This window comes from Panulirus ornatus, chromosome 31 (assembly GCF_036320965.1).
Source record: "Panulirus ornatus isolate Po-2019 chromosome 31, ASM3632096v1, whole genome shotgun sequence".
Classification (NCBI taxonomy): Eukaryota; Metazoa; Arthropoda; class Malacostraca; order Decapoda; family Palinuridae; genus Panulirus; species Panulirus ornatus.
Window position 1 is genome coordinate 3,377,991 of NC_092254.1, and position 144,179 is coordinate 3,522,169.

At 42.1% G+C, this 144,179-nt stretch overlaps 7 protein-coding genes across 12 annotated transcripts in view; 4 read left to right on the forward strand and 3 right to left on the reverse strand.

Annotated features, from left to right (window-relative positions):
* Positions 1–2,769: 2,769 nt before the first annotated feature.
* LOC139758707 (histone H3.3A) lies at positions 2,770–8,557 on the forward strand. The gene is made up of 3 exons (XM_071680366.1): positions 2,770–2,901; positions 6,983–7,271; positions 7,780–8,557. Exons 2-3 carry the CDS (start codon positions 6,990–6,992, stop codon positions 7,906–7,908), a joined length of 411 nt encoding a protein of 136 aa, XP_071536467.1. The 5' UTR covers positions 2,770–2,901; positions 6,983–6,989; the 3' UTR covers positions 7,909–8,557.
* A 2,910-nt stretch (positions 8,558–11,467) lies between these two features.
* On the reverse strand, positions 11,468–18,795 carry LOC139758709 (uncharacterized). 3 transcript variants are annotated; one of them, XM_071680369.1, is made up of 3 exons: positions 18,472–18,795; positions 12,955–13,306; positions 11,468–12,439 (listed from the first exon to the last, which is right to left on the reverse strand). In XM_071680369.1, the coding sequence occupies exons 1-3, from the start codon at positions 18,528–18,530 to the stop codon at positions 12,269–12,271; spliced, it is 582 nt and encodes a 193-aa protein (XP_071536470.1). In that variant the 5' UTR covers positions 18,531–18,795; the 3' UTR covers positions 11,468–12,268. The 3 variants fall into 3 exon arrangements, with proteins under 3 accessions (XP_071536470.1, XP_071536471.1, XP_071536472.1); XM_071680370.1 differs by lacking the exon at positions 18,472–18,795 and adding an exon at positions 15,017–15,124 and having other exon boundaries at positions 12,105–12,439; XM_071680371.1 differs by lacking the exons at positions 11,468–12,439; positions 12,955–13,306 and adding an exon at positions 15,999–16,556 and having other exon boundaries at positions 18,472–18,648.
* A 1,080-nt stretch (positions 18,796–19,875) lies between these two features.
* Positions 19,876–65,564, forward strand: Top3alpha (topoisomerase 3-alpha). 2 transcript variants are annotated; one of them, XM_071680368.1, is made up of 20 exons: positions 19,876–20,248; positions 21,094–21,517; positions 24,016–24,225; positions 25,383–25,516; positions 27,406–27,524; positions 27,673–27,843; positions 30,350–30,525; positions 32,702–32,882; positions 36,039–36,256; positions 39,051–39,255; positions 41,184–41,364; positions 43,687–43,774; positions 46,714–46,812; positions 49,723–49,884; positions 52,626–52,794; positions 56,690–57,160; positions 58,275–58,478; positions 59,219–59,282; positions 61,393–61,541; positions 64,755–65,564. In XM_071680368.1, exons 2-20 carry the CDS (start codon positions 21,215–21,217, stop codon positions 64,892–64,894), a joined length of 3,444 nt encoding a protein of 1,147 aa, XP_071536469.1. In that variant the 5' UTR covers positions 19,876–20,248; positions 21,094–21,214; the 3' UTR covers positions 64,895–65,564. The 2 variants fall into 2 exon arrangements, with proteins under 2 accessions (XP_071536469.1, XP_071536468.1); XM_071680367.1 differs by having other exon boundaries at positions 56,675–57,160; positions 64,755–65,026.
* Positions 65,565–71,400: 5,836 nt separating this feature from the next.
* On the reverse strand, positions 71,401–89,068 carry tank (EI24 domain-containing protein tank). Of its 2 annotated transcripts, none has more exons than XM_071680396.1 (8): positions 88,907–89,068; positions 87,636–87,817; positions 85,894–86,140; positions 83,853–83,972; positions 82,843–82,979; positions 82,073–82,159; positions 77,106–77,180; positions 71,401–72,226 (listed from the first exon to the last, which is right to left on the reverse strand). In XM_071680396.1, exons 1-8 carry the CDS (start codon positions 88,919–88,921, stop codon positions 72,031–72,033), a joined length of 1,059 nt encoding a protein of 352 aa, XP_071536497.1. In that variant the 5' UTR covers positions 88,922–89,068; the 3' UTR covers positions 71,401–72,030. The 2 variants fall into 2 exon arrangements, with proteins under 2 accessions (XP_071536497.1, XP_071536496.1); XM_071680395.1 differs by having other exon boundaries at positions 87,627–87,817.
* Positions 74,298–130,980, forward strand: LOC139758718 (U-scoloptoxin(01)-Cw1a-like). The gene is made up of 5 exons (XM_071680405.1): positions 74,298–74,308; positions 126,063–126,103; positions 126,689–126,939; positions 128,714–128,860; positions 129,168–130,980. The coding sequence occupies exons 2-5, from the start codon at positions 126,073–126,075 to the stop codon at positions 129,300–129,302; spliced, it is 564 nt and encodes a 187-aa protein (XP_071536506.1). The 5' UTR covers positions 74,298–74,308; positions 126,063–126,072; the 3' UTR covers positions 129,303–130,980.
* Positions 91,249–144,179, reverse strand: part of Orc6 (Origin recognition complex subunit 6) — a 64,998-nt gene continuing 12,067 nt past the window's right edge. Inside the window, exons 3-9 of one of the 2 annotated variants that reach the window (XM_071680398.1) lie at positions 100,819–101,018; positions 99,664–99,790; positions 99,198–99,361; positions 98,293–98,379; positions 96,146–96,266; positions 93,685–93,885; positions 91,249–91,937 (exon numbers count right to left, since the gene is read on the reverse strand). In XM_071680398.1, the coding sequence (XP_071536499.1) occupies positions 93,685–93,885; positions 96,146–96,266; positions 98,293–98,379; positions 99,198–99,361; positions 99,664–99,790; positions 100,819–100,883 (765 nt within the window). In that variant the 5' untranslated portion in view covers positions 100,884–101,018 and the 3' untranslated portion in view covers positions 91,249–91,937. The other variant, XM_071680399.1, reaches the window with a different exon arrangement.
* LOC139758715 (uncharacterized) overlaps positions 134,305–144,179 on the forward strand; it is a 20,695-nt gene continuing 10,820 nt past the window's right edge. Inside the window, exons 1-3 of the mRNA XM_071680397.1 lie at positions 134,305–136,125; positions 139,591–139,623; positions 143,319–143,539. Coding sequence (XP_071536498.1) covers positions 139,599–139,623; positions 143,319–143,539 — 246 coding nt within the window. The 5' untranslated portion in view covers positions 134,305–136,125; positions 139,591–139,598. The remainder of the gene's footprint in view (positions 136,126–139,590; positions 139,624–143,318; positions 143,540–144,179) is intronic.

The window sequence follows — 144,179 nt, forward strand, 5'->3', positions numbered from 1 at the left end:
AGGCCAACATGACGCAAGGCAGAGTATGTGGGTGGCACGTGCGTCCGTGAATGTCTTCCGCTAACATACTAGTTGAAACATGCACATCCTCTATTTTGTAATTATATATATATATATATATATATATATATATATATATATATATATATATATATATATATATATATACGCCCATACCCGTACATGTACATATCAACATATACACAGACATAATACATATATACACTTGTACATGAGTAGGTTGCATCATATTTATATACATTGTTTTCTTACGTTGGAGGCTCCAGTCACTGACAAAAGTCCACATCGAGGCCGGGTCTTAATTGAAGTATAGGGAAGATTATGAAAAGGGAAAATGAGTGGAATAACCTGTCATTTAAAATGTGTCAGGTCAGAGTTACTATGAAAGACGTGAGAGGGTAGAGAGTTCCGAAGATCTGGAATGTGTGGGGAAGAAATAGTTATCAAAATGGCCCACCATTGAGTTGCCGACGGCCACACAATAGTCAAGGGACGCAGCAGCTTGCCGAGTATCCCGTGGTCTTACCAGTGGTGGAACCACATTAAACAGCCAGCTCTCAGGAGCAAAAAGAGCCTGGGAGACTCTGTAAGCGGGACCGCTCCCGACTCAAATATGGAGCATCTCCAGACTAGGACACTCCTCAAGACCCCCCCCCCACAAGTCTCGACGTACCCTTAAAACCCCGGAGAGTGACCTTTCAAATCTGCTGGGACACTGAGCTGGGGCTGTCCCTACTGGTGTGACAATCCAGTGACGTCACAAATATATTAATACCTCATTGTAACAAAGGGAAGAAGTATGATTACACACACACACACACACACACACACACACACACACATATATATATATATATATATATATATATATATATATATATATATATATATATATATATATATATATGAGTCAAGCAACAGGTTTATGAATAAAGTGTTACTGGGAACTTCTCCCCTCCGCACCTGACCTGACCGTTGGTGGCCGTCTTCAGGACCCCGTCTCTTCCTTGTAAAAGATCTCCCATGAATAAATTCCGTGTACTCGAGGCCCTCCACTTTCATCAAGCTGCAGTTTATGCTCACAAGAAAGATTTATAATCCAACACGTGAAGCTGAGGTAAATAATGATTATATATGGAACGGTAATGACAATGCTAACGGGGTCGGTGGGGCTCATCAGACAGTGGCCGGCGCGCCAAGGTTCCCGCGCTTTTTTTTATGTGCAGAAACGTTAGATTGAAATATTTACACACACACACACACACACACACACACACACACATAAATATATATATATATATATATATATATATATATATATATATATATATATATATATATATATATAACTTGTTTTCAGTTCACGGTGTAGATGTTAAATGCATCCAAATTACATAGAACAATTGACTCATAATCTCTTTATTTGAATTCCCTTCACACAAAGAATCAGTACAGGTTATAAACAATGATGAAGGGGAACAAGTGAATGACGGATGACATGACAACATTGTCGTTTCAATAAAATTATATTCATGTGAATTCAAACATATATCAGTATCTATGGTTCTCCACCGAGTCATCCAATCAAGGGACATTTGATTATACATAAATAAATCGAGCGATAATCATGTCTAGTCTCAGAACATCATTAAAGTTATTCGCTTCTAAACGTGTTTCAAGTAAATATTTTTGTCGGAGACGATTGTACGACTTTAGCACGATGATATAACTGAGATATGATAGCGTTATCTCTGACGTTAGAGGTCAGGTCAAAGGTTACAGCATCATATCGTAAGATCGTAACATTATGCTAAATGGGTATGACATCCAGGGCCATGTCATTAGTCACATTATGTGATTCAAGGGTCGTATGGTCGTGCTGAATGGTTACAGTATAAGTGATATACAGTGGACGACCAATGTTAATATCATACGTAAGAGTAACCTACAGCACGAAAATGTTATCCACCATAATAGCAATCACTTCAAAAAGTACAAACGGGGTTGATAATGCGTGGTGTTCTGGATGTTTCGGGACAGACTTTAGACATGATTTATGCATCTCGGTGAGAGAGAGAGAGAGAGAGAGAGAGAGAGAGAGAGAGAGAGAGAGAGAGAGAGAGAGAGAGAGAGAGAGTGTTACTGGAAATCCTCTAGGCAGCCGTCCCATCTGACGTCATCCAGAGTCAAGCGGGGGATTTATGTTAATAAACTTCTCATACATTTACTTCTATTCTGGCTATAACTTCATGCCGGAGCTGTATTCAAGGCCAGGGTGGTGGCTTGGTGACTTGCATTAGCAAGAGGGCAACCATGGTCGTAGCGGGTCCTGTCCCATGAGACGTGACCAAAGAACACACAACTATGGCGGACTACACTGCCATTTTGAGAAGATTGAGTTATTCTCCGACACATACTTTTCTCCCCTATTTCTAAAATAAGTGATGAGATACTGGTGGCATATTTCACTGCTAGGAGGCTTGCGGCGCAGCAAATCTCCTCAGTTTCATAACTAAATTTTTCTCTTTAAAATCAAACAGGGATAATGTTTAATGTTTAAGGAGAATTTACCATGTTCTGGTAGCGCTGCAACCAAGAGCTGTTCCCTCGACAAACGCGGATCAAGAACTGATGGCATTTACCAATCAGCGCACGAGTTATTTCACCAATCAGCTCTAAGAAACGTTCCCATTTCCACCAATCACAGAGGTCGTTATTATAACCAATGAACTACCGGCAAGCTTGTGACGCTAGCCAATGATCAACCTGCGCGGGATGATGACGTCAAGAACACTATAAATACTGGGACTTGTGCCGTTTTAACTTTTAGTCACCATTATCAGTGCTCGTGTGGTAGAAGCCGAACGTCCTGAGTTCAAGGTACGCTCTCCGGAAGGAATTGCACTAATTATTGTACTATTTAGATCAACAGTTTCATATATAAGTTGATTGATTGTGAGTGGGTGGTTGGTTCGCATTATGACTATCTGACGTGGGGATAGTAATGTGAAAGTTACGATAGACGACTGTGGCCGCCATCTTTTGTTTACTGATAATCCAAGATGGCGGAGGCGCGTCCTCAGGACCAACCGTCAACATTTTTCGAATGTCTGGCGGGTTCTCGTGTTAGTGGCTGGCGTTGATGTTAAGGACAGCTAGCGCACCCCTTATCGATTAGCATTTTTGTCAGCACTGGTAAATTCATTTCTGATGCCCAGCAATGGTTCGATTTTAAAGGTTGTGATGCAGTAAGTGACCGTAGTCCCGCGCGGCCACACTTTTACTTTCCAAGAGTTTACTATTGTTCACTTCAGATCCTTCAGAGCTGGGCATTATAGTCCTTGGCTGTACTATACATAAGACCCTCTAGAGCTGTAATCATGTACGTGTACTTGCACCACATTACGAGTTTTGCTAAAGTTGTCAACGGCCTGTGAATTTAGTCTTGATATAGTGAATGTGGTTAATTATTACGTAGGTAAGTGTTCAGATTATGGACGTGTAATGGCTGTGGAAGTGAAGCATGGTGTTGCTCCAGAGCTGAATCATGAAGCTGTATAATCTACATTTTGTAGATGTATGCTATTGATTGAAAACGTAGATCAATATTTAGTATACGTGTACCAATCTGGCATAGCCTGAACCTATCACCAAATAATTATGGCCTGTAAAATCGGCAAAGAAAGAAAGGTTCTAGAGGTCTGAAATATAGTTTGCAGGTAATTGTTAGTATTGATTTTGGTCATATAATAGTTTGGTTGTTTCGCCAACTACGTTGCATTAGCGTTCAAACGGTATGTTCTTTCCATAAATGGGTGTCTTATTTTGCCGACAAACGCTTGAACTATTATATTATTGTATTCTTTTCTTAGGTTATCGGCACAACCTAGTGCGACATTAAATAATCGAACATGCTTGGGGCGTCGGATTAGCTTCAGGCGATTAGGTAGTTTGATGCCGTGTTGGAATGCTGAAGCTGAATGAATGCTGCCCGTACCTTAATTTATTTGGTTAGAGCGAAGGTTGTAAGTTATTTTAAAATATATATGTAATATTGTATTGTTGCAGGTATTATTAGAAATGTTTAAAGGATCAGAATGTAGTGGTTAGTAGTGCCCTCTTCTAGCCTCGCCACAAGCAGCTATTGCATACCACACAACTTTTCAACCTAGTGATGCTAGGGTGTGTATCTACAAGCTGTTGCTGCATGGGGATGTTGATTTCTTTAGTTCTGCCAATGGTGTTGCTTTATGGAAATCCCACTTAGAGCTACTTACCCTCCTCACTCCCCCCAACCTTAGTCCCAAATCACGTGTCTTGATATTATTTGACTATGTACGCTGGTACTTTATACTTTTAATATTTTTACTCAAATGTTACCGTAACCTTAGGCTGGATCAGGAAGCAATTAGTAGTGTGATTTCAACAGCACTTCCTTGAGCATTTTCTTTAGAAGTTTTATTGCAATTAAAAAGGATTTACTGGCGAGTATTACAACAATGACATTTTATTAGATCTATTTGTTTTTCCAACCACAAAAATTTAATTTTGGATTAGGTTTGGTGAGGCAATTGTGGTATTGTAAGAGACCCAGTTGGGTTCTGGTGATCTCTGCCAAAAACCCCTTTATTTATATATATATATATATATATATATATATATATATATATATATGTAATAGGAAAGTTATTTGGATGGGTGCCATGCCTTATTAGGAATTGTTTAGTAAAGATAGTATGATTGATGGCATCTTGATTTGATCTAATGGTACATTTCCAATTGGTAAAATTTTAGATTACAGTCGCTCCATATATGCTTGATATCTTAGTTTTTTAGTATGGCATGTTAGCTATTGTAAGGAATGAATAGGAGTGGAATTTTCCTCTATAACCTTGTAAAAGTTAGATCACTCGGTAGTGGATAGGTCATGGGGTTTATGGAAAATCCAGAGTTAAATATTACTTTATTGTAAAATATGGAAAGCAAATGCACTTCAGACATTGAAAGAATCCATTAATAAAACTACTCTTATTTCCGCCATTTCCTTTGGCAATGTAAAACTAGTTCAGATGTTAAAAGAATTGATCCTGTGTATGAGAGATCTGGAGCATTGAGCCCAGAATTGAAGTTGTCCGTCTTAACTAGTTTGTTTGCAAAGTTTGTATTGGATTCAAATGTTTCATGGAGTATTGACATTCATTGGAATGTCTCAATAATAAGGGATGAGGCATTTCTACACTGTAGGTAAGAACTCATTGCAGCATCACACTCTTTGTTGAGACAAACTGAAAATCTGAACAAGCATCATGGCATATGTTTTTGGCCATGTGTGTTCAGGACTGTGCGTTCCTGTTCATTTATTGTTGGCATGGTTTTTATCTAGTGTTATGAATACATCTCATAAAGTCTCCAGTTTTGAGTGTTTTTACCTTTCAGTTTACTTCAATGCCATTGGAAGGCATAATCATTAATTCTTTTGTTTACAGCATCAGTATCTCTCTTAACCACTGAAGCACGACCCCATGTCCACAAGGTGACAACTTTTGTTAATCTGATGAACTTTTTTTTTATCAAAATAGATGACATCAACTGCTCTACATTCATCATGCATGTTTTTTGAAATATAGATAGGGAAAGGTTGACAGGATATATTTGTCATTAGTGGAGTGAACAAGATGAACCGGGTGACTAGAGATGGATTGGAATGCAAAAGATTTTGAGCAACTGGGGCCAGCACATGGAGGAGGCTGAAAGGTATGCACTAAGTTGATTGGAATGATATGGTATACTGGGTTCAATGTGCTGGCAGTGGACTGAACCAGGGTATGTGAAATGTCTAGGTTAAACCATGGAAAGGTCTAGGGTGCTATGGTTTTGGTGCATTACACATGACAGCTTGTGTATGGATGTGAGCTGATGTGACATGTCTGTTTCCTATGGGGCATGGTGTTACTAGGAATGGATAAAGGCAAACAAATGTGTACATGGGTGTGATTTTATCTATGTGTGTGTGCATATATGTAATATATGTAGATGTGTTGTTTCCAGGTGCGACCTCATTAATGCGGGAAGTGGCAGTAAATTATAATAGCATTTTAAAATGTTGAATATGGATTTCATTGAAAACAATGATACTCGTTAGTTTAGAGATCCTCCAATTTGTTTATGTTTACAGTTTTGTCCTAAATGATGGTTTTCATGAGTATGCTAACTCCCAGTATTTCTTCAATTTTCACTTACACTAGGGACCCCATACACCAAAATATCCTCATTTCTACATCATTCCTTAATTCTTTTAGACACTAATAACTGTAGACTTTAATCATACATATAATGATAGTGATAAGTGTTTACCCAGATATCTTGGCCCATCCATATATTATCGAGTTATTGACGTGTGGAATATGAACTAAATTAAAGATCGTATGTAGCACTATGTGCACTTACGGCTGAAAAAATATATATATGTATATATATATATATATATATATATATATATATATATATATATATATATAATATACACACACACACGTGGATGTGTCTTATCAGATTTTCATTTCACTTTTACATGGTTGAGGGAGAACAGTTATACTATTGGCATGCATGTTTAGTCACACCACAGCCAAGTTTTAGGTCCTGAAATCTATTGGGCTAACATGTGCGGTAATTAAACTCCATAAGTGATGTATTGAGCACAGAAGCATCCTATTGCAATAGGTTTCCACTAACATTTCATGCCATGCGAACAACTTAAGTATATGGTATTTCGCTTGTTCTTGGCAGTTGTGTAGTTTTAACTTTAGTTGTATGGATTTGTATTTGTTTTGCTGTTGGGTGTTGGTGCACTGGATTTACAATTTGTTGGAGATTCCCAATAACTTATTTTATGAAAGAATTTACATTCTTATTTTTATGAAGTATAGTATTTCAAACATTATAGTTCCGTTTTTTCCATCAGGTGAATCATGGCCCGTACTAAGCAAACAGCTCGTAAATCCACCGGAGGTAAGGCTCCACGTAAGCAGCTGGCTACAAAGGCTGCTCGTAAATCAGCACCGTCAACAGGTGGTGTGAAGAAACCCCATCGCTACCGCCCAGGTACTGTTGCCCTCCGAGAAATTCGTCGTTACCAGAAGTCAACAGAATTGCTGATCCGCAAGTTACCTTTCCAGCGTCTTGTTCGTGAGATTGCGCAGGACTTCAAGACAGATCTGCGTTTCCAGAGTGCTGCTATTGGTGCCCTGCAGGTTGGTAATACATTTTTCAGTAGATTTTTACATCAACCCTCGGACATCTCTCTCTCTTCCCGCAAACATTTAAGTTTTCTGTACCCCCAAAGAAATGTTTTTCTTCCTAGTGTGTTTATCATAGTGTGTGTGTGAGAGAGATTAAAATTGAACTTAACCCAGCAGTTCCCACAGAAGGGTTGTTACTCCACTGAAATTAGAGAGCAGTGTTGTGCTCGTATTATGATTTTAAAAATGAATTAGTGTCTGTATAATTCCTTACTAAGTATTACATTGAAAATATAATGTAATAGTTTGTGTAGCATCTGTATTTATCAACAGAACCAATGATATCCTGAACATATGTACTTCCCTTCCCTATTGTCACTGATTGATCGCCCCACAGAACCATTTAGCAAACCCACCCCCATATTACCCCTGAATATAATGTTGCTTTGAAATTATGGCTGTAATCCTTTTTACTTATTGTTGTGGACTTCATTATGATGGTTTTAAATTTTACTTTCAGGAAGCTTCGGAGGCCTATCTTGTTGGCTTGTTTGAAGACACCAACTTGTGTGCTATCCATGCCAAGCGTGTCACCATCATGCCCAAGGACATCCAGCTTGCCCGACGAATCCGTGGCGAGCGTGCTTAAGCACAGTTTAACTTAATGTGCTCACTTGAGATATAACCTCCTAAGCTACATACTGCCATGGACAAACTGAATGTTTTAGTTTATGTTCAGCGTGTCATTTCTCCTGAATTGACTATGATGTGCTGGTGTGTGCAGTGGACGACTGGCACAAGTTTTTTACTGTAAGATAATTGAGCAGCTTTTATTGCTCATTAGTGGAAAAAATTGTGACGCAAGAGTTTCTAATTTATTTTGTGTGTACAGCATGTTCAGAACTGTGTATTCAACTACATGTAACATTGTCGGTCTTGGCATTGGTATTAGATTTCAAGTGATTGAAAATTAGGTAAAGAATACACAGCTCTGGTGTAGGTTACGTGATCACAAATAATATTCCAAAGTACAAGAAATCATCAGTTTTCTGGTCCGGGAGCAATCTGTCATACTATTTGTAATGTCGATGTCGAGATCATCTCATGTTCATGATCTTATTTTAGTTAGTAGTGGGAAAGCCTTTTTATTACCTTTAGTTTTAAGTCTTAAAATCTGTTTCTTTCCATTTGGTGGTGCATGTTTCTGATGTAAGAAATTGCCCTGCACCACTCTGTTAATTCTTTGATATTGGGTCTGTGCACTGTAGAAACCAAAAAATAAATTTCTAATATTTCAACTTTTGTTTAAATACCCATGTGTTATTTTTGAGTGTATTGAAGTTATACCCCTGTAATTGAGCATGGTCTTTAAATCTTATTGCATTATTGTTTAACTATTTGTCATTGTCCAGATTTCAAGATGTTAGTACATGAATTAACTTTTTTCCCCACTTTTTTTATGAGAGAGGGAAAGACTATGTTAAGGTAATAAGATTGTTTATTGAGGAAAAGGTACAGATTTAATTAAGGTTGCTTCTCAAACAATTGAATTACATAACTATTTTTTTTTTTTTTTTTTTTTTTTTTATACTTTGTCGCTGTCTCCCGCGTTTGCGAGGTAGCGCAAGGAAACAGACGAAAGAAATGGCCCAACCCCCCCCCCCCCCCCATACACATGTACATACACACGTCCACACACGCAAATATACATACCTACACAGCTTTCCATGGTTTACCCCAGACGCTTCACATGCCTCGCTTCAATCCACTGACAGCACGTCAACCCCTGTATACCACATGACTCCAATTCACTCTATTTCTTGCCCTCCTTTCACCCTCCTGCATGTTCAGGCCCCGATCACACAAAATCTTTTTCACTCCATCTTTCCACCTCCAATTTGGTCTCCCTCTTCTCCTCGTTCCCTCCACCTCCGACACATATATCCTCTTGGTCAATCTCTCCTCACTCATTCTCTCCATGTGCCCAAACCATTTCAAAACACCCTCTTCTGCTCTCTCAACCACGCTCTTTTTATTTCCACACATCTCTCTTACCCTTACGTTACTTACTCGATCAAACCACCTCACATCACACATTGTCCTCAAACATCTCATTTCCAGCACATCCATCCTCCTGCGCACATCTCTATCCATAGCCCACGCCTCGCAACCATACAACATTGTTGGAACCACTATTCCCTCAAACATACCCATTTTTGCTTTCCGAGATAGTGTTCTCGACTTCCACACATTTTTCAAGGCTCCCAAAATTTTCGCCCCCTCCCCCACCCTATGATCCACTTCCGCTTCCATGGTTCCATCCGCTGACAGATCCACTCCCAGATATCTAAAACACTTCACTTCCTCCAGTTTTTCTCCATTCAAACTCACCTCCCAATTGACTTGACCCTCACCCCTACTGTACCTAATAACCTTGCTCTTATTCACATTTACTCTCAACTTTCTTCTTCCACACACTTTACCAAACTCAGTCACCAGCTTCTGCAGTTTCTCACATGAATCAGCCACCAGCGCTGTATCATCAGCGAACAACAACTGACTCACTTCCCAAGCTCTCTCATCCCCAACAGACTTCATACTTGCCCCTCTTTCCAGGACTCTTGCATTTACCTCCCTTACAACCCCATCCATAAACAAATTAAACAACCATGGAGACATCACACACCCCTGCCGCAAACCTACATTCACTGAGAACCAATCACTTTCCTCTCTTCCTACACGTACACATGCCTTACATCCTCGATAAAAACTTTTCACTGCTTCTAACAACTTGCCTCCCACACCATATATTCTTAATACCTTCCACAGAGCATCTCTATCAACTCTATCATATGCCTTCTCCAGATCCATAATGGGGAGGTGATAACAAGTAGCGGTGATGTGAGAAGGAGATGGAATGAGTATTTTGAAGGTTTGTTGAATGTGTCTGATGACAGAGTGGCAGATATAGGGTGTTTTGGTCGAGGTGGTGTGCAAAGTGAGAGGGTTAGGGAAAATGATTTGGTAAACAGAGAAGAGGTAGTAAAAGCTTTGCGGAAGATGAAAGCCGGCAAGGCAGCAGGTTTGGATGGTATTGCAGTGGAATTTATTAAGAAAGGGGGTGACTGTATTGTTGACTGGTTGGTAAGGTTATTTAATGTATGTATGACTCATGGTGAGGTGCCTGAGGATTGGCGGAATGCGTGCATAGTGCCATTGTACAAAGGCAAAGGGGATAAGAGTGAGTGCTCAAATTACAGAGGTATAAGTTTGTTGAGTATTCCTGGTAAATTATATGGGAGGGTATTGATTGAGAGGGTGAAGGCATGTACAGAGCATCAGATTGGGGAAGAGCAGTGTGGTTTCAGAAGTGGTAGAGGATGTGTGGATCAGGTGTTTGCTTTGAAGAATGTATGTGAGAAATACTTAGAAAAGCAAATGGATTTGTATGTAGCATTTACATAACTATATATATTGTTTTTAGGGTGGGTTAATCTTGACATTGCTATAGGTGATTACAATAATCAGTGCCAATACCATCTTTATTAAATTGTTCATTTGAATTCCAAATTATGGTTGATTCTACCACTTTTAGTTTGGCATTTTTCTACATTGTTGGAAAAATATCGTGATACACTTACCTGGTTATACAATTGTAAGGTGCATGTTATTTGCAAGCTTCCACTTTTCACACACCACCCCTCTGCTTCAGCCAGGGAAATGGACAAAAAGGCCACGTTTGTTAACATTAGTCTCTAGCTGTTGTGTAATGCTCTGAAACTACAGCTCCTTATCCACATCCACTTCACATGCCCTGGATTAGTCCATTGACAGCACATTAACCCAGGTATACCACATCGTTCCAATTCACTCTTATCACTTGAACATTTAAATACATACTGAAATGTATAAAATTTTTACCGGTTATTTTATTGAAAATATTGGACGAGCAATACTTTTAAAGTTTTTTTTCATTGTTTAAAGAATATTTTAGAAAGGCCAACCATGTTTTTTCAACTTAAAAAAAAATTGTGAATTTCAAAAGTTGGGAAAGATAACTTTTAAGATATTAAGGGGTTAACTGACAAAATAATTTTCTAGCACTTTTTTCTTGAATATAAGGAACTTTTCTTAATGTTAAACTCCTCATCTGTGTATCTACAGATAGAATAGTAAAACATTTAGATCATGAGTGCAAAACATACACATGAACTTTAGCATTATTATGCCATCTGTTTATTAACTATTTTCCTATTTGTATTACAAAGGATGTGTTTAGTGAATACCTAACAAAATTTTGGAGGGACCATTGGACAAAAGTCTTCAACTGTCTTGCATCCACATCTGTGGGATAAGTACAGATTTGCCCTTCGGCCTGATTAGCTGATTGATAACTTGGGTTTTATGCCACTTGATTCACAGGGTCATTCATCCACAATTTAGAAAGTTATATCCACGAGACAACTAAGTATGAAAACATGAATCACCTTCAGGTGATCAGGATGGTTCTCAAACAGTATGCCCTATCACTATATTCATACAGTACAATGTATGTTATGTTACCAGACTCTGCATACTTAAGCTTACACTACAAATGAAAAGTCACCTTTTATGTGATTATTTCACCATGTGGATATAGCTACCTTTCTAGGTGTTGCAAGAGTTCCTTATGAGGAGGATCCCATGGCAGGAGTACTTTATACGGAATGAGGTACTTAGCCCAATCCTGCAAGCTGAAAGGAATGGGAATGTCTATTTTCCTTATGGTAAATTTGCTATCCTTAACACTGTACAGTATAAATGTTATTTTGAATTATACTGGTGAAACAGGTGAAATACACTACAGCAGAGGCATATGTATTGAAATGAACTCTGTTTAACAAGCCAAATATCAATTACACCAGTGTATGTTTCAAAAAAGATATTTTCAGTGGAAAAACCTTGGCATATACATTTAATCTTTTTACAGAAATTCATCCATCTACTTGTTCATAAAGAAGTAAATTTTGTTACTCCTTGACATCTGGCTTTTGAGCATATTTTTGCAGCATATTATGATGAGAATAAGCACCCTGACGCAACTTTCGGTTCCTCTTCTCCTCTTGCTTCTCTTGTTCATAGTCTGCAAATTTTTGTGCATAATATTCTCTCTTGTACTTTTCCAGCTCCTCATAATCTACCTGTTGAGAATGAACAAAGTGGAAACAGCCGTGTGATAAAATACTGATCAATAAATGACTAATTTACCTCCATTATCTATTAACACTTTCACTTCAAAATGAATCTCCTCACCAAGCAGTGATTAGTTTCATCACCAAAAGTATGTCATGAATTTGTAAGTCAGCATAACTACATGGTTTTCTTATTTCCTTTATCAGAACCCAAACAACAAGTTTCTAAGCATTACTGGGGCAAATATTGTGCACAGATTGTAGAATGTGCCCTTCAAATACAAGGACACATTCTCATTAAGGTTCAGGCAACCATAACCATCTATAAAGTGCTTAAATCTACAGTATGAAAAAACCACCTATGCTGACAAATTAATTCTGTGCCTACACATGCAAGTGCATACAGTAACATTCAACATGATCCTCCCTGACTTTCCTAATAAAAATCATGAAATAAACACGTGATATGTCTGGGGATGTCATATGGAGCACTGGGCAAGCCCAAACCCATTCTGCTAACCCACCTGGAGGCCTAGGTATTTGTCAACTTCCATCATCTGCTCAGCTCGCTCAGGGTCAATCCCTGGAACACGCTTCCAGATTGGCTGACTCATATATTCATCAAAGTCATTTGGTTCTCTCAAATACATAAAGTACAAAAGGAATGTACCAAGAGACAGGCAGAAAACTATTGCTTCTTGCTTTGTGAATACTGGGTTCCCACGTTTATCATCCCATCCAGCAATAAATCGTTTGAGTAACTTGGTTCCCACAAATCCATTTGTTCTCAATATTGGTAGTGAGTTACATGCTGATTTGCTGGAAACCTGAGGCCGAGCCAAGTTGAGGGTGCAGTAAGATGATTGTGTTGTATCCCTGTAACACAAATTAACATCCATCAACACAGTAGAAATTCAAAATAAAGCAAATACTTGGATATTTATATGTGGACTGCTATAATCCTGGAGAAGGCATATGGTAGGGTTGGTAGAGATGCTATGCAGAAGGTCTTAAAAGTATATGGTATGGGAGGTAAGCTGCTAGAAGCAGTGAAAAGTTTTTACCAAGGATGTAAGGCATGTGTGTGAGTAGAAAGAGAAGAGAGAGATTGGTCCTCAGTGAAGGTCGGTCTGTAGCAGGGCTGTGTGATGTCCCCATGGTTGTTTAATTTGTTCATGGATGGGGTGGTTAGGGCAGTAAATGCAAGAGTTTTGGAGAGAGGGGTGAGTGACCAATCACTCTATCTTCCTACTCATACACATGCCTTACATCCTTGGTAAAAACATTTCACTGCTTATAGCAGCTTTCCTCCCACACCATATACTCTTAAGACCTTCAACAAAGCATCTTTATCGACCCTATCATATGCCTTCTCCAAATCCATAAATGCTACATACAAATCCATGTTTTTCTAAGTATTTCTCACACATTCTTCAAAGGAAACACCTGATCCACACATCCTTTACCAGTTCTGAAACAACACTGCTCTTCCCCAATCTGATGCTCTGTACATGCCTTCACCCTCTCAATCAATACCCTACCATACAATCTCCCGAGAATACTCAGCAAATGTATGCCTCTGTAGTTTGAACACTCACCTTTATCCCCTTTGCCTTTCTACTATGGTATTATGCATGCATTCTGCCAATCCTCAGGCACTTCACCATGATCCATACATACACTTAATATCCTTACAAACCAATCAACAACACAGACACCCCATTTCTAATAAATTCAACTACAATACCATCCAAACCCATCACCTTGCCGGATTTCATCATCTGCAAAGCTTTCACTACTTCTCTCTAAACTAAACCATTCTCCCTGACCCTCTCACTTCGCACACTACCCCGACCAAAACACCCTACACCTGCCACTCTATCATCAAACCTTCAAAATACTCACTCCATCCCTTCTCACTTGCATCACTACCTGTTATCACATCCCCTTCAGCAATGTTCCCATTTGTTCTCTTGTATGCACATTATTTACCTCCTTCCAAAACATCTTTTTAATCTTCCTAAAGTTTGATGATACTCTCTTACCCCAACTCTCATTTGCCCTCTTTTTCAACCCCTGTACCTTCCTCTTGACCTCCTGCTGCTTTCTTTTATACATCTTCCAATCATTTGCACTCCTTCCTTTTAACTATTGTCCATACACTTCTCTTTTTTCTTTCACTAACAACTTTACTTCTTCATTCCACCACTCACTACCCTTTCTAATCTGCCCACCTCCCACCTTTCTCATCCCCCACGAATCTTTTGCACATGCCATCACTGCTTCCCCAAATACATTCCATTCCTCACCCACTCCTCTCACGTCATTTGCTCTCACCTTTTGCCATTCTAGTACTCACTCATACAAGTCTCTTTTCCAAGCTCACTTACCCTCACCACTCTCTTCTCCCCAACATTATCTCTTTCTTGAAAACTTCTACAGATCTTCACCTTCGCCTCCACAAGGAAGTGATCAGAAATCCCTCCAGCTGCCCCTCTCAGCACATTACCATCCAAAAGTCTCTCTTTTACATGCCTGTCAATTAACACTAATCCAATAACACCCTTGACCATCTCTCCTACTCACATACGTATACTTATGTATATCTCTCTTTTTAAGCCAAGTGTTATCCAGGACCTTTTTAAAGGCTCCTTCAGCCCAAGGCAGTATTACTTCCAGCTGCAGGGAAATGAAGACTACTTTGGAATGAGAAGTTCTTTAATGAGGCTTCACTCCCAGTGATACAGCTTCTCCAGCAAACTACCTTGAAAAATGAAACATCACAAGTGAGAAGTCACCACTGATAAAGTTGTATCATTGTCTTTGCAAGGAAAATAGCATGATATTGTCTTGGGTCTTTTCACTCCAAAGGAGCATGAAGAGGAGCCTTCACACTCCAGTAGTCCTAAAAAGGAATCTCAGGGTTACATGATAATAATAAAAACAATAATAATACTTTTTTATTATACATATTCGCTGTTTCCCGCATCAGCGAGGTAGCGCCAGGAAACAGATGAAGAATGGCCCATCCACTCATATACAAACATATATATATATATATACATATATATATATATATATATATATATATATATATATATACAGCTTTAACTAATCTGCTTTTGAGTATGTCTTTACTCAATAGGAAAGTTATGTCATGTGAAGCACAAACTTGGCATTACTTCCAGTGACTAATCAAAAGGTATTTTGATGCTTGTCATATATCTATTCTAGACTTTTTCCAGCTTCAAGAGCACAAATGTACTTTGAGTAATAAATGAGCAAAGAGAATGTGATAACAGTCATAAGTGAAGTGGTGGACTCTGTACATCAGTTTAGTATATCATTTCATCCAAGATTTCTTATGGAAATAAATATGCTTTACTTACCTAACAATGTGCAAAGACCTTCAAACTACAGTTTAAGGCTAAGTATAAGTATACCATATAACATAGGTGAGATGTGTTCATTCCAAGGGGTCATGAAAAACTTACTGCCACCTAAAGAGGGAAAAAGATAAATGCTAGGATGGAAGCAATAACAATGTGTCCATGTGAGGTAAAGAATTCTCACATCTGCCATTACAGTATCAAACAAAAACACTCTACTTCTGCTTGCCAGATTACACTATGGTTGCTAACATCACACACAATTATAATTTCTTGTAATGTCTTTCTTTGATATACATGAAAGATCTTCATAATACTAAAGTTAAGAATCACCATTTTCCTTTGCAAGTTTGATTTCTTCAAGTCTTTTCAGGATAGCAGCTGTATCAAGTCCAGCTTCGATATTGTACCTCAGGGATAGCTCTAACTGACTTTCCTCCAACCCTTCAATATGGTCATACAATCTCCTCTCAAACTTGTGGTCTAGATTGCTTTCTTCACGGAAGATGCAGAAGTACAAGAGGAAGATTGTTAAACTTAAAGAAACCACAAAGGGTTGATACCATGGTTTTTTTTCCGTGTCCAACTGCTTACCACCATATGTATCACGTGCTTTCCATGTAGCAGCACGACTTGTAGAGAACTTTATAGGTTCATCTAAATCAAGTTCTTCACTTGGTGATTTGGTTGTTTTAAATCTGTACTTTACAGCAGTCAGTCTAGGATGATACCAGGGACTGAGGGAGGATAAAGAAGTTTATATTAGTCAGAGCACAACTGCAATAGTACAGTGTTTCCTTACTTAAACCCTAAGAGTATGATATACAAGTTTTCAAAAAATATTCACCACATAGTTTCCTACTTAATGTACTACAAATAGTGTTCCATAAATTTTTCATAGAAAGGTAATGTTGCTCTGTGCACAGTACCCAAGAGAAGGTAAGCATTAAATGAAAAGAAACACAAAATGGGAAAATATAAGTCCACAATTTCATTATGCTGTGAAGCCCTGCTAACTCTGAATTTTCACTTTCTCCATATTAAAAAAATCTGTCACCAATACCCACTCCCCTAAACTTAAACGTTGGGGTTATAGTCCAAGCAATCACTTTTAAAAGTTTTTAATGAGGGGCTAATCTCAAGCTTCTAAGAAAAATCTTGCCCCCCCAATTTTCCCCCCTTTAAATGTGGAATAACAATATCTTTCGGTTATACATGTGGAGTTCATATCCTTTTATTTGTTGGAACGATGTGGTATACCGGGGTCGATGTGCTGTCAATGAACTTAACCAGGGCATGTGAAGCGTCTGGGGTAAACCATGGAAAGTTCTGTGGGGCCTGGATGTGGAAAGGGAGCTGTGGTATCAGAACATTGGAACATTGCCCCCTTGAGAGGACCTCAAAAGAAGCAATTGATCCACCACCATCATGAGGTTGAGGTGGTTTAGGAATGTTAAAAGTTGATGCTCTTTATCATTTCCCATACTTGAAGGAATAGCATGTGGTAATCTTCCACTAGCACCTTAGCTGTTGATGCTTTTTATCATTTTTCCATACCTGAAGGAGTAGGTTTTGGCAATCTTACATTAGCTCTTTAAAGCATCTGCAAAATATCTTTTGAGGAAGGTTCTGACTACATCTTTTGCCACTTCTGCAAATCATATTTTTTGAGTGTACGCAAGAGTTAAGATTTTTTTTTCAACCTGACACAATTTTTGTCATCAGATCAGTGTTTGCCTTCCTAATTACATATCATTACTAATGTACATGCTTAAGATGTCTAAAAGGATTTCCCACAAACCATGCACCTACTATAATTCTTGCAGTTGTCCTTTGAATGCCCGTATAAATTACATTTACAAAAATGAAGTTCTGAAGGTTATTTCTTCGATATCCCAATATTACTCTTAATAAAGTTTCAAAAATCAGTACTATGGTGACCTGTACATCCACCAAAAGTTATCACGAAGCCATTATTGTTGACAATTGCTGGTTACCTTAGGCTGAGGCCTCACCAGGACACGGTCTCCTCACACTGCCATAACTGGCACTGTCCAGCAGGACACAATGGGCACTCAGGTACCTAGTGTGGTGAGCTTGATGCTTCCTGGTAAGATGAACAGAACAGTGCTGGTGGTATCTGATGAGGTGAGCACGGTAGTACCAAATGAGGTGAATATGATGGTAAATGGTGAGGTGAGCATGGCAGTACCTGGTGAGGTGAACATGTTGGTACCTAGTAAGGGGAGCATGGCAGTACCTGATGAGGTGAGCATGACAGTGCCTGAAGATCTTAGCATGACTGTAACTGGTGAAATTAGCATGACAGCACCTGGTGAGGTCAGCATGCAAGAAACTGATTTGATGAGCATAAATGCAACTGGTAAGGTACACATGACAGTACCTAATGAAGTGAACTTGAAGATAACTGGTAAAGTGAGCATGACAGTACCTGGTATGAGCATGACAGTACCTGGTAAGAGAAAGACAGTACCTGGTAAGAGGAAGACTGTACCTAGTAAAGTGTACATGGCATTACCTGGTGAGGTAAGAATGAAGATACCTGATGAGATTGGCAGTTGCAGGGGAGGAAAGCAAAACCAAACCTAATGAAATGATCATGAATATACCTAGTGGTAAGTATGAGAGTACCTGGTGGGGAAAACATGGCGGTGGGGTAGAGCACGCCGAATTCTAGCCAGCATGATCATTCTGTGCTGCAGCCAAAGTTCTTCTCCATAACTAGAGGATACTTCACTCCGTTAAATTCCTCTGATAAAACATGTCATGAATTTTCTTTCCTTTCCACTCTGATAACTTTATTTTGTAGACTGCATTATCAACATATTTTTCGCAAGTTCAATTTTCCTTACACACAAGATTAAAGAATACAATTTCTACTCTGCAGACGTGTTGAAAATGTAATTCACAAAACTATTTTAGGCAATACTTTACGTAAAGTGGTTACGTTCGTCTAATGCACAACGGATTCACAAATATTAAAATCCGGGTATGAAAACCAACCGAGATATTTTAGATGCTTTACTGAAAAGAAAAGAGAGGCCATTCACAAATGGTGAGGTGCCACCAATATAATCTTATCAGTTTTGAATGACTACACATGCAGGCATTAACATACTTCCATATACCTTGTTTCCAGCGTTTGTTCAATGGGTTGATTGAATTGACAGCATCATTGATCATCTCCCGCCATACACCTCAACAAATTGGTACATATTTTACCTTTCACTTCAAGGATATTCTTTTCCTCAGTAAAACATATTTCTTAAACAGAAACTTACTCCATATTCCCATCTCTGATGTATCCTGTATCGAACTTGGATCATTCGACTACATTATACCCCGGATTCCCCGTATGGACTCATTCGTATATAGACATATAATAAAGAACAAATCCCTGGTGACCTTAGGTGTATTTTACTGGTGATCTTGGCTGAATCATACCAGTGACTTGTGGGTCATATTGGTGACCTTAGCATGAATAAACTAGTGAATGGATGGATTATACAGCCGGTTTTATCTAAGGTGTACCGGTCTGGTTTGATAATATACTGGTAACTTAAGCTGCATTATACCCGTGACCTTAACTAATTTACAGTTATCAGTTTGAGAGGGTATACTGGTGACCTTAACTGGGCTATAGTAGTAACATTAGTTATATAAATGGTGTGTGTAATGCTGTTGAGACTGTCTCCCAGCATATACTGGCGCGGGGTTGTGTTCATGAAAATATCTGTCATTATGATGCCTTCCTCCGTATTTGTGTATATTTGTTTTTCACTTGTAGGTATTAATGGCGCCATGTGTTTAATTGTTGTGGTATACTCAAGCTCCCTCAACTTGGCTGTGGGCCCCCTAAAATGACCATAAGCACAAGTTGGTAACTGAACACGTATATTATGGCTGTAAATAAATATTAAAAGAGGAAAGAAAATCTCATTTACACCAGGTGATACATTACGAATTATTTTACTGTCATTATAAGAGTTTTTCTAAATTCTTCAATTACGTGACCAGTTGATCCTGTTGTATGTTATTACTGGGAGGAAAACAATGTGGTTGTGAGCGCGAAGACGCCTCACTGAAGGACGTAGCCTCAATTTTCCTCGTCAAATTAGATATAAACATAAACATTATTGTAGATTTGGTTAGTGTTTTGAATGGTCGACTGCTGGTCTCCCTCGCCAGTGGAGTTAGAGTGTACTACAGTGTCAAGATAGTTCAGATTACTGCCTGGGACTCTGTCATCAAGACGAGATTTTCTGAAAAATATTAACTAGTGGATGTGAGATGTTTGGGTATGGCCCAGTACTACGGCTGCCCCTGTGATTAATAGATAATAAAGTAAAATTGCCATATCAGACGTCCACCTTCTCACAAGTTGAAATGACCAAAGTGCGAGGCAGAGGTAAGCTGTTGTCTTCTCTTGGCTTAGTGATTAGTTATCGAGTGGTTAGGGTGGGAGGAGTCTACTGTCATGTTGAGGTAGGACTGTACTGGGAGGATCTTTGTTTCATTGTGCAGGTGTTTTGAGTGTTTGTGGTTTTTAGGCAGCCTGTCATTGTTTAGAGTCCATTGAGTGCACTGCAGATCTTTTATATTTGATTTTGAGAGGGTGTAAGGCCAGACAGGTTAGGTATAGGTTGGAGTAGAGGGGATGAATTGTTTGTTTAGGATGTTGGGGTATCTTTTTGTGTTCATCCAAATTTGGTACCACGTACCATCATGAAGGCATAAGGTTTTTGTGACGCTTGTGGGTTGTTATTAGTTTGGGTGGAAGTTAATGTTGTTTATGTTGTATTTGATGCCTAGAATGATTAGTGTTTTGCTCAGTGGGAGAAACTCTCCATTCGAGTTGACTACATGGCGTGAGCTAGATTCATGTTTGTCTGAGGTTAAAAAAGTGATTGAAGACTTCTGTGGAGATGCAGGCATTGATTCAAGCATTCAGTTGCCTTTGCTGTCTCCGGTAACATGATAAAAATAATACTTTTGATGTCTGAATATTTTCATCTGTGATTTTATCAATGATTGATCATTTTCTTTTCAGGGATATGATACTCTACACTTATTATAGAAATCATTTTGAAGAAATTGCTGGTACATGTTTTGGAAAATATCCAAATAAGGTTTAAGCCCTTAGGTTTTATTTATTTAGATTTTCAAATCTTTTATGTAGTTTAAAGATTAAAATGTTAAATGTTATGTTCCCATGAATATCTCTGTGAGTTTTAATCTTTATTTCCTTTTCAGGGAAGAGTTCATCCTGAGGAACATACATTGCTTCTCAAGTTAGAGTACTAGCACATTTTTTTTCTACTGCAAAGCGAGAGTTTTGTCACCATGAACTTTAGGACTTCCAACACAGATCCTTATGAATCCATATGCCAAGTCTTTTCATTTGTTAAAAGTTAGTCTCAGTAGAGAGATTGCAACCTGTGTTTCCAAGTGTCCTGGTTTCCGAAACAAAGTTGGGTTCCCATTTACTGGGTTCAGGAAGTTGCTGTACTGCTGCTTGGACTGTAATTGGAATCAGCTGCTTCATGTCGCCACACGCTATTGCCATAGTGAGAAGACTGTGGTCAACACCAAGATGGTTCGCATACTCAATGTGGCTGAAAAAAATGATGCAGCTAAAAATTTGGCTGAAATTATGTCAAGAGGAAGGTATAACAGGGTAAGATATACTGGCGCATGACTTATATGTTGTAGAATCAAGTTTTAAGTTTTCTTTTTCTGCAGTGTTGTACTTCATGTTGTAGTTCATGTTCTGCATTTGTTTTTACAATAGTTTGATAGTCCTTTTGCCATTTTTATGGAAGATTATTGTGATACTGTACTATGATTTTGTGAAAAGTTTGATAGTCCTTTTGCCATTTTTATGGAAGATTATTGTGATACTGTACTATAATTTTGTGAAAAAACATTCATACATGTTCATCATTTCCCACATTAGTGAGTTAGTGCAAGGGACAGAAGAAAAGGTCTTAATTACTAACATCCAGGAAACAGACGAAGAACGACTCATCCACTTATGTACACACACTTATTGACGTGCTGTCAGTGGATTGAACCAGGGCATGTGAAGCGTCTGGGGTAAACCATGGAAAGTTTTGTGGGGCCTGGATGTGGAAAGGGAGCTGTGGTTTCGGTGCATTATACATGGCAGCTAGAGAGTGAATATGAACGAATGTGGCCTTTATTGTCTTTTTCTAGTGCTACCTCGCGGACATGTGGGGGGAGGGGGTTGTCATTTCATGTGTCGTGGGGTGGTGACGGGAATGAATAAGGTTAAACAGTATGAATTATGTACATGTGTATATATGTATATGTCTGTGTGTGTATATATATGTATACGTTGAGATGTATAGGTATGTAGATATATATGTGCGTGTGTGGACGTGTATGTATATACATGGGTATGTGGGTGGGTTGGGCCATTCTTTCGTCTGTTTCCTTGCACTACCTTGCTAGTGTGGGAGACAGCAACAGAGTATAAAAAAAAGGAAAAAGATTTTGAGTGATCGGGGCCTGAACTTGCAGGAGGGTGAAAGGCGGGCAAGGAATAGAGTGAATTGGATCAATGCGGTATACCGAGGTCGACGTGCTGTCAATGGATTGAATCAGGGCATGTGAAGCGTCTGGGGTAAACCATGAAAAGTTCTGTGGGGCCTGGATGTGGAAAGGGAGCTGTGGTTTCGGGCATTATTGCATGACAGCTAGAGACTGAGTGTGAACGAATGGGGCCTTTGTTGTCTTTTACTTGCGCTACCTCGCACACATGAGGGGGGAGGGGGATGTTATTCCATGTGTGGTGAGGTGGCGATGGGAATGAATAAAGGCAGACAGTGTGAATTGTATGCATGTGTATATATGTATGTGTCTGTGTGTGTATATATATGTGTACATTGAGATGTATGGGTATGTATATTTGCGTGTGTGGACGTGTATGTATGTACATGTGTATGGGGGTGGGTTGGGCCATTTCTTTCGTCTGTTTCCTTGCGCTACCTCGCAAACGCGGGAGACAGCGACAAAGCAAAATAAATATATATATATTCCCTGGGGATAGGGGAGAAAGAATACTTCCCATGTATTCCCTGCGTGTCGTAGAAGGCGACTAAAAGGGAAGGGAGCGGATGGCTGGAAATCCTCCCCTCTTTTTTTTTTTTTATCCCAAAGAAGGAACAGAGAAGGGGGCCAGATGAGGATATTCCCTCAAAGGCCCAGTCCTGTATTCTTAACGCTACCTCACTAAAGCGGGAAATGGCGAATAGTATAAAAGAAAAAAGATATATATATATATATATATATAATATATATATATATATATATATATATATATATATATATATATATATATATATATATATATATATATATTCCTATGAGTCCATGGGGAAAATGAAACATGAAAAGTTCCCAAGTGCACTTTCGTGTAATAATCACATCATCAGGGGGGACACAAGAGAGAAATATAACAAAACATATGTTTTGGACAATCACATGTTTACCAAATGGCGTCCTAGCTTCGTCTCTTCGATGTATATCAACTGACTGTTATATTTCTCTCTTGTGTCTCCCCTGATGATGTGATTATTACACGAAAGTGCATACACATACACAGACATATACGAATATACATATGTATATATTCATTCTTGCTTGTGTTCATCCATTCCCAGCACCACCCTGCCCCATAGGAAACAGCATTGCCAACCCGTGTCAGCGAGATTGTGCAAGACAAATGACAAAAGAAAGGCCACTTGTTCACACTCAGTCTTTAAGCTAACTGCTAGACCATGGAGGTCCATGAACTTACTACCACACTTTTCTCTTACTCTATCATTTCTTATTTGCTCAACCATCCTCCCATCACATGTCCTCAAACTTTTCATTTCAAGCATATCCTCCCTCTTCTGTGCATTTTTAGCTAAGGTTCATGAGTCACATGCAATACCAGTGGGACTGCAGTGCCATCAAAAATACCCATCTATACCTTAGAACACAGACCTATTTCCCAGTTTGCCTTGACACTTAGAATGTTTTAGGCTGATTTGTTATAATCATGTCTAGTTGCTAAGTAAGTCATATAAGTAGTTAGTTGTTAACTTTATTCATGATTTGTTTACATCCTTAAGAAACAGAATATTGCATTTAATTATCTTTTGACAGAGAGATGGCTTTAGCATATACAACAAGATATATGAATTTGACATGGTATTAAATGGAGAGCCGTCTTGCATGGTCATGACATCTGTGTCTGGTCACCTTCTAAACCATGAGTTCACAGGCATATACCGCAAATGGCTCGGATGCAGTCCTCTCCAGCTGTTTGATGCCCCAGTTGTAAAGGGCTGCTCCCAGGATATGGAGCCCATTAAGGTAATTAGTAGCAAGACCTGCTAGGAAATGGGATTTCTTGCTCACTGTTACTGAAACACAAGCATTTAAAAGGGAACATCCACCACTTTCTCCCCTTCCAAATAACTTGGAACTGTTTAGACCAAATCTTAAGTTGATAGGAATCGTAATTATGTAAGTATTTTATCTATAAAAGAATGCAGTTCCCCATTATGAATCCTGAAGGTCCAGCATTTCTCCTCATATAGTAGGGTTGTCTGCACATAATTATTTGTTTTCATGTCTCCAGTTAATACAACATAATACACAAACACATGCTTCTCTGTTGGGAAGTGGTTAGTGTTACTGACTATGAGTCACCATAGGCCAGCCTGGGGTTGGACATGCATGGGCTTGAATCCTGGGTATGGCTGTCAGCCTATGCCCAACCTAGGTGTTGATCCTACCCTTATGGGCGGTCAATAAATGGTTACCTGGCTTAGGCTGTGGTGTTTATATATGTATGTGTCTGTGTATGAGTACATATATGTGTATATAATGATATGCATTTGCATATGTTTATATATATGTATGTGTTTGTATGTGTGTATATGAATGGATGGGTCTTCATCTATTTCCTGGCACTACTCACTTTCCTATAGGCTAAAGAAAAGCCAATAACCTTCTTACATTTAATACCTAAATTGAGTGACATGGGTACACATAACCTGCAAATGTGCATAAGCACACCATAACTGGGATCTTGATATCTAACTGGTTGCAACACAACTAACATAATCATTATGCATGTGTTTGCAGACATTTACTTGATATTAAAAATCTAATGATAAGGCTTAGAAAAGCTTTTTGAATGTTTGTCTGGCAAAAAAAATGTATGTAGGAGATGGAAGTTACTGATTGTTTGGTACCAAAGATTACATGTCAGGGAAGAGCATGATTAGAGTATGTGTGCATAAGAAGAGCATAGATTACAATGATAGATTGACTATGACCACTGCATTTGGAGATATTCTGCTTGGACTGCTCATTATCGTAGTGAAACAGCTAGATACCTGGTATTTAAAGATTATTTTTGGTGTAAGAAACATTAAGGATGGGAAATTGTGTTATACATAGATTTGTTTATAAATACGTTAATGTTAAGGAAAAATTTAAAACTTGGATGATGTGACTTTCAGCGAACACTTGAGAGGGAAGCTCGAGCTGCATCTCGTCTCATCATTTGGACTGACTGTGATCGTGAAGGAGAGAACATTGGTTTTGAAATAATTGATGTGTGCAAGGCTGTCAAACCCTCACTGAAGGTGTTAAGGTAGGTAAAGTTTCTTTACACCTTTTATTGGTGTTAAACTGCAGATATGAGAATTCTGTGCATTAATGCATCTGTTACTTGTGTCAGAATGCAGTTTTTAGGTGCAGACTTGAGAGTTTTTTATGTATTTATGTTACTGTTGTTGGATTGTAGAGATAAGAGTTCCCAATGCATTATTACTGATTTGATGTGGGAGTTTCTAATGTGTTCCAACATCTGTTGCTGATATTAATATGGAAGAAATGAGAATGTCTAATGTGTGTAGTACCCTGTAACAGGATGCTAATACCTTCTCAGAGAATTTATTATTTTTGTCCTTTGACTAGGATGCAGGGTTGGGTTCAGGGACCCCAAAACTGCTGAAATAATTCCCTGTGGATTTAGGAACTGAGTTAGTGATGACAGACAGAAAAGATGATAAATAGAATGATAAGAGATGACTTTGGGAAGTTCAAGTAAATTTGTTGTTGAAAAACAGTTGGGATAGGGGAGAAAGAATACTTCCCACGCATTCCTCACGTGTCGTAGAAGGTGACTAAAGGGGATGGGAGTGGGGGCTGGAAACCCTCCTCTCCTTGTATTTTAACTTTCTAAAAGGGGGGATATATATACATACACAGACATATACATATATACACATGTTCATGATTCATACTTGCTGCCTTTATTCATTTCTGTCGCCTTCCTGCCACACTTGAAATGACATCCCCCTCCCCCCACACGAGCACAAGGTAGCTGTAGGAAAAGACAGCAAAGGCCACATTCGTTTGCACTCAGTTTCTAGCTGTCATGTATAATGCACCAAAACCACAGCTCCCTTTCCACATCCAGGCCTCGCAAAACTTTCCATGATTTACCCCAGGGAGGTAATTGTGAGTTTTGGAGAGAGGGGCAGGTATGCAGTCTGTTGGGGATGAGAGGGCCAGGGAAGTGAGTCATTTGGTGTTTGCTGATGATACAACTCTGGTGGCTGATTTGAGTGTGAAACTGCAGAATTTGGTAACTGAGTTTGGAAAAGTATGTGAAAGGAGAAAGTTGAGTGTAAATGTGAATAAGTGCAAGGTTATTAGGTTCAGTAGGGTTGAGGGACAAGTTAATTGGGATGTTAGTTTGAATGGAGAAAAATGGAGGAAGTGAAGTGTTTCCGATATCTGGGAGTGGACTTAGCAGCAGATGGAACCATGGGAGCGGAAGTGATTCATGGGATGGTGGAGGGGGCAAAGGTTTTGGGAGCGATGAAGAATGTGTGGAAGGAGAGAACTTTATCTTGGAGAGCAAAAATGGGTATGTTTGAAGGAGTAGTAGTTCCAACAATGTTATATGGTTGTGAGGCAAGGGGTATAGATAGGTTTGTGCGGAGGAGGGTGGATGTGTTGGAAATGAAATGTTTGTGTGAGATGGTTGATTGAGTAAGTAATGAAAGGGTGAGAGATATGTGTGGAAATAAAAAGAGTGTGGTTGAGAGAGCAGAAGAGGGTGTGTTGAAATTGTTTGGACATATGAAATGAATGAGTGAGTGAGAAAGGTTGACAAAGAGAATATATGTGACAGAGGTGAAGGGAAATGAATCAGTGAGTGAGGAAAGGTTGACAAAGAGAATATATGTGACAGAGGTGAAGGGAACAAGGAGAGGTGGGAAATCAAATTGGAGATGGAAGGATGGAGTGAAAAAGATTTTGAATGATTGGGGCTTGAACATGCAGGAGGGTGAAAGGCATGCAAGGAATAGAGTGAATTGGAATGATGTGGTATACCAGGGTCGATGTGCTGTCAATGGATAGGGAGTTTTGGCTTCGGTGCATTATACATGACAGCTAGAGACTGAGTGTGAATGAATGTGGCCTTTTTTGTCCGTTTTCCTGGCATTACAGTTTCTTTCATTATTTCAGAGCCAAGTTTTCAGAGATTACTTTCCCATCTGTGCAACGGGCATTGCAGTCTCTTGGAGCTCCAGACAAGAGACAGAGTGATGCTGTTGATGTTCGAAGTGAATTAGACTTACGCATAGGTAAGTTATGAATTTTGATTATTTTTTTTTATCTTGGAAGAAGTGCCTGACATTCTGTCAAGATATTTTGCTGGACTGTGAGTTACTGACTAGTCATATATTTTAAGAAATATGGCTCCTGGTAATCTGTGTTTTCTAATTACTTCAGGTGCTGCATTCACCAGGTTCCAGACACTGCGACTACAGAAGGTGTTTCCTCAGGCACTGGCTGAGACACTCATTAGTTATGGTTCATGTCAGTTCCCTACTCTCGGCTTTGTAGTTGAGCGCTACAAGGCCATTCAACAATTCATTCCTGAGCCATTTTGGAAAATTAAAGGTATGTTGTTGTTTTGTCTATTGCTAAACATTTCCTATTCCATAATATTGTGGTCTTTTCTTTTTTGAAGGTGCAAGAATAAGTGTACATATATGGTTCATTTTGACTAAATGTGCAGACTGAGTAATTTTTTAGTGTTGTATTAGTATAGGGGAGACTGTTTGTTTCATGAGAAATGATATATCTATCTATCTATATCTCTAAAGCCTGTTCCCAGCTGGAATTTCCTCAAGGGGGTGGCTCCAGCAGCATATTCTGCATAACTAGTTAACTTCAGTTCTGCTTTTTAACCTTTAGTGCCTCACCCTTAACAGGCCATTGGTAGAGGGCAAGGCTAACACAGTTTTTGAAGAGGTACCTACATGATTTTTGTACTGACTCCTTTTACCTAATGCCCCTGCCTAATGTTCCTACCTACTACTTCTACCTAATGCTCCTACCTAAATGTTTCTATGTACTACTACTGTCTATTTTTCCCGCCATTTTGGTAAAGGCAGGGCTATCACATAGCACTCATCACAGGGAAATTTAGGGTTACAAATAATGAGCTGTGTGAGTTAAGTGTTGTAAAATGTTACATGTGACATGGAGAAATTATATTTGTGGTCAGAATGCCCATAGTCCATGTTTGGGTGAGGCAGAAAGAAAAGACAGCTACCTGGGTCAGAGGAGTGCAGCTTGACAACCACTGAAGTTCTGGATCACTATGCAACTGTCACTAACCTTCCTAATACCCAGGCAGGTTGTATTGGTAATATACCTCTGTGGTTGTTGGCTGCCTACCAACTGCTATTAATCATGAGAAATAAGTTGATATTTATTCATTTGTCATACTGGACATAAATTGCAAATACTTGTACTGTAAAAGACCTGTAAGGCTGTATGATTTTGATCCATCCCTTGTAGAGTTCAAGAGGAAACCTGGTAATTTTTGTATGCACAGTGCAGGGAGAGAGTTGTTCACTCATGGGGCTCCATTTCTGGAATGTTCTTTACTATCAAGTAGCCTTTTAGACATTTGTATTCTGCTGTGTGGCAACTTTGCTGCAAATCTAGTTCATCGTCTGTATTTAGCTCATCGGCTGTATGCTTCCTTGAACATCTTTCCTGCTTGGAAAGTTCACCTAAGATACATTTTTTGCCAGTCAAGCATTATGAAATGTGCATTATACTGTTCTTGAATATTTTCTTTCGGGTTACACTGCAAGGATCATGGATTTTTTTTCACCAATAAGCCAGTGCATCTTGCATATAGGAGAACCTACAGAAAAAAGAAAATGTGATAAAAATGATAAAAGCCAATTAAGGCTAATGGTAGAAATAGATTGCTGTTAATAAAGCTAAATATCTGGATTTGGACAATTACCCATATAGAACCAGACCAGAGAAGACTGGAAAATTTACCCTGAAGAATTTACAGAGGGTAGATGTAAATGTAGGAGTAAAGTATATTACACAGATTGTTCCAGAGATAGATAAATTAGATTAGCACTGAAAGGTTGTAAAAGAGAGTAAAATGAGGGAAATGAAAGAGATGTTGATGGTGGAGTTTTACTAAAGCCATTTGAGCTGCTGAATGTAGTTGTAGGGGAAACTATGTTATGCCTTTGAATTAAAGAAGAGTTAGATTTGGTTTGCAAAGCAAATTAGTAAGGAAGTGTTAGATGTGAAGATTTAACTTGTCTTAACAGTTAAACTTTTCACTACAAGAAATTTTAAAAGTATTAGGATATGTGTACAATAAGAGCAACTTAGCATTAAATACGGACAGACATAAGTTGGTGATATTTGAGCGAAAGGAGTGGAATCTTAAATGATTAGAGCATGGGAGGGATAAGAATTTGATCTGGCAGGTGCAATGGGATATTCTGGGAGATATATTTCATTTTCCTGGTGTGGAGGGGCAAAAGAGGAATCAATGATAAGAAAATAGGGGAAATTTCAAGGTAGTGGAGATAGATTTAAGGTTAGGGTGTGAAACAAAAGTATTAGAATGAGATGTGAGGATGTTAAGGTTACGGTGTGAAACAAAAATATTAGAATGAGATGTGAGGATGTTAGAGTGGGAAATGAAACAGAAAAAGAAATAGGTGAAAATTCCATAGGACTTTTGAGGTTGTGTATACATAAGTAAAGGATAAACTCAGAAAAGATTACATAGATACATATGTGATTGAGATGAATGGGTAAAGAGGAGAATGGAGACAAAGAATCAGTAGGAAGATGTATGTGTAAGAATTTTGTTGGTAGGGATAAAGATACTTGCAATGACAGCATGGGGAGACTGTTCTAGTTAATGGTGGACAGCAAATGTGATGTAAGGAGATTGTCTTTGTAACTTTCCACTTCCTTTTTACTTTGGTTTTTTGTTCTTTCTCTCATATATTGCATGAAAGTCTTTGTGTACCACTTGAGAACTCCTTCCCACAACCATATCTTATTATTTGACTTAGTACAGGTGTTTTTCTGGTATTTCACTCTGTTGAAATCATATTTTGTTTTACAGTTACTCATGCTGGGGAAGAGGGTGTGATTGATTTTTCTTGGCGTCGAGTAAGATTGTTTGATCGCTTAGCATGCCAGGTGTTGTTTGAGATGTGCCAGGATGATCCCCAGGCAAAGGTTACTAAGATCACCACCAAAAATAAGAGCAAGTGGCGGCCATTACCTCTTGACACAGTGGTAAGCATGGTGTTACCCTTGAGTGAATTAATTTTTTATGGACTTTCATTTCATGATTAAAGCAGGATAGGACATGTATTTCTTGGATACATTGAGGAATTTGTAAAAAAGAGAGGTAAATGTCTTTAAGGGCAAAGAAATGTATTTCCATCGATGCTGTATGGACGCAAGGCATGGGCGTTAGACAAAAATTTAAAGGATAGGGTGAATATTTTGAATGAAATGTTTATGGTTAGTATGTAGTGTAAGGAGGATTGATTGTAGGGTAAGAGAGATTTGGTATTAAGAGGAATGTATATGAAAGTTGTTTGCTTTAAAGAATGTGTATGAGAAATACTTAGATTAACAGAAGGATTTGCAAATGGCCTTTATGGATCACGAGAAAGTATATGATTTGGTTGGTAGAGATGTCTTTTGGAAGGTCCTACAAATGTACAGTGTGGAAGGAAAGCTGCTAGAAATAGTGATAAGTTTTTGTCAGGGGTTTAAGGCATGTGTAAGAGTAGGATGAGAGGAAAATGAGTAGTTCCAGTATATCAGTATGGTGGTTTGATTTGTTTATGGATGGGTTAGAGTAAATGCATGAGTCTTGGAGAAAGGGGAAAGTTTGTAGTCAGTTGGGGATGAAGGGAGGCTTGGGAAGTGAGTCAGTTGTTGTGATGACACAGCGCTGGTAGCACATTGGATTGAGAAACTGCAGAAGTTGGTAACTGAGTTTGGAAAAATATATGAAAGGAGGAAGTTGAAAGTAAATATGAATAAAAGGAAGGTTATTAGATTCAGCTGGGCAAAGGGACAAGTTATTTGGAGTGTGAGTTTGAATAGATAGAATTTAGAGGAAGTGAAGTGTCATAGATACCTGGGAGTGGACATGGTAGGAAATTGAACAATGAAAGTAGAATTGAGTCATTGGGTGGGTGAGGATGCAAAGGATTGGGAGCATTGAGGAATGTGTGGAAAGATAGGTCATTATATTGAAGGATGAAAATGGGCATGTTTGAATGTAAAGTAGTCCCAGTAATGCATGGTTTCATTTGCTGCCATGTCCACTCCCAGGTATTTAAAACCCATGTTTTCTCCATTCAAAGTCACACTCCAAACCAACCTCCCTTTACACTGCTAAACCTTATAACCTTGCTTTTATTCACAGTTATTCTTAAATTTTTTACTTCACACACTCTCCTAACCTAAGACACCGGCTTCTGCAGTTTTTCACTTGAATCTGCCTCCAGAGCCTTGTCATCAGCAAATGATATCTGACTTCCCAAAACCCCTCACTCCCAACAGACTGTATACTTAACTCTTCCTCCAAGATCCTTGCATTTCCCTCAGTCACCACCCCATCCATAAACATTAAAACAGCCTCGGTGACATCACACACTTCTGTCACAGACCCACTTCCACCTAGAACCACTTATCCTCCTCTTTACATACTCACACACTTGCCATACTTTATTGATGGAAACTCCTTTGTTTCTGGTAACTCTCCTCTCATACCACATATTTGTAACACCTTCCATAAACAAATTAAAACAGCCTCAGTGACATCACACACTCCTGTCACAGACCCACTTACACCTGGAACCACTTATCCTTCTGTTTACATACTCACGTACTTGCCATAGTTTATTGATGGAAACTCCTTACTGTTTCTGGTAACTCTCCTCTCATGTCACATATTCGTAACACCTTCCACAAAGTTTCTCTGCCAACCCTGTGTTGTGCTTTCCCCAGATCCATGGAAAGGCCTGTGGGGCCTGGATGTGGATAAGGGGCTGTGGTTTTGGTTCATTACACATGACAATTTCTTATTTTTCCAGATTTTTGATATTTATAATTACCCCAATACCAATTTCTTTGAAATAATCATGGCATTACGTAGGACCTTTCTGGAGGCTCTTGTTGTCCATGGCTGCACTACTTCCAATAGCAAGAAAATGTAGACTTTGTTGGAGTGAAAGTTTCTTTGATGATATTGTATTCCCATGATACAGCCTTATAAAGTGCCTTTTCTCATCCAAAATATTGCCTTATCTTTATTGCTTGGCCACATGACCAGTGTGTTCACCTGCAGAGCTTTTTCCAGATTATGGTTCAGTTTTGCTTTCAAAAGTAGGCATATCTATAAAGACAGATATGAGAGCATTCAAAACTGAATGATTTATCAAATTTACAGGAGTTAGAGAAGCTAGCTTCACGCAAGCTCCGTATCAATGCAAAGGAAACTATGAAAATTGCAGAAAAGATGTACACACAGGGTTACATCAGCTACCCACGAACTGAGACCAACATTTTCCCCAAGGAACTGGACCTTCGTCCCCTTGTGGAGATGCAAACCCAAGATCCAAACTGGGGAGGTAATGTTTGTAAAATGTAAAGCTACTTGTGGTAGACTTGAGAATTTCTGATTTGGACATGATCTTTTTTAAATATGCAGTGTGTGTAACCTTTATTGTAAACTAAAATCTGAGGTATGCATAGCCTATTAGAAGAGATAAGCTTGCCTTTGTTATTCTGGAGTCATCTTAGGTTTTCACTTGTAATGCCTCAAATCTCACATATTCTTGTAATGATAATTTAAAGGTACATATTATGAAACTGGTTTGGTGGATGCCAGGCATAACAATCAACTCACCGGCTTGTACAGTCCTTGCACAAACACTGGTGATTAGATGTTTACTTTAGGATCCCCATTTTATATATATCTTATTTTATCTCACCTATGTTTGATGAAGTCATGTATATGTTTATCTGTGGACATGGGTGTACTCACACCCAAATGCACACATACAGAGCAGGAGTATTAGAAGATAAGGAGATTAAAAGTAATGTAATAAAATGATGATGGGTTGATAGTTAATTGTAAAATGCTGGAATCCAAGGATTGTATAATGGAAAGTACACCTGATATTGTTGGAGCCATGGAAATGAAGTTTACTAAAGAGGTAAGATCTGTTTTGCCTAGAGGGGTACATGATTGAAAGAAAAGAGAAAGGAAAGGGTGGGGAGGATTGGCCTTCCTAATGAATGATAGCCTGAAATTTCAAGATATAGTGGAAGATGGCCCATTCAGAAAATACATAATGGGAAGAGTACCTGTAGGGAAAAGGTGCATTGTGGTGATGATATTATATAATCCTCAAAAAAATTGCAGTGATCCAGAGCAAATATACAATGATAAAAGAGAAGAAACAATCAAGATGGTACATGAAGCGGTAAAACACTTCTCGGTAAATTACCAGTGATTGCAGATGTTATTTGTAAAGAGAGAGACTGGGGGAATTTAGATTCAGATGGTGAAAAGTTGTGGAGACACGAAAAGTTTTAGAGTGTATACAGGAAAATTTTGAAATATTGGGCATAACCATATAATGAACATCACTCTGTCTGCTTCCCAAATTTGGAGTTTTGCTATAGGTGCTGTAACTTTTTTTCTTGGGAGCAGCTGTTCTACATGCACAGGGGTTTTATTCACCTGAGAATGGAATACTGCTCACACTTTTTTGTTGGTTTACCCTCCCCCTTCTCTTAACTAGAGTGAAGTCAAAAGCCTTTCATCTCATTAATTCTCCTGGCATATCCTCTCTTCAACCTTGTCTTTCTGTACGCTGCAGTGTTGCTGCTCTCTCTGTTCTTTTCTTATTTCTTTCATATTTGATCCCCTTTTTCCTTTCAAGCGAGTTAGCACCAGAACAGACAAAGAAAGACTATATCTGCTCACATCCATTCTACCATTCTATAGCTTTCATGTGTAATGCACCAAAACCACAGCTCCCTGTCCACATCCAGGCCCCAAAGAACCTTTCCATGGTTTACTCTGGCTGCTTCACATTCCTTGTTCATTAACAGCATGTATACTACAGTGTTCCGATTTTATTCTCTCCTGTGCATGCCTTTCACCCTTCTGCATGTTCAAACCCTGATAGCTCAAAGTCATTTTCACTCTGTCATTTCATCTCCACTTTGGTCATCCTGTTCTCCCTCGACTTCTGACACATATATCTTCTTTACCAAGCTTTCCTCACTCATTCCCTCCATATGTCCAAACCATTTCAGCACACCCCCTTCTCTTCTCTCAACCACACATTTCTCAACCCTTTCATTTCCTACCCAATCAAACCACCTCACACCACATATTGTTCCCAAACATTTCATTTCCAACAGGGCCACTCTCCTTCTCAGAGACCCAACTATTGCCCATGCCTCGTATCCGTATAATATTTAATATTATTGGGACAAGTATTCGTTCAAACATTTCCATTTTTGCCCTCCCAGATAACGCTCTCTTTTTCCACACATTCTTCAGTGCTCCCTGAACCTTTGTGCCCTCCCCCACTTTGTGACTCACTTCTGTTTCCATGGTTTCATTTGCTGCCATGTCCACTCTTAGGTATCTAAAACACCACTTCCTCCAAATTTTCTCCATTCATATTCATACCATGACTAACCTGTACCTCAACCCTACTGAACCTAATGACCTTGCTTTAATTCCCTTTCACTCTCAAATTTCTCCTTTCACATATTCTTCTGATCTCAGTTACCAACTTCTGCAGTTTCTCACTTTAATATGCCATTAGTGCTCTATCATCAGCAAACAACACCTGACTTACTTCTCAGTCTCTTCCATCCCCCACAGCCTGCATACTCACCCTGCTTTCCAAGACTCTTATATTTACTTCTCTCACAACCCCATCCATAAACAGATTGAACAACTTTCATATCACACATCCTTGCTGCAAACCAATGTTCACTTAGAACCATTCGCTCTCCTTTCTTCCTTCTTGTATGCAAGCCTTACACCCTTAATAAAACTTTTTGCTGCCTCTTGCAGCTTTCCTCCCACTTCATATATTCTTAAGATCTTTAATGAAACACCTTCTATTAACCCTATCATATGCCTTCTGATCCAAAAATGCCCTATACTATATTCTATAGGTACAATTTCTGTGAGGAGACCAGCCATTTGGATTGGCTGTCATGATACCCCCTTCTTCCTTCAGACAGTTAAGAAGTAGAATAGTCTTCCTTCTTTAGTCTTTCCCTCTCCACATAACCTTTCTTCCTATAAGAGGCTTCCTTTTTCTTTAACTTTTTTCTTGCACTAGAGATGGCTTTGATTGGGTAATATTATTTGTCTGTGCTATGTCAGTCACAGTAAAAAAAAAGGTGTGAACTCAAAGGACAAAGTGAAGTATCTAGCCAAGATTGATGTCACCTTTGTGCATTATTTGGATATTTGCAAGGATTGGGGTACATGGATATTACAGAGATCGCTTTGCTTTATAGTTGTAGAAAGTGCACTGGATATAAGTAGATAAGTGAAAGTCTTTTATGTTAATATGGTAATCTTGATAATATGTGATTGATACTAGTAGACAGACCCATAGTTCCAAGGGAAAGTTAACTTCTTTTCTAGGTAAGGGTTGGAGAGTGAAACCTCTGTGTTGTATGTGATGTGTAGGTTTTAAAGCATAGTATTTGTACAAACTACTGACAGTGACTCGTATGTGCAGGGTTTGCTGCTGGTGTACTGGAAGAGGGGCCCCATCCACGCCAGGGAAAGAAATCTGATCAGGCACATCCTCCCATTCATCCTACAAAATATACCAACAGCCTACATGGCAATGAACAAAAGATCTATGAGTTTATTGTCCGACATTTCTTAGCATGCATTAGCAAAGATGCCCAAGGCTTGGAAACTACTGTTGAGATAGAAATAGCTGGAGAAGGGGTTAGTATAATAAGCAGTAGTAACTTTACACCAAGTGTTATCTTGTAGATTTTGAGTTATGATTAGTTGAAACTTTGCATGCACACACCAGGTCTAAATTTCAAAAAATACTGTGTTATGTATTAAGTGCTTATGTAAAGACATAACTACAAAACTCATGGGTTTCTTTTGCTGTTTCAGCAATGTATGCTTCATACCAATGTTTATTGTGTAATTTACTCTTGTTGGTTATTTGTCTCTTTGATTTTCATATATGCTGCTCTTGTAGACAGAAAGCAGTTCTGAATGACACTGTTCCACGACCTCTGCCTCATTTTCATTAGCACATACATGTTCCCTCTACTTTTTTAAAATATCACCAAATCTTTTTTAAGCTACGTTCATGTCATTTCCTTTACAGTATCATCCAAGGTTTACCAGTGAAGAGCAGTGCATAGACCACTGAAATGTAGACATCTAAAATTTGGTATTTTGGGGGGGACTCTTGTGTTAACCAGCATTATAGGCAGTATTGAAATTTACCTCAAAAGTGACTTGCCGGTGATGACTAGTACCAAACTTTCTCTCACTTCAGCATATAAATGTTTAGCTAGAAATAAATCTGATATGTTCTTATTGCAAGTATATACTTAATGTTGGTTCAAACTCAGAGATTAGTTGATATACATGTCTGTTTAGTAAGCAAATAGACATCATTTTCTAAAGGTTTGGTGTATTGTTTATGTGCTTTCCTCCATCTGAATCTCATTAAGGATATGTCTCAAAGGTGAATTTGGAACAGCTATGGTTGCACTAGTGACATTAAGTTTATTGATAAGTTTAAAAGAGATAGCCCCATTATTGGAAACCTGTTGATCAAGGGCAAGAAAATAAGTGGACTAAGTCCAGTACCTTATGGTACTTCTAAGGTGATGTGAACCTAGTTTGAAAATTTATTGTGATGCCTAACCTTTGAAAGCAGTCTGAGAGAAGGTTCTAAGTAGAGAGGAGGAATGATGATCTGCTTAAGGGATATATTGAAGAATATAATTATGGCAGTGTACTTTTAAACAGCCTCTTTGATAAGTGTACCTTATGTAAACATGTTGAGATTTAATCTGCCATTCATTTATCCATAAACCTACTGTCCCTTTCAATTTTTTTTTTTTTTGTCGCTGTCTCCCGCGTTTGCGAGGTAGCGCAAGGAAACAGACGAAAGAAATGGCCCAACCCACCCCCATACACATGTATATACATACGTCCACACACACAAATATACATACCTACACAGCTTTCCATGGTTTACCCCAGACGCTTCACATGCCCTGATTCAATCCACTGACAGCACGTCAACCCCGGTATACCACATCGATCCAATTCACTCTATTCCTTGCCCTCCTTTCACCCTCCTGCATGTTCAGGCCCCGATCACACAAAATCTTTTTCACTCCATCTTTCCACCTCCAATTTGGTCTCCCACTTCTCCTCGTTCCCTCCACCTCCGACACATATATCCTCTTGGTTAATCTTTCCTCACTCATTCTCTCCATGTGCCCAAACCATTTCAAAACACCCTCTTCTGCTCTCTCAACCACGCTCTTTTTATTTCCACACATCTCTCTTACCCTTACGTTACTTACTCGATCAAACCACCTCACACCACACATTGTCCTCAAACATCTCATTTCCAGCACATCCACCCTCCTGCGCACAACTCTATCCATAGCCCACGCCTCGCAACCATACAACATTGTTGGAACCACTATTCCTTCAAACATACCCATTTTTGCTTTCCGAGATAATGTTCTCGACTTCCACACATTCTTCAAGGCTCCCAGGATTTTCGCCCCCTCCCCCACCCTATGATCCACTTCCGCTTCCATGGTTCCATCCGCTGCCAGATCCACTCCCAGATATCTAAAACACTTTACTTCCTCCAGTTTTTCTCCATTCAAACTTACCTCCTAATTGACTTGACCCTCAACCCTACTGTACCTAATTACCTTGCTCTTATTCACATTTACTCTTAACTTTCTTCTTTCACACACTTTACCAAACTCAGTCACCAGCTTCTGCAGTTTCTCACATGAATCAGCCACCAGCGCTGTATCATCAGCGAACAACAACTGACTCACTTCCCAAGCTCTCTCATCCACAACAGACTTCATACTTGCCCCTCTTTCCAAAACTCTTGCATTCACCTCCCTAACAACCCCATCCATAAACAAATTAAACAACCATGGAGACATCACACACCCCTGCCGCAAACCTACATTCACTGAGAACCAATCACTTTCCTCTCTTCCTACATGTACACATGCCTTACATCCTCGATAAAAACTTTTCACTGCTTCTAACAACTTGCCTCCCACACCATTTATTCTTAATACCTTCCACAGAGCATCTCTATCAACTCTATCATATGCCTTCTCCAGATCTCCCTTTCAATATATACCATATTTAGAGTTTAAAGACTTTTTTTAATAGTAGCTAAGTTGGTAAAGGCAAATTCATTAGAATATTGTCGTAATAGTTTGCATATCCCTGTTTATCTGTTTCTTGCACTACCTTGCTGACATAGGAAATGACAAGTATGAATGAAATAAGGAAACAATGTTGCTTCATTTACTGTTATTTTGACTCTTTTTTTTGTCATAGCTTTATCTTGTTTGCCACAATGCCTCTTTATATGTGCACAGATATAACTTGTATGACACAGTAATGAAATCTACATTAGATTTGCCTATTGTTCTGTTACTGTTACTGACAGATTGACTAATCTGAATCATTAACACCTCTATTCCTTCCTATCCAGTTCACTGCAAGTGGTCTCATCATCCTTGAACGGAACTATCTAGATGTTTATCCTTATGATCGATGGAGTGACAAGGTTATGCCAAAGTATGAGCAAGGCCAGGTTTTTACCCCAACCACACTGGATATGGTTGATGGAGAAACGTCTCCTCCTGCACTGCTGACAGAAGCAGATCTCATTGCTCTCATGGAGAAACATGGCATTGGTTGGTGGGAGATTACTGTATGTTTACAATGTACTCAAAGAATTTTTGCTTTCTTGGTTGTGTAAAGGATACTGGACTTATTAGGTTTGTTTATATAATTGGATGTATTTGATGATAGAGTGACAGATGGGGGATGTTTGAGTCAGGGTGGAATGAAAAGTAAGAGAATCAATTAGTGTGTTTTGGTGAAGAGCGAAGAAGTGGGGAAGGCCTTGCATAAGATGAAACTTAGAAAGATAGCTGAGTGGATGGTATTGCTGTTGAATTTCTGAAGAAGGAGGGTGCCTGTATTGTTAATTGGTTGGTAAGGATATTCAGTATATGTATGGATCATAGTGAGGTGCTTGAGGATTGGGAGAATGCATGTGTGGTGCCATTGTATAATGGCAAAGGGCACAAAGACGAGTGTTCAAACTACAGTGTACCTGTTAAGTTGAATGAGAGAGTAGTGACTGAACGCATGTACAGAGTATCAGTTGGGGAGTAACAGTGTGTTTTCAGAAGTGGTAGAGGATTTGTAAATCAGGAGTTTGCTTTAAAGAATGTGTGAAAAATACTTACATAAACAGAAGGATCTGTATTTGGCATTTATGGATCTGGAAAAAGCATATGTTAGGGTTAATAGAGATGCCTTGTGGAAGGTGTTAAAAATGTACAGTGTGGGAGGAAAGCTGCTTGAAGCAGAGCAGTTTCTATTAAGGCTGTAAGGCATATGTACGAGTAGATAGAGAGGAGAGTGAATGGTTTCAGGTGAAGGTTGGTTTGCAGCAGTGGTGTGGGGTGCAGCAGTCTTGGAATGGGGTGAGTATGCAGTCTGGGAAGTGATTCAATTGTTGTTTACTAATGATATAGCACTGGTGGCAGATTCTGATGAGAAATTTCTGAATTTGGTGACTGACTTTGGAAGCCTGTGTGAAAGGAGAAAGTTGAGAGTAAGTCTGAGTAAAAGCAAGGTTATTAGATTTAGCAGAATTGAAGGATAGATTAGTTGGAGCGTGAGTTTGATTGGAGAAATTTTGGAGGAAGTGATGTGTCTTAGATATCTTGGAAAGGACAAGGCTGTAAATGGAACCATGGAAATGAGAGGGAGTCTTAGGATGGGTGAGGGGATGAAGGTTCTGGGAGTATTGAAGAAAGTGTGGAATGAAGAGTTGTTATCTGGGAGAACAAAAATGGGTAAGTTTGAAGGTTTAGTAGTTCCAGTAATGATATGTAAATGCCAGGCATGAGCTATAAATGAGGATGTGCATAGGAGATTGGATGTGTTGGAAATGAAATATTTGAGGGGATTCTGTGGTGTGAGGTGGTTTGATCTAGTAAGTTATAAAGGGGTAACAGAGAGATGTAGTGATAAAAAGAGTGCGGTCGAGAGAGCTGAAGAGGCTGTTCTGAAATGGTTTGGACATATGGAGAGAATGAGCAAGATGAGTCTGACACAGAGGATATATTTGTCAGAAGTGGGGGGAACGAGGAGAAATGGGAGACCAAATTGGAGTGGGATGATGGAGTGAAAAAGATTTTGAAAGATCAGGGCTGGAACGTGCAGGAGGGTGAAAGGCATGCATAGGTTAGAGTGAATTAGATTGGTATGGTATACAGGGCTCGATGTGCTGTCATTGGACTGAGGAACAGCCTGTGAAAGGGCTGGGGGAAACTATGGAAAGGTCTGTGGGGGTTTGGTTGGGGTTAGGGTGCTGTGGTTTAGATGCATTACACACAATAGCTAGAGAGTGGATGTGATCAACTACTAAACCATCAAATCTGCCCTTGCTTACTCTCCCATGGTTCCATTTGCTTTGATTTCCACTCATAGGCATCTCAAGCATTCCACTTCCTCAAGCTTCTCTCCATTGGAACTGATATATTTATATATTCATTGATTGATTCATTCATTTGAATGGTACCTTGAAAGGTAAAACCTTTGACAGGAACTGATGCAACCCATGCTGATCACATAGAGACAATCAAATCCCGCATGTATGTGGGACTGCAGGACATGCGGTTTGTGCCAGGCCAACTTGGTATGGGATTAGTTGAAGGCTATGATTCGATGGGCTTTCAGATGTCAAAACCCAATCTTCGGGCAGAACTCGAGGCTGACTTGAAAAGGTAGGAAGTACATTATCAGGTATGTAAATATTTTGTTCTGTGGTTTTGTTTATCTATCTCTCCATCTGTATCTCTTATGCCTGTTCCCAGCTTGAACTCCCTCAAGGGAATGGCCATGGCAGTAGGGTCTCCATAACTAGTGAACTCCAGTGCTGCTCCTTATCCTTCAGTGTCTCACCCTTAACAGGCCACTGGCAAAAGACAGCTTTAGCTCAGTGCTTTCAGAGGTTTCTACCTAATATTCCTTTTGACTACTTCTACTTACTCATACCTAATGTTCAAACCTACTGCTTCTACCTAATGTTCCATTATATATAATAAATGGTTGGCAAGAACTCAAATCAACCTTTTTAACAATGAGCATCCTACTCTGTACAAAGTTCTTCATTTCATCATAACTAGGATGCTAGTGCACTGGTGTTAACTTCCAATGACATGTGCACATTGCCTTGACAACTGGAAGAGGATGTGGCCTATCGAGCTATAGTGCTAAACATTGATATTCAGAATTGGGTACAAAACTGCAAATTCTCTTAATTAACCTATCCAAACAGTGAATATGGTTACTTTGCATTTAGCAGAGCTTTAATTGGAATTAACTGTAAAAGTATTCCATGCAAAATCTCAAAAATCATGTAAAATCAATTGTCAAAACAACTGATGATAAGCCTTTTCTTTCTTGCTAAATCAGTATCTTGGTTTATGTTCATTTTCAAAATAAGCCAGGCTCATATGCATTAAATACTTGCTGGAGTATACCCTCCTACATAAAGAATTTTCTTTTGATATGCAGTTTATAGCCTTGAGTTTCTCGTCGTCATCAAACCTCTTAAGCCCCGCATCTTTCATCTCGAGTAATAGCCTTACATCCTGTAGTTCCCAAGGCATCTTGAAAATGTGATTACACTTCCTATGGAGGCAATTAGAATGGTGTAGCTGGTACAACAGTGAATATGATCTGTGGCATATGTCAGGCGATATCTTGTTTACAAGCAGACTACCAGCTTGTAGGATATGAATGTATTTAGTCATATGAGTGATGGGATAAGGAGGGTGAAAAAGATATGAAATGAGTATTTGAAAAGATTGTTGAATAGTTCTCCTTTTTAAAGATCTCATTGAATTTTTTCATTATAATTTTTGGTAGTCTGTATATCATTGTTTATTTTGTTAATGGTTGGTATGTTTACTGCTCATGTGATTTGATTATTTGATTTGTTTCTAGTTTGCCTTTTACATATATTGCGATACCCCATGTTTAATTTCCTTTGTCGGTTCAGAAGGTCCCTTAGCATTTAGGATCTTCATTTTTTATACTTTCAAATATCCTTTACACTTTTGCACTCACTGAGATACAGGTTGTACCTCTAATCTGGTGCTCTGTGGTCCAGCACATATTGAATCTGCTGCCATTAGTTTGTGGATCTGCCACCAGGTCAGCACTTTTAGCAACACTGCAGCCAAGCTAATTAACAGTCCTATTAATTTCTTAGCCCCAGAACAAGTGCATTATGCTGACGAGTCTGCCTTGTATCGGCGTCGTATGCAACAAAAAACTCTTGCCTAAGATATTGAGGAGTCTCCTCTATCTGGGGGTAAGGATTCCAAAGATAGGGTAATAGTTCTTGGCTGCAGCAGTTTTGCAGGAACACATAAAACCAAGTTGATGGTATTTGGTTAGAGCGTTCAACTGAGGGTCTTTAAAGGGATCAATTTCTGTGGTCCAGCAATGGCCAGATCCCAAGGTTGCCAGATTAAAGAGGTGTAACCTATAGTTGGTGTGTATTCTTGAGTGCTTCATAATTCAGCTTTGCACATTCATGTATGATATTTTTTCTTGGTTCATTTATTATGATAAATCTTTCATTTATCTTTGTCCTTCAGTCATTCCATGTTCTTTTCCATTTTGTTTTATATGATCATTTTTACGAGATTTGTTGTCATTTCCACAAGTAATTCTGCTAAAGAATGGTAGAGGGAATATGTTGTTATTGAACTGAAGCAGCAAGGGGAACCCATTGACTGGTTCATGGGGCTTATCTGTGGATAGTGTACTTTTGTTTCTGGTGCTCTATACATGATAGCTAGAAGGTGGATATGAGCAAATGAGTTATCCTGTTACTGGTCTTAGTGTGCTGATTCAGGAATGGCAAACAAATATGAAACAGATAAATGTATGAGGAATGTAGAGTTAGAATCAAAGGTTGAATGAGTACATGTTAAGGATGTGTGCTTATGTGACACTGAATAAACTTCATAAAGATAAGGTGCATATAATTTTGTAATTAAACAATTGAAAATATACTTCCTTAACTTTTGCAGAATATGTATAGGAGCTAAGGATCCAAAGGTGGTCCTGCTTGAACAAGTCACTAAGTATCGGGACGTGTTTGAGGAAGCTTTACGGCAGGTATGAAATTGGTTTTTAGAATTACCTTATAGTGTGAATGAAAGTTAACTAGATTTGCTTTACTTCTAATTTTCTTCCACAGTTGTTGATACAGGTGGAATTCTGTTAAATAATTTTGTTTTTCTCTCCACTGCAGTTTGTCCTGTAAGCTTAAGATACATTTCTTGTTAATGTACTGGCTAGGACCCTGTCCAGCCTCGTATTTGTTGATGAGGCAGCAGCCTACACTTACCCTTTATGAACACCTAAGTGATATCTGCAGCTTGCCCTTGGTCAATTATCAACCTCAGCCATGCTGATATCACTGACCTGTCTCTTATCACTTTCTCAAAGCTGGCTCATTTCTTTGTTTTTAGGACTGACAGATTTGCCAGCTCCTGCTGTGCAGTCAGCTTTTATGAATCAGTATCCCTTTCCTTCACTGTATTTGTTTTTTACTTATTTTTAATTTACACATTTGTATATTTCATATAGAGTGAAAGTAGATTCTAGGTTATTCATGATGCTGTTCCAGTATTAGCACCATTTAGACTTTGGTTTGGGGCTATATATGCAGAAATGTTTTGGATGTGTTCACCCATTGGCTGTGCCTTAGAGGTAAGCAACTTTGGTGACCTTGGCATTGAAAGTACTTATCAGTGTCCACATCACGTCTTTAGTCAGTCTGTTTGCTTATTACTAAGAGTTAGTGGAATTTGATTTTCTTTTACCCAGCTTTTTTGTTAGCAAAAGGTTCTTCTCGAATAAGTGGCTTTTCCTGGACTTAGTCATCCAGTAGTCCATAGTGAGACAACACTTTCATGCGAGAGGTGCCTTCAGCTTGTCACATGCCTAAGTTTTTACCATGAAGTGTTATCTGGACTACCTCAGACTGAAGGACCTCAGCCTCAGTCCTGGATTTTTATTTTACATGAATAGTGTTTTTCTCAAATCCTTCAAGGCAAAGGTATAGAGCAAATTGACATTTAACCTTTTCCAATACATTTGTCCTTTTGCTTAGTTCACCTTAGGTTGGCCTGAAATACCTTTTTCTTTCTTGAAGAATCAGAATTTTTGGAATTAACTTGCACTCTCTTAAAAAAGTTCACTAACCCTTGTCACCTAAGAACAAAGTCAATAGTGCTGTTGCCTCTTAGGAAAGTCCTTCAAGGACATGTATCCCTAGGTTTTGTTTTTCAAAACAGTCCTAATTTGAGATTTACAACTGCTCTCTCCTCTGTTGCTCTTTTGTCCAGCAAATCAAATGGGAACTTTCAGTCTGAAACCTCATGTAATCCATTTTATTTATTTTTTTTTGCTGTTACCTCCCCACATACACACATGAAGTCACATACACATAATTTCCTGCTGGGAAATTAACACAGAAGCTCCAAGCTTTCAACTCTGTTTCAAACCATTTTTAAAGGATACAGATTTTCTTGCGAACAAGAGAATGTATATATAAAACCAGCGTACACCACAGCGCCAGAATGATAAAGTGACCCTTTTACTGCTTTCATAATTCCTTCATTCATGTTCATGGTGCTGTGGAGTATGATAAAAGAGAATTCAGCAATAAGCCTTTTTGTAAGTTACACTCAAGGATAGAATAAATTTGACTCTCCATATTTTATTGGATGTGAACAATCTCCTATATGTTTGAATATTGCACTTGACTCCAAGGCTGCCCTTACAGAATATTTATGCTGTTGAATCCTTTCCTTTAAAGATTTACCCATTTGGATAACATACATCTTATTACATACTTTATATGGAACAGAGTACATATCTGATTTTTCATGAGATGATAGCCTGTTTTTTATTAAGGAAATCTGTATGGTGCTTTCATATTTGAAAAACAACATTAATGTTGAGTTTTTTCAAAATACTAGTAAGAAGTGAAAATTCCTTAAGATAGGTTAGATCCAATATATTTTTGTAGTGAATATGTCTTCCTTTTTATTACAATAGTGGGTATTCCTTGCATTTTGTGTGCATTTGTCACTTTACCATTCTGGTCATCTTTTCCATGTTTTTCAGATCAACTGTTCCCTATTTCCTCTGCTGGTTTATATATATTCTCTTGCTCATATTAAGTCTGTATCTTTGAAAAGGGCTAGAAATACAGTTGAAAGCTTGGAGCTTCTGTGCTTATTTTTCCAGCGAGTTGCATGAATCTTGTTGTTTAGCTCTGGGCTCTAGAAGGGGAGTTATTGAATATCATGCCTTGTTTAGAAACTAAACCTGTCTTTATAGTCTTCAGTGGGTTTAGATTGAGTAATACCCGTTTTACCCGAGAGTGAAATTATGCTATTAGTAGTCTTCCCTCTCTGTAACGATACAGAGTTTAGCAGGGCCTCTGTACGAGGATGACATGCATATCATTCAAAAAGTTTCTGATGTTATGGATATACCCTTGCGGTTCTGGGGATTCCTCCACCAGGAGAATGCGTGGAATGGTGTATACAAGGGAGGCATGTAAGGACAGGGATAAGTGAATAATCTTTTGTTTTGTCCACCCCTTGATGGGAGTCCTCAGAGGGAATGGGCATCAGAGAGATAGATAGATAGATAGGAGATAAGTTTCCTTTTTCTTTCCTATTTACCATTAAAGGTCACCACTGGGTGAATCTTTCAACTCTTCCAATAGATTAATGAGTGCTTCCAGCAATTTTGGAGGAAGTAACCATTTAATGGATGGTGCGACATTTTGTTTATTGGGGTTTGAGCTGCACAAGCTTTTAAAATCACTGGCCTGCCACCAGACACTGTCCTCTAGAATATCCTTTGTTTAAACTCATTTGCTGAATACAGTGAACTTTTCTCTCATTAACTCTTTGTATCATAAAAATCTGTTCAATCCTGTCTTTTGTAATGACATTGAATCTGTTGACTTTTTATATAGAATAGGTTATCTTATGTGGTTTGTAATAAGACTGTGCCTTTTGTACCCACAACAGGCTGGAAAAATTGATGAAGCTCTGGCGCAGTTCTTAAATGAGGAGCCACAGCGCCGCCCAGAGAATGAGCCCATCCCAGAAATCCCACAATTTACTCCTGTAGGTACTTATGGCATGGAGTTGGATCTAGTGTGGCTGATGTACTTACAGTGAATTGGTTGTGGAAATGCACTGTTTTAAGTTTTCACTCATTCTCTCCATTGGCATGTTCTTGGTTAGTTCTCTGAGTCAACCTGTGCTCACTACCACACTTCTCTTTGATGCTTTCATTTCTTACATGATCATGGTACTTTACTCCACAAATTGTGTCAAGGCATTTCATTTCCAGCACATCCACTCTCTTCATTTGTTTTGTCTTGTAACCCAAGTCCCCATCGATACAATATTGTTAGGACTTCTGTTCCTTCAAAAATATCCATCTTTGCCCTGCAGACACTGATCCTTCTTTCCATGTTTTTAACACACCCATGACCTTAATCACTTCTTCCACTTTGTAACTTACTTCAGTCCTTGTGATTCTATTAGCTACCATATTCTCTTCCAGGTTTTAGTAAAGCAAGGTTTTAGTAAAGCACTCTACTTCTTCCTGGTCCTCCCCATTTAAGTTCACTCTCAAAGCATCCTGTCTCACCCCATTCTGCACATCATTATCGTACATTTGTTCACATTTTCAGCTTTGTCCATTTACAAGTACTCCAGCTCCTGGAGTTTTTGTCATCTGCTGCCAGAAATATCTTCTACAAACTGTAATTGATTCACCTTCACTGACCCCAACCCCTAACATACTATACACCCGCCCTTTGCCAAAGGAGTCTCATATTTACCTTCATTAGCACCCAGTTCATGAACAGATTAAGTATGCATGTTAACATTGCACATGTTGAAGTAGATTCACTTTCTTTGGGAACCACTCACTCTCACCCTTCCATTGTAAGAGTACACAAAGCATACGAGCGTAGAATTCTGCTGGTGTTGTGGACATGTTAAAATCAGCAGCAGTGAAATAACCAATACTGTGGTTAAAGCAGCTGTATTTAATGATATATATACAAGAATATTACTTCACACTTGTTTTGTGTCGGAATGATCAGTTATGTAAGATGTAAATGGTAAGCTAGATGGAAACTTGGAGTTCGAATGATTGACAAACTGTGGATCATAAGAAAGTTGTTGAAGTGTGACCTTCCTATTTCAACAGTTGTTGTCAATTTATGACTTCTTTGTCAGCTGAGGATTAGGAACTTAATGGAGAGGAGACCTGACCCACCATGTGACACATACAATTACAGTATTACCATGGAGACTGTACAAATGGAATGCCTAAAATATAGAAATCTTAAGAGTCAAATATGAATTATATGATAATTGAAGAAATAAAGGTGTTGAAGAAATTTTAGACAATATAAGTGTAAATAAATTGATACATTTTTTAAATGAAGCCAAAATATATGATTTTATGTATATAGCTTTAAGTTTTTAGATATCTTTTTCATGCAAAAAAGTACTGAATAACCATTATATTCTAGTGCTTTACAAATTCCATAAATTCAAGTCATCCTACTTGCGCACATCGTACTCCCAATTAAAATTGCTAGTTGCATATATTAACATTTCATTTTCCCAATCTGTGTAACATCTTCCATAAGGTAGTGAGAGAGTCATGGCAAATCTTATAGTGCAACAAGAGGTTGTGAGAGCCTTTTTTGAGATGACTTGTGGCAAACTCACAGAAGTGCTGACTCAGCTATGGAAAGAGAGGCAGAGTACACTGTGGAAAGTGACATGGAAAGTGAAGGCTCAAAAAGCCACAAGCTTAGTCACAGAGGTGTAGAGAGACAGAAACTCAGAATTAAGAGAGCTGAGTTACAGGGAAAGGCTAGAGGCTTTCATTTTGTCCACTTAGGAAGAGAGAAAAGTGATTGCAACCTTTAATTTTTTTAACATATTGATGACATGTAGGGACAGAGCAACCAGAGGACATGAAATAAAGCAAGACTTTTAAGAAAGATTATACTAGAATATGTATGAAAATCTTGTTAGTAGAAGTTACCTGTCGTCTCTTCCAAAAAAGATGGATCTTGTAGACTTTCAATACAAAAGGAAAATCTAATGATGCTCCTTATGACACTGTCATGAATAGAAAGAATACTGCTGTTAGTTAATATCACCTTACAAGATGGGCTAAATTTCAGAATTAGAAAGTGTTTAGATATATTTCATGGCCTGTTTTGACTCAGTAAAGAAACTGAACTTTTTGAAATAATTGAAATCACTGAGGCTGTACTCTCTGGATTGCAGACAGGAGAGCTGTATCATCTTATACTAGGAGGCTTCTCTCTCTCTCTCCCTCAACCAGAAGGGAATCAAAAGTGTTTGCCCTATTAATTCTCCTGTTATCACCTCTCTTCAGCTATCCCTTTACTATCTGTCTGTCTATATCTCTGATGGCAGTTCCAATTAGAACTCCCTCAGAGGGGTGGCCATGGCAACAGTCTCTCCATAGCTAAAGAACTCCTGTGCCACTTCTTAACCTTTAGTGCCTCACCCTTAATAGGCCACTGGCAGAGGGCAAGTCTAGTGCAGTGTTTGCAGAGGCTCCTATCTAATGTTCTTAATGACCACTTCTATCTAATGCTCATACGTACTACTTCTTCCTAATGTTTCTACTTAATAATCCTGCCTAAATGTCTCCCTCTGCCAGTGGCCTGTTCAGGATGAGGCATTAAAAGCTAAGAAGTGGCACTGGAGTTCATGAGTTATGGAGACTCTATTGCTGTGGCATCTCCCTTGAGGGAGTTCCAGAAAGGAACAGGCATCAGAGATATAGATAAATAGATATATGATGGTTGCAAGTTTTCACATTATGAAACAGTATGGTAGATGAGAGTATACTTTGTAATATAAAAGTGATGTACATAACATAATCCATGTAAGATGAAATTTGTTTTATGGGACATTTAACTCGGACAGTAACTCTCACCATTTTGTATAATATCATGTTTCTGGCAGATATGCAAGTGTTCGTCCTGTGGTTGTGACGTAGTGGTCAAGGAAAAGCGTGATGGTGGTAGATACTTTGTGACGTGCTTGGGTTTCCCACAGTGTCGTACCACACTGTGGTTACCTGAAACTGTGCAGAACATCACTGTGTGTGAGCAGTCATGCTCCCAGGTGTGTAACTAGCTTAACTCTTCACCAACATCTGGATAGTGTATGTATATGTGCATATGTGGGCGTTTATATATATATATATATATATATATATATATATATATATATATATATATATATATATATATCCTCCCCTCTTGTTTTTTTTTGTTTTTTCCAAAGAAGGAACAGAGAAGGGGGCCAGATGAGGATATTCCCTCAAAGGCCCAGTCCTCTGTTCTTAACGCTACCTCGCTAATGCAGGAAATGGCGAATAGTATGAAAGAAAGAAAGATATATATATATATATATATATATATATATATATATATATATATATATATATATATATATATATATATATATACTTAGAAAAGCAAATGGATTTGTATGTAGCATTTATGGATCTGGAGAAGGCATATGATAGAGTTGATAGAGATGCTCTGTGGAAGGTATTAAGAATATATGGTGTGGGAGGCAAGTTGTTAGAAGCAGTGAAAAGTTTTTATCGAGGATGTAAGGCATGTGTACGTGTAGGAAGAGAGGAAAGTGATTGGTTCTCAGTGAATGTAGGTTTGCGGCAGGGGTGTGTGATGTCTCCATGGTTGTTTAATTTGTTTATGGAGGGGGTTGTTAGGGAGGTAAATGCAAGAGTCTTGGAAAGAGGGGCAAGTATGAAGTCTGTTGGGGATGAGAGAGCTTGGGAAGTGAGTCAGTTGTTGTTCGCTGATGATACAGCGCTGGTGGCGGATTCATGTGAGAAACTGCAGAAGCTGGTGACGGAGTTTGGTAAAGTGTGTGGAAGAAGAAAGTTAAGAGTAAATGTGAATAAGAGCAAGGTTATTAGGTACAGTAGGGTTGAGGGTCAAGTCAATTGGGAGGTGAGTTTGAATGGTGAAAAACTGGAGGAAGTGAAGTGTTTTAGATATCTGGGAGTGGATCTGTCAGCGGATGGAACCATGGAAGCGGAAGTGGATCATAGGGTGGGGGAGGGGGCGAAAATTTTGGGAGCCTTGAAAAATGTGTGGAAGTCGAGAACATTATCCCGGAAAGCAAAAATGGGTATGTTTGAAGGAATAGTAGTTCCAACAATGTTGTATGGTTGCGAGGCGTGGGCTATGGATAGAGTTGTGCGCAGGAGGATGGATGTGCTGGAAATGAGATGTTTGAGGACAATGTGTGGTGTGAGGTGGTTTGATCGAGTAAGTAACGTAAGGGTAAGAGAGATGTGTGGAAATAAAAAGAGCGTGGTTGAGAGAGCAGAAGAGGGTGTTTTGAAATGGTTTGGGCACATGGAGAGAATGAGTGAGGAAAGATTGACCAAGAGGATATATGTGTCGGAGGTGGAGGGAACGAGGAGAAGAGGGAGACCAAATTGGAGGTGGAAAGATGGAGTGAAAAAGATTTTGTGTGATCGGGGCCTGAACATGCAGGAGGGTGAAAGGAGGGCAAGGAATAGAGTGAATTGGAGCGATGTGGTATACAGGGGTTGACGTGCTGTCAGTGGATTGAATCAAGGCATGTGAAGCGTCCGGGGTAAACCATGGAAAGCTGTGTAGGTATGTATATTTGTGTGTGTGGATGTGTGTATGTACATGTGTATGGGGGGGGTTGGGCCATTTCTTTCGTCTGTTTCCTTGCGCTACCTCGCAAACGCGGGAGACAGCGACAAAGTATAAAAAAAAAAAAAAAAAAAAAATATATATATATATATATATATATATATATATATATATATAAATGCCCACATATGCACATATACATACACTATATATATTATCCCTGGGGATAGGGGAGAAAGAATACTTCCCACTTATTCCCTGTGTGTCGTAGAAGGCGACTAAAAGGGGAGGGAGCGGGTGGCTGGAAATCCTCCCCTCTTGTTTTTTTTTTAATTTTCCAAAAGAGGGAACAGAGAAGGGGGCCAGGTGAGGATATCCCTCTAAGGCCCAGTCCTCTGTTCTTAACGCTACCTCGCTAATGCGGGAAATGGCGAATAGTATGAAAGAAAGAAAGATATATATATATATTTATTTATTTTATTTATTTTGCTTTGTCGCTGTCTCCCGCGTTAGTGAGGTAGCGCAAGGAAGCAGACGAAAGAATGGCCCAACCCGCCCACATACACATGTATATACATACATGTCCACACACGCACAATATACATACCTATACATCTCAATGTACACATATATATACACACACAGACATATACATATATACACATGTACATAATTCATACTGTCTGCCTTTATTTGTTCCCATCGCCACCTCGCCACACAAGGAATAACAACCCCCTCCCCCCTCATGTGTGCGAGGTAGCGCTAGGAAAACCACCAAAGGCCCCATTCGTTCACACTCAGTCTCTAGCTGTCATGTAATAATGCACCGAAACCACAGCTCCCTTTCCACATCCAGGCCCCACACACTTTGCATGGTTTACCCCAGACGCTTCACATGCCCTGGTTCAATCCATATGTATATATATATACATATTTGTGTGTGTGTGTATATGAGTGGATAGGCCATTCTTCATCTGTTTCCTGGCACTACCTCGCTGACATGGGAAGCGGCAATCAAGTAAAATAAACGAATATAATTTTTTTTGCTACAATTCTTCAGACTTTTTAAGAATTATTTATGCCATATCTTAGCATTTTCTTTCATGATTGACATTACTGTATACACTTTATTACTCATGTCTTACTAGGTCAAGATATGTACATGAAGTTAATGTTTGTATCCCTGCTGTATCCTTGCAGTGTAATGGATCTCCTAAAAAACTTCTGTTTAAGTTTAGGCCTCGTTCATATGTCCCTTACCTTCCTGATGAGTATGAGGCATGTCTGGGTGGGTGTGACCAGCACTTTCTTGACACACTGGACATCAGATCCTTGAGTATCTACACTACGGCAGTCACTGGGGGACAAGGTATGTTTTAGAGTCTCTTATTATTTGTAAATGGTTAAGAATATAGCTAAGGCTCTTAAGGGATGATGGTAATATGGAAGTCTCAGAAATAGCAGCTTGAGTAATCATAGTTTCTTAAAGAATAAGGTTATTATTTCATGAGCCTTTGATTCCTATTATCTGTCCATGTTTATACATTATTCTGCAACTTTGTATTATCCATTAAAACTATCTACCACCAGCACTGTCACTAACAAACAACAACTCGTATCCCAGCCCCAGCAGACTGCATACCTGCTCCTTTCCCCAAGACCCCTAGCATTCACTCCCTTCACTCTATTCTGAAGCATAGTAAACAGCTAAAATGACATCACACATCCCAACTGCAGACCCACGTTCACCTTATGCTACTTGCCCTCCTGTTTCCCTGCTCACACACATGCCTTACTCTCTCAATAAAAGCTCCTCTGCTTCTTATAGCCTTCCTCCCACACCATATATTTGTAACACCTTCCACAGAGCATATCTATCAACCGATCATATGTGCTCTTCAGAAATGCTACATACATATCCTGCTTCTCTTAAGTGTTCCTCACATGAGTGAGTTCTTTAGAGGACATGCCTCTACAGCTCTCAAAATCACATTATGTTTCTCCAGTCTAGTACTTTATATATGCAACCACCCCTTCAGCCACTGAGTGCCAGGTACATTCGCCAACTTATAACTCTGTAATGTCCTCCTTTCCTGTTTACAGTGGCACTATACATGTGTTCCATCAATCCTCAGGCACCTCACCATGATTCATACAAACATTGAAAATCCTAACTAAATAGTAAAACAGTCACCCACCCCACTCCAGCCACCTTGCTACATTTCAATACAAGGCCTTCAGCACCTATTCTTGCTTTCACCAAGCCACTTTCCATGACTCTCACATTGCATACCTCTCGAACCCAAACATCCTACATTGGTCATCCTTTTATCAAACACTTTAAAAAATCATTCAAATACTGAATCACCTATTCATTTTATTTCTGCCTTTACCATTCCCCATTTGCCCCTTTCACTGATGTTCCTATTTGTTATCTTGTTTTTCTCACTATTATCTTCCAAAATATGTGCTTATTCTCCCTAAAGTTGGCTGACACCCCAACTCTCATTTGCCCTCTTTTTCAGCACATGCACCTTCTGCTCATGTACATCTCTAAGTAACTTGCATTCGTTCCATGCATATGATGCCCATTCATCCCTTCTGTTTCACTAACAACTTAAATTTGGTATCCCTCCACTCACTATCCTTTCTCACGTGTTTACCTCCTACTCTGCATGTCGCACATTTCTCTTGCACACTTGAGTACTGTTTCCCTGGATTCCCTCTGTTCCTTACTCTTTCCCCTGTCTTCAGGTACTCTCACCTTTTGCCATTATATGCTCACTCTCTCTTGATATCTATTCACACAATCTCTCTGTCTTTCACCAGCCTCTTCTCATCCATATCTTCCTCTCTTAAAGCCGGTACAAAGCTTCACCCTTGCCTCCACTAAGCACATTGACTTCTAAGAGTCTCTCTTTTGCAAGCCTATCAGTTAGCACATAATCCAGTAATATTTGTTTACCATATACCTTACTCACCTTTGTATAGATATGTATGTCCCTCTCTTTACCTCATGTATTCCCAGTCACTGGCCTTTTTCAGCACACAACTCCACAAGCTATTCACCATTTTCACTTACATTACTAAATACTCCATGGCCCCCAATTATGCCCTCTTCCACATTATCCACTCTTACATTTAGGGAGGTAAATGCAAGAGTCCTGGAAAGAGGGGCAAGTATGAAGTCTGTTGGGGATGAGAGAGCTTGGGAAGTGAGTCAGTTGTTGTTCGCTGATGATACAGCGCTGGTGGCTGATTCATGTGAGAAACTGCAGAAGCTGGTGACTGAGTTTGGTAAAGTGTGTGGAAGAAGAAAGTTAAGAGTAAATGTGAATAAGAGCAAGGTTATTAGGTACAGTAGGGTTGAGGGTCAAGTCAATTGGGAGGTGAGTTTGAATGGAGAAAAACTGGAGGAAGTGAAGTGTTTTAGATATCTGGGAGTGGATCTGTCAGCGGATGGAACCATGGAAGCGGAAGTGGATCATAGGGTGGGGGAGGGGGCGAAAATTTTGGGAGCCTTGAAAAATGTGTGGAAGTCGAGAACATTATCTCGGAAAGCAAAAATGGGTATGTTTGAAGGAATAGTGGTTCCAACAATGTTGTATGGTTGCGAGGCGTGGGCTATGGATAGAGTTGTGCGCAGGAGGATGGATGTGCTGGAAATGAGATGTTTGAGGACAATGTGTGGTGTGAGGTGGTTTGATCGAGTAAGTAACGTAAGGGTAAGAGAGATGTGTGGAAATAAAAAGAGCGTGGTTGAGAGAGCAGAAGAGGGTGTTTTGAAATGGTTTGGGCACATGGAGAGAATGAGTGAGGAAAGATTGACCAAGAGGATATATGTGTCGGAGGTGGAGGGAACGAGGAGAAGAGGGAGACCAAATTGGAGGTGGAAAGATGGAGTGAAAAAGATTTTGTGTGATCGGGGCCTGAACATGCAGGAGGGTGAAAGGAGGGCAAGGAATAGAGTGAATTGGAGCGATGTGGTATACAGGGGTTGACGTGCTGTCAGTGGATTGAATCAAGGCATGTGAAGCGTCTGGGGTAAACCATGGAAAGCTGTGTAGGTATGTATATTTGCGTGTGTATGTACGTGTGTATGGGGGTTGGGCCATTTCTTTCGTCTGTTTCCTCGCGCTACCTCGCAAACGCGGGAGACAGCGACAAAGTATAAAAAAAAAAAAAAAAAAAAAAAAAAAAAAAAATCACTAAGAACTGATTTCTCACATTAAAACTGCTGATACATTCACTCTTCTCCACTGAAACTGCTCCCCTCTCTTCCTAATTCTTTTCATGCCCAAATGCATGAGCATTATAATCACCCAGCTTTCATAATCCCTTTTCCAGTTTTACCCACATCACTTCCTTACACTCATTCACCAATTCCCACATTTCCTTCAGCTTGATAAGTTCCAGCCCCAGAAGTTCCTTCTCTCTTTATGTGGCTTCTACAGCAATAAGGAATCCAGCTATGTCCAAGTTATAATGTGTTATGATGTGTGTCTGTGTAGGAAGAATACAGTGCATTTGAGCTGTAAGTGTTAATTGTGATCACTGTGGTAGATGCATTATGGGCATGTAGGGTCTTATGATGTGTTGAATTGGTGTTTGTGGTGATGTATGGTTGTTTAATGTATACGGTATGGATGTTTGTCTGGTGAGTGTTGTTTGAGATTGGCATAGGTCTGATGGGGTGGTATTTAAGACTTTGGTAATCAAATACTGAATAGTTAATGTACTAACCTGTGGCAGTTTGGCTTGGAGCCTAAGGAAAGTACTTCAGGAAAAAAAGTGTTACAATACGTGTGGTTCAAGTTGCTGGAAGCTCTACATTTTAAAATGTATTGAATTAATCCTTGTTTTTGTAGTTTTAGGATAATTAATACAATATAGATGGTTAAGACTTATTTATTATGAGTTGGATGTTGTTTAGAGTGTGGAAATTGTGATAAATAGGGAAACTTTTGGGATTTTTAGATATAGAAAAGGGAATAGTTATGTATTGTAGAAAGATTAAAATCTGGAGTAAGGACCACTGGAGTGTATTTGAATTAAATGGGAGAACAGGTGGAAGACAAATAGGAGTTGAGTAAATAGGATTGTATTGAAGGGGATGCTGTGGATGGCATATCTGATGCTCAAGGATTGCTGTCAGGATGCCTCACCATAATATAAGAAAAGGTGTAAGGGTACACAGATAATGCTAGATGATTTATATGGAATATAATTTGTGACTAAAAATTATCTAGGCTCCTTTATACCAGGAACTGGGCATTCATCTCAGGACAGAAACTTGGATACCTCATCAGATAGTGGATACTCTTCCATGCAAATGCCCATCATCCCAAACACCAACCAGCGAAGAATTATCTTCGGTCAGCAGAACATAAGTAACTCAAACACTGGTATAGCAGGCAACATGGACAGAAACAACCGAAGCAGTACAATTTGGAATGCTAGCAACAGTGATAGCAGACATCAGAGTTCCAGCAGATCTTGTGTAGCACCAAATAGAGGCCATGACAGCTATGGAAATGCATTCTTGAATTCTTCAGTTGCCAGTAATAGCTTAGTAAATAACTTAGACTCTGGATTCTCAGCCTTTGGATCATCACACTCCCAGTTTCGTCCATCTTGGAATGGTACCACAAATGATGATCGAGAGAATGCTATTGTTTGTAACTGTAATGAGGATGCAATTATGCTTACTGTTCGGAAGGAAGGCCCTAATACTGGTAAGTACCAGAAATATCCACATCTCACCTCTCTCTCTCTCTCTGTCATTCCTTTTCTACCTCCATTTTAGATTATGTGGTATTCATGTTCAGAAAAGATACTTTCAGTTTGAGGGACTTTGATCTGTATAAACGTTCAAGAAAATTTTTAGTGATATTTGGAGAATCAGTAAAATTGTTTTTATTTTTTGGCATACTGACAATCACTTATTCAGAGATGTATTATCAGTACTTAATTTGCATGACTGTAAATACAGTTTTTTGACGTGTTTCATTTGATGTTGTTTTCATGTACGCCAGAATTCTGTATAAAAATTTTTGTCTCAATACTTTTTAGTTATTCTCTCAATTATTTTTACTTGCTTTTCTTTTATGCGGTGGAATGTTTGGATCCCTCATTATTTCATGAAGCATATGACCATGCATCCATACACATGTTCCAGAACCATTTTACAGTAGTTTTACTTCCACTCTTGACCATCATGGTCTATTGCACTTGATATACCCACAACTATTTCATTCTTTAAGAGCTTTATTGCTCCTCATACTATCTTCTTCGTAATGCTGACCTCCCAGTTATTGCTATGGTGATTTTGTTTTGTTAACTTGGATAGTCGGTGTTTTTTCATCACTAGAAAGAAGATAAATATTTTTATCTGTGGATGCCAATGCTTTTCACTTGGGAATTAAATTTGATTAGACTAGTGATTGTTGCTGCATATTGGGTTCAAAGGACCTAAAATCAGGCATAGGCACAAATGGGCAAGATGTGGCTTCAGATTATAATAATTTTGTAAATAGATTTTATGTAAAAGCTGTTTGATTCCAATTTATGATAATGCAGCTGACATTGGAATTTTCAAACATGTATCTTGGTGTTGCAGTTGGATATAGATACTAGAGTGGTGTGAGATATACAAGAATCATCTTTTACAGTTTGTTGATTCTGAAACCCTTTTTCGTGAGTGTTTGTAACAGTTTGTTCTGTTTAGATTTATATATTTATTGCAGTTTAAGTTTGATAAAACTTTCACTGATTGCTTTGAATGAAGCTATGCCATTGTATGAAGTGAAAAATGCACTAGTTTTCTAAGTGAACGTTGTATGTTTGCAGGTCGTCAGTTTTACAAGTGCCCCAAGCCTCAGGGTGGGGGATGTGCCTTTTTTCTATGGGCAGATGATGGAGAAAACACCAAGAGTAGAGAAGGTAGTCATAGAGGTGGAGGGGGAGGAGGAGGCAAAGGTGGAGGTTGGGGAGCAAGAGATGGGGGTGGTCACTCTATTTCTTCAAGTGGTTGGAACAGAGGGTTAACTTCAGGTAAGAATACAAAGGTGTTATATTGGATTTTCAACTTTTATACGTTATTGACAGACTCTCAGCTGTTGGTCAGTTGATTAAGAGAAATACTTATATCAGCAAAGCTTTATTAATAACTACTTTTGGTTTGGAATGTGAGAGACTCAAAGATTGCTAAATTAGGTATCACTGATTTCTTGAAGCAAGCTTGAGCTCAATAAGTGACACAAAAGTCTTTTTCAGAATCTTGGCCAATTACATTGATTTTTGGTGTGAAGACATTAACATGATTCACTTTGATTGTATGAGGACTTGGTTATTATGTAGATTTATGCTACTGGTGATGTAGGGCGAAATATGGCCATGCAATAGTTGTGTAGGGAATGCCAGAGAAGCAGTATGGTTGGCCAGTAATAGCAATTTCAGCATTTTTCTTATAAAAGAATGAAGTTTGTTCACATGAAGTCTATAAGGTATTCTATGATGTGTATGAAAAGCTAACTTTACTTATGGTTTAAAGTTTAACCTTATTCTAAATGAACATAGCTTATTGCTGGTAAGATGATCTGTTGACATTCATATGAAGTCCATCAGGTGTACAGTTGCAAAACTGATTTGCATGAAGTATCATATGGAAACAAGCTGAAATTTTTGCATATTAAGTAGTTAAATCTATTTATGACTCCTTGGTAGAAACATATTTTCTGGTGAACCACATAGGTGAATTGCAATTTGGAACGTTGCCTTTCTTTTCTTTACAGGTTTTGATGGCAGTGAAAGGGAGGCTGTCAGTGTTGTCTGCAACTGTGCAATTCCTGCACGGAGGTTAGCCAGCATTACTGATATGTCATAGCTTTATTGTTTGTTATCTTTAATAAGCAGAGGAAATTGATGGAGAAGGTTATGGTACTTTTACTGTTGTATGATAATTATGATAACAGAATTGTTGTATGATTGTTATGGTACCTGAATAGTTGTATTATTCTCTTAAAAAGGTGACCAGATAGTAACAGAATGAAAGGGTATTCCATGGAATTCTCGTGTCACTTGTAATGCAGCACAGTCACTGGAAGTGAAATAAGAATGGGTGGAAATATTATTTGGGGAAATATTATTTGGCTGATTCATGTGAGAAACTGCAGAAGCTGGTGACTGAGTTTGGAAAAGTGTGTGGAAGAAGAAAGTTAAGAGTAAATGTGAATAAGAGCAAGGTTATTAGGTACAGTAGGGTTGAGGGTCAAGTCAATTGGGAGGTGAGTTTGAATGGAGAAAAACTGGAGGAAGTGAAGTGTTTTAGATATCTGGGAGTGGATCTGGCAGCGGATGGAACCATGGAAGCGGAAGTGGATCATAGGGTGGGGGAGGGGGCGAAAATCCTGGGGGCCTTGAAGAATGTGTGGAAGTCGAGAACATTATCTCGGAAAGCAAAAATGGGTATGTTTGAAGGAATAGTGGTTCCAACAATGTTGTATGGTTGCGAGGCGTGGGCTATGGATAGAGTTGTGCGCAGGAGGATGGATGTGCTGGAAATGAGATGTTTGAGGACAATGTGTGGTGTGAGGTGGTTTGATCGAGTGAGTAACGTAAGGGTAAGAGAGATGTGTGGAAATAAAAAGAGCGTGGTTGAGAGAGCAGAAGAGGGTGTTTTGAAGTGGTTTGGGCACATGGAGAGGATGAGTGAGGAAAGATTGACCAAGAGGATATATGTGTCGGAGGTGGAGGGAACAAGGAGAAGAGGGAGACCAAATTGGAGGTGGAAAGATGGAGTGAAAAAGATTTTGTGTGATCGGGGCCTGAACATGCAGGAGGGTGAAAGGAGGGCAAGGAATAGAGTGAATTGGAGCGATGTGGTATACCGGGGTTGACGTGCTGTCAGTGGATTGAATCAGGGCATGTGAGGCGTCGGGTAAACCATGGAAAGCTGTGTAGGTATGTATATTTGCGTGTGTGGACGTATGTATATACATGTGTATGGGGGGGGGTTGGGCCATTTCTTTCGTCTGTTTCCTTGCGCTACCTCGCAAACGCAGGAGACAGCGACAAAGTATAATAAAAAAAAATATAAATAATATTATTTGGGGAATATTAAAAACATCTGACTTGAGTTTTCTTCATCATACTATAGAGGTAAAGAACTAAGATTTAAAATTTTTTTCCCACAGAACTTCCTACATCATATTTTCTCTACAGATTTATATTCTTATTGTAATAGTGTCCTAATAATGTGTCACCTCAAATACTATTGTTTAGACTTTGCCTTACCTTCCTGGTAGCTAGTACTCTCTCCATGGAGTTTGAGGAGTGCAGTAATGATGCATGTTTGTCTTTTGAGGGATGAATGTAGGACAACTGGAGGAGTAGGTGTTAAGTTACTTCGTAAAAGCTGCATCTTAAGCACAAGGGGTCTTATGATATGTTGATATATATAATGTTGGAGAGATAGATGGAGCTAGAACATACTTGTATTTTAGACTATTTAACAAATACAGTATTGAAGCAAAGCTCATTTTCCTGACAGATGCCACAGTTTGATTCATAGACACAATGTTCTATATGTGTTCTAAATTTTCATAAACGTAATGATGTAATGAGAAGTGCACGTTACAAATGACTATTACTGTTCGTAGATTGTTAGCTTGTCTGTTTGATTAGCTTTTCCTCAACTCTTTCTTGGAAATAAAAGTATAAGTGACTGTTAGATTCTATTGAGGCAGTAATGTATAACCATGGAGGAGTTTATTCACTTAGAAATTGATTGCTGAGGGTAAGTCAAGATCACTTGTCCTATATTATGTTGTTACCAAAGATTGAGGTGATTGTGGCAGTGAAGTTGATGTTTTTTGAAACATTTGTCTTTTGTTTGTTTCATCATGATCTTCATAGAAACATAAATACTGATAAACCCATGCAAATTTATAGCAACTGCTGCTTTCAGATATACAGTGCATAAGGAAGGTCCCAACAAAGGTCGAGATTTCTACACTTGCAGCAAGGATCGCAGTGAACAGTGCCGCTTCTTCAAGTGGGCAGATGAAGTTGGGGATGATGCAGATGGAGGTGGTACAGGGAACACGTGGAATAATGGTAATTTTTTTGGTGTTGTTTTCGGTATATCCCTTCCACAAAGTCAGCAAAGAATTATATCTGGCTGTGGAACATTTCCTGCATTGGAAAGGATTATGTACCTCTAGGGTTGGTAGGGTGGATGTTTTGAAATGGATTTTGTTGGGAGTATGTTTTAGAGGGGACTTTTCCTGCCTTGGCAGAGAATGTGTACAAGAGGGGACATTTAGTTTACCCACTCAATATGTTTCTTAATGTGGTCTTCTTGTGACAGGCCAGGCACTATATCTCTCACATACTCCTGTAATTTGCTCCCTGGGAAATTATAGTCAGACTCTGACATCGTTTCTCAAATCCCATCTTTGTCACTTTGGATAAGATTGAGTTGAAGTTTGTTAATCATGTACCTAACCAATACAAGAGCATATCTAGGTTTTAGATTGCTAAAATTTAATCTTTTTCACTCCATCTTTCCACCTCCAATTTGGTCTCCCTCTTCTCCTCGTTCCCTCCACCTCCGACACATATATCCTCTTGGTCAATCTTTCCTCACTCATTCTCTCCATGTGCCCAAACCATTTCAAAACACCCTCTTCTGCTCTCTCAACCACGCTCTTTTTATTTCCACACATCTCTCTTACCCTTACGTTACTTACTCGATCAAACCACCTCACACCACACATTGTCCTCAAACATCTCATTTCCAGCACATCCATCCTCCTGCGCACAACTCTATCCATAGCCCACGCCTCGCAACCATACAACATTGTTGGAACCACTATTCCTTCAAACATACCCATTTTTGCTTTCCGAGATAATGTTCTCGACTTCCACACATTTTTCAAGGCTCCCAAAATTTTCGCCCCCTCCCCCACCCTATGATCCACTTCCGCTTCCATGGTTCCATCCGCTGCCAGATCCACTCCCAGATATCTAAAACACTTCACTTCCTCCAGTTTTTAATACTTTGTATTCCTCTCATAGGTTTTTGATTATTTACAAATGTATTCAGGAATGATTGTATGCCTTTTGAGTCATTAATTTATGTAAGAAATAATGGCAGCCTGGATAAGTCAGCTCTGTGGTTACTTCAATCCAATTTTAAAATGTACCTCTTATGACCTCTTATTTATGTCTTGTTTCCCTTCATGAAGATAATTTTCAAGTAACAGAATACTGTTTTGCTTGTCAGAAAATCCAGCTTTATTTCACCAGCCTACTTTAGGGTAAAGACAGATGTCTTCGGTAATTTAAAGTTTACCCACCCATCTGGTTTTTTTTGGTGAGCATTCAAGTCAATGGTAGAAGTCATGAAGATTTTTTATGCATGACTTTCTGCCCCACTCTCACTCTCTCTCTTTGTGATGTATGCATGGGTATGTGTATATGCACCTGTAAATATGGAGACTTTTATATGCACCTGTAAATATGGAGACTTTTTGCAGTAAGAAAGAAATGAAACATTTCTGGAGAATTTTGGATGGTTGTATTAATGGGTTTAAGAAGGAGGAAAGTGGTTATAATGGATGATATGAATCCAGTGGTGGGGTGTGATGAAATTGGTGAGATGGTTGGTAAATGGGCATTGCCTGGAGTAAATGAGAATGGAAATTATCTTTTGGATGTCTGTGCTGAGAGAGCTTTATTCCTTGCAAACTCCTTGTTTTAGCAAAAGGTGATCCACAGATATGCATGGATGAAAAATGATAGAAGAAGAGAACAAAAGGATTTAATTGGCTATGGGTGAAAGGTTGTGCTGGATGCTAGAGCTGTGAGAGGATTCTTTGGAGATTCTGATAATTTTGCTCTTCTTTTGGAGGTGAGGATGATGGAGAAGTGCAGGTATGGCATGAGGAATGGAGAGGTAAAAGTGTTGGCAAAGGAGATGAATAAAAAATCAAACAAAGGAACAATGATAGCCATCCCCCAATCCTAAGGCACCACCTTTTGCGTCCATGCTAAATTAATATGAAATGTATCCACTGTCATACTTTCTCCTCCATACTTCAACATTTCAGTTGTACTCCTATCCACATCCAGTTGCCTTTTCCACCTCCAACCTCTTTTTCCCTCCCTTCTTGCTATGGGCCCCTGCACTTTCATACCTTTCTATATCTATGGGTGTAGCAGCTGCTGCCTTACCTTCTCTAATATTCATTAGTTCTCCAAAATACTATTTCCATCTTTCTTTCACTTCCTCCTTTTAATTCAGTAACTCCCCTTCCTTATTTCTCACATTTATATTTTTACTCTTACATCCATATCTTTCCTTTTTCACCTCCTTCCAGTACACTTTCTTGCTTAACCTAAACTTTTCACACAACTTTCTTCCAGAATCTTCATCTTCTCTGTTTGCTTTCTTCAGTCAGCTTCTTAACATTTTGCTTACCCGTTATATTCTATCTTCCTCCTTTGTTGAACTTCCAATGGTACATTCCTTTCAAGCAGTCTACCATATACCTTTACCTTCTCTTCTACAGCATTTCTAATTTTATCCATCCACTCTGTATTGCCCCTCCAATTCTTAAATCATACAAACTTGTATCAGACTACTAATGCTAGAACCTTTAACAGACTTTCTCTAAACATTTTAAACAACTCATTCATTCATGACTGCATCTTTAGCTAAGTACCCTTCAATTAGATTTGTGTCATTTGATCAGTTTTACATCCAAACACTACACATGTTCAAGCAGGATATTATTTTTACAGTCCTGTGTCTGTCTGTAGACACATACTTGTATAACAATTAATCAAGAGGAATACTTAATTGAAATTTTTATTCTTACACCATTGATTCTCCCAATCAAGGTAATGAAATTATTAGATTTTAGGGCCAGTAGATGCATAAATATACATGTAGATTAGGACAAAGTAAATTTGTGACAAATGCTGTAACTCAGGAATGTTGAAATGATGCAAGTTCAGATTTATAGCAGATGAGGTTTTCTGCCTGTTCCTGGCATTACCTTGATGTGGGATATATATCACGAAAAATGTTTAAGCAGAGACATATATCACTATCACGGTATAATTTTTTTTGTCTCTACCAAAGGGCATTATCTTTTTTTTTTTTTTTTCATTTTAGCCATTTGATTTGCATATTTCCATGCATTTTTCACGTAATGAAAACTTTTGTGAATCTCTTAATTCAAAAAGACTTACCTGATATTAGAAGAAAAATAAAGAAATGAGAATTATTATTTGAAATTTACATAGTTTGTTATGTGGCAGATTCAGGGTTTGGGCGTGGTCAAGGAAGAAGCAGTGGCGGAATGAAACGTAAAGCTCCAGAAGGGAACAAGCCAAAGAAGAGAAAGTGTGGAATATGTGGGGAAGAAGGACACAATAGAAAGAATTGTCCATTGAATTGATTTTGATTCGGTAAAGTACAGATTCATTGATTTTAGAAACAGACGTTCAGGAGGAAATTAAAAATATATGCTTTACATATTGTTTTAGAGAAGGAAAAACTCCTGTGTTTACTTTATTGTCGAAAAGAAGAATGCTGTACTGTAGTAATTATTGTCACAAGTACTTTTTTAATTTTTTATCTTCATGTGTGAAAAAGTTTACTTGACTAGCAACTCGATGTTTAACCCCCAAATGGTAAGTTATGTGAAAATTTAAGTGTAGGTTATTTATTAGTAAATCTCCAGTATTTTTAATATTTTTGACATTTCATTTTTCATACAATATCAATTTTCTCATATGGTTGTTTGTGTTTATTTCAAGGAAATCAATCAAGATAATCCCAATCCTTTGTGACTTATCTCAATATATTGTTCTGAATGTTGTAATAGCTCTTCTCTTGTAATTATGACTACTTTCTGCACCTCCAGCTAACCTTTGATATCTACCCATGCCAAATCCCATTATATCCAATATGTTTGTCCTGTGAATCTATGCTAATCTTCCGTATTTCACCTTATCTGTTATAGTTCAAAATCTTACATGGCATATTGTTGCAGAGACAATTAATATAGCATATTTTTCAGTTTTGACTGGAGTTTATACTGTTTAATAATAAAATATCTAGTCAAACATGGTGATGATACAAGCCTCAGGTGAGTACTGAGTTCTAAGTTCACTCACTTAAAATTCATCCCTGGCACCACAGGTTCTACATCACCACTTACCCCCAGCCCCTTTACCACAGGTTCTGCATCAACAGTCACCCCCAGCCCCTACATTGCAGGTTCTGCATCACCATTTACCCCCGTCCCCTGTACCACAGGTTCTACATTACCAGTTACCCCCATCCCCTATACCACAGGTTCTACATTACCAGTTACCCACTTACCCTGTACCACAGGTTCTACATTACTGTTACCCCCACCTCCTGAACCACAGCCTCTACATTTCCAGTTACCCCAGCCCCTGTGTCAAGGTGATATAGGCTGTAAATCACAAATTCACTTGTAGTTAGCATTGCATTTTGTTTTCAATTTCAGAAGATATATTCCAGGTGAAGGTTGGTCAGATGCAGAGGTGTGAGATGCCACCATGGTTGCTCAATTTGTTTATGAGTTGGGATGGTGAGGGAGGCGAATGCAAGAGTTTTGGGGTGAGGGGCAAGTATGCAGTCTGTAAGGGATAAGAGAGCCTGGGAAGTGAGTCATTTGTTTGCTGATGATACAACACAAGTGGCAGATTCAAGTGAGACACTGCAGAAGTTGGTAACTGAATTTGGAAGTACGTGAATGGAGTAAGTTGAGTGAATATGAATAAAAGCAAAGTTATTAGGTTTAGCAGGATTGTTGGACGGGTAGGTTGGGGTGTGAGTTTGAATGATGAAAAATTGGAAGAAGTGTTTTAGATACGTAGGAGTGGACATGGCAGCAAATGAAACCATGAAGTGGAAATGAGTCATAGGGTGGGGAAAGGGGCAAAGGTTCTGGGAGTGTTGAAGAACATGTGGAAATAGTGTTATCTGAGAGAGCAAAAATGGGTATGTTTGAAGGAATAGTATTCTCAACAATATATATGGGTATGAGGCATGGTCTGTAAAAATGGATGAGCTGAGGAGGGTAGATATGTTGGAAATATGTTTGAGGACAATATGTTATGTACAGTAGTTTGATCGAGTAAGAGACATGTGTGGCAATAAAAAGTGTGTGATTGAGGGAGTTGAAATAGCTTGGACATATGGGGAGAATAAGTAAGTTAAGGATGACAATATCAGAAGTGGAGGGAATGAGGAAATCAAGGATACCAAATTGGAGATGGGAGTATGGAGGAAAAAGGTTTTGTGTGATTGGGGCCTTAACATATAGGATGTTGAAAGATGTGCATGGGATAGAGTGAATTGGAACAATGTGGTATACTGGGGTGTAAAGTGGTTTGACATCCAATCAGTGGACTTAACCAGGTCAGGTGAAGCATCTGGGATAAACCATGGAAAGGTCTGTAGAACAGACATACGATGTAAGCTTGGGTATGGGTAGCAGGAGTAGATCATTAGCTGAGGTTGTAGCCCGGTTCAGGTATCATCTAAAATCCATCTTGGATATTTTGATGTCTTTTTTTATTATTATTATCTATTCTTTTAAATACATAATTGCCATTTCCCACATCAGCAAGGTAGTGCCAAGAAACAGTGTAAGCTGTTTGTGAAAAAAAAGTTGGTTGTTTGGTATGTAAGCCAAAGATACTAACTTGATTCAAATGAGAAAAGGGTCACAACTCCATTCTCAAGTCTATGGATGGATCAGGTACATGCACAACCTTGAGCATATTAATAATTAGTTGGACAGATTACATTTCAGCTTGAATAATGAGGGAATTTTAATGAATGTTAAGAATTTCTTTCTGCAGCCTGCAAGATTTTTATTGCTTGCAGCCTTTTTTCTCTCGGGCAATATATTTTTATTCAAACCAGAGCTGTTTGATCATTTAGCTAGTTGTAAACAAATATCTGTATATTTTGTGGAGAGATGTGAACATGATTTTGAATACATTTTAGTGTCCATCATCCCATATATACAGCTGCCTTCCTTTAATTAGTGTGTCCTTAATACTCTCTCAAGCGCAGAAAATTGGTTTTGTGAGGAGACAGTATTTTCTAATTTCCAACATCAGTCTTGTATGCTAGTACTCTCCTGCAAGTGTCGACTATAAATTTGGTGATCAGGTAAGAGGAGCCAGTGATGACAACTTTTTCATTTGTTTATGAGGGTAAAGATTACTTGCTAATGGAAAGTTTGCTGGGAATGATGGATAATATGTTTAGGTAGATGGGCTTTCCATGTTGGGTTAGCTGTCTTGATGTGTGATAGTCTAGCTTTAATTTTACAATCCTTCTTAGTTCAGGTGCAGTAATTAGCCCCTCTGTATACAATATAAACTTTTTATAGATTGGTACTGATGAATATACTAATCATGTTAAAACTGGTTCTAACAAGAAACATACAGACACATCATTTCGGGTCTTCAATTTGCAGGGAACAGGCTTCATAGATATAGATAGATACTTTAAAAATTTTAAATAACTACATTTTACTTTTGATTTATTTTGCTAGTTATAGAATGTAAAAGACAAAGCATTTTTTCCTTTTAAATCAAGAAGACTTATCATGGCTATCTCATGTATGTTTTAAATTTGTCACACATGCTTGCCATTTTCCATATAATGAGTTAGCATCAAAAACAAATGACAGAGCCTTAGGGGAAGAATTCCTCACTTGACTCCTTGCTGTTTTTTTTCTCTCTTTTTCTTTTTTTTATACTTATTTTTTTTTATTATACTTTGTCGCTGTCTCCCGCGTTTGCAAGGTAGCGCAAGGAAACAGACGAAAGAAATGGCCCAACCCCCCCCCCCCCCCATACACATGTATATACATACGTCCACACACGCAAATATACATACCTACACAGCTTTCCATGGTTTACCCCAGACGCTTCACATGCCTTGATTCAATCCACTGACAGCACGTCAACCCCGGTATACCACATCGCTCCAATTCACTCTATTCCTTGCCCTCCTTTCACCCTCCTGCATATTCAGGCCCCGATCATACAAAATCTTTTTCACTCCAATTTGGTCTCCCTCTTCTCCTCGTTCCCTCCACCTCCAACACATATATCCTCTTGGTCAATCTTTCCTCACTCATTCTCTCCATGTGCCCAAACCACTTCAAAACACCCTCTTCTGCTCTTTCCACCTCCAATTTGGTCTCCCTCTTCTCCTCGTTCCCTCCACCTCCGACACATATATCCTCTTGGTCAATCTTTCCTCACTCATTCTCTCCATGTGCCCAAACCACTTCAAAACACCCTCTTCTGCTCTCTCAACCACGCTCTTTTTATTTCCACACATCTCTCTTACCCTTACGTTACTCACTCGATCAAACCACCTCACACCACATATTGTCCTCAAACATCTCATTTCCAGCACATCCATCCTCCTGCGCACAACTCTATCCATAGCCCACGCCTCGCAACCATACAACATTGTTGGAACCACTATTCCTTCAAACATACCCATTTTTGCTTTCCGAGATAATGTTCTCGACTTCCACACATTCTTCAAGGCCCCCAGAATTTTTGCCCCCTCCCCACCCTATGATCCACTTCCGCTTCCATGGTTCCATCCGCTGCCAGATCCACTCCCAGATATCTAAAACACTTCACTTCCTCCAGTTTTTCTCCATTCAAACTCACCTCCCAATTGACTTGACCCTCAACCCTACTGTACCTAATAACCTTGCTCTTATTCACATTTACTCTTAACTTTCTTCTTCCACACACTTTACCAAACTCAGTCACCAGCTTCTGCAGTTTCTCACATGAATCAGCCACCAGCGCTGTATCATCAGCGAACAACAACTGACTCACTTCCCAAGCTCTCTCATCCCCAACAGACTTCATACTTGCCCCTCTTTCCAAAACTCTTGCATTTACCTCCCTAACAACCCCATCCATAAACAAATTAAACAACCATGGAGACATCACACACCCCTGCCGCAAACCTACATTCACTGAGAACCAATCACTTTCCTCTCTTCCTACACGTACACATGCCTTACATCCTCGATAAAAACTTTTCACTGCTTCTAACAACTTTCCTCCCACACCATATATTCTTAATACCTTCCACAGAGCATCTCTATCAACTCTATCATATGCCTTCTCCAGATCCATAAATGCTACATACAAATCCATTTGCTTTTCTAAGTATTTCTCATACATGCTCCCACCTCTTAGTTGCCTTCTATGACACGCAGGGAATACGTAGGCAGTATTTTTCTCTCTCATCCTCAGGGAGAATGGTTTGGTTATGGGAGAAGAGGTGGTGAAAGCCTTGCTGAGGATGAAATCTGGCAAGGTGGAGGGTGTGGATGGTATTGTAGTTGAAATTATTAAGAAAAGGGTTGACTGTGTTGTTGATTGGTTGGTAAAGATACTCAATGTATATATAGATCATGGTGAAGTGCCTGAGGATTGGCAGAATCCATGTAAAGTGCCACTGTGTAAAGGCACATGGGATAAAGGAGAATGTTCAAACTACAAAGGCATAAGTTTGAGTATTCCTGGAAAACTGTATGGGAAGGTTATTGATTGAGAGGGTGAAAGCATGTACAGAGCATCAGATTGGGGAGGAACAGTGTGGTTTCATAAGTGGAAGAGGGTGTGTGGATCAGGTGTTTCCTTTGAAGAATGTGTGGAAAATACTTAGAAAAACAGATGGATTTGTATGTAACATTTATGGATCTGGAGAAGGCATATGATAGGGTTGACAGTGATGATTTGTGGAAGGACTTAAGAGTATATGGTGTGGGAGGTAAGCTGTAAGAAACAGTGAAAAGTTTTTATCAAGGACGTAAGGCATGTTTAAATGCAGGAAGAGAGGAGAGTAATTGGTTGCAAGTGAAGATTGATCTGCAGCAGGGTTGTGTGATGTCCCCATGGTTGTTTAATTTGTTTATGGATGGGGTGGTTAGGGAGGTAAATTTCTGTTGGGGATGAGAGGGCCTGGGAAGTGAGTCAGTTGTTGTTCGCTGATGATACAACACTGGTGGCAGATTTGAGTGAGAAACTGCATTAGTTGGTGACTGATTTTGGAAAAGTGTGTGAAAGGAGAAAGTTGAGAGTAAATGTGAATAAGAGCAAGGTTATTAGGTTTAGCAGGGTAGAGGGACAAGTCAGTTGGGATGTAAGTTTGAATGGAGAAAAATTCAAGGAAATGAAGTATACCAGGGTCGACATGCTGTCAATGGACTGTACCAGGGCATGTGAAGTGTCTGGGGTAAACCATGGAAAGGTCTGTGGGGCCAGGATGTGGACGGGGAGCTGTGCTTTCGATGCATTACACATGACAGGTAGAGACTGAGTGTGAACGAATGTGGCCTTTTTAGTCTGTTTCTCTCTCTCTATACACTGACTATTGCTCAAAACTTTAGATGAGAGGAACTGGGCCATGACAGTCATGGTTGGTCTGTGGATGGATGAGCCTCTCATCCAGTGGTTGGCTACAAATATGGACAGGTGGTTTAACAAGTAAGGAAGGACTAGAAAGCATGTAATTATTATGTTGAGTAAGTCTTACCTTTACCCCTGGGGTAGGGTAGAATGAATTTTACCTCCATATTCCATGTGTGTTGTAGAATGCAACTAAGAGAGGCAGGAGCAGGGGGCTGGAACTTCCCCTTGTTGTATGGCAGTTTATAAAATATGGAACAGAAGGAAGAGCCACATTGGAAATTCCTCTCAGACTTGTCATCTATTCTGGATGCTACCTTGCCTGTGTGGAAAATAGCAAACGTATGAAAGAAAGAAAAGGTCTTACCTTGGTAGTTTTCTTTTGGTGGATTCAAGAAACCTTTGGAAGTTACCATTAATCATACTGGAAAAAAATGGTTTGGTAAGGAGTATTGTGAAAAACTTTTGTTTAATTTATATAAAAATTACAGTAGACTTGAGCTACAGTATTAAAAGTTTGTGACACAACACTGCTGCCACAGAGTTTTATACAACTGCAATCTTAGTAAGTTTGTACAATAGCTTCTTCCGTGCTACATAAAAGATTGCATTTATTATACCTGATAATTTCTAGTTCATAAAGTGGGAAGGGGAAAAAAATAAAAAAAAAATAAAAAAAACACTGGGCTCATCCTAATTAACAGCATGTATGTCTTTAAGTCACTCAACAGTTTTAATATAATCATATAAATTCAATTTTCTGTTTCCCTAAAAGTTAAAATTATTATTTTTCTGAATTTGTCTCTCAAACACAATATGACAAGAAACATTTCATTTGTCACAAAAGTACATATCTACTATGATTTTAAATCTCTGATGATCTCTTGTAAAATTCATGTTGCAATACTTTCTTTTTCCAAAAACTTTTAAAATCTGTAGTATAAAGTCAGACAATCTTTGTCACTTGAATCATTTCACCTAAACTGCAAATGACTTCACATCTGTCTGCACAGGCCAAATCTGTAACATGTAATTACTAGGTATTCACACACTTCTGAAACTTATTTTGATGTGGTTAGAAATGCCATCCCTAACGTCTAGTGGGATGACTACCAGCTGAATGGTAGGGGGAGTGTTGAGTCTTGCTAGTGGCAGCACTACTGGCTGAGTGGTATGGTGAGTGTTGAGTCTTGCTGGGAGTTGGTGGAGGGTGCCTTTTGACTAGAATCTGGATGATGCGGTTTGACACTCCAACCACCAAAGAGAACAGCTGTAACTGGTAACCACTGCAAAGCAGTGAATTTAAAGATTATAATACACAAAAACTATGCATAAAACCAATGGATATGTACCTTACCTTAGATATGAATTAATCTTTTTATTCTCAGTAAGAAGACATAGGTTTTTGCTTTTGACACAAGTTATAGCAAATACTTTCCTCTCCCTATAATTCTGGGGTCCATTCAAAACCCACATTTTGGAGTTGACAGTAGCAACTAAGAGACTGCAATTCCCATATAGCTATGGCCTACAATGTGATGAGAAAATATGAATGAGATGTGAAAATAGTGAAAAATTCATACCAATAAAGTATGGAGCAGTTTATACTTACCTTTCGGAATAACACAATTAGTTCATCTTCCACTTGCAGGTTCCACAATCACTAGTTTTTCTTCCATTTGCACTTTCCAAAATTGCTAGTTTTCTTTTTATTTATTTATTTATTATACTTTGTCGCTGCCTCCCGCGTTTGCGAGGTAGCGCAAGGAAACAGACGAAAGAAATGGCCCAACCCCCCCCCATACACATGTATATACATACGTCCACACACGCAAATATACATACCTACACAGCTTTCCATGGTTTACCCCAGACGCTTCACATGCCCTGATTCAATCCACTGACAGCACGTCAACCCCGGTATACCACATCGCTCCAATTCACTCTATTCCTTGCCCTCCTTTCACCCTCCTGCATGTTCAGGCCCCGATCACACAAAATCTTTTTCACTCCATCTTTCCACCTCCAATTTGGTCTCCCTCTTCTCCTCGTTCCCTCCACCTCCGACACATATCCTCTTGGTCAATCTTTCCTCACTCATTCTCTCCATGTGCCCAAACCACTTCAAAACACCCTCTTCTGCTCTCTCAACCACGCTCTTTTTATTTCCACACATCTCTCTTACCCTTACGTTACTCACTCGATCAAACCACCTCACACCACACATTGTCCTCAAACATCTCATTTCCAGCACAGCCATCCTCCTGCGCACAACTCTATCCATAGCCCACGCCTCGCAACCATACAACATTGTTGGAACCACTATTCCTTCAAACATACCCATTTTTGCTTTCCGAGATAATGTTCTCGACTTCCACACATTCTTCAAGGCCCCCAGAATTTTCGCCCCCTCCCCCACCCTATGCTCCACTTCCGCTTCCATGGTTCCATCCGCTACCAGATCCACTCCCAGATATCTAAAACACTTCACTTCCTCCAGTTTTTCTCCATTCAAACTCACCTCCCAATTGACTTGACCCTCAACCCTACTGTACCTAATAACCTTGCTCTTATTCACATTTACTCTTAACTTTCTTCCACACACTTTACCAAACTCAGTCACCAGCTTCTGCAGTTTCTCACATGAATCAGCTACCAGCGCTGTATCATCAGCGAACAACAACTGACTCACTTCCCAAGCTCTCTCATCCCCAACAGACTTCATACTTGCCCCTCTTTCCAAAACTCTTGCATTTACCTCCCTAACAACCCCATCCATAAACAAATTAAACAACCATGGAGACATCACACACCCATGCCGCAAACCTACATTCACTGAGAACCAATCACTTTCCTCTCTTCCTACACGTACACATGCCTTACATCCTCGATAAAAACTTTTCACTGCTTCTAACAACTTTCCTCCCACACCATATATTCTTAATACCTTCCACAGAGCATCTCTATCAACTCTATCATATGCCTTCTCCAGATCCATAAATGCTACATACAAATCCATTTGCTTTTCTAAGTATTTCTCACATACATTCTTCAAAGCAAACACCTGATCCACACATCCTCTACCACTTCTGAAACCACACTGCTCTTCCCCAATCTGATGCTCTGTACATGCCTTCACCCTCTCAATCAATACCCTCCCATATAATTTACCAGGAATACTCAACAAACTTATACCTCTGTAATTTGAGCACTCACTTTGCCTTTGTACAATGGCACTATGCACGCATTCCGCCAATCCTCAGGCACCTCACCATGAGTCATACATACATTAAATAACCTTACCAACCAGTCAACAATACAGTCACCCCCTTTTTTAATAAATTCCACTGCTAGTTTTCTTACATCTAATATGTCATCAACTTACTTTTCTGAAGCCTAAACAACCTGACATTCTGACAATATATAATTTCAAACATCTCGTAGGCTGAAGTCTTCCAGCTCTTACTCGTTATGGTTTATAAACAGCTTTCACTATTTAACATCCATCTTATACAAAGGACCAATTTAAATATACATACATATTACTATTATATATCCCTAGTACCCATTCTACAAAGGGCTCCTACCTTCTAGGCCACAATACAACTGACAGCAGGGAAAGGATGGTTACATTTGGTGTGGAAAATTCCATTGTAGATTATACTTCCCACGTATTCCCTGCGTGTCGTAGAAGGCGACTAAAAGGGGAGGGAGTGGGGGGCTGGAAATCCTCCCCTCTCATTTTTTTTTTTTTTTTTTTTCTCTCCAAAAGAAGGAATAGAGAATTGGGCCAGGTGAGGGTAGTCCCTCAAAGGCCCAGTCATCTGTTCTTAACGCTACCTCGCTAATGCGGGAAATGGCGAATAGTTTGAAAGAAAAAAAAGAAAAAGAACTTTTTATCTACAGTGTAACCACAGGCAGAAGGAGTTCAGTAATGCCGATACATAAGTGTATATGCAAATAAATACTTCTACTGTGAATGAATCCCTTGTTATGTTGACTCATTACTCTTGAAAGGTGTCTACTGGTTCAACAAACTGAAATTCCCCCATTTTTCCACATTTCTCAAGCCCATTTTATCAAATTTTAAATTCACTGTTTTACAGCTTATTTGTGAGGAATTACAGGATGATTTCAGTATTTTCTAATGCCTAATGATTATATGCAATCAGTCATAAAAAAAACAATAAAAAACTGAAGACTCAATTGGAACCCCACCCAAAGCTGATCTAGCAGTCTCTCAAAGGAGAACAAAGCAACAGCCTATGCTTAGTATTACAACACTACTTAGCTGCTAGAATCCTACAAATGCCTTTCTGCTGTTTTCCTTCTTCATCTATTGATTCATTAAAAGTGGGGTGCACATGAAACACAAACACGACCACCAAAATGAACACAGCATGTGGGTGGCAGAGATATAACAGGAGAGTGGACATGGGACTGGCAGGATATGCCACTTGCACTGAAACACTTTTATGTTTGATTCCTCAAATCTAGGAATAAGTGAATAATAACTCTAAAGAACTTCTTTCTCTTGAGTTTATTGACACAAACATAATGGAAAAGATTATGCAGAAACAAATATATATGTCTCAAGAAACCATTTCCTCTATTTTCACCTCTGCAGGCTGGCTAATTGAACTAACAAGGGATGAGACGCATCTTTTCCTCGGCATGATGATACTTTGTCAAAGGTAAAATGAAACCATAAATGACTTGGAATACACATAATGTGTACAAGATAGAGATTTTTACAAAGCCAATGCCTTGTGATCAATTTTTCAACTCCTGCAAGTCATTCAATTTGATGACTATAAACAATTTGTATGAGGAGGCAGTTTGTTGCAGAAAATGTGGCCAATGTTTGAATACGCTTAAAATTCCAAGCAAATTTCATGCCTTTTCAAGATTTAAGCATATGAGAGTTTGGTGCAGTGGAGAGGTTGCCTTGGATACAGACAATATATTCCCTCAAGACATCATCATTTAGGAATGAAACTATCTGTACTTTGTGACTCTAACAATCTAACTTAAATGTGTTCAGTGAAAGACAAAAGTGTTTCAGTTTTGTCCAATGATTATTTACATGTGGCAATACATAATGAAAGGCTTACCTCAAATACAACTTGGCCCCAGATTGATGGGGGTAAAATACAACAATGCTTAATTTTAAAACCTTCCTCTGGATTCCATCACAGAAAAAGCATCAAGCAATCTTTGCCTTGCACCCTGAAGTGAAGAAGATTTTTCTTCCTAGCAAATGTCTTGGTTTACTTTCATTTCCAATTTAAGCCAGTCTCCTCCACATTAAACACTTTCTAGGGTACATAATATTTTTCCTTAATATTGTTCTTTAAATAGGCAGGCTTTAGTAATAAGTTTCCTGCTATCAAACTTCTTTAACTCCTCCAATTCCACTTCAAGTGTTAGCCTTATATTCTGTGCTTCCCTGTTCTGCTTTAAAATTCCTTGCTGACAATTTAAATGGCAATACTTACTCTGGAGGCAGTAAGTAATTGAGTAGCAGGTACATCAGCATACATGAACCATGGTGCACATCAGGTGATCTCATTTATTACCAGCCAATCAGTGTGCGAGATACAAGTGTATTTTGCCAATTGGCAGAATATAAAGTGAATAGTATTTTGCCATGACATCATGCAAATACTGTACGTGTGATAAGCACAACGGTATCGTGAATTCTTTTTTTCAAATTTGTTGCAATTATAAAGCATATATGTTACAAGTTGAAGTTGTACAGTACCCTAATTCTCAAGCATCACAACACCAAAATGTCTCAAGATGAAATGTCACTAACTGAATTATAAGCATTTAGCTACCACAGCCAACTTGAGTACCACATGTAGCCAACTCTGATGAATTGTTACAAAGTGTATGGAGGAATGAAAAACGTGTGCAAGAGCATAAAAGTATACATTAAGAGTGACTAATGTACTTCAATGTCTTGTGACAATCTGGATGAGGCTGCAGAACAAAGAAATGTCAAACAGTTGTAAAAATAATAGTTTTTAAAACTATATCTAGAAGTAAAGGGGAATGAAACACCTCAGAATAATAATGGAGCTAAGAGAGAATCTGAATACTCCTTTAACACAAGGGCGAGTGTTGGGTACCTTAATACTGAAAAACAATTCAAGAACTTACCTATAGTTGAGCACTGGGTCAGCTTCATTGGCACTGATGATGAACACAGGAAACAACAAAGCAAACAGACATCCACTGCAAAATAAAAGATAAAACCGGTTTTTGACAACATACTAATTCCTACAATAAAAAAGATTCAAAGGAGGCATTCTCTATGTTCCTGCTTTATCAAAATCAAAGGATGCATTCTCTATGTTCCTGCTTTATCAAAATCAAAGGATGCATTCTATAAGTCCTGCTTTATCATTAGAAGCATAATAAATGTCACCAAAAGCTACTTTTTTCAAAACATAAATTTCACAAACTGCACAAAATATATGACAGGATCACTTGCAATGGAAATCATGAAAACTATCTACTATCAGTTCCTTGTATTATATACAAATGTGACATCTTATCAATATCACACATATCATTTTCCCAAGCAATGAGGCATGACTACCTAAGTGGTAATTTCATTCTAATTTACCTGTTTCCATTTGCTTGGGAAGACTCATGTACAAACAACCTTGCACTTCACTCAGATGCATCCTTATCAATGTCCAGTATAATGAAGTAAAAATAAGCTTCCACACTCATACGTGCACTTCATAATTTTCCACTTAGCATGCTAAATTCATCTACTGAAATGTCCCCATCCATACCTTTTCCTTCCCAAAAATAACATATGCACTTAATATTATAAAAAATAATTCCTACATTTTCAACTAAAATACCATGTCCAAAATAATTCACATGCATCTGCTTATCTCTTCAAAGGTATAAAGTATCACCTTTTCAAATATAAAAGTGACATCTACCCAGCTTCTGTTAACAAAATTCCCCCTTAAAAAGATTTGTTGAACTTTAAACAGTTATTTTTACTTACTCCATTCAACAGTCAGTGACAAGGCATTTGGGCCTATTGATGTACCTTGACTTTTAATTAGTGCATAAAATTGTGTTTATCTATAAAGAGATGCTTTGTGGAAGGTCTTATGAACATATGATGAGGGAAGTAAGCTTATAGAAGCAGAGGAGTTTTTATTTAGGATGTAAGGAATGTATACGAGAAGGCAAAGAGGGGCGTGAATGGTTCCCAGTGAAGGTCAGTCCGCAGCAGGGATATATGATGTCACCATAATTGTTTAATTTGTCTATGGATGGGGTGATGTGGGAGGTAAATGCAAGAGTCTTGGAGAAAGGGACGAGTATGCAGTCTGTTGGGATGAGAGGGCTTGAGAAGTGACTCAGTTGCTTTATGGCAATGATACAGCACTGGTGGCTGGTTCAAGTGATTGACTGGAGTTGGTGAATGAGTATGTGAAAAAAGAAAGTTAGGAGTAAATGTGAACAGAAGCAAAGTTCAGCAGGGTTGAGGGACAAGTTAACTGGGATGTAAGTTTGAATGGAGAAAATTGGAGGAAGTGAAGTGTTTAAGTTAACTGGGAGTGGACATAGCAGTGAATGGAACCATGGGGGAGGGGAAAAAGGTTCTGAGAGTGATGAAGAATGGGTGGAAAGAGAGAACGTTATTTTGGAGAAAAAAATGGGTATGTTTGAAGGAACAGCAGTTCCACCAACAATACTATATGGTTGCAAGACTTGGGTCATAGATAGGATTGTGCAGAGAAGGGTGGATGTGTTGGAAATGAAATGCTTGAGGATGGTATGTGGTGTGATTAAGTAATGAAAGGGCAAGAGAGATGCGTGGTAATAAAAAGAGTGTGGATGAGACAGCTCAAGAGGGAATGCTGAAATGGTTTGGACATATGAAAAGAATGAATGAGGAAAGGTTGACAAAGAGGATATATATGTGTCAGAAATGGAGAAGCAGGAGACCAAATTGGAGGTGGAAGGATGGAGTGAAGGAGATTTTGAGTGAACAGGGAATGAACATGCAGGAGGGTGAAAGGCATACATGGAACATAGTGAATTGGAACAATGTGGTATTATGGGATCGATGAGCCGTCAATGGACAGGACCAGGGCATATGAAATGTCTGGGGTAAACCATGGAAAGATCTGTGGGGCTTAGATGTGGATATGGAGCTGTGGTTTTGGTGCATTACACATGACAGCTAGAGAATGAGTGTGAGCAGAAGGGGCCTTTTTTTCATCTGTTTCCTGGTACTACCTTGATGATGCAGGAGGGGGCAATGCTGTTTCCCATGGGGCAGGGTGGCACTAGGAATGGATGAAGGCAAGCAAGTATGAATATGTCCATGTGTATATATGTATTTGTATGTATGTATATGTACATATATGTATATATATATATATATATATATATATATATATATATATATATATATATATATATATATATATTTTTTTTTTTTTTTTTTTTTTTTTTTTTCAAACTATTCGCCATTTCCCGCATTAGCGAGGTAGCGTTAAGAACAGAGGACTGGGCCTTTGAGGGAATACCCTCACCTGGCCCAATTCTCTGTTCCTTCTTTTGGAAAATTGAAAAAAAAACCGAGAGGGGAGGATTTCCAGCCCCCCGCTCCCTCCCCTTTTAGTCGCCTTCTACGACACGCAGGGAATACGTGGGAAGTATTCTTAATCCCCTATCCCCAGGGATCCAAGGTATATATATACATATATATATATATATATATATATATACACATATATATATATATATATATATATATACACATATTATTATACTTTGTCACTGTCTCCCGTGTTTGCGAGGTATAGATAGAGTTGTGCGGAGGAGGGTGGATGTGCTGGAAATGTGATGTTTGAGGACACTATGTGGTGTGAGGTGGTTTGATCGAGTTTGTAATGAAAGGGTAAGAGAGATATGTGGTAATAAAAAGAGTGTGGTTGAGAGAGCAGAAGATGGTGTTTTGAAATGGTTTGGTCACAAGGAGAGAATTAGTGAGGAAAGATTGACAAAGAGGATATATGTGTCAGAGGCGGAGGGAACGAGGAGAAGTGGGAGACCAAATTGGAGGTGGAAAGATGGATTGAAAAAGATTTTGAGTGATTGGGGCCCGATCATGCAGGAGGGTGAAAGGCGTGCAAGGAATAGAGTGAATTGGAATGATGTGGTATACCGGGGTCGATGTGCTGTCAATGGATTGAACCAGAGCATGTGAAGTGTCTGGGGTAAACCATGGAAAGTTCTGTGGGGCCTGGATGTGGAAAGAGAGCTGTGGTTTCGGTGCATTATACATGTCAGCTAGAGACTGTGAACGAATGTGGCCTTTGTTGTCTTTTCCTAGTGCTACCTCGCACACGTGCTGGGGGAGGGGGTTGTCATTTCATGTGTGGCAGGGTGGTGACAGGAATAAATGGGGACAGACAGTATGAATTATGTACATATATATATATATATATATATATATATATATATATATATATATATATATATATATATATAAATATTTTCCCTGGGGATACGGGAGAAAGAATACTTCCCACGTATTCCCTGCGTGTCGTAGAAGGCGACTAAAAGGGAAGGGAGCGGGGGGCTGGAAATCCTCCCCTCTGTTTTTTTTAATTTTCCAAAAGAAGGAACAGAGAAGGGGGCCAGGTGAGGATATTCCCTCAAAGGTCCAGTCCTCTGTTCTTAACGCTACCTTGCTAATGCAGGAAATGGCGAATAGTATGAATATGAATAACATATATATATATATATATATATATATATATAAATTTTTTTTTTTTTTGCTTTGTCGCTGTCTCCCGCGTTTGCGAGGTAGCGCAAGGAAACAGACGAAAGAAATGGCCCAACCCACCCCCATACACATGCCTTGATTCAATCCACTGACAGCACGTCAACCCCGGTATACCACATCGATCCAATTCACTCTATTCTTTGCCCTCCTTTCACCCTCCTGCATGTTCAGGCCCCGATCACACAAAATCTTTTTCACTCCATCTTTCCACCTCCAATTTGGTCTCCCTCTTCTCCTCGTTCCCTCCACCTCCGACACATATATCCTCTTGGTCAATCTTTCCTCACTCATCCTCTCCATGTGCCCAAACCACTTCAAAACACCCTCTTCTGCTCTCTCAACCACGCTCTTTTTATTTCCACACATCTCTCTTACCCTTACGTTACTCACTCGATCAAACCACCTCACACCACACATTGTCCTCAAACATCTCATTTCCAGCACATCCATCCTCCTGCGCACAACTCTATCCATAGCCCACGCCTCGCAACCATACAACATTGTTGGAACCACTATTCCTTCAAACATACCCATTTTTGCTTTCCGAGATAATGTTCTCGACTTCCACACATTCTTCAAGGCCCCCAGATTTTCGCCCCCTCTCCCCACCCTATGATCCACTTCCGCTTCCATGGTTCCATCCGCTGCCAGATCCACTCCCAGATATCTAAAACACTTCACTTCCTCCAGTTTTTCTCCATTCAAACTCACCTCCCAATTGACTTGACCCTCAACCCTACTGTACCTAATAACCTTGCTCTTATTCACATTTACTCTTAACTTTCTTCTTCCACACACTTTACCAAACTCCGTCACCAGCTTCTGCAGTTTCTCACATGAATCAGCCACCAGCGCTGTATCATCAGCGAACAACAACTGACTCACTTCCCAAGCTCTCTCATCCCCAACAGACTATATATATATATATATATATATATATATATATATATATATATATATATATGTGCATGTGTGTATACAAGTGGATGGGTCTTTGTCTGTTTCCTGGCGCTACCTCACTAACATATGAAAACATTTGATCTTAACTATTCTCCAAAGGTGGGACTCAGGCATGTTATAAAAACATGGGTAGAAGTTTTTCTTTTCTTTCATACTATTCGCCATTTCCCGCATTAGCGAGGTAGCGTTGAGAACAGAGGACTGGGCCCTTGAGGGAATATCCTCACCTGGGCCCCTTCTCTGTTCCCTCTTTTGGAAAATTAAAAAAATGGGTAGAAGTATTTGCACAAATTTACTATGTATAGAATCACACAGTGTAAGAATTGGCTCTCACCTTACATAAACAGAAGACGGATACATTGTGATGATGGCAAGGGGGAGACCAAACCCCATGAAGTAAGGCCAGTTCTCCTCAATAAAACTGCAACACAAATTTCATGTCAAACTTACAATGCTTATCATAAGATATATCCACTTAAATGATTAAGACATGAAAACTTCTGACATAACGAGACTAGCAAAAGTAAAAGTAGTGAAGGTCTTTGCTAAAACAAAGCACAAAGACTGGAAGGAAAGTTGTTTTCATACTTGTTCGACATTTCCAACATTTGCAAGGTTGCAAGAGGAAAGAACAGAAGCTTCATTCGTTCACATCCTTTCCCTAGCTGTCATGTGCATTGCATGACTAAACGTTGTTTTAAAACCAGATTTGTATTCAGCGGGAAAAATAATTCTTATAATGAGTCTTTAAAGGAAATCTATTTTTCTGAAACAAATACCAAAAATTAAAGTTGATAGTTCTGGGGATTTTTTCAATTTAATTTGGTGGTTTATCACATGGTGAGAAACCATACTACAGTGAAATCACTGATGTGTATCAGCACCAGTTGCAAAATATTCAATAATACAAACAAGAAAACATGTACATATATACATCATCTTGTGTTTGACACCACATGCATATGTACACAAATATATGTAGACAAACAACAAATAATATATTCACTCAAAATTGAGGATGTATACCAAAAGGCAATACTGCATCACCTGTGCTGTCCTGAATACCTCTCCAGTCATACTGTGTGCACCACAGCTGCAACTTACCTTAGTCTTTTGTACAATTCCCAGCCCATGTTGAACCATCTGTACTCAAAGGCATAGAGTGCATTGAGCATACACATGTGGATTCCACTTAGCATCACCCCAATGCCCACCAGTGGAAGCAGCATCAGCACATTTGCCTGTAAAAAGTTCAATGATGTTTATTCATGGATCACTTTTTCAAAAAGAATATAAAAAAAAGCTGCAAAGTTTTAAGCATGTATAGCAAGAGACACACTGTCAAAATTTTACAATAAAGATTTTATATATAAATATATATATTTACCCTGAAGCATCCGGGGTAAACCATGGAAAGTTTTGCGGGGTCTGGATGTGGAAAGGGAGCTGTGGTTTCAGTGCATTACACATGACAGCTAGAGACTGTGTGTGTACGAATGTGGCCTTTGTTGTCTTTCCTGGTGCTACCTCACGAACGCGTGGGGGGAGAGAGGTGTAATTTCATGTGTGGCAGGGTGGCGACGGGAATGGATGAAGGCAGCAAGTATGAATATGCACATGTGTATACATGTATATGGAGAGAATGAGTGAGGAAATGTTTACAAAGAGGATATATGTCAGGAAAGGGAACAAGGAGAATGGGGAGACCAAACTGGAGATGGAAAGATAGAGTGAGAAAGATTATGATTTCTTATTCAATTCTCCAGCCAAAATGATAAAATACCTTATAACACATCCATTCTCCCAACCAGAATGATAAACATCATTCAACACATCAACTCTCCCAGCCAGAATGATAAAAAGCTAACACATTAACTCTCCAAGCCAGAATGAAAATGATCACTCAAAGCATTCACAAACAAATCCTCTACTTTTCCAGCTCTACTGAATCAGGCAACAGCAACTTTTCTTGTCACTAACTTTAATGACAAGATTTGCATAATTTCCTCTCTAGTATTCTTCTGACCTGGATGGCACAACCTTCCAGTGGACTGATTCTCATTATGTAGGTGTTAACATAGAAGTAATCATCCCACACAATAACTCTTACTGACCTGGATGAGGAAAAGTAGCTGGATAAAGATGGAGATGAGAACGTCTGCTACTAGTTTACTAATGCTGCCAATGAGTTGAGGCCGGCCCTGACGCTGACGATAAGCACTGTCAGCAATATCCTGGGGAGGAATAAGGCACTTAAAAACTCTATATCACAGTTTTCCCTATAAAAGTTACAGTAATAATCTTTTACAACTACTAATGAAGGATGACAGGCGTCCTTCTCATGGCATGAACACCCCACAGCGACCACTATCCTTAATACCGTCATTACTATCCCATCTGCTATGACTATTATCCTAACTGTTGTGACCACCAACCCACACAACAAGGCAATTATCCCAATTGTTGTGACCTTCTTCCCACTTGTTGTGGCCATTATCTCAACTGCCTTGACCATAACCCAAATGCTATGACCACTATCCTAACAGAAGTGTCCACTATCCCAACTGCTCTCACCATATCCCAACTGTCATGTCTAGTGCCCCAACTGTTGTGACCACTGTCATAAACTGCTGTAACCACTCTCAACTGTCATGACCACTATCCCATCTCCTGCCACCATTATTCCAGCTGTTAAGATCAATGCCCCAAATGTTGAGACCATCATCCCGATTGTCATGACTGCCATCCCAACTACATGATTAGATTATACTAACTGACTTGACCACAGTCCCAATTGCTTTGACCACCATCCCAACTCTTGTGACCACTATCCCAACTGTCATGACCACTATTGCAACCAGCTTGACAGCTACCCTAACTGACGTGACCACTATCTCAACTGTTGTCACTACTGTCCAAACTGTTATGACAAATGTCCCAGCTGTTGTGACCACTATCCCAACTATTGTGACCACTATCTTAATTGTCTTGATTGCTATCCCATCTGGATTGACCACTATCCAAACTATTCTAACTCCTATCCCAACTTTTTTTTTTTTTTTTTTTTTTTTTTTTTTAATTTTCCAAAAGAAGGAACAGAGAATTGGGCCAGGTGAGGGTATTCCCTCAAAGGCCCAGTCCTCTGTTCTTAACGCTACCTCGCTAATGCGGGAAATGGCGAACAGTTTGAAAGAAAAAGAAAAAATCCCAACTGTCATGACCATTATCCAACGTGACTGCTAACCAAACTAGAGTGACTGCTATCCCAACTCTTGTGACCACTACATAAACTGTTATGACCACTACCTCAACCGCTGTGACCACTATACCAACAGTTGAGACCACTATTCCAACTGTTGTGACTACTTTGCTAGCAACAAAGTTTGGGAGTTAAAAAAGTAATGTGAGCAAAATCACAGTAATTAGGTGTAATAGCGGTGAGACACAATGGTTAGTGTGTGACCTTAAATGTGTAAGACCAACAGAAATTGTAGTGCTCTAAATACCAGGAAGTGAACATAGCAGCAGATGGTACCACTGGAGCTGAAGCAAGTCTCAGGGCAGAAACGGAGGTTAAGGTCCTAGGTGCATTAAGGAAAGTGGGGAAGGAAAGGTCAGTGTCTATAATGGCAAAGATAAGTTTGTGTGAAAGTCCTGTTATCCTGACAGCATTGTATGGATGCTAATCTTGGGCCTTCAACGCAAATGAAAGGAAAATGAGGATATGCTGGAAATCATAATGTCTGAGGGCAACATGTACCATGCAGCAGGCTAACAGAAGTGATATTGTTATAGAGGTGTGGTAGTGAGTAAGGTCTGACCAAGAGAGCTGATCTTGGCATGCTTAAACACTTACAAGACAAATGGAAAGGATAAGTCAAAAGAGGATCTATGTGGAGAAAAAGAGGAAGCAAGAAACACTAAGAAGGATACAGAAATTTGGAGTGAAGGTTACAAAAGCCTAGGCATCCAGCTGGGTTAGAGGTTTTTGTTGGAGAAATAAGTCCAATCTAAAACATATCTACCACTCTCCAGAATGCTTTTTCTCCAACACACACCTCTCACGTCTTACTCTATTTACAGCATGATGCAGGAAAAAAAATCCTCTTACCTTTGCATTCTAGCAACACAAAAATTGTTTTCTATAAATCTTACCTGGAACCATATGGTATTAATGATCCTTGAGAGCACAAAGAGTGGAAGGACCCAAAGCATGTTAAAGACAGCAGTAAGTGTAGGACGCACATACAACCATACGCTCCCAGCCCTCTCATCCAGGAATAGTGACAGTGCCTGCTTCAATCCTGGCAGTAGCATATAATTGAAAAACACCAGACTTAGTCCAAATACTACTCCATTGAGGATGCAGCACTGCAAGACACGATGGATCACTTTGGTATCACTGTAAGTAGAAAATACACAAAAGGTCATGACACATAATAAGTTTAACATGCTTACACATCACCACCTGTGCAAATTCTGTGCATCCAAAATATTGAGTTTTGGACCATGAGAAAACAGTGCTTAATTTTTTTTTTTATGAACAAGAAAAACTATCAAAATGTGTAAGTAAAATCAGTTTTGACGGAATTTGATCTACATGTACTTAGAGGATGAAGGAAACATATATAAGTTGATACAGATGTGGAAGACAAGTCTCATGGTGCCTAAATATCCACATATCACACACCTTAAGAGTGCAAATAACAAAATCATGAAGCATGTTACATCTTACAACCAGAAGCCAACTGGCTGGAGTTGCTTTAATTATTATCAGTGACTAGTAACAGTAGACTGACTCAAAGTTAACATTGCTGGGTTTTAAAGATGAAACTTTCTCAAACCTGTGTGTTAACAATCTTTTAAAATTAAACTGTCATGCTAAATCACTGGTGACCTTGAAGAAATGGAACCATTCCTCATAATTTTTTTGTTTATAACATTTTTATGAATAAGTGAGGAAACATTGACAAGGAGGGTATATACGTCAAAATGTAGGGTAAAAGGAGAGGGGCACACCTCAGTGGACATGCAAGGATGGAGTGAAACATATTTTGTGAATTCTGGGCTTGAATATGCAACAAGGTGAAAGGCATGCATGGGATAAGAGTGAATTGGAGTGATGTGGTATGCAGGGTGAGACATGCTGTGGCTGGACTGAATAAGGGCATTTGAAGCAACCAGGGGAAACTACTGAAAGGTCTGCGGGGCCTGGTTGTGGATAGAAGCTATGGTTTTGGTGCATTACACATGACAGCTAGAGAATAAATATAAATGAAAGTGGACTTTCTTCATTTGTACCTGATGCTACCTTAATAGAGCAGGAAATGGTGAACAAAATTTCTTTTTTTACTGCATTTATACAGAATGAAGAGGAGGATCTGAATTACATTCTCTCCCTTAAGGTTGAATTGAAGAATTCTAAAATAATATGTAAGAGTGTCTCAGTTCTAATTCCTCAGCCTTTTCATTTATGATTTACAGCAGGTGTTAGAAAAGAAAGAAAAAATCAAATGGAGCAAACCTAAAAAGATAACAATAGGTATAACAAATACCTTACATGAAAACAAAGCTGACTAGGCAGGTGCTTGAACTTCAAACTATTCATAACTGCACCACCTACGTAAGGTTTGTTTAGTGTATATGTATTCTGGTGATAAATATCTGTGTTAAGCTCTGATTTGAGGACTGTAATCAAGTACAAGATTCTACTCTAAAATCACAGAGTAAAGGAGTACCACAAGCAAAAATATAATAAAACATTATCATCTGTTGAATTAAATTTCACTGACACAGATTAAAGCAAATTCCCTAAATAACCTACAATTGTGTTAATACACTAAGAAAGATACATCACATGCACAGTTGGATCTTTAAGATTCACCCACAGCACTAACTCTTTTTGTAAAGTTTGTTTTTGTTTCTTCTCTGCCTGTTGAGCTGCACGCCGCTTGGCCAGATTTGTCTCCTTTGTTGGTGAGCTACGGGGCTTCTCTGGAGCATCAGCATCATACCTAAAGATGAGTACGAACCCAGCAATGCTGTCTCTTAACCCTCGTAAAAACCCATAAACTGATAGCTGCAATGAAAGATGACAAAGAGTGATGTCAATTTCTTGAATTAAAGTCACAGTCTGTACAGCAATCAACTGTTGTGACCTTCACATAAACAAACAAATGATACTCTAAGATCAGAGTTACAGGTGTCTATTCACCCAGCTTCTCTTATACAAGCCCTCATATCTGAGGATTTAGGTTACCTGAATCTGCTGATTTAATTTCTCTGTAAATCTTTGTCACAACAAAATCAAAACTATAGTTATTCCCTTAAATATGTACACCGTCAAATGGAATCCTAGGTCATGAAAATGATCAATGTTACAGAGAATCCTAAAGTTCTGAAAAGGTGATATGAATTTCTTACTTTACAGATAACACAGATCAGTCCTCCACTTGTATTTCTCAAATCACAACAAACTATATAATGCACCAGAAACATGAGGATCCATTTCCTAAAGCTAGTTTGAATGCAGAGTTAAAGTATACTTTTACCATACACTCCAACCCTATATCATTCCTGATCTTCATAGCCCTTTCCATGATAGTTTATTTTTTTGTCCCAGAAAAAAGAATAAAGAGGAAAATACAACACCTGGTGGTTATATTCTCTTATCATGACCGTAAACAATGTAAAACATTAATCTAATATTGAAAAAACATTATAAGTAACATTTCTGTGTAAACCTCCACAACATTAACTGTAATAATTACCAAATTCTCTCCACCCTTATACCACATCCATGACTCACTCAAAAGCGTGACAAAGCACACGTCTCTAATATAAGGATACACAACAGTAACAATGAGATGAATGATTAATTTCCTGCAGTATGGGGCTCAGCGGGTGGAGGGTGATGGGCAACCATAACCGTTCCCTCTATCAGCACGTTATTACGGATAGATTTCCTAAAATTATCCTAATTTGCTACAAGAGGCTAAGCGAAGGCTTGTCAAGAGACGGCCCATCCTCAACCTTTGGTTTTACATCACCATCTTTAACCTCTCTATATCTATCAATGGACTTTTCTTTAAAACCTTAAGATGGATACCTTCCTTATTACATGAGATGAAACCACGTTATATTTACCTCTTTCTATCACTATCCTTACCTTCAGTGAATCCATTTCACATAGTATAAATATTTGATCAAGACGAGATGCTGGGATGAGTAAGTGATGGCAGGAGGGTTTGGGGTAGTATGACGCAGTCTGACCCTGCCCTCCACGATACACACGGCCGATCAACTCCTCTCCATAGCCATCTTCTTCCGTCTATTGTTTACATTCAACAGCTGATCACGACGAGCGCCAAATTCAAATCCTTCCACGCGCCCTAGCCTGCAGCATGGCCCACCGAGGCTGCCTAGCCTCGGTAGGCTAGGCAGGGCCATGCTGAAGGCTAACTAGCCTGCAGCATGGCCCATCCAGGCTGCATAGCCTGCAACATGGTCAACCAGGGTTGCATAGCCTGCAACATGGCCCACACAGGATACACAGCCTGCAGCATGCCCCACACAGGCTGCCTAATATGCAGCATGGCCCATCCAGGCTGCATAGCCTGCAACATGGCCAACCAGGGATGCATAGCCTGCAGCATGGCCCACCCAGGCTGCCTAGCTTGCAGTATGGATAACACAGGAAACCTAGCCTACAGCATGACCCACCCAAGCTGCCTATCCTGCAGCATATCCCACCTATGGTGCCTAGCCTACAGTATAACTCTACCAGGTTGCCCAGCCTGCAGTATGGCCCAACCAGGCTGCTTAACCTGCATATGGCCCACACAGGATGCCTAGTCTGCAGCATGGCCCACCTAGGCTACTTATTCTACAATATGGCCCACCCAGGCTGCCAAACATGCAGTATGGCCCATCCAGACTGCCAAACCTGCAGCAGGGCCCACCCAGGCTGCCTTGGCCTGCTGAATGGCCCACACAGGATAATAGGCCTACAGGATGGCCCACCAGACTCCATGGCCTATTAGATGACCTATCCAGGCCGTTTGGTTTACTAATTGCCCAACTTAGTCTTTCTGGTCTCAGAATGATCCACCCAGGCCTGTTGGATAACCCACCTGGATATTCTAGCCTGCTGGGTGAACTACCCAAGCTGCTTGGCCTGCTAGTTAACTCATACAGGCATGCTAAGTTGCTGTATAAAATAAATATGTTTTCCTGTTATATTATGAACTACATGTGTCTATAACTTATGCACATATATATTCATTTTACAGATCATATTTGATTGCCATGCCCCACATTAGCAAGTTAGTGCCAGGAAACAGATGAAGGTACACATACACGCACATATACATGCACAAACACACACACACACATATACGCTGGTATGTACTCATACTTGTTCGCCTTCAATTCCCGGTGCCACCCCGCCCCACAGAAAACAACATTGCCACCCCCTGCATCAGCAATGTAGTACCAGGAAACAGACAAAAAAGGCCACATCAACTCACATTCATTCTCTAAATGTCATATGTAATGCACTGAAAGCACAGCTCCCTATCCACAACTAGGCCCCACAGACCTTCCAATGGTTTACCCCAGACATTTCACATGCCCTGGTTCAGTCCACTGACAGCACATCGACTCCAATATACCACATCGTTCCAATTCACTGTATCCCTTGCACACCTTTCCCCCTCCAGCATATTCAGGCCCTAACTGCTCAAAATCTTTTTCACTCCATCCTTCCATCTCCAATTTGGTCTCCTACTTCTTGTTTCCTCCACCTCTGACACTTATATCCTCTTTGTCAAATTTTCCTTACTCATTCTCTCAATGTCCAAAAAATATCAGGACACCCTCTTCTGCTCTTTCAACCACATAATCTTTATTACCACACATCTCTCTTATGCTTATATAGCTTACTCAATCAAGCCACCTCACCATACTTTGTCCTCATACATTTCATTTCCAGCATATCCATCCTCCTCAGCACAACCCTATCTACAGCCTATGCCTTGCATGCAGATGATATCGTTGGAACTACTATTCCTTCAAACATACCTATTTTTACCCAACGAGATAATGTCATCTTTTTCCACGCATTCTGCAGTGCTCCCAGAACCTTCACCCCCTTCCACACCCTATGACTCAATTTTATGAACTGAGAAAGACACATGTACATTAAACACTACTTGTCTCAAGCATTCTTGACCTGATAAAGATAGAAGGTATGTACACTAAATTGTCTAAAATTTTCATGACCTGATAATCAAGGGAAATTCAGAAAAACATTAAAGAAAATAACTTCTCCCAAAATCATGTAGGTTATATCACTGGGATCATGTAAGAGATTCAAACTGGAATTTCAAGGATTCAAATCATCAGCATTATAGTGTCCAGAGGTTACCTTCCTATTACAGTGTACAGAAGTTAAGTTCCCACAATAACACCAGCAGTTAATTGCAACGGGGGTAAAAATGATAAACAGAAACACGATTAAGTTTATTTCGAAGAGGGCAGATACTATAAACCTATAAATGATACAAAATCAATGAACTGTAAAATACTGTTTATATGCAAATACTATGAACCTATAAATTACACTTAATCAATGAACTGTAAAATACCGTTAAAAACACTGAAGAGAATACTGCCATAAATGAAATTCAATAAAAATCAACAAAACACCAGCTTTTTGTTTAACATAAATATCTTCTGCCTGAAAGAAAAATACTGAAGTAACCAATCTCTGAGATACATTTGAGGAATTTTTTTTATGAAGCTTCATAAATTCTAGGAATGTTTGAAAACAACAGTTCTGTCCATGTAAACTATAAAATATTGAGACAAATTAAAAAACTGAGCAAAACTTAAAACTCTCCATTTTTGTACAACAATTATTTTGCCATACATAACATCTGACAGTAGTTATGCATGTATTTGACAATCCAACTACAAAACAGACAGAAATATCATAGGTCTAAACTGGCAGTGGTTCCATTTTTTGCCACACAAGATGATCCACGTGCTACAGTTATTTTTGTTACAAAATGAAATATTATGAAAAACAAGACTTCTCCAAGACCAAGTCTAAAATATGAGGGAAGGCCCCAACCAGTAGATGTAAGTCCATCTATTCTTCTCTGACATTGTTCAGCTAAAAGACTACCGTCAAAAACCTGAAAAAAAACACAATCAACACAGGAAAAAGTCCTAAGATTTAGTCACGTACCTCATGACTTCATTCACCATCCACTTCTATCATATCTACATTAATAATAAACTATTACAAGAATTTTAGCCAAACTTCCCTTTGCAGATTCCTCAAAAAGTACTATGTTACAGTAATTTCTAATAATTCATCAGTGCAAGCCTCCAGCACCATGCACCAGATTACCATGCACTACAGTTCTATCACTACTCCAGATTATATAATTAAAAGAAGCTCATCAATACATACTCTTTCTTCCCACAAAAACATATTTCCTTTGCCTCTGTCTTTATCTAATGTACAGACAATACTTGTCTAATGATTATCATCAGACTCATTTTTTCATGCTTGTTTGAAATTTCCTGCTTTAGCAAAGTAGCATCAGGAACAATTGAATCATAGAGGAAAAATCAGCAATTGGCTGCTTCCTCTCTTCCACACCTTGAAAAGTAATAACATAATGGGGAAGATTTCCAGCCCCCACTCCCACCCCTTTAAGTCACCTTCTAAAACAAGCACGAGAAAGGTGGGTAAATATATACATATTTCCATTTTCAAAATTCTTCACAATTACCCACACGGTGAGGTACTGCTATGAACAGAAGAATGGCCTCATTTGCTCACATCCACTATCTAGCTGCAATGTATAATGTACTGAGACTTACTTCCATCATTATTTTCTCACCCAGGGAATACTTGGGAAATATTCTTTTTCCCCTACACCCAGAGATAATAATAATCAATAATAATAATAATGATAATAATAATAATAATAATAATAATAATAATAATAATAATAATAAAAAAGAACAGTGTTAGTTGCAGTAGTAATAATAATGTCCACAAAGCTAAAAAGAAAAAACTGCCCTAAACACTAACATGTGTTATGCTTCTAAATCAATCACCTCACTCACTATATCAACTTGTTATCCAAGGCATTATAAACATTTTCATTCAAACCTTCCCCCTCATACATAAACAGCCTCTGTGGCACATTGTTAATTATCAACTGCCCTTGCATCCTTATCTCATCTATATACAGAGAACCTTTTACAAGAAGAGTATGCATGCATGACTAAGAACACTGAAGCCTGACCGATTCCTGTGGAGGTGGGTCTGTATCACGGATGTGCAGTGTCACCTATCTATATCTCTGATGCCTGTTCCCTCCAGCAATGCACATCAAGCAGAATGCATTCTATGCATTCTTCCACCCTTTCTCTCCCTCCAATACTCTTCCACACTAGTTTTCCAATGGCCTTGATGGATGCAAGGCATGGGCTAGAAAAGAGGATGTGTAAAGGAGGGTGGATGTGTGGGAAATAAAAAGTTTGAGGGAAATATCTGATGAAAGGTGTTCTGATTGAATAAGTTTAGATGGAAGGATGGAGAGAAAATGGTTTGAATGGTCAGGGCCTGTACATGCAGGGGGGGTGAAATGTATGCACTGGATCAAGTGGGATGGACCAATATGGTATACAGGGGTCAATGTGTTGTCAATAGACTGAACCAGGGAACGTGAAGCAGCCGGGGCAAATCATGGAGAGGTCTGCAGGGTCTTATTGTGGATAAGGGGCTGTTTTTAGTGCACTGCACACGACAGCAAAAGAACGGATGTGAATGATTACAGATTATCTAAATATGTTCCTGGCATTAACCTACTGACATGGGAAATGGTGGACAAGAAAAGAAATAAAAAATGTATAACAGCTCACCTACTCAGCAGCAGCAGCAGCCTCTAAAATTCTTTTCTTCCATGCCTCAAAATCTGTATCATGAGCTCCTTCCTCCTTACTGTTCTCTACCACATCATTTTTCTCAGGACCTTTAACCCGCTTTTCAGGAGAACATTCTCTCAGATTTTCCTCTACCATGTCCATGAGGGTTCTGGTGCGTTTGCTGCCAAGCTTCGAAGCCTGTCAGAAGTGAAGGTAACAAGATCTACCCATGGACAGCTCCAATGACTAATTAATCTATGTGATTAATTCAACCTTGTGCAAGTTAACCACAGACTGACAAGTAACACATCTTATTTTTACATATAACATGGCATTATTTTTACATATAGAGTTTAATAATTCAAGTCTCTCAGATCATAATGTCACGGAAATCAACACGCCATACAAAATGGAAATGAATGACCATGAACACAGCATAGCAAGAAAAAAAATCCAAGTGCAGAGTATGCAAGAAGCTTGCACAAGAGTACTTGTCCTAATGCTGATGTGCAGATTGAAATCCCGGCATATCTTGGCGAAAAAGAAAAACGAGCAGTACAGACACACAACTTGTATGATAAACTAAGAATTAGGACAGATAGAATGATGATGTGAGAAGGATATATGATTAACAAAGTCCATAAAAAGGTGCAACAATGAGTCTCTTAGGATGGTCTGATCAGGTAAATGTAAGAGACAATTGGCTGGTTAGGAAAGAATATATATAGCAGCACAGTACTGGCAGAGGGGGAATAGCAGTACAGCATTGGCAGAGGGGGAACAAGGAAGAGATGGAAAGATGTAGCAAGAGAACTGATTAGGGCAAGGGATGCTTCATATAATGCCGGAGGAACAAAGTTATAGGTAGCCTAAGTTTTCAAAAAGCCCAACCCATCTGGGTTTTTTATTAAAAAAATGTTCATAATTATCTCATTACATATCCAAATCATTAATGAAATGGAGGTCTCATGTGCTTAATGACTGATTGCTTTATCATCTGCTTGCATATCATTAAAAGTAAAGCTATCACAAAAGATATGAGTAGTTATTGGGCTTAGGTCATGTTCTTGTAACATGTTGAGGTTGCAGTGTGTAAACTCTTTTGTGCCAATTGTTGCCATATCACTTCTTTAAATTCTTAATGCTCTGCACATATGCAGTATCTTCATGGTTATCACGTTTGCATTATCTATAATGATGCTTCAGGCTTCATCATTTCATTAGAAAAATGATTTCTTAGTATAAATGCTCATTTGTATTGTAGGAACTAACATAATTCATGAATTCTCAAGAAGAAAGCACAATTTCTTCTCTGATGCAAAGAAATACCCATTATTTGAGGTCCTGTACTGCTATAACTTTATTCTGATGATAATCATACTTTGAGGTAATGCCTTTATGGTGTATCATCAATTCATTTTACAGAAAACTTAGTTTGTAGTTAATGAGCTACAGAATGCTTAAATGTAAAGAACAGAGGTAAATTGCACATATAATTCAATATTGTACTGCAATGTACACAATACTCTATTGCTTTGTACACATTACTATATTGTTATTGAGTTTCTAAAGTTTACAACATTTCATAAGACGATTACTTAGTTACATTAAGTGTCCATTTGTCCTTGAAAACTTAATGTGAACTGTAAATTCTAAAGGGATAAGCACAATTTCCTTTTTTTATGTAAAGAAACAGTTGTTTCTGAGTTACCTCTAAACTTATTTTGCAAATATCAGTTTTGATGAATTATTTTTACTGTATAATCATCTATTCATTTTCCATATAATTCTTTGGTGATCTTAGTAGCTGTTGCAATATATTTCCATATACAATACTGCGCTTATTTTCTAGCTCTGCTGAGATTATTCTCAGGTAAATATCACTAGATGTGCATCAATAAAATTACCTTGTAATCCACACGGATACCAAAAGGGTAACAAAATCAATCTTAATGAAAAATGAAAACAATAGAATAAATAGAATAAACCTGGGTTTTTATAGAAAAAAGCCTAATTCAGGTGGGTAAACAGGTTGCTAACCAGGTATGTCTCAACTACAACCTTACTGAGGAATGATTGGGCATTGAATGAGTTGGAGGCACTGTTTAGAGATATTGGACTCCGGTCATAAATGAAATTAGTGTGTAAAGGAGAACAGTAAGAAAGAAGCATACTGTAAATGTGCAAGTCCATGTTTCACTTGATGTTCGTAGACTACACAAGCATGTACTTGATCCATTCCATTAAACTGGGAATGGAGAAATGATAAACAGATTTCAAAGTAAATAAAAAAGGGAAACCTTTGTGGTGACTGAGAAAAAACAAAACAAAAAACACTGATATGCAATAATACTGATGCCTTCAACCTATATCAAGTCACTGTTCTTTTAATATCCTTAAGTCTATTTAAAATAAATAACAATACCTTATAAATAAGATGTATTCACACACTCTATACCTTTTTGCTGTGTTTCTCTTGGGCAATCTTAGTCATAACCTCCAGCAGCCGTTGGTACACAATTCTTTTACTGCGACTTGATTCAAAGAGGCGCCGTTGGTCCACCTTTATTTTCATCACCCTAAAACATGCTTTATTCAATACATTGTTTCCATTGTCAAGAAAAGCACATATGCAGTGTACTTCACACATACCTACAATGGAACAGCAGCAAACATTCCTCCACATTCATATTCCCCTCAACCTCTTATTTCCTTGTTTCTCCATTTCATTGTTAGTTCTCTCCCTCTTTCATTCTAACATGCTCATACAAACTCTCAGTCAACTTTCACAAAACATGTCTTTCCATCTACTCAAACTATCTCACTATCTAATTTTTCATCTTGTTGGCATTCACTTTCAACCTTCTCCACAGCAAACATGTGAATTCCCTTAATGTATCCTGCAAGAATGATAAGAAACGAAGAAGTTATACTTATAAATTTGTAAACACATCTGATAATGTGACATAAATTAGTTTTTGAACTTCCTAAGACATATGTACCTACAGAGCAAAGTAGAAATTTTAACAAAAAAAAAAAAAAAAAAAAAAAAAAAAAAAATGCTCATCAGACAAATGGACAATGCCATACTGCACTTTGGTGGTGTATGGGAACTAACCAAAAATTTATTAGACACAATAGAGATATTCAAACACACAATCATTTTTATATTGGCATTACTCCAGCCATTTGTGGTTATGCAACAAGTGAAAAGTTACCTTCAATGTAGCTGTATCACCAGAGCACAATTATGCTGAGGAACTTCTCACTCTCAAATAGTCCATCCTTTCTCTACTACTGAATGCAATGTAACCTTAAAGCTGCAGGAGCCCCTAGAGGAGTCTTTGGGTTAATATAATAACAATATTAACTGGTGTTAACAATAATATTTCTGTATGAATGAATGTACCTTAGATATTGACTGTCTGTCTCCTACTGGCACTGAACTTAAACAGAAAAACTCCAAAGTATTTGTAGATCATCTCCATATTATACCTCGTAGCTACAAGTACAAAGAAGCCACCAACTGTAAGGACTAGACATAAGTTTGTTTGAAAAGCCTGAGGGTGGGCATTCTGCTATTCTTAAACAGACTTCTGGTGCTATTAATATCGAACAGAACAGCATACTGAATTATCGTAATATATTTAGGAACCTACTACAATATCCCAAATATATTCAAACACTGCACTAAAGTTGCCCTCTGCCAGTGGCCTGTTAAGGGTGAGATACTGAAGCCTAAGAAGTGGCAATGGAGTGCATTAGTTATGGAGACTATTGACATAGTCGCCCCCTTGAGGGAGTGCGAGTTGGAACAAGACATCAGAGATAAAGACATCAATAGATTCAATGTTACAACTCTCAGCTTACACCTGAAAAAAAAGTATTTGCAACATATCACAATATATGGAAGATCCTGTGGTTAAGGACTGCTCTTTTTATTCTAGATTCAGTAATCTGACCTATAATCATCACGTTTTTCCAGCACACACAATGACCAAGTGAATATCATAGCCATCAATCAATCATGAAAGCAAAGTTGAGGGGGAAGTGTTTTTCCTCCTAAAGATGGTTATCTGCTTATGCCACTCTCATGCTGCAAACAAACCAATTATATGACATACATTCTCTAAACCCTACATTATCCGCTATATACTGCTACTGTATCAAGACTATACACTGCTACTGTAACCAACTTGTCTGACACACATCCCTGGACTTCCAAATCATCTACCATACATTTCTACTTAATCGTTTTTTCCTTTTCCCAACCTTATTTTACACTTCCCACCTCCACTTCCTCCCATAAGAATATCTGCTGCAATGGCTTTGAAGGTGACCCTCATATTTTTCAAATCTTATTTCTTAGCACAAGAAAATGAGTGCTTCAAAGTTAGCCTGCAGAACTCTTTTAATAAAGGTCTGGAACAACACTCTTGGGTTTCCTTCCATTCATAGGTGAAATGATGACTGGTACCCGAAATATTATCTGAAGATTGTAACCAAACAACCCTATTTTGAATAAGAAAAAAAAGTTGACATACAGCACCACAGTTAGTTATAAAACATCCCCAGGTGGATGTTGATGTTCCTAAAGAGACTTACTTGCATGCAGCAGAGACAGCAGCTGTTTGATACAGGGGTAGGTTTATATCTACGTTTCCTTGGGCTGTGCCTCCACATGACTCATATCTACAGGAAAACATATAAATTGCATCACCACTAAACCTTCTTAACTCCAAAGATCAACCTCACCAATGAACATTCCCTAGCTGCACAATACTGGTAGGTCAAAATGCAAACCTTTTTCAGACTTTCCCAGGCCCATGAAACCATTTTGCAAAAGGATTAAATTACATACTGAATATAAGCATTATCAGTTCTAGAAAACTATGATTCTACTAACAAAACTAGCTTTAAAATACAATTAATCATTTAAAAGTTGCCTAACAAAAAATAGAATTTAATGTTACTTGCACTTTAGACCACTCTGGAGGCACCATGATAAAAATTCAAACCACATAACAATATATTTTTCAGGCTTTCCAAACCTGAATTTTTAATTACGCAAATATTACTCATTCATAATTCTGGAGACACCACGTGTAAACTCAAAGACAAATCAGCTGTGTCTGAAGGATGAACTGTAAGAATTTCTTCTAAAGGACCCCAACTAACTAAGAGCAAACCTTTAGTCATATACCAAAGACGTGACAATACAAAGAATATATCTGTCGAGGCCTTGCTTAAAACATAAGAAAAGCAAAAAAGTGATAAAATTTGAGAATACCAGATATTGATCACTGTAAGATACACCTATAAATTTGGCTCTCTGATCTTATACCATAGGTAAACTGTTCCCTTTTTTCTATGGAAACTATGTCACAGTGGAAACTGTTTTTATTATCTATATTTTCATAAATCATATTTCTACAGTTTAATCTTATGAGTTTACAATTGTGGACAAAATTCAGGTAAAATATCTGGCTTTCAAGACGGAAGACACTTACTGTTTGAGAACCTGCTGTGCTAGAGCTGTAGCAGCTGTAGCTGAGTGTGTAACACAGAGGTCGGCTACACTCACGCCCTGGCACACGTTGAGTAAGCGACTGATGGTCTGACTCATCCCCACATATTGTGGCTTGGTTAGTCCAGACAATCTTATGGCCATACTCTAGAACCAAGCAAAAAATTATTGCTCCTAATCATGAGAGCATGCAAATATGTTGGCATTCACATTGGCTAAACTACGATAAACTTATCTGTGAGTAAAAGGTGTTTGATACTCAAGGTAACTGATCTCCCAACTTCACAAATCTTTTTTTCTGAATACCAGTATCGATCTTGTTTCAAGTGCCTACTATTTTCTCATTAGAAATGTATCTTTTGTTAAGAATCAACTTAACAAAGCCTCATAACAAAACTATGTGTTGCTTATACATTAAACTAACATGGTCTAAAAGATGGGTGACTGACCTTATCGTGTGAAGATCCTGTAAGTGATGCAGCTATCTCTAGACATATAACAGCTCTGCCAGACATACTGAGGGGCAACCTGGAACCACCCTGTACTGCCAGCAGTCGCATCAACTCCTCTGCTTTCCTTCAGAGGTACAGATTAAACCAGTTTCAGTGGTGGCCATTTACAATGTGAATAATATTTCATTGCACACTAGATACAAACCAGTTCCAGTTTTATTTGACTTAATGATTCAGAGAGAGAGAGAGTTCTGCTTTGGATAAAACTCTAATATTTGCCATCTAAAGTATTCTTGGCTTTTCGAAACATTTCACACCAAAGTTAAATTCCCTTCATTGTGAAAAACTGATGATGAAATTAAACATTCTTGAGTGAATCTACAAATCATGAAAATAATACAGGAAGTCGTGATAATATAAGGAGTCAGTGATCTAAAGAGTCCAGTGATAGCATTGCTGGTCCAAGAAATCCAGATATAAGGAATCCAGTGATAGTACAAGGAGCCCACTGATAGCATAAGAAGCCCCATGACAGTAAAAGGAGTAATGTTATAACGAGACCACTGATAGTGAAGTAAGACGCCCAGAGAGAGTATAAGGGGCCCAGTGAGTGTATAAGAAGTCTAGTGATAGTATAAAGAGCCCAGTGACAGTATGAGAAATCTAGATAGTATAAGGAACCCAATTATAGTATAAGGAGCCTATTGATAATATAAGGAGCCCAGTAAAATTATAAAGAGTCCAGTATGAGTCCAGGGATAGCATAAGGAGCCCTGCAACAGTATAGTCCCTTTATAACATATAAGGAGACCAGCGACAGAATAAGGAACCCAGTTATAGCATAAGGATCCTTGTAATACTATAGTATAAGGAGCCCAGTGATACTGTACAAAACCCTGTGATAGTGTAAGGAACCCAGTGATAGCATAAGAAGTCCAGTGATAGTATAAGTTACTCAGTAATGTTTCTTCCAAACCCTTATGTGGTGTCCCGGAATTGAACTTGACCAATGAATTCTGGGGCTGAAAAAAGGCGGTAGATAGACAATACTTCCAGATGCCTGAACAGCACTCGACATCAGCTATCATATCGAATTATTTCCGCCAATGATTTCAGAGGAAATACAAGTGAAGTATAATGTTGGCGACTGACCTGAGTGTAGTAGGGGAGGAAAGTCCAAGCTTCAGGGCCAACCTCTCAAGACCCGTGTCCGCCATCACTACTCTCTTCCAACACGATAACAATCTTCTCCACACGATCTTTGTCCTCCAGTCTGGGGTCAGCTTAGAATCAGGAGACGACCTCCTACAGTCCTCCTGACCTGGGCCACTACTCACTCCTCACGCCTAAAGCTGGCGGTAAACAACTGATCTGAGCCGCGTTCTGCTGCATCCAACCTTCCTTTAAGCTATAATATATATATATATATATATATATATATATATATATATATATATATATATATATATATATATATATATATATCCTGGAACTGAAATTAATGCAGGAAACTATTTTTTGTGCTAAATGAAAAATTCTTTATCCGTCTATCCGATGGATCTTTTAAAGTTCTTGATTAGATAGTAATATGTAAACCAAAAGATGGTTGGTAAACAAGATTAGATGGTTGTAAATAAGACTAGACGATTGGTATACAAGATGAGATAGTTAGTAAACCTGATTAGAAGATTGGGAAACAAGATTAAATATTATGGAGTTATTGAAGGAACTGAGGCCTTTCCGAGTAGGAAAGATTGGCAATGAATGGATAAACCTGGGATGAAGAGAACATCCCGCAAGGATCAGTACTTAGCCCAATCTTCTTTATATATATATATATATATATATATATATATATATATATAATGATCATTACTTGGCCCAATCCTCTCATATATAAATGATCAGTACTTTGCCCAATTCTCTTTCTTATATATATAAACATTTTCTCCAAATATCTGGAAGGCAGTTAAGTCTACTTATTTTGTGAATGATATAGGGTATGCAGTCGCTCTTGCCGTTTCAGCTAGCATAAAACAAAAAAATATTGTGCAATTAGAATTTAAATTTATTTGAGTTATACCCATTTCATTTTTTAATTGCTGAATTATAGAGAACGATTTTACCTATTAACGGGGTAACGATTCTAATGTTTTTCTTGTACCAACACGTTAAATCTAGTCATTGCTGACCATACAGCGTTACATCATCATTCTCGTTTATGGTGATTTTTACCTATTATATTACGTATGAGAATTCTATTGAAATCATTGCCCTATGACAATGATCTTTATTATCAATGCTAGGTACAAATATTTGGTGTCAAAAGGCAAATAAAAACCTGACATGCAATTAAGACCTGCATGGTACTCAATGTCATAAATAAGCTCTCTCCATCTTGCTACCTGACTACCAGGTACTGACACTGTAGTTCCTGGCTGTAGCTGCCTGAACAAGCAGGGACTGACACTGTGGTTCCTAACACTGGCTACCTGACAGTGTGATTCCTGATGCTGTACGAGGGATGGCCAGGGCTCAGCCTGGTACTGAGAGGGATGGCCAGGGATAAGTCTGGTACTGAAGGATGGCCCAGGTTCAGCCTGGTACTGAAGGATGGCTCAGGCTCAGCCTGGTACTGTGAAGGATGGCCAGGGCTCAGCCTGGTACTGTGTGAGAGATGGCCAGGACTCAGCCTGGTACTGTGTGAGGAATGGCCAGGACTTAGACGGCTACTATGTGAGGGATGGCCAGCGCTTAACCTGATACTGAGAGATGGCAGTATTCAGCCCGGTACTGAGAGTTGGCCAGGGATCAGCCTGGAACTGTGTGAAGGATGGCCAAGGGCTCAGCCCGGTACTGTGCGAGAGATGACCAGTGCTCAGTCCGGTCCTGAGAGATGGCCAGGGCTCAGTCCGGTCCTGAGATATGGCCAGAGATCAGCCTGGAACTGTGATGGATGGCCAAGGGCTCGGGTTAGCAATGTGGTTCTCGTGTTGGTCGACGACGTGACTCTTTTGATGATGAAGCTGATGTACGACTCCGAGTGACCACCTCACCAAGGGTTACTGACAACACTGGTGACCGCCTCCCCATGGGTTACTGACAACGCTGGTGACCACCTACAAAGGGTTACTGACATCACTGGTGATCGCCTCCTATAAGGTCACTGACAACACTGGTGACCACCTACAAAGGGTTACTGACAACACCGGTGATCGCTTCCTATAAGGTTACTGACAACATCCTGCACCACTCGCTAACCGCAGTCATCATCCTGCACCATTATATAGCCCGTCATCATCCTGCACCATTAACTAACCCGTCATCATCCTGCACCATTAGCTAACCCGACGTCATCTTGCACCATTAGCTAACCCTAGTCATCATCCTTCACCATTAACTAACACCAGTCATCATCCTGCACCATGAGCTAACCCTAGTCATCATCCTGCACCATTAACTAACCCGTCATCATCCTGCACCATTAACCCATCATCCTGCACCAATCTGTTATGTCATCATTACTGAGGGTGGTCACCCAGAGCGGACGCCACCAGTGGCCCAGCCTTACCTCACCACCCGAGTCACTAACATTCCTCTTAGGAGGAAATGACCAGGTGCTAGCGCTCAGGTCATGGGGACTGACCAGGTGCTGCTCAGGTCATGGGGACTGACCAGGTGCTGCTCAGGTCATGGGGGCTGACCAGGTGCTGCTCAGGTCATGGGGACTGACCAGGTGCTGCTCAGGTCATGGGGACTGACCAGGTGCTGCTCAGGTCAGGGGGACTGACCAGGTGTTAATCAGGTCAGAAGGACCAGTATGAGTCTACGTGTAAGGTAATATGATAGTGATGGCCATCTAAGACACTGTTCGTAAAGGTGTATCCTGCCGGCCACTTTCGCCCAGAAAGTTATATTAACATGCGTTATTCACAGACAAGATTTGCATATTCCAAGGTGGTCCGAGAAGTGATAATACGTTAAGATAACATTCGCGGGACGCGTTGAGTGTCGGTGGGTAGCCATGCGCACTCGATACTTTTCTTCAGAACCTGAAGTGACTTTTCTCACAGAAGATATTTACCCAGCGGCCGGCTTCGGGCCCCACTGGATAATGGCGGCAGCAAACGTTGTCTGTGGGAAATGTTCACACGGACCCAGAGCCCCACACCTACCCTCCCTCCACCACCAACATCATGATCCACTGCTTTACCAATATACACAAAGTTATCTGTTGACATTCTTCTTGTATGTAGTTATTACACTTACCACACTGACGGAAAACATTTACCACCATTTTTCTCAAGTGACATTTCAGTCAGACGAGGTAGGTGTGTCGAATCTGAACGTAGCATATTTATATGTCAGATGTAGACAGAAAATAAAAAACATTTCAGTGACAGTAAAAAGAGAGGACATGCCTGAGGGAAGGTGGACCCGCACGGCAGGGGGACAGCTGCTACCTGACGTGGGTCGGACTTACGACAACAGGTGTCTTATCTAAAAGGGAAGAACAATATTAATGGCATTTGTATCACTGAGTTCTGACAGAGGCAGGGAGAGTTCAAGGTTCCAGAGGCATGGAGAGTTCAAGGTTCCAGAGACAGCAAGTCTGACAGAGGCAGGGAGAGTTCAAGGTTCCAGAGAGCAGGTCTGACAGAGGCAGGGAGAGTTCAAGGTTCCAGATACAGCAGGTCTGAGAGACAGGGTGAGGAAGGTTCACAGTAAGATTTCAACATGTTACGAGCCCTCTAACTTTGGTAATGTCATCCCCTGGCCAAAACCAAGATAAAGTGGTGTCATGTCTTCCATGTAACACATATCTTAGCTTTTGTTTTCATTAGTGTGGCTAGAGATAACTAGAGGTGGCCAGCCCATGTTGTTCTTGTGTGAGTGACTTGTATTGTTCTGGCTGGGTGAGCCGGACCAGCCCCAGGCCGGAGGCTTCTACCCTCCTGGTCATGACCACATTCTAAGTTCCCGGTTGACTTGCCGCCGCACTATCGTTCCAATAATAAATTAGGGAATCCATGGCTTTGTCTGTCATCCCAACTGTATCCCGTATAGGTGACACGTGTTTATGGCAGGTCACTGACTCTTCCTCAGTTATCATACATCCCACACACATATTCCTTCTCCCCTCCCCCAACAACGATTACACAATTTGAGAGCGATTATGGCTGCCATTCCCACACAACCGCACATTCGTTGTTAGAAATATGACATGGTGGTAGTCACGACACACAGCTTCAAAACTATTTTCATGATCCTAAATTACAGGCAATATTGTGAGAACCTCCACGTGAAGAGTCCGGTACTGGTTCATTGTTATCTTACCTTAATCTGTACGTCTTATAGTTCGTTATACATCCTCCACCGGATGTCAGGCATCGTTAACTCATGCCTCAGACGCCGTACACCTTAATTGCTTTGTATTGTACGCCTGGCAGCTTATTGTCGTATGGTGCAACAATATCGTACGCTTGGATGGAAATATCTTATGCCCTGCAGTAGAATACACTTATTGAAGATATAAAAACATCGTTAAACAGACAGCAAAATATCATTCGCAAGGCTATATCATATGGCAGACGTGTAAACATACGAAAATCATCGTACGTTAGGCAGCAAAGCATTGTACGTCCGGCAGCACATAACACCGCGGGCGAGGCGTCCGGTATCATCTGCTTCACTGTAGCGAAAAGCGATGGTAAAATGTTTCCCCGAAGTTCCAACTTAGTACTGGGACTGACCTTGACATGCTTTACCCACACTATGTGCGGAGAGAGAAAGTCAAAGTCAAGGTCATGTGGTCAAACAGTAGTATGACTCAACTGAGGTATAATGTCTGACTTCACGATACCTTCATTTGCATGTAATGGCTACACGAAATCTTTTAACCTTGCGAGGCGCACGAAGGTCTCAGTGAACGCCTTTTTCTCCTGCACACTTTTTATACACAAGCCGCAGCCTGCGTGTGGAGGGATGTGCATGACCCTGGCAATCTTCCATCGGCCTTTAGGGACATATACCACTGATGCTGCCCGGCTCACATCGTGCCCTTTGCTGAACACCGGGACAGACCACCTTCGCAAGGTCGAGCGAAACTACAATAACTCCTGTGAATCTTTCCTGAACGAAATGGAAATAAAACCATTATTACTGTCATGACATGCTGCCCTAGGCAACTGTGTTCCCTCTGCTGGGATCTCAGGCATGGCCTGCTGCCGTAGGTCGCCATCTACCGTCTTGTAGAGTCATACGTCTGGCATGGCCTGCTGCCGTAGGTCGCCATCTACCGTCTTGTAGAGTTATACGTCTGGCATGGCCTGCTGCCGTAGGTCGCCATCTACCGTCTTGTAGAGAGTCATACGTCTGGCATGACCTGCTGCCGTAGATTGCCATGATTGTACTGTGATTACTATCCATTGTCATGGTTGTTCTGTTCCATTGTTATTGTACAGTATCATGGTTGTTCATCATTGTTGTCGTGAAGTTCTATGGTTGTCTATGCTTGCTGAACAGTTCCAACGTTGTACAGACCCATGGCTGTTGCACAGTACCCTGATTTGTGGCTATACCATTGTTTTGAACAGCCCCATGGTTATCATCCTGTACCATGGTCGACATGCAATAAAATAGTTGTTGTACATTTCCATGGGTATGTTTCTGTCCCATGGATGTTGTACATTTCTATAAATGTTGTTCACTATCATGGTTGTTGTATGGTCCCGTGTACTTGCACAGTACTATGGCTGTTGTACAGTCCAATCCCATGGCAGTTGTAGTCTCCTAACTGTTGCACAGTTCCATGTTTGTTGTGGTGTATCATGGCTGTTGCACAGCTCCATCACTTGTACATTTTTGTTTTTTGTACAATACCATGGCCGTTGTAGTCCAAGTTGTTGTACAGTCCCATGTTCTTGTACAGTCCCGTGGAATTTGTAAAATACCATGGTTGTTGTACAATGCCATGGCTGTTGTACAATACCATGGCTGTCGTTGTCCCACTTGTTTGACAACCACATGGTTGTTGTACAGTACCATTACTGCTGTACAGTACCATGGCTGTTGTACAGTACCACGGCTGCTGTACAGAAAGCAGGGTGTTGCCTAGTTGAGCCATGATAGTTGTACAGTAACAAGGTTGTTATACAATATTATGGTTGTTCAACAGTCAGATGGTTGTTGTACAGAACCATCAATGTTGTATAATACCGAGTCTGAATGAGCGACAAAGTCGTGGACGACCTGCAGGTGTGGCAGGTGGTACCCATGGACGACCTGCAGGTGTGGCAGGTGGTACCCGTGGACGACCTGCAGGTGTGGCAGGTGGTACCCGTGGACGACCTGCAGGTGTGGCAGGTGGTACCTGTGGACGACCTGCAGGTGTGGCAGGTGGTACCCGTGGACGACCTGCAGGTGTGGTGGGTGGTGGTGGTACCCGTGGATGACCTAGGCAGTGGGAGGAGGTGACCTGGTTGCAGTACATGAGGCAGCTGGGTGAGTGGGCGGGTTCCGTGTTTCTTCAGTGGGAGTACAACAAATGAACCTGCCCCCTGGTAAAAACCTGTGTGCGCTATACTTCTTCCACAGTTCTACTTACTACACATTGGCTGGAAGTAAATATTGCCAAGTGCTTATAATCCACTATGATCTTCACACGTCTCTTACCAAGAAAACAAAAAATACTTAAAAATGATCTTGAATTTCATCTTTGTTCTCAGGGGAAGGTCTACGGCCCCGGTGCTGGTGCTCCAGGCACGGACCCACCCCACCCCCACAGCAACATACTGTCCCCACCCCCACAGCAACATACTGTCCCCACCCCCACAGCAATACACTGTCTCCACCCCACCCCCACAGCAATATACTGTCCCCACTCCACCCCCACAGCAACATACTGTCCCGAACCCACCCCCACAGCAATATACTGTCCCCACCCCATCCCACAACAACATACTGTCCCCACAGCATCATAATGTCCTCACCCCACAACAACATACTGTCCCCACAGCATCATAATGTCCCCACCCCACAACAACATACTGTCCCCACAGCATCATGTCCCCACCCCACAACAACATACTGTCCCCACAGCATCATAATGTCCTCACCCCACAACAACATACTGTCCCCACAGCATCATAATGTCCTCACCCCACAACAACATACTGTCCCCACAGCATCATAATGTCCCCACCCCACAACAACATACTGTCCCCACAGCATCATAATGTCCCCACCCCACAACAACATACTGTCCCCACAGCATCATGTCCCCACCCCACCCCCACAGCATCATACCATCCACATCCCAACCAACAGCAATTTATTGTCCCCATCCCACCCTCAGCAAGATAGTCCCCACCCCAACCCCACAGCAACATACTGGCCAATTCACCAGTCCAACACTGGTCACTTGTACACCTGTGTGGTCTGGTAAGTATAAGATACAGATGCAAGATTGGGAACACTGCAAGCCACACCTTCAAAAGTGGCAACATTGCAAGTTACAGGTGTAGGACTGGTAAGACAGGTGTTGGACTGGTAAGACAGGTGTAGGACTGGTAAGGCAGGTGTTGGGCTGGTAAGACAGGTGTTGAAGTGGTAAGACAGGTGTAGGGCCGGTAAGACAGTCTAAGACACAGGTGCAGAGCGGGTAAGACGCAGGTGTGAGGCTGGTTAAGACAGATGTCAACAGGCGAGGTAGAGGACAAGATGTAGCTGTGATGGAGATAATAGAGGTGTTCTGGCTATTTATTACATAAAGAGGTCATCGACCTGGGCAGGTCCTGTGGTGTAGCCTGCTCTTCCCCCCTGCACATGCCACAGAGGTTAAGTACCATCCTCCCAGCACCTGTGCTCCCCCCTTACCCACCGCACCCCACCCCGGCCATTGACCTCTCCTTCTCTGGGACCTGTTCTTGTGTGTGTGTGTGTGTGTGTGTGTGTGTGTGTTGCAGGTTAAGGGTGTAAGACGACCAAGCTTTAACCTGACAGTACACTCATCACTTGTACGTCTGAAGGTTACACCACTGCACACCTTCCTGCTCCCTCCACTGGTCGGGTCTTTCAGTCCACTGGTCGGGTCCTTCCCTCCACTGGTCGGGTCCTTCCCTCCACTGGTCGGGTCCTTCCCTCCACTGGTCGGGTCCTTCCCTCCACTGGTCGGGTCCTTCCCTCCACTGGTCGAGTCTTTCCCTCCACTGGTCGGGTCCTTCCCTCCACTGGTCGGGTCTTTCCCTCCACTGGTCGGGTCTTTCCCTCCACTGGTCGGGTCTTTCCCTCCACTGGTGGGGACAGGTTTGGTCCTCTAAGGTCAGCTCGCCTCACTCTCATTGTTGTCTAGGATACAGCAGACGGCTCTGTGGCTGGTCCCCAGGCTGGGACAGTTGGTCCCCAGGCTGGGACAGTTGGTCCCCAGGCTGGGACAGTTGGTCCCCAGGCTGGGACAGTTGGTCCCCAGGCTGGGACAGCTGGTCCCCAGGCTGGGACAGTTGGTCCCCGGGTTGGGACAGTTGGTCCCCGGGTTGGGACAGTTAGTCCCCAGGCTGGGACAGTTGGTCCCCGGGCTGGGACAGTTGGTCCCCGGGCTGGGACAGTTGGTCCCCGGGCTGGGACAGCTGGTCCCCGGGCTGGGTCAGGTTTCTCTGGACACTGAGAGTTGAAGTGTGGGTATATGTGGGGTACAACATGTCTTCCCTGCATGATTCATGACCTCCTGACACGGGCTAGTTAGGGTTGACCTAAGGTTTGCCATGCGTTTGCTTGGTCACCATCATGACCTGTGTACCTCATCCACCCGGTACTGTACCACCAGCCTGGTGTAAGGTACACTACCACCAGCCTGGTGTAAGGTACAGTACCACCAGCCTGGTGTAAGGTACAGTACCACCAGCCTGGTGTAAGGTACACTACCACCAGCCTGGTGTAAGGTACACTACCACCAGCCTGGTGTAAGGTACACTACCACCAGCCTGGTGTAAGGTACAGTACCACCAGCCTGGTGTAAGGTACAGTACCACCAGCCTGGTGTAAGGTACACTACCACCAGCCTGGTGTAAGGTACACTACCACCAGCCTGGTGTAAGGTACACTACCACCAGCCTGGTGTAAGGTACACTACCACCAGCCTGGTGTAAGGTACAGTACCACCAGCCTGGTGTAAGGTACACTACCACCAGCCTGGTGTAAGGTACACTACCACCAGCCTGGTGTAAGGTACAGTACCACCAGCCTGGTGTAAGGTACACTACCACCAGCCTGGTGTAAGGTACACTACCACCAGCCTGGTGTAAGGTACAGTACCACAGTGCTGGCGCACATCCTAACACCATGATAAGCTTCCTCAGTCAGAAATTGAACTGTCTTGGTAATGTCTGAATCTTCGTCTACCTACACCCGCCTGGTGTTAGGGGGCAGGTGTGTGGCCACACCTACGGGTACAACTGGAGTAACGGTGTAAGGGGCAGGTGTGTGGCCACACCTACGGGTATAACTGGAGTAACGGTGTAAGGGGCAGGTGTGTGGCCACACCTACGGGTATATTACTAATATGGTGTTGGCTCAGGCTGGCTCGACCTGTCTCATCCCAGCTAACTGTCACAACGCCTCACACCGCGTCTTGCTCCCCTCCTCTGATCCTGGCCCAGGTGTCTAGTGTATGGTGGGGAGGGGAGGAGTGTATGGTGGGGAGGGGAGGAGTGTATGGTGGGGAGGGGAGGAGTGTATGGTGGGGAGGGGAGGAGTGTATGGTGGGGAGGGGAGGAGTGTATGGTGGGGAGGGGAGGAGTGTATGGTGGATGGTGGGAAGGCAAGCTGTGTATGTCAAACAGTCAGGCACCCAGGGAGTCAGTCAGCTAGGTAGAAAATCAGTCAGGCAGCCAGGTAATCAGCCAACCTCAGTCAGACAGCCAGGCAGTCAGTCAAACAGCCAGGCAGTCAAACTGGCAGCCAGGTAGTCAGCCAGACGGCCAGGCAGTCAGTCACGCAGCCAGGTAGTCAGCCAGACGGCCAGGCAGTCAGTCATGCAGCCAGGTAGTCAGCCAGACGGCCAGGCAGTCAGTCACGCAGCCAGGTAGTCAGCCAGACGGCCAGGCAGTCAGTCACGCAGCCAGGTAGTCAGCCAGACGGCCAGGCAGTCAGTCACGCAGCCAGGTAGTCAGCCAGACGGCCAGGCAGTCAGTCAAGCAGCCAGGTAGTCAGTCACGCAGCCAGGTAGTCAGTCATGCAGCCAGGTAGTCAGTCACGCAGCCAGGTAGTCAGTCACGCAGCCAGGTAGTCAGTCATGCAGCCAGGTAGTCAGTCATGCAGCCAGGTAGTCAGTCACGCAGCCAGGTAGTCAGTCACGCAGCCAGGTAGTCAGTCATGCAGCCAGGTAGTCAGCCAGACGGCCAGGCAGTCAGTCACGCAGCCAGGTAGTCAGCCAGACGGCCAGGCAGTCAGTCACGCAGCCAGGTAGTCAGCCAGACGGCCAGGCAGTCAGTCACGCAGCCAGGTAGTCAGCCAGACGGCCAGGCAGTCAGTCAAGCAGCCAGGTAGTCAGTCACGCAGCCAGGTAGTCAGTCATGCAGCCAGGTAGTCAGTCACGCAGCCAGGTAGTCAGTCACGCAGCCAGGTAGTCAGTCATGCAGCCAGGTAGTCAGTCACGCAGCCAGGTAGTCAGTCATGCAGCCAGGTAGTCAGTCACGCAGCCAGGTAGTCAGTCATGCAGCCAGGTAGTCAGTCATGCAGCCAGGTAGTCAGTCATGCAGCCAGGTAGTCAGTCATGCAGCCAGGTAGTCAGTCATGCAGCCAGGTAGTCAGTCATGCAGCCAGGTAGTCAGTCATGCAGCCAGGTAGTCAGTCATGCAGCCAGGTAGTCAGCCAGCCAGCAATGCAGTTACCCGGGCAGGAAGACAGATAGGTAGCGTCAGAAAGCCGGTTAGAGATCCAGGAGGCCATGCAGAAGGCCAGGCAGGAAGCCAGGCAGGAGGCCAGGCAGGAGGCCAGGCAGGGAACCAGGAAGGGAATAAGAAAGGGAGCCAGGCAGGGGGCCAGGAAGGGAGACAGGCAGGGAGCCAGGGAGGGAGCCAGGCAGGGAGCCAGGCAGTGAACCAGGCAGGGGGCCAGGCAGGGGCCAGGAAGGGAGCCAGGAAGGGAGCCAGGCAGGGGGCCAGGAAGGGAGCCAGGCAGGGAGCCAGGAAGGGAGCCAGGCAGGGAGCCAGGAAGGGAGCCGGGCAGGGAGCCAGGAAGGGAGCCAGAAAGGGAATAAGAAAGGGAGCCAGGCAGGGGGCCAGGAAGGGAGCCAGGCAGGGGGCCAGGAAGGGAGCCAGGCAGGGAGCCAGGCAGGGGGCTATGTTATAAGGTTAGCCTGGCTACATAAGGTGTGCATTAGTTATCTGGGGTTGGCTGGCTATGTTATAAGGTTAGCCTGGCTACAGAAGGCAGATGAGTTGGTCGAGTGAAGAGGGCGGAGACACTTGGGTTGAAGCAAGTCTGGTTCGACCAGACCAGAAGACCAGTGAAGCTGGACTGGTTGAACGAAGGTGAAGCTTCTACCAGTCTCTTGTATGTCATGAAAACCATGAATATATTCCTGTGAATATATTAAGATCCTGGCAAGACCTGTGACCAATTGAGGAGGGGCGGCCCAAGCCCTGAGGGAGAGCCTTCTTCCTTTCTAAGTTTGAAGGGAAAGTTCCGATGCGTGCCATCTGTTTGCACCTGCTCAGTGTACGTATTCTCATCTACACCAAATGTCTCTTTTATATCCGTCTTGTGTGAGCATGAGCAACATGGCCACCAGCTGAGCATCGAGACTTACAGACAACCATCTTGTCTTCGGCAAACAAGTGGTCGCTCATGACCCTTCACCAGGTGTATACAACAACACCGTGTTACCACTTGGTGTATGGCAGGCCTTCCCCCATGTAGTGTTACCACTTGGTGTATGGCATGCCTTCCCCCATGTAGTGTTACCACTTGGTGTATGGCATGCCTTCCCCCATGTAGTGTTACCACTTGGTGTATGGCATGCCTTCCCCATGTAGTGTTACCACTTGGTGTATGGCATGCCTTCCCCATGTAGTGTTACCACTTGGTGTATGGCATGCCTTCCCCCATGTAGTGTTACCACTTGGTGTATGGCATGCCTTCCCCCATGTAGTGTTACCACTTGGTGTATGGCATGCCTTCCCCCATGTAGTGTTACCACTTGGTGTATGGCATGCCTTCCCCATGTAGTGTTACCACTTGGTGTATGGCATGCCTTCCCCATGTAGTGTTACCACTTGGTGTATGGCATGCCTTCCCCCATGTAGTGTTACCACTTGGTGTATGGCATGCCTTCCCCCATGTAGTGTTACCACTTGGTGTATGGCATGCCTTCCCCATGTAGTGTTACCACTTGGTGTATGGCATGCCTTCCCCCATGTAGTGTTACCACTTGGTGTATGGCATGCCTTCCCCCATGTAGTGTTACCACTTGGTGTATGGCATGCCTTCCCCCATGTAGTGTTACCACTTGGTGTATGGCATGCCTTCCCCCATGTAGTGTTACCACTTGGTGTATGGCATGCCTTCCCCCATGTAGTGTTACCACTTGGTGTATGGCATGCCTTCCCCATGTAGTGTTACCACTTGGTGTATGGCATGCCTTCCCCCATGTAGTGTTACCACTTGGTGTATGGCATGCCTTCCCCATGTAGTGTTACCACTTGGTGTATGGCATGCCTTCCCCATGTAGTGTTACCACTTGGTGTATGGCATGCCTTCCCCATGTAGTGTTACCACTTGGTGTATGGCATGCCTTCCCCCATGTAGTTTCTCTTGAGCACAAACGTGTTCATTTATTTCCTCCTACACGGTCCTGGAACCAACCCCTGCCACTCGGTGCTGGGACCAACCCCTGCCACTCGGTGCTGGGACCAACCCCTGCCACTCGGTGCTGGGACCAACCCCTGCCACTCGGTGCTGGGACCAACCCCTGCCACTCGGTGCTGGGACCAACCCCTGCCACTCGGTGCTGGGACCAACCCCTGCCACTCGGTGCTGGATTGTGATAACTCGTCTCTCCAGTTCATGAATATGTGACTTATACTTGAGCTAACCTGCTCCATCTTATGATTATCCTGACTTATCTTTCTTATCTCATCTTGCCTATGTTTACCTTTAATCAGTATCACTCTTACAGAGCCTCCCCCTGGGGCAGTGTACCACACCACCTCTCACTAGCCCACCTCTAACCTGAATCTGGGCCACCAGGGGACATGGTGGACCCCAGTGGACCATGAGGGGACATGGTGGACCCCAGTGGACCATGAGGGGACATGGTGGACCCCAGTGGACCATGAGGGGACATGGTGGTCGTGGTCGTCAACACTGGTGGGGGCAGCAGACACACCACTCACCCCACACTGTAGCCAGACAGGGTCGTGTCGGCAACTGTGGGGTCAAATGGCAAACCCCTGGGGTCAGTGCCAGGGGTCAGTGCCAGGAGTCAGTGGCTGGGGTCAGTGTCGGGTGTTCAGTACCTGGGGCCAGTGTCAGGTGTCAGTGGCTGGGGTCAGTGTCAGGTGTTCAGTACCTGGGGACAGTGTCAGGTGTCAGTGCCTGGGGACAGTGTCAGGTGCTCAGTACCTGGGGACAGTGTCAAGTGTTCAGTACCTGGGGCCAGTGTCAGGTGTCAGTGGCTGGGGACAGTGTCGGGTGTTCAGTACCTGGGGCCAGTGTCAGGTGTCAGTGGCTGGGGACAGTGTCAGGTGTTCAGTACCTGGGGACAGTGTCAGGTGTTCAGTATCTGGGGACAGTGTCAGGTGCTCAGTACCTGGGGACAGTGTCAAGTGTTCAGTACCTGGGGACAGTGTCAGGTGTCAGTGCCTGGGGTCAGTGTCAGGTGTTCAGTACCTGGGGACAGTGTCAAGTGTTCAGTACCTGGGGCCAGTGTCAGGTGTCAGTGGCTGGGGACAGTGTCGGGTGTTCAGTACCTGGGGCCAGTGTCAGGTGTCAGTGGCTGGGGACAGTGTCAGGTGTTCAGTACCTGGGGACAGTGTCAGGTGTTCAGTATCTGGGGACAGTGTCAGGTGCTCAGTACCTGGGGACAGTGTCAAGTGTTCAGTACCTGGGGACAGTGTCAGGTGTCAGTGCCTGGGGTCAGTGTCAAGTGTTCAGTACCTGGGGACAGTGTCAAGTGTTCAGTACCTGGGGCCAGTGTCAGGTGTCAGTGGCTGGGGACAGTGTCGGGTGTTCAGTACCTGGGGCCAGTGTCAGGTGTCAGTGGCTGGGGACAGTGTCAGGTGTTCAGTACCTGGGGACAGTGTCAGGTGTTCAGTATCTGGGGACAGTGTCAGGTGCTCAGTACCTGGGGACAGTGTCAAGTGTTCAGTACCTGGGGACAGTGTCAGGTGTCAGTGCCTGGGGCCAGTGTCAGGTGTTCAGTACCTGGGGACAGTGTCAAGTGTTCAGTACCTGGGGACAGTGTCAAGTGTTCAGTACCTGGGGACAGTACCATGGGGACGCCCAGTAACCGCTTCCTGCACTAAGGAACCAGTTTGCTGGCCAGGGTCAGCACTCTGGCCTGCCACAGACTTGCTGAACATCACTCTCACTAATACTCTCTTTCACTCTCACCTTGACTAACACTTTCTCACTCTCACCTTCACTAACACTTTCTCACTCTCACCTTCACTAACACTTTCTCACTCTCACCTTCACTAACACTCTCACTCTTGCCTTCACTAACACTCTCACTCTCACCTTCACTAACACTCTCACTCTTGCCTTCACTAACACTCTCACTCTTGCCTTCACTAACACTCTCACTCTCACTCTCACCTTCACTAACACTCTCACTCTTGCCTTCACTAACACTCTCACTCTCACTCTCACCTTCACTAACACTCTCACTCTTGCCTTCACTAACACTCTCACTCTTGATTATCTCCCCCCCCTCCCCTCCCCCACTACCCCCTCCCTCAGGCAAACAATGACATTTAATTTTCTGTCGACTGATTGATCATTCATGAGGTGTCCAGGACCCCTGGTGGCTGTGTCCAGGACCCCTGGTGGCTGTGTCCAGGACCCCTGGTGGCTGTGTCCAGGACCCCTGGTGGCTGTGTCCAGGACCCCTGGTGGCTGTGTCCAGGACCCCTGGTGGCTGTGTCCAGGACCCCTGGTGGCTGTGTCCAGGACCCCTGGTGGCTGTGTCCAGGACCCCTGGTGGCTGTGTCCAGGACCCCTGGTGGCTGTGTCCAGGACCCCTGGTGGCTGTGTCCAGGACCCCTGGTGGCTGTGTCCAGGACCCCTGGTGGCTGTGTCCAGGACCCCTGGTGGCTGTGTCCAGGACCCCTGGTGGCTGTGTCCAGGACCCGTGGTGGCTGTGTCCAGGACCACTAGCTTATGTGGGAGGGTCTGGTGTGGGAGGGGGTAGTGTCTGGAGGGCCTGGTATATGTATGGAGGGCCTGGTATATGTGTGGAGGGCCTGGTATGTGTCTGGAGGGCCTGGTAAGTGTGTGGAGGGCCTGGTATGTGTGTGGAGGGCCTGGTATGTGTGTGGAGGGCCTGGTATGTGTGTGGAGGGCCTGGTATGTGTGTGGAGGGCCTGGTATGTGTGTGGAGGGCCTGGTATGTCTGCAGTAGCCGGCTCATTCTCTCGTTGCCATCAATCATGTCCATCATAACATGGCGGGCGGGCGGATGTCATTGTCTTTGTCAGTCCTTCTCACTGGTCTGGGGTTGTGGTGTTGGGGAGTGGTCTGGGGTTGTGGTGTTGGGGAGTGGTCTGGGGTTGTGGTGTTGGGGAGTGGTCTGGGGTTGTGGTGTTGGGGAGTGGTCTGGGATTGTGGTGTTGGGGAGTGGTCTGGGGTTGTGGTGTTGGGGAGTGGTCTGGGGTTGTGGTGTTGGGGAGTGGTCTGGGGTTGTGGTGTTGGGGAGTGGTCTGGGGTTGTGGTGTTGGGGAGTGGTCTGGGGTTGTGGTGTTGGGGAGTGGTCTGGGGTTGTGGTGTTGGGGAGTGGTCTGGGGTTGTGGTGTTGGGGAGTGGTCTGGGGTTGTGGTGTTGGGGAGTGGTCTGGGGTTGTGGTGTTGGGGAGTGGTCTGGGGTTGTGGTGTTGGGGAGTGGTCTGGGATTGTGGTGTTGGGGAGTGGTCTGGGGTTGTGGTGTTGGGGAGTGGTCTGGGGTTGTGGTGTTAGGGAGTGGTCTGGGGTTGTGGTGCCGCCCCTCCAGGTGCCGCCCCTCCCATACGCTGCTGGCGACCCCTCTCACACCCTGGTGTCGACCCTCCCACAACCTGGTACCACCCCTCCCACAGCCTGGCGCCGCCTCTCCCACAGCCTGATTCTGCCCCTCCCACAGTGTGGTGGTTGCAAGGGTGAGGCCAGACACCAGTGGTCATTCCCATGTCCTTGGAGAGGTTTTGTAAGGTGAGCAGGGGGGGAAGGGAGCACCTCTTCCTCTCCTGGTCCACACACATCCCTCCGTCCTCATGACAACACACATCCCTCCGTCCTCATGACAACACACATCCCTCCGTCCTCATGACAACACACATCCCTCCGTCCTCATGACAACACACATCCCTCCGTCCTCATGACAACACACATCCCTCCGTCCTCATGACAACACACATCCCTCCGTCCTCATGACAACACACATCCCTCCGTCCTCATGACAACACACATCCCTCCGTCCTCATGACAACACACATCCTAGCGTTGTCCTCACATACAGAGCAGCCACTACCTGCTGGCACACAAGAACCACTACGTACCTAGTGGAAAGCAGCCACTCACTAGTGGGACACTAGTGGTAGCCAGTACCCACAAGGCAGAGCTGCCAGTACCCACACTGGTAGAGTAGCCAGCCCACTTGGGCACTGTAGAACAGCCAGTACCCACTGGGACTCTGGGAAAGCAACCAGTACCTTGTGGAACACTGCTAGAGCAGCCAATATCTAGTGGGACACTGGTAGAGCAGCCAATATCTAGTGGGACACTGGTAGAGCAGCCAATATCTAGTGGGACACTGATAGAGCAGCCAATATCTAGTGGGACACTGATAGAGCAGCCAATATCCACTGAGAGAATGGAAGATAAGTTACTTCCATTTGTGAAGAATCCTGGAATGTACCGTTGATGGAGAGTCCTGGGATGTACCGTTGATGGAGAGTCCTGGGATGTACCGTTGATGGAGAGTCCTGGGATGTACCGTTGATGGAGAGTCCTGGGATGCACCATTGATGTGGGGTCCTGGGATGCACCACTGATGTGGGGTCCTGGGATGCACCATTGATGTGGGGTCCTGGGATGCACCATTGATGTGGGGTCCTGGGATTCACCATTGATGTGGAGTCCTGGGATGCACCATTGATGTGGGGTCCTGGGATGCACCATTGATGTGGGGTCCTGGGATGCACCATTGATGTGGGGTCCTGGGATGCACCATTGATGTGGGGTCCTGGGATGCACCATTGATGTGGGGTCCTGGGATGCACCATTGATGTGGGGTCCTGGGATGCACCATTGATGTGGGGTCCTGGGATGCACCATTGATGTGGGGTCCTGGGATGCACCATTGATGTGGGGTCCTGGGATGCACCATTGATGTGGGGTCCTGGGATGCACCATTGATGTGGGGTCCTGGGATGCACCATTGATGTGGGGTCCTGGGATGCACCATTGATGTGGGGTCCTGGGATGCACCATTGATGTGGGGTCCTGGGATGCACCATTGATGTGGGGTCCTGGGATGCACCATTGATGTGGGGTCCTGGGATGCACCATTGATGTGGGGTCCTGGGATGCACCATTGATGTGGGGTCCTGGGATGCACCATTGATGTGGGGTCCTGGGATGCACCATTGATGTGGGGTCCTGGGATGCACCATTGATGTGGGGTCCTGGGATGCACCATTGATGTGGGGTCCTGGGATGCACCATTGATGTGGGGTCCTGGGATGCACCATTGATGTGGGGTCCTGGGATGCACCATTGATGTGGGGTCCTGGGATGTACCGTTGATGGAGAGTCCTGGGATGTACCGTTGATGGAGAGTCCTGGGATGTACCGTTGATGGAGAGTCCTGGGATGTACCGTTGATGGAGAGTCCTGGGATGCACCATTGATGTGGGGTCCTGGGATGCACCATTGATGTGGGGTCCTGGGATGCACCATTGATGTGGGGTCCTGGGATGCACCATTGATGTGGGGTCCTGGGATGCACCATTGATGTGGGGTCCTGGGATGCACCATTGATGTGGGGTCCTGGGATGTACCGTTGATGGAGAGTCCTGGGATGTACCGTTGATGGAGAGTCCTGGGATGTACCGTTGATGGAGAGTCCTGGGATGTACCGTTGATGGAGAGTCCTGGGATGTACCGTTGATGGAGAGTCCTGGGATGTACCGTTGATGGAGAGTCCTGGGATGTACCGTTGATGGAGAGTCCTGGGATGTACCGTTGATGGAGAGTCCTGGGATGTACCGTTGATGGAGAGTCCTGGGATGTACCGTTGATGGAGAGTCCTGGGATGTACCGTTGATGGAGAGTCCTGGGATGTACCGTTGATGGAGAGTCCTGGGATGCACCATTGATGTGGGGTCCTGGGATGCACCATTGATGTGGGGTCCTGGGATGCACCATTGATGTGGGGTCCTGGGATGCACCATTGATGTGGGGTCCTGGGATGCACCATTGATGTGGGGTCCTGGGATGCACCATTGATGTGGGGTCCTGGGATGCACCATTGATGTGGGGTCCTGGGATGCACCATTGATGTGGGGTCCTGGGATGCACCATTGATGTGGGGTCCTGGGATGCACCATTGATGTGGAGTCCTGGGATGAACCACTGATGTGGGGTCCTGGGATGCACCATTGATGTGGGTCCTGAGATGTACCGTTGATGGAGAGTCCTGGGATGTACCGTTGATGGAGAGTCCTGGGATGTACCGTTGATGGAGAGTCCTGGGATGTACCGTTGATGGAGAGTCCTGGGATGTACCGTTGATGGAGAGTCCTGGGATGTACCGTTGATGGAGAGTCCTGGGATGTACCGTTGATGGAGAGTCCTGGGATGCACCATTGATGTGGGGTCCTGGGATGCACCATTGATGTGGGGTCCTGGGATGTACCGTTGATGGAGAGTCCTGGGATGTACCGTTGATGGAGAGTCCTGGGATGCACCATTGATGTGGGGTCCTGGGATGCACCATTGATGTGGGGTCCTGGGATGCACCATTGATGTGGGGTCCTGGGATGCACCATTGATGTGGGGTCCTGGGATGCACCATTGATGTGGGGTCCTGGGATGCACCATTGATGTGGGGTCCTGGGATGCACCATTGATGTGGGGTCCTGGGATGCACCATTGATGTGGGGTCCTGGGATGCACCATTGATGTGGGGTCCTGGGATGCACCATTGATGTGGGGTCCTGGGATGCACCATTGATGTGGGGTCCTGGGATGCACCATTGATGTGGGGTCCTGGGATGCACCATTGATGTGGGGTCCTGGGATGCACCATTGATGTGGGGTCCTGGGATGCACCATTGATGTGGGGTCCTGGGATGCACCATTGATGTGGGGTCCTGGGATGTACCGTTGATGGAGAGTCCTGGGATGTACCGTTGATGGAGAGTCCTGGGATGTACCGTTGATGGAGAGTCCTGGGATGTACCGTTGATGGAGAGTCCTGGGATGTACCGTTGATGGAGAGTCCTGGGATGTACCGTTGATGGAGAGTCCTGGGATGTACCGTTGATGGAGAGTCCTGGGATGTACCGTTGATGGAGAGTCCTGGGATGTACCGTTGATGGAGAGTCCTGGGATGTACCGTTGATGGAGAGTCCTGGGATGTACCGTTGATGGAGAGTCCTGGGATGTACCGTTGATGGAGAGTCCTGGGATGTACCGTTGATGGAGAGTCCTGGGATGTACCGTTGATGGAGAGTCCTGGGATGTACCGTTGATGGAGAGTCCTGGGATGTACCGTTGATGGAGAGTCCTGGGATGTACCGTTGATGGAGAGTCCTGGGATGTACCGTTGATGGAGAGTCCTGGGATGTACCGTTGATGGAGAGTCCTGGGATGTACCGTTGATGGAGAGTCCTGGGATGTACCGTTGATGGAGAGTCCTGGGATGTACCGTTGATGGAGAGTCCTGGGATGTACCGTTGATGGAGAGTCCTGGGATGTACCGTTGATGTGGGGTCCTGGGATGCACCATTGATGTGGGGTCCTGGGATGCACCATTGATGTGGGGTCCTGGGATGCACCATTGATGTGGGGTCCTGGGATGCACCATTGATGTGGGGTCCTGGGATGCACCATTGATGTGGGGTCCTGGGATGCACCATTGATGTGGGGTCCTGGGATGCACCATTGATGTGGGGTCCTGGGATGCACCATTGATGTGGGGTCCTGGGATGCACCATTGATGTGGGGTCCTGGGATGCACCATTGATGTGGGGTCCTGGGATGCACCATTGATGTGGGGTCCTGGGATGCACCATTGATGTGGGGTCCTGGGATGCACCATTGATGTGGGGTCCTGGGATGCACCATTGATGTGGGGTCCTGGGATGCACCATTGATGTGGGGTCCTGGGATGCACCATTGATGTGGGGTCCTGGGATGCACCATTGATGTGGGGTCCTGGGATGCACCATTGATGTGGGGTCCTGGGATGCACCATTGATGTGGGGTCCTGGGATGCACCATTGATGTGGGGTCCTGGGATGCACCATTGATGTGGGGTCCTGGGATGTACCGTTGATGGAGAGTCCTGGGATGTACCGTTGATGGAGAGTCCTGGGATGTACCGTTGATGGAGAGTCCTGGGATGTACCGTTGATGGAGAGTCCTGGGATGTACCGTTGATGGAGAGTCCTGGGATGTACCGTTGATGGAGAGTCCTGGGATGTACCGTTGATGGAGAGTCCTGGGATGTACCGTTGATGGAGAGTCCTGGGATGTACCGTTGATGGAGAGTCCTGGGATGCACCATTGATGTGGGGTCCTGGGATGCACCATTGATGTGGGGTCCTGGGATGTACCGTTGATGGAGAGTCCTGGGATGTACCGTTGATGGAGAGTCCTGGGATGTACCGTTGATGGAGAGTCCTGGGATGTACCGTTGATGGAGAGTCCTGGGATGTACCGTTGATGGAGAGTCCTGGGATGTACCGTTGATGGAGAGTCCTGGGATGTACCGTTGATGGAGAGTCCTGGGATGCACCATTGATGTGGGGTCCTGGGATGCACCATTGATGTGGGGTCCTGGGATGCACCATTGATGTGGGGTCCTGGGATGCACCATTGATGTGGGGTCCTGGGATGCACCATTGATGTGGGGTCCTGGGATGCACCATTGATGTGGGGTCCTGGGATGCACCATTGATGTGGGGTCCTGGGATGCACCATTGATGTGGGGTCCTGGGATGCACCATTGATGTGGGGTCCTGGGATGCACCATTGATGTGGGGTCCTGGGATGCACCATTGATGTGGGGTCCTGGGATGCACCATTGATGTGGGGTCCTGGGATGCACCATTGATGTGGGGTCCTGGGATGCACCATTGATGTGGGGTCCTGGGATGTACCGTTGATGGAGAGTCCTGGGATGTACCGTTGATGGAGAGTCCTGGGATGTACCGTTGATGGAGAGTCCTGGGATGTACCGTTGATGGAGAGTCCTGGGATGCACCATTGATGTGGGGTCCTGGGATGCACCATTGATGTGGGGTCCTGGGATGCACCATTGATGTGGGGTCCTGGGATGCACCATTGATGTGGGGTCCTGGGATGCACCATTGATGTGGGGTCCTGGGATGCACCATTGATGTGGGGTCCTGGGATGCACCATTGATGTGGGGTCCTGGGATGCACCATTGATGTGGGGTCCTGGGATGCACCATTGATGTGGGGTCCTGGGATGCACCATTGATGTGGGGTCCTGGGATGCACCATTGATGTGGGGTCCTGGGATGCACCATTGATGTGGGGTCCTGGGATGCACCATTGATGTGGGGTCCTGGGATGCACCATTGATGTGGGGTCCTGGGATGCACCATTGATGTGGGGTCCTGGGATGCACCATTGATGTGGGGTCCTGGGATGTACCGTTGATGGAGAGTCCTGGGATGTACCGTTGATGGAGAGTCCTGGGATGTACCGTTGATGGAGAGTCCTGGGATGTACCGTTGATGGAGAGTCCTGGGATGTACCGTTGATGGAGAGTCCTGGGATGTACCGTTGATGGAGAGTCCTGGGATGTACCGTTGATGGAGAGTCCTGGGATGTACCGTTGATGGAGAGTCCTGGGATGTACCGTTGATGGAGAGTCCTGGGATGTACCGTTGATGGAGAGTCCTGGGATGTACCGTTGATGGAGAGTCCTGGGATGTACCGTTGATGGAGAGTCCTGGGATGTACCGTTGATGGAGAGTCCTGGGATGTACCGTTGATGGAGAGTCCTGGGATGCACCATTGATGTGGGGTCCTGGGATGCACCATTGATGTGGGGTCCTGGGATGCACCATTGATGTGGGGTCCTGGGATGTACCGTTGATGGAGAGTCCTGGGATGTACCGTTGATGGAGAGTCCTGGGATGTACCGTTGATGGAGAGTCCTGGGATGTACCGTTGATGGAGAGTCCTGGGATGTACCGTTGATGGAGAGTCCTGGGATGTACCGTTGATGGAGAGTCCTGGGATGTACCGTTGATGGAGAGTCCTGGGATGTACCGTTGATGGAGAGTCCTGGGATGTACCGTTGATGGAGAGTCCTGGGATGTACCGTTGATGGAGAGTCCTGGGATGTACCGTTGATGGAGAGTCCTGGGATGTACCGTTGATGGAGAGTCCTGGGATGTACCGTTGATGGAGAGTCCTGGGATGTACCGTTGATGGAGAGTCCTGGGATGTACCGTTGATGGAGAGTCCTGGGAGCAAGACAAACTCACAACATGAGGTTGATGATGTGGGAGCAAGACACACTCACAACATGAGGTTGATGATGTGGGAGCAAGACACACTCACAACCATGAGGTTGATGATGTGGGAGCAAGACACACTCACAACATGAGGTTGATGATGTGGGAGCAAGACACACTCACAACATGAGGTTGATGATGTGGGAGCAAGACACACTCACAACATGAGGTTGATGATGTGGGAGCAAGACACACTCACAACATGAGGTTGATGATGTGGGAGCAAGACACACTCACAACATGAGGTTGATGATGTGGGAGCAAGACACACTCACAACATGAGGTTGATGATGTGGGAGCAAGACACACTCACAACATGAGGTTGATGATGTGGGAGCAAGACACACTCACAACATGAGGTTGATGATGTGGGAGCAAGACACACTCACAACATGAGGTTGGACATGTTGGCTGACAACCTCATGAGCCACATCATATTCTCAACACATCGAAAATAAATGTCATGTCTTGACTGATGATAATGACCATTGGCGGAAAATATATAAATCCTAAAATAATAATAATAATAATAATAATAATAATAATAATAATAATAATAACAATAATGATAATGATATCAGTAAGAATAACTGAGTTGGTTAGCCTATAGCCCTTACTGAACACAGCAACAAGCATATGTGTCCACATTCTTAGTGTCTTAACAGTAAATACAGAGTCTTGGCAGAGGAGCAACAGGCCAGCCTACACCTACAAAACGTCCACCTCAGAAAGAAAGTTTCTATGTCAAATATTAACAAATATATGTCTTATATTCCTGGCCTGCGAACAGCCTTCTACCTCACTGGGGGGAAATCCCACTGCACGACATTCCCTCCTCCATTATTGCACCACCATTACATCAGTTCTCACCCTGATATGGGCAAAGTAATTTGTGGTGGAGCCATGAATGGAAATGCCATATTTCTGGTGATTCATATCCACACCAGTGTCAGTCATGCAGCACAAGCTTACAGCAGCATTCTTACTTAAGCTGAGGTTAAGGCTGCCCTGGTCCACCTTACAACTGAACTTCAATATTGGAACAATATAACTTTAAGTAAAGTTCCTGTTGGCGTGCGCTGGGCGTGGACCTGAGTTAACCCCTGTCTACGATAAGAACATCCACTGACCAACACACTCTGTATCCATCCATCCACTGACCAACACACTCTGTATCCATCCATCCACTGACCAACACACTCTGTATCCATCCATCCACTGACCAACACACTCTGTATCCATCCATCCACTGACCAACACACTCTGTATCCATCCATCCACTGACCAACACACCCTGTATCCATCCATCCACTGACCAACACACCCTGTATCCACCCTCATCTTCATGACTCAGTCCTCACTGTCAGTAAGACAGGTCGACAAAAAAAACAGACGGCGAGAGTCAGGCGAGCGGAAGCGTTGTGGGTTAACTGGGGTCGTTAACATTCGTGTGACTATGGCTGGCTCTGGTGTTGTTACCTTACTACTTGTGTGTAGCACGAGTATATAATACCCAGCTGAAGAAGTATACTACACCCAGCTACAGCATACTATACCCAGCTAAAGGAGTATACTATATTCAGCTGAAACGTTATCATACTATATCCAGGTCTATCATTATTATACTATATTCAGCTGTGGAAGGCAACCTTCAATAACCAGTAAAAGTCTGATAATAACGATAATAATGATAATAATAATAATAATAATAATAATAATAATAATAATAATAATAATAATAACAATAATATAAGTGGCTATGGTTGAGAAGTTGAAGTAATAATTTCTTGGTACTAATGCATTACTTACTTCGAGGGAATATTATACAATTCATTTCTGAGGAAAGATTATCAGTGATATCAAAGTTGCAGTGTGTTTATGAATGAGAGAGAGAGAGAGAGAGAGAGAGAGAGAGAGAGAGAGAGAGAGAGAGAGAGAGAGAGAGAGAGAGAGAGAGAGAGAGAGTCAAGTGCCATCATCAGTAATGTATCTCCTAACATGACCATTGTGCATGGCCTCTTATAAACAGAGCAGAAGCAAGGTTGTATGAACACAGCCCATGGCCATGCACAACTGTGCACATGGCTTGTATGATCACTTCTTGTGGCAACGCATGGGAATAGTGTATGGCCAGAGAAGACCAATGTATGTCGTGTATGAGCAGGCTATACGGTCATGTACGAATAGACCGTTTGGCCATGTATGAGCAGACTGTATGGTCATGTATTACCACTTGTTTGTGGCCATATATGAGCAATAGGCATGGCCATGTATGAGTAGTATGTATGGCCATGTATGAGTAGCATGTATGGCCATGTATGAGTAGTATGTATGGCCATGTATGAGCAGTATGTATGGCCATGTATGAACAACATACAACAGGAAGGTGGACGTCCAGTTATCCTGACTATGGATTTTTTGTTGCAGGATCCAAGATGTTCCGGTCCATGTTGCTGTGGTTGGCTGGTGAGTGTTGCTGTCCATGGTGCTATTGTATGCAGTATACTTCCACCACACTATATGATATCATATCAATATATACTTCCACCACACTATATAACATCATATCAGTATACAGTATACTTCTACCCCACACTATATAACATTATACTTCCACCACATTATATATAAAATTTACTGAGTCAGAGGAGGTCAGGTCAGGTCAGGTCAGGGGTCCACTACTTTGTGGTTAACATCATGAGAAGGACATTAGCATGCACCTCTCACCATGCACCTGTCAGCCAGCTTCTCGCCTCCCCACTCCTACAAACACCCCATTCGTCTCCCCACTCCTACAAACACCCCATTCGTCTCCCCACTCCTACAAACACCCCATTCGTCTCCCCACTCCTACAAACACCCCATTCGTCTCCCCACTCCTACAAACACCCCATTCGTCTCCCCACTCCTACAAACACCCCATTCGTCTCCCCACTCCTACAAACACCCCATTCGTCTCCCCAGTGCTACAAACACCCCATTCGTCTCCCCACTCCTACAAACACCCCATTCGTCTCCCCAGTGCTACTAACACCCCATTCGTCTCCCCAGTGCTGGTGTGCCTGTGTCAGTGTTCGCCCCGGCAGCGTCAGAATCCAGTGTCCAACAGCCGGGTGGTTCCCGCGTCGTCAGGGAACGATCTGCTGGTGGACGCCCAGATCGGCCACCTCCTGCGCAACGCACCCAAGGGCGCCACCCTCCTGCGCGCCTACCCCGACATTCCCGCGCTCAAAGACAGACTGATAAGCAACGCTACGGAGATCAGAGAAAACCTGATCGATTCCTTCACTTGTGATGATAAGGTGAGTGTTGAGTGTGTTGGAGAGAGGAGTGCGTGCCGAGTGTGTGTTACTGCGAGGTGTGAGTGATTGAGTGTGTTACCGTGAGGTGTGAGTGATTAGTATGAGTGAGTTGTGAGGGTCTTTATCATGAGGGATGAAGTGTGTAAAGTGACTATAGCTTCAAACTTCTGTAAGATATATTCGCCAAATCACCGTACCATTAACGAGACATACACAGGGAAAAGTAAGTGTAGATTGTACCTGCCAGACTGATAATAATGAGTGTAGACTGTACATGCCAGACTGATAATAATGAGTGTAGACTGTACATGCCAGACTGATAATAATGAGTGTAGACTGTACATGCCAGACTGATAATAATGAGTGTAGACTGTACATGCCAGACTGATAATAATGAGTGTAGACTGTACCTGCCAGACTGATAATAATGAGTGTAGACTGTACATGCCAGGAACACACATGCATCTCCTAACTGTTCTCGAAAGGTAAGTACAAACTGCCTTCTCTCGTTCAACTTGTGAGCTCGACCATCCACCTGTGTATGATTAACACACACTGAACGTGATCATGAGCCTTCACATATACGTACCTAATAGTGATCTCAATTAAAGGAGGGAAGACCTACTGGTGTTCACCTTCACTTAATAAAGTTTATGATAAACGAATGATTATCAATAGAATGAAAAAAAAGGCAATTGTCACAAATAAACATTATAATGAAAGTGTAAATGTAAACTGGATGGATATCGTATTAAAATGGAGAGTTCTACCTTTAATATGAGGAGAGTACACTTGTCTTTATCTACACGTAATGACAATTGTGGGCAATGGCTGTCAGACAATAACATGCCACTCGCCATACAAGCAACACAAGACAAAGGCTAGAGTTCAGTGAATTATAACTGAAGATGAGTCTTATGGCTCATGATAACTGCTGTCAGTGTTGACATTATAATGTAAACCGAGTTCTTGATCACCTTCTTAACTACAGGTACAGGTAGGTGACAGAGGTACAGGTAGGGGACAGAGGTACAGGTAGGGGACAGAGGTACAGGTAGGTGACAGAGGTACAGGCAGGTAACAAGAGGTACAGGTAGGTGACAGAGGTACAGGCAGGTAACAAGAGGTACAGGTAGGTGACAGAGGTACAGGCAGGTGACAAGAGGTACAGGTAGGTGACAGAGGTACAGGTAGGGGACAGAGGTACAGGTAGGTGACAGAGGTACAGGTAGGTGACAGAGGTACAGGTAGGTGACAAGAGGTACAGGTAGGTGACAAGAGGTACAGGTAGGTGACAGAGGTACAGGTAGGTGACAAGAGGTACAGGTAGGTGACAGAGGTACAGGTAGGTGACAGAGGTACAGGTAGGTGACAAGAGGTACAGGTAGGTGACAGAGGTACAGGTAGGTGACAAGAGGTACAGGTAGGTGACAAGAGGTACAGGTAGGTGACAAGAGGTACAGGTAGGTGACAGAGGTACAGGTAGGTGACAAGAGGTACAGGTAGGTGACAGAGGTACAGGTAGGTGACAAGAGGTACAGGTAGGTGACAAGAGGTACAGGTAGGTGACAAGAGGTACAGGTAGGTGACAAGAGGTACAGGTAGGTGACAGAGGTACAGGTAGGTGACAGAGGTACAGGTAGGTGACAGAGGTACAGGTAGGTGTTTACCACATACAAGTTACTGAGAAAATCTGCAGAACGTATTATCATTAATACACTGTTACTGAAGGCTGTATGAGAGAGTGTGTAACTGGCTATTCTCTGACGACCAGGGCTATGGCTACTACGCTGATAAGGACAACGAGTGCCAAGTGTTCCATGTCTGTCTGCCGTTCAAAGAAATTTATCCTGATAGTTTCACCGAAGATGTCACCTTCACCTTCAGCTTCATCTGTCCCAAGTACACTGTCTTCTCTCAGGTGAGTATACTTAAGTGTCTTCTTAACCTACCCCAGGGATCTGGTCTCCCTAACCTGACCAATACACCCAGCAGACCTAACCTAACCTGACCAGTACACCCAGCAGACCTAACCCAACCCAAGCTGACCAGTACACCCAGCAGACCTAACCTAACCTGACCAGTACACCCAGCAGACCTAACCCAACCCAACCTGACCAGTACACCCAGCAGATCTAACCCAACCCAAGCTGACCAGTACACCCAGCAGACCTAACCCAACCTGACCAGTACACCCAGCAGACCTAACCATCCTCGTACACCTACAGGACAGCCTGACGTGTGCATGGGAGGTAGAGGCTCTGCCGTGCGAGGAAGCTGACAAACTGTACGACATCAACAAAAACTTCTTCAAGATCATTAGGAAGGAAGGGAACAAGACAATCTACGCCGAGCTGGGTTAAAGGGTCGTCCGGCATAATGACCCAGCCACCGTGACCCTGCGCGACGACACCCTCAACACTCTGCATGGCGACACTCTCACCTCTCTCTCTCTCTGGAGCGCGTCTCAGCACCACCATCCCCGCCCCCCTCTCCAAGACCCCTGCCTCGGCGCATGACCCTAACCCTACAAGATGCTGGGCTGGGCTAAGGCAGCCCTCCCACATGACCTGACCCCCCCCCCCCCAAGCTGACCCAGCGAGCCCGTACGGAACTGCTGCTCAGTGAAGTCATGTGGGCAGGAGACCTGCCTCGGCCCATCATCATCTCGACCTTCACTATGAGCCTTTATATACCTTGTATAATCGCCCACTTGAAAGCTCTCCAATCTTTCCTAAGTTAAGCGTACTTCGAGCGTCATCGAGACGGGTGACGTCATCGATGACGCTACTAACGTGGACCTCAGTGATTGGTCCTAGACGGTGACATCAAGTATGGCGTCACAAGCAGGTCCTGAGTGAGGGTTTCCCACAATAACATTTGGGCATTGTTTGGTCATTAGGATTTCCTTCTTATGGGCGACACTGATTGTCCCATACGTCACTACTGTAGGCTTAGTATAACACTTGTCTACTTGACGACTAGGTGGGCCCTGCCTGTGCGAGGCGACTTACACAAGACGCCACAACAAAGGCTCCCCCCCCCCCCCCAGCCTCCAGCAACACGCCCCACGGGACAGTGGTAGGAAAAAAATACCTTGCAGGACTAATGTGCCGGATGGGAATGTTGATACGAAAGTCAGAACGTACGTGAAGTCAGGATGCATCCTATCATCACCAAAGACTCGCATCCCTTCACTTCTTTATTAAAAAACAACAATAATAAGGATGAACTTTGAGGTGCAGCCTCGCGATTTGCCATGTCTCCATCAGTGCTATAATGTGGAAGGATTATCCCATAATCCTTTCTTGTCAAACTACCATAATAAACCACCACGTTCAATCATTCAACGTTGGAGAGTCACGGCTGAGCGTCAAACGTAATCTTGATCATATTAACAACGTTCCTCCCAACATATTTTGTTCTGGGAATTTATTCCACCCGTTCATGATGCCGTTGGCAGAGACATAATTTCGTGCGATCCACATTAACTCGTTGAGTTCAAAGCGTTAGTCCATTCTCTCTCGTTGGTAGCAATGGCGCGAAAGTAAAGAAGTTTCCTCCATGTACATTGTTCAATCCTTTTGTGTATTATAACTTGCCTCTGAGCCACCTCTTGCTTAGAGAATTCAAATTCAAAGCTCGCACTCTGTCCTCATACGATATGTTACATAAGGAAGGAATCCATTTCGTTGGTCCATTCAAGAATATTCTTACTTATGCTGGGCGGCTGGGAGGACATCACACTCGAGGTGGAACCCTCCTAGACTCAAGTCAAGTGGTCATCCTTGCTTGCGTATGTCAAGTTTCTGAATCAATCCTAACGTCTCACTGACCTTACTGGCACCTGCATAATAGTGCTGGCTGGAGACACACACTGGCCCTGCCTCTACATGGTGTGGGTCCGCCTGTGCCGGCCTGAAGTGTGTGTGTGTGTGTGTGTGTGTTTGTGTGTGTTTGGACATTATCCCTATATGACTGTATATTAGCATCATGTCAGCTTAACTAACTCATGTAAACTAAATACAAGAGTAAAGCTTCCTACAGTGTTTCAATGATGGTTTACCTTGATCATATCTGGTTTAACTTAGTCAACCGCTGGTTCGCATGGGTCATCCCCGGTTTACTTTAGTCATCTCTAGCTCATCCTAAGTTTACTTTGCCCATATGTGGTTTACCGTGGTCGTCTTACTCCTCTACAATATCACAAAACAACCAAAATCATATAATGAGAAACTGCTAAGAAGGATTATTGTCAATAATGACAAGAATAATAATGATCTCAACTTTGAAGGAAAAAGTTGTAATGGTTCATTACACTATGAGACGTGCATGGTACAAGGGCCACCACGACCAGCAACATACACCACCCATCATACATACATACATATCTACATACATACATATCTATATACATACATCATACCTACCTACATACCTACCTACCTACATACATACCTACCTACCTACCTACCTACCTACATGCATACATACATACCTACCTACCTACCTACATACCTACCTACCTACATACATACATACATACATACCTACCTACCTACATACATACCTACCTACCTACCTACCTACCTACATACATACATACCTACCTACCTACATACATACCTACCTACCTACATACATACATACATACCTACCTACCTACCTACATACATACCTACCTACCTACCTACCTACCTACCTACATACGTACGAGATAAACTGAAGCTGTGCAAAGGACAATGTGTGTGGCACTCATGATGCTTGAGGCTCGACCTGATGAAAGGTTTAGAAAAGTACTGAGCATACAAGTCCCGTGCTGAGCATACAGCACAAGTACTGAGTATACAGGTCCCGTGCTGAGCATACAGGTCCCGTGCTGAGCATACAGCACAAGTACTGAACATACAGGTCCCGTGCTGAGCATACAGGTCCCGTGCTGAGCATACATGTCCCGTGCTGAGCATACAGCACAAGTACTGAACATACAGGTCCCGTGCTGAGCATACATGTCCCGTGCTGAGCATACAGCACAAGTACTGAACATACAGGTCCCGTGCTGAGCATACAGGTCCCGTGCTGAGCATACAGCACAAGTACTGAACATACAGGTCCCGTGCTGAGCATACAGGTCCCGTGCTGAGCATACAGCACAAGTACTGAACATACAGGTCCCGTGCTGAGCATACAGGTCCCGTGCTGAGCATACAGCACAAGTACTGAGTATACAGGTCCCGTGCTGAGCATACAAGTCCCGTGCTGAGCATACAGCACAAGTACTGAACATACAGGTCCCGTGCTGAGTATAAAGGACGGGACCTGTATGGGGAGTCATGAAGACAACTATTTTGAAAGTATACAGGAAAATGATCCCTACCAACATGTTAGTAAACCCATTACGATGAGAGGGACAATCCTTCACACATACTAGGGTGTTTTGAAATGGTTTGGGCACATGGAGAGAATGAGTGAGGAAAGATTGACCAAGAGGATATATGTGTCGGAGGTGGAGGGAACGAGGAGAAGAGGGAGACCAAATTGGAGGTGGAAAGATGGAGTGAAAAAGATTTTGTGTGATCGGGGCCTGAACATGCAGGAGGGTGAAAGGAGGGCAAGGAATAGAGTGAATTGGAGCGATGTGGTATACAGGGTTTGACGTGCTGTCAGTGGATTGAATCAGGGCATGTGAAGCGTCTGGGGTAAACCATGGAAAGCTGTGTAGGTATGTATATTTGCGTGTGTGGACGTGTGTATGTACATGTGTATGGGGGGGGGGGGGTTGGGCCATTTCTTTCGTCTGTTTCCTTGCGCTACCTCGCAAACGCGGGAGACAGCGACAAAGTATAAAAAAAAAAAAAAAAAAAAAAAATATATATATATATATATACCACAGTATATTTCATACACCTCTAGCAAGAAGTGATCACGTAATACTAGATCTAGTCTGATATATCCCGCTCAGGTCTGGGGACAACCACTACCCCAGGTGTGTGAGTGTGTGCGTGTGCGGTAAGCTACCAGGAGCCCCTAAGTGCACACTACGCTCAGCCTCAGAGCTGTGTATGGTGTAAAAGCAGACGTCATGAGTAACGTACACAGCAAGACGACGAGGTTATCTGCTGCAGGACAGTAGATATGTGATGACGTCATAATCTTATTTATGGTGAAGCAGAAGTCTACCCTCCCACCACTCCCTCTGGCTCAACAAGGAGCAGAAGGATACCACCACGTAGTATGGCCAGAGTATACTGGCACGAAACGTCCATAGCAAAGGACAAAGGGCGGCAAAGTTTTCCTACAATGGCAACAACGTCATGACATACATGTTTTCCTTCTTCACAAATTATAGAACGAATGATGAGTTTATCTGTCCCTCGTCTGAGGCCAAGACCAAAACATCTTCCTCTTAGATCGTCCAGAGTCCTGTTACATCTTCCTCTTAGATCGTCCAGAGTCCTGTTACATCTTCCTCTTAGATCGTCCAGAGTCCTGTCACATCTTCCTCTTAGATCGTCCAGAGTCCTGTTACATCTTCCTCTTAGATCGTCCAGGGTCCTGTTACATCTTACTCTTAGATCGTCCAGAGTCCTGTTACATCTTCCTCTTAGATCGTCCAGAGTCCTGTTACATCTTACTCTTAGATCGTCCAGGGTCCTGTTACATCTTCCTCTTAGATCTTCTTAGATTTCCACGTCATATTCTTTAGTATGGTTTTTGGTAGTCAGATCCTGTTCTTGTTCACTGTTTCTCGCGTTAGAGAGGTAGCGCCAGGAGCAGACGAAGACAGGCCACATCCATTCTCTAGCTGCCATGTGTAATGCACCGAAACCACAGCTCCCTATCCACAACCAGGCCCCACAGACCTTTCCATAGGTTCCCGGCCGCTTCACATAGCCTGGTTAAGTCCACTGGCAGTAGGTCACCCCCTCCACATCACATCACTCAAGTTCATTCTATCCTGTTCAAGCCATTCACCCTCCTGCATGTTCAGGCCCCGATCACTTAAAAATATGTTAGGTGTACCCAATAAGTTGTATGGCCAGTGGTATTCACGAGGGTGAAGGAATGTACAGAGCATCAGACTAGGGAGGAGGGATATATGTGTCGAAGAATGTGTGCGACAAATGCTCAGAGAAACAAGATTTTGTATGTGGCATTAATTGATCTGGAGAAGGCATATGATAGGATTGACAGAGACTGCTTGTGGAAGGTCTTACAAATATATGGTATGCCAGAAAAGCTACTAGAAGCAGCGAGTAAGGCATTTGTACGAGTAGGAAGAGAGGAGATCGAATGGTTCCGGTTGCAGGTGGGTCTGCAGTAGGGGCGTGTGATGCCACCATGGCTATTTCAACCATAGGTGTGACGGTGAGGAGGTAAATGTAAGGGGCTTGGGTAGAGAGGCGAGTATGCAGTCTGTAAGGGATGGGGGTGGTCTGGGAAGTGAGTCAGTTGTTCCTTGCTGATGAACAACACGTGACAGATTCGAGTGAGGAAATGTAAACGCTGGTGTCTAAGTTGGAGAAGGCGTGTAACTGGAGGAAGCTAGAGTAAATGTGAATAAAAACAAAGATATTAGGTTTAGAAGGGCAGAGGGTGAGGTTAATTGGGGTGTGAGTATGAATGGACAAAATGTGAAGCAAGCGAAGTGTTCTCGATATCTGGGAGTGAACACGGCAGCGAATGCAACAACAGAAGCAGGAGTCATAGGGTGGGGAGGGGGGCGAAGGTTCTGGAGGCACTGAGGAATGTGTGAAGGTCGTTTTCTGGGAAGACAAAAATGGGAATGAATGAAGATACAGTAGTCCCAGTGATGCTGTATGGATGCGAGGCATGGGCTGAAGACGAGGAAGTGTGGAGGAGGGTGGATGTGGTAGAAATGAAATGAGGACAATATGTGGTGTGAGGTGGTTTGATCGAGTAAGCAATGAGTGGGTAAGAGAGATGAGTGGTAATGAAAAGTGTGGTTGAGAGAGTAGAAGAGGGTGTGTGGAAAGGTTGACAAAGAGGTTATAAGTGTCAGAGGTGGAGGGAAGAAGAAGAGGGAGACCAAGCTGGAGGTGGAAAGATTGAGTGAAAAAGATTTTGAGCGATCGGGGCCAGAACATGCAGGAGGGTGAAAGGCGTACACGGAAACAATGAATGAGAACGATGTAGAATACAGGGAGCGACGTGCTGTCAATGGACTGAACCAGGGCATGTGAAACGTCCGGGGCCTGGATGTGGAATAGGGAGCTGTGGTTTCGGTGCATTACACATGACAGCTTGAGAATGTGTGTGGGCGGATGCGGCTTTTTTTTACGCGAGTTTCTGGCCCAAACGCAGGAAATAGCGAACCAGAAGACAAGCAGATATCGTGCATATATAGTTACAATATTGACGACGTTAAAGACGCTTTATTTTGGGTCAGCACAGAAAGAGCCTTGTAACATGTTACTGGAGTGCAAGAGTTGAAAAGGATGGATATGTCTTAATCCCGAATAGACTTTAAGCGGAAGGTCATGGGACTATGTAGTAATGCCCTACCGTACAGCTCTATATTTGGTGGCGGGTGGCGACACTCTGGGAACGTTAGCCGCCCCGACCGCGCGCAACCTGACGACGACCGCATCTCCACCATCTGACGTCATCGTCCGCCTTCAGAACTAGTCCCGCGCCAACCTGTTAACTTCCCGGGTCACACAGGCAGCACTCAGGGTGACTGCCAGCCAACTGTTGCCTACAACCAGTTAACGGACGACCTTTAGTCCACAACCAGTGAGGCACGACCTCAAGTCCACAACCGGTGAGGCACGACCTCTGCTTCAAGACCAAGAACATTGATGTAAGGCCTTTTGCCCACTAATAAAAGCACGACCCGTTGGCAATTAACAGAGACAGACTTAACTTGGTCACTAAGAGAGAGAATTATACTTCACCTGTTGTCCATAATCAATGAGGAAAAACCTTTAGGCCACGATCGGTCGGGCAGGACATGATGGCCTCAAGATAAGCATTTGCGACTGATTGGCCACAATCAAATTCACGGCCTGCTGACCACAACCACTGAAACACGGTCGATTATCCACAGTGGCGAAGCGCGATCTGTTGACTAGCACAACCATATCAAAACCAGAGAGACAACGTTGACCAGAGGCACGACGTGTCAGTCTCTACCACTGAAGCCACTGGCTGACGACCTCCAAGGTAAGTAAACTGAAACATATATTATATGCCCCAACCACCTGCCCTATCCTACCCCAACCACCTTGCCATGTCCTGCCCCAACCACCTGCCCTGTCCTGACCCAACCACCTGCCCTGTCCTGACGTAACCACTGCCCTATCCTGACCCAACCATCTGCCCTTTCCTGCCCCAAACACAAGTCCTGTCCTGACCAATCCACCTGCCCTGTCCTGCCCCAACCACCTGCCCTGTCCTGCCCCAACCACCTGCCCTGTCCTGACCCAACCACCTGTTCTGTCCTGCCCCAACCACCTGCCCTGTCCTGACCCAATCACTTGCCCTTTCCTGTCCCAGACACCTGTCCTGTCCTGACCAATCCACCTGTTCTGTCCTGACCCAACCACCTGTTCTGTCCTGACCCAACCACCTGTTCTGTCCTGACCCAACCACCTGTTCTGTCCTGAACCAACCACATGTTCTGTCCTGACCCAACCACCTGCCCTTTCCTGACCCTACCTCCCTATCATGTTCCACACCCCAGTATACTTTATGGCCGTGAAGAACATGTAATATAACAGTGAACACTAAACTTGAGAACAGTACTATACAGATAAATAGTAGGAGAATTCCTACCAATGTTCATTTTATATCACATCAGCATTACTGACATGCTGGCTGTAGTGATGACGATGTTGTTGGAGTCTGCCTGTAGTGATGATGATGGAGTCTACCTGTAGTGTTGACGATGGAGTCTGCCTGTAGTGATGATGTTGTTGGAGTCTGCCTGTAGTGATGATGATGTTGGAGTCTGCCTGTAGTGATGATGTTGTTGGAGTCTGCCTGTAAAGATGATGTTGTTGGAGTCTGCCTGTAGTGATGATGTTGTTGGAGTCTGCCTGTAGTGATGATGTTGTTGGAGTCTGCCTGTAGTGATGATGTTGTTGTTGGAGTCTACCTGTAGTGTTGACGATGGAGTCTGCCTGTAGTTATGATGTTGTTGGGAGTCACCACCACCCTAACCCAACCCATCGGTCAACGACCAATAAGATATTCACAAGGTATGTGCAGGAGAGGTCGTAGTCGGGACACACCAGGAATGAAGGAAGGGAAGCCATTAATACTGAAAATCTTTTCTGCCGGGTCAAGCAAGAGCGTTGCCCGGGACCAGTTATCCTGATGTAAGAGCCATGTCCACCCCGACCTGTCTTGCCCCAGACTGTCCTGCCCACCCGCTCCTGTCTTGCCTTGGACTGTCCTGCCCACCCCGTCCTGTCTTGCCCCAGACTGTCCTGCCCACCCGCTCCTGTCTTGCCTTGGACTGTCCTGCCCACCCCGTCCTGTCTTGCCCCGGACTATCCTGTCCACCCCCGACCTGTTTTGCCCTGTGCTGTCCTGTCCATCCCGTCCTGTCTTACCCTGGACTGTCCTGCCCACCCCGTCCTGTCTTGCCTTGGAATGTTCTGTCCAACCCGTCCTGTCTTGCCTTGGAATTTCCTGCCCACCCCATCCTGTCTTCTTGCCTTGGAATGTCCTGCCCACCCCGTCCTGTCTCGCCCTGGACTGTCCTGTCCACCCCATTCTGTCTTGCCCACACTGCCCCCCCCCCCCCTCGTCCTATCCTGCCCACCACGTCCTGTCTTGCCACAGAGTGTCCTACCCACCCCGTCCTGTCTTGCCCTGAACTGTCCTGCCCACCCCATCCTGTCTTGCCCCAGACTATCCTCCCACCTGTCTTGCCCCAGACTGTCCTGCCCATCTCGTCCTGTCTTACCCCAGACTGTCCTCCCCATCCCTTCCTGTCTTGCCCTGGGCTGTCTTGCCCACCCCGTCCTGTCTTGCCCCAGACTATCCTCCCACCTGTCTTGCCCCAGACTGTCCTCCCCATCCCTTCCTGTCTTGCCCTGGGCTGTCCTGCCCACCCCGTCCTGTCTTGCCCCAGACCATCCTCCCACCTGTCTTGCCCCAGACTATCCTGCCCATCTCGTCCTGTCTTGCCCCAGAGTGTCCTACCCACCCCGTCCTGCCCACCCCATCCTGTCATGCCCCAGACTATCCTCCCACCTGTCTTGCCCCAGACTATCCTGCCCATCTCGTCCTGTCTTGCCCCAGACTGTCCTCCCCATCCCTTCCTGTCTTGCCCTGGGCTGTCCTGCCCACCCCGTCCTGTCTTGCCCCAGACTATCCTCCCACCTGTCTTGCCCCAGACTGTCCTGCCCATCTCGTCCTGTCTTGCCCCAGACTGTCCTTCCCATCCCTTCGTGTCTTGCCCTGAACTGTCCTGCCCATCCCATCCTGTCTTGCCCCAGACTATCCTCCCACCTGTCTTGCCCCAGACTGTCCTGCCCATCTCGTCCTGTCTTGCCTAAGACTGTCCTGCCTACCCCTTCCTGTCTTTCCCTAGGCTGTCCTACCTACCCCGTCCTGTCTTGCCCTGGACTATCCTGCCCACCCCATCCTGTCTTGCCCCAGAGTGTCCTGCTCACCTAGTCCTGCCTTGCCCTGGGCTGCCCTGCATATTCCATCCTGTTTTTCCCTAGACTGTCCTGCCTATCCCACCCTATCTTGCCCTGGACTGCCCTGCCTATCCCGTCCTTTTTTGCCCTGGATTGTCCTGCCTATCCTGTCCTGTCTTGCACTGCTCCTGGCCATAACACGTGATGACTGCAGTGCTGTTGCTGGCCATGACACCTAACATCTCCAAGCATTGCCCCTGGCTATACAACAACTGCAATAACATACTGAAAAAACACACCAAAATGAAACATTTTCATAATCAGCGAGTTGGGGGAAGGTGCCGATTTCATCTCAGGAAGGGTTACACAATTCATGGTACATCCCTGTAAGGATACACAGTTCATGGTACATCCCAGGAAGGATGGCACTGTTCATACTACATCCCCATGAGGATGACACTATTCATGGTACATCTCCATAAAGTTGGCACCATTCCTGGTACATCCTTGTAAAGATGGCACCATTCAAGTAAGCATGGCACTGTTCATGGTACATCCCCATAAGGATGGAGCCATTCATGGTAAATCCCAATAAGGATGACATCTTTCGTGATATATCCCCATATGGATGATACCAATACTGGAACATCTCTCTAAGGATGACACCATTAAAGGTATATTCCAAAAAATTTCATTTCTAATGTTCAAATATATCTTAATTTTGTGGTTTGATAAATCATTTAGTTTCATAAGGGGAAGACTCTACTGTAAAATGTAATGTTTTTTCAAGATAGGGAATCCTGTGCAAAATGGTCATCCTCCACCAAAATCTGTTGTTTCCTTGCTGATACTAAAAAGTTGAAGTGTAAAATATACTCCTATGCCATCAGATGTATCATATAAGCCCTCATTACACTATGTTTACCTCCATCTGTATCAAACCATAACTAAAATGAATAATTCATAGATACATAACTAAAATGAATAATTCAGTCATTTTGTGCATCTATTAATTATGATCTACTGTTTACAGGGACAGAGATGTTGAAGTCTGTGATATTATCAGGTAGGTTCCCAGTGCACTAACACAAGTAAAAATACTGGCATACTTAATGGTGAATGGTAGGAGGATATGTATTATACTATCCTCATGCATGACATGACCAAAATTACTTGACAGAAGCTCACATACATCAGACTAAACATGGAAAATATTAAAGGAACATGATGATTCATTTTATGATTCCAATTTTTTATGGGATATGCATGATTTCGTGTAATTAACCTACTTGTGCATGATGTTGGGAATTCTTAAACTTCTCAGGTCCCTTCTCTCAACCATCCCCTTCTGTAAGACAATTTTTCTTACTTATCAAGGGCTCTACATTCACTTTTTCTTCATTCAGCTTGTTCCACACATTCATGCCTCTATTACCACACAAGTACTTCTACACATTTCTTGTTCATTTCTTCTTTAATTTCTTATTATACCATCTGATTGATAACTTCCTACCCAATTCAAAGAAAAGCTCTACACCAACTTTGTCAAATCAGTTTGAAAGCTTAAATATTGTTATCAGGTGTCCCCTTCCTCTCTCTTCCACTGCAGCTCCTTTGTTTTACACACATTCTTTTTTGTACCCTGTTGGTCCTCCTCTAGCACATGCATGTCCATTCAAAAGGGGTTATCACATGACACACACATGACATTCACTTCCCACACCACAAACATCAGCATAAAGGCCATAAACAAACTAAGTGCCCTCAGAACACTTTCTGCTACCAGATTTGGATGAGGAAAATAATCCCTAAGTATCTTCTACAAGCAATTCAATTTGGATGAGGAAAAGAACCCCTTATTATCTTATACAAACAATTCATCTGCCCCACCCTAAACTATGAATTACCTGTCTGATCATCCACTCTGTCAAAAGCATTAAAAAAAGCTGCAAACAAAACTAAACAAAGCAATCAGAATAATCAGTGGTTGCCTGACAACTACATATATCTAACATCTGCACAAAAAAAAAAAAAAAGAATACTTCCAGTACAATCCCATCTCAATATGCTCAGCACTCAGGTCTTTGCAAAAGCTTAAACCCTCCCTGAACAAATCACTCCATAACCAATCCGGAAACTCTAAGTAGAAATAAAAATCTTACCCTGCCACACACTTCAGCAACCTATTTCAACAAATATCTCCCACCTCCAGCAAACATGACACTTACAACAGACACCAAAATGACCTGATAAGCACTAAACAGCCACCCTCTCAAACCATTCTGAAACAAGATTCTACCAGACATAACCATCTGAAACCACACTCCCCATGCATCTTCAAATTACTTTTTCTCCTCTCCAACACTACTAACACTGAATCAACTTATCACAGGACCCCTGGCACCCAAGATGCAAACCCCCATCCTGAAGAAAGTGGACATTTTTCAAATGTCCTGTATTCACTCCCACAAGGACACACTTACATCACCCTGTGTTCACCCCCACAGTCACACACTTACATCATCTTGTGCTCATCCTCACAAGGACACACTTACATCACCCAATGCTCATTCCCACAAGGACATGCACAAACATCACCCTGAGCTCACTCCCACAAGAACACACTTACATCACCCAGTGCTCACCCCCACAAGGACACACACTTAGTCACCCAGTGCTCATCCCCACAAGGACACACACATCACTCTATGCTAGCCCCCACAAGGACTTACACTTACATCACCCTGTGCTCACACCCACAAGGATACACATCACTCATTGTTCATCCCCACAATGACAAACACTTACATTGCCATAAGCTCACTCCCACAAGGACACACACTTACATCACCCTGTGCTCACCCTTACAAGAACACACACTTTCATCACACTGTGCTCACCCCCACAAAGATCACGTTTATATCACCCTGTGCTCAACCCAGAAGTCTGCACACATCATCACACTCTTTGAGCTGTGGTTCTTTCCAGTGGATGTAGCTGGCTTTCTGACCATAGTGGGAGCCCCAAGGAATGGGATCCTAAGGCAGGTAGGTAAGGTAATAGGGAGGACAAAACTGGAGTTAGATAGCAATGAGACATGAACTGCTAATCAGGAATTAAATCCTGATTAGCAGCCCATATCTCACTGCTATTTTACTTATCTATCAATAAGAATAAGCAACATTAAACTGGAGTTGCATAACTGCATTTATGTCTATTATATGCTATAAATATCTACCTGAACATACCCTAGTCCATAATTGCACATCTAATCATCCTGCCTTTCCTTGATGCTCTTCCCAATACTTTCTTCACACAAAATCTGAGTGCTTCTTCAGTTACAAGTAGGCAAGACAATCCATCTGGCATCCTTTCTTGTATCCTAAGGGAGTGTACTTCTGAGTTACCTAACATCCTTGTTTGCCTATTTGTCTGTCTAAAAACCTAAACTTCCCCTTCTTGGAAATATGCCTTGCTGTATCCCATCCCTATGATTAGAAGTAAGTTCCAACACTTTTGGCTATCACCTAATTGCTCCTACTTCTGCTATATCCAGAATCTCTGAAATTCTCCTTAACTCTCACTTTCTTACATACTCAGTATCTAATTCCTTTCTTTCAGAATGCCAACACAGTATTCATGCTGCAAGGTCTATTAGTGATCTCTCCTATGTGATTCACCTCAGCAAATTCACATCTACAGGGATTTTATTTGCCCAAGATTGAAATAATCAATCATCTTGATAACACCTTTCCTTTAGACTCCCTTTCTATATGTCATGATGATGCTGCCCTCTGTGTTTTACATGCATCATTTTGGGCAATTTTCTTGGGTGTTGTCTGCATATGTCCCTGCCACTCAAGGATTGGCTATTAAGATACCTCCTTCTTCCTTCAAACAGCTAAACTGTGAAATTCTCTTACTGCTTTTGTCTTTCCCTCTTCTTACAACCTTTCTTCCTTTAAGATTCAGGTCCACAAAAATGTATAGAGTTGTGAGTACTCTCCACTTTCTTTTTATCTTACTTTTTCTTTCATTTGAATTACAGCATGTGCCTTTGTCATGACAATCACAATAACATCATTGGCATATCTTGCTAGCTTTATGCTCTATTCTCAACTTTAATGTGCTCCATATTTCATAATTCCTTCGCAAAACCTAATTTCTGAGTCCCCTATGATAACTTCCTCCTCCCCTTACTTGTATTAGAGACCTACTGGAGCTGTAGATCTACCATATCCTCTTCTATTTTTCTCTTGCAGCTGAGAAGAAAAGTCTTATACATTAAGAAAGTCATGCAGCGAGTGCTTTGTGCATCTGTTACCTCCTGGTTCATTTGTAATAACCTATTTATATTGTAAAAGGTGGGAGTTTTAAACTCAAGGAACCCCATCTCTTGAAGGTTCTCTAGTACACAACTTGTATGAATAGACCATCCTCCACTGTTTCTTGAAAACTTGCTGCTATCTTAATCAGAGGGCCAATGCTCCCCCCTCTTCTGTCTTCTCTTTCCCTTCCTACTGTCATCTATTCTACGGAAATGGTATAAATACAAGGTCAATTTCCGGGTCCTTCTCACCCACAGATTCCTGCAGCTTATTTCCTCTTGATGATATTCATATCAAAGCCTTCTTTCACAGTGTCCCATTCTCATTATTTTGCAGTAACTCTGCACTTGTGTGTTTTTGAATATGACAAAAGTCACCTTGATCACTTGCAACAACACAAATCCTCTCTAACATATACCTTTGTAATGGCCAGTGCTGGTGGTGAGATGGGTGTGGAGTGTTACCATCCAGTACCCACGAGAGTCTCGCCTGCTGTACACCAAGACCATCGCCACCTCAATCATCAGCAGTGCCCCACCTGGCGCCAGACTAATCAGTACACGTGGAGATCTCCCACCTCTCATTGAAAGACTGATCCAAAATGCCACTGATATCAGGCAAAATATTGTTGATACATTCCACTGTAAAGGCAGGGTAAGCATTAAGTTTTCTCGCCAGCTGAAGACAATTCTGGAAAGTTCTAGGGTATATCACTGATTAAACAATAATCCATTTAACACTGTATACACTATATACCTATATACTTGCTGAAGATATGCAGTACTGTTACTCATACAGATCCTCTTCCAGTGCTTTTTCAGGGATGTACTATCTCATTCTGCCTCTCTACCCTACCACCAGTCTTTATCTATATGTACTTCCACTTATCTCACTCTTTTACTCATTATCTTGAAGTTCTCATCATATTCCCTTACCTCAGTACTGCAGCCAGTTATTTGTCAATGATTTTCCCCATATTGCATTATCTCCTGCTGATTGTCTCACTACACACATCACTTTCACTTTCTGTAAATCTATCATAACTTCTCGACTTCTAATACTATGCCAGTAGTATACAAAAATGTATATTGCAAATCACCTCACCCAGAGGATCACGTTTCAGTTATACCACTAAAGGTACTTTTCGGAAAGTCCAAGGAGTTTGCTTGCTAGGAAGAAAAGTCTGATTGGTGGTTGGCTCAGGAAAGGGAAATAAGCAGATGGCAAATAAAGATTCCAGCTGAAAAAGGAAGAAAGGAAATTCTGCCTTAAAAAGATGTGGAAGCATCTAAAA

Bases quoted from the DNA above. Each gene is read 5' to 3' on its own strand.
- LOC139758709 (XM_071680369.1), bottom strand. From the start codon at position 18,530: ATGATCATGCTGGCTAGAATTCGGCGTGCTCTACCCCACCGCCATGTT. The intron at 13,307-18,471 runs GTACTCTCATAC...TTTGTGTTACAG, and splicing joins CGCCATGTTTTCCCCACCAG to GGATACAACACAATCATCTT. The intron at 12,440-12,954 runs GTGGGTTAGCAG...CATTCTCAACAG, and splicing joins ACAAATACCTAGGCCTCCAG to GTAGATTATGAGGAGCTGGA.
- LOC139758707 (XM_071680366.1), top strand. From the start codon at position 6,990: ATGGCCCGTACTAAGCAAACAGCTCGTAAATCCACCGGAGGTAAGGCT. The intron at 7,272-7,779 runs GTTGGTAATACA...TTTTACTTTCAG, and splicing joins CTGCTATTGGTGCCCTGCAG to GAAGCTTCGGAGGCCTATCT.
- Top3alpha (XM_071680367.1), top strand. From the start codon at position 21,215: ATGAATCCATATGCCAAGTCTTTTCATTTGTTAAAAGTTAGTCTCAGT. The intron at 21,518-24,015 runs GTAAGATATACT...ATCTTTTGACAG, and splicing joins CAAGAGGAAGGTATAACAGG to AGAGATGGCTTTAGCATATA. The intron at 24,226-25,382 runs GTAATTAGTAGC...TGTGACTTTCAG, and splicing joins AGGATATGGAGCCCATTAAG to CGAACACTTGAGAGGGAAGC.
- LOC139758718 (XM_071680405.1), top strand. From the start codon at position 126,073: ATGTTCCGGTCCATGTTGCTGTGGTTGGCTG. The intron at 126,940-128,713 runs GTGAGTGTTGAG...TCTGACGACCAG, and splicing joins CCTTCACTTGTGATGATAAG to GGCTATGGCTACTACGCTGA. The intron at 128,861-129,167 runs GTGAGTATACTT...GTACACCTACAG, and splicing joins AGTACACTGTCTTCTCTCAG to GACAGCCTGACGTGTGCATG.
- tank (XM_071680395.1), bottom strand. The intron at 82,980-83,852 runs GTCAGTAAGAGT...AACTTTTTACAG, and splicing joins AGCTACTTTTCCTCATCCAG to GCAAATGTGCTGATGCTGCT. The intron at 72,227-77,105 runs GTAAGTTCTTGA...ACTGCTTTGCAG, and splicing joins GACCCAGTGCTCAACTATAG to TGGTTACCAGTTACAGCTGT.